At 35.2% G+C, this 109,796-nt stretch overlaps 8 protein-coding genes and 1 long non-coding RNA gene across 15 annotated transcripts; 4 read left to right on the top strand and 5 right to left on the bottom strand.

Annotated features, from left to right (window-relative positions):
• Positions 1-13,269: 13,269 nt before the first annotated feature.
• On the bottom strand, positions 13,270-16,809 carry LOC147531825 (chaperone binding / ATPase activator). The gene is made up of 6 exons (XM_086649184.1): positions 16,334-16,809; positions 15,488-15,541; positions 14,802-14,882; positions 14,348-14,417; positions 14,167-14,255; positions 13,270-13,641 (listed from the first exon to the last, which is right to left on the bottom strand). Exons 1-6 carry the CDS (start codon positions 16,505-16,507, stop codon positions 13,507-13,509), a joined length of 603 nt encoding a protein of 200 aa, XP_086505310.1. The 5' UTR covers positions 16,508-16,809; the 3' UTR covers positions 13,270-13,506.
• Positions 16,810-17,751: 942 nt separating this feature from the next.
• On the bottom strand, positions 17,752-20,938 carry LOC147531824 (uncharacterized). The gene is made up of 9 exons (XM_086649844.1): positions 20,816-20,938; positions 20,599-20,701; positions 20,030-20,514; positions 19,455-19,784; positions 18,605-19,357; positions 18,422-18,499; positions 18,305-18,337; positions 17,878-17,928; positions 17,752-17,793 (listed from the first exon to the last, which is right to left on the bottom strand). Exons 1-9 carry the CDS (start codon positions 20,936-20,938, stop codon positions 17,752-17,754), a joined length of 1,998 nt encoding a protein of 665 aa, XP_086505970.1.
• A 909-nt stretch (positions 20,939-21,847) lies between these two features.
• LOC147531823 (uncharacterized) lies at positions 21,848-22,519 on the bottom strand. Its single transcript, XM_086649843.1, has one exon. It carries the CDS (start codon positions 22,517-22,519, stop codon positions 21,848-21,850), a length of 672 nt encoding a protein of 223 aa, XP_086505969.1.
• A 15,406-nt stretch (positions 22,520-37,925) lies between these two features.
• NIAP (Major facilitator superfamily protein) lies at positions 37,926-44,342 on the top strand. 3 transcript variants are annotated; one of them, XM_086650344.1, is made up of 7 exons: positions 37,926-38,158; positions 39,408-39,562; positions 41,152-41,420; positions 41,567-41,804; positions 43,005-43,542; positions 43,629-43,831; positions 44,053-44,342. In XM_086650344.1, exons 3-7 carry the CDS (start codon positions 41,152-41,154, stop codon positions 44,302-44,304), a joined length of 1,500 nt encoding a protein of 499 aa, XP_086506470.1. In that variant the 5' UTR covers positions 37,926-38,158; positions 39,408-39,562; the 3' UTR covers positions 44,305-44,342. The 3 variants fall into 3 exon arrangements, with proteins under 3 accessions (XP_086506470.1, XP_086506471.1, XP_086506472.1); XM_086650345.1 differs by lacking the exon at positions 37,926-38,158 and having other exon boundaries at positions 41,152-41,424; positions 41,571-41,804; XM_086650346.1 differs by lacking the exon at positions 37,926-38,158 and having other exon boundaries at positions 41,152-41,424.
• Positions 44,343-52,071: 7,729 nt separating this feature from the next.
• LOC147531821 (DUF1997 family protein, putative (DUF1997)) lies at positions 52,072-56,755 on the top strand. 3 transcript variants are annotated; one of them, XM_086647982.1, is made up of 9 exons: positions 52,143-52,332; positions 52,435-52,710; positions 52,859-52,967; positions 54,925-54,970; positions 55,411-55,496; positions 55,703-55,761; positions 55,933-56,056; positions 56,212-56,248; positions 56,514-56,755. In XM_086647982.1, the coding sequence occupies exons 1-8, from the start codon at positions 52,244-52,246 to the stop codon at positions 56,227-56,229; spliced, it is 807 nt and encodes a 268-aa protein (XP_086504108.1). In that variant the 5' UTR covers positions 52,143-52,243; the 3' UTR covers positions 56,230-56,248; positions 56,514-56,755. The 3 variants fall into 3 exon arrangements, with proteins under 3 accessions (XP_086504109.1, XP_086504108.1, XP_086504110.1); XM_086647983.1 differs by lacking the exon at positions 56,212-56,248 and having other exon boundaries at positions 52,072-52,332; XM_086647984.1 differs by lacking the exon at positions 56,212-56,248 and having other exon boundaries at positions 55,933-56,076.
• A 35-nt stretch (positions 56,756-56,790) lies between these two features.
• LOC147531820 (uncharacterized) lies at positions 56,791-59,555 on the bottom strand. 2 transcript variants are annotated; one of them, XM_086647985.1, is made up of 4 exons: positions 59,157-59,555; positions 58,333-58,456; positions 57,789-58,003; positions 56,791-57,391 (listed from the first exon to the last, which is right to left on the bottom strand). In XM_086647985.1, exons 2-4 carry the CDS (start codon positions 58,420-58,422, stop codon positions 57,106-57,108), a joined length of 591 nt encoding a protein of 196 aa, XP_086504111.1. In that variant the 5' UTR covers positions 58,423-58,456; positions 59,157-59,555; the 3' UTR covers positions 56,791-57,105. The 2 variants fall into 2 exon arrangements, with proteins under 2 accessions (XP_086504111.1, XP_086504112.1); XM_086647986.1 differs by having other exon boundaries at positions 59,036-59,302.
• Positions 59,556-69,380: 9,825 nt separating this feature from the next.
• Positions 69,381-84,341, bottom strand: LOC147531819 (uncharacterized). 2 transcript variants are annotated; one of them, XM_086645915.1, is made up of 26 exons: positions 83,887-84,341; positions 83,327-83,450; positions 81,293-81,355; positions 80,454-80,555; positions 80,172-80,343; positions 79,905-80,003; positions 79,624-79,773; positions 79,340-79,379; positions 79,003-79,060; positions 78,794-78,876; positions 78,516-78,614; positions 78,309-78,424; positions 78,087-78,205; positions 77,776-77,846; positions 76,853-76,958; positions 74,064-74,203; positions 73,687-73,845; positions 73,500-73,603; positions 72,511-72,686; positions 72,201-72,390; positions 71,706-71,805; positions 71,297-71,465; positions 70,510-70,592; positions 70,344-70,420; positions 70,014-70,204; positions 69,627-69,872 (listed from the first exon to the last, which is right to left on the bottom strand). In XM_086645915.1, exons 1-25 carry the CDS (start codon positions 83,950-83,952, stop codon positions 70,033-70,035), a joined length of 2,838 nt encoding a protein of 945 aa, XP_086502041.1. In that variant the 5' UTR covers positions 83,953-84,341; the 3' UTR covers positions 69,627-69,872; positions 70,014-70,032. The 2 variants fall into 2 exon arrangements, with proteins under 2 accessions (XP_086502039.1, XP_086502041.1); XM_086645913.1 differs by having other exon boundaries at positions 69,381-70,204; positions 83,887-84,337.
• Positions 84,342-85,252: 911 nt separating this feature from the next.
• Positions 85,253-85,803, top strand: LOC147531818 (uncharacterized). The gene is made up of 3 exons (XR_015227705.1): positions 85,253-85,314; positions 85,484-85,534; positions 85,678-85,803. It is a non-coding gene; the product is annotated as an uncharacterized LOC147531818 (long non-coding RNA).
• A 22,872-nt stretch (positions 85,804-108,675) lies between these two features.
• Positions 108,676-109,527, top strand: LOC147531817 (uncharacterized). Its single transcript, XM_086649842.1, has one exon. The coding sequence runs from the start codon at positions 108,676-108,678 to the stop codon at positions 109,525-109,527; it is 852 nt and encodes a 283-aa protein (XP_086505968.1).
• The last annotated feature ends 269 nt before the right edge of the window (positions 109,528-109,796 follow it).

Raw genomic sequence — 109,796 nt, 5'->3', positions numbered from 1 at the left:
TAATGTTTATTATATCAGCAACTAACCCTCCAAAATTCAGCCCAATCCGAGTCCTAAAAGTACCCGAACCGGTCTAGGCCCAAAAACCCTGTTTTTGGCCCTTTTGTACTATCTTTGCCTAATTCCTTTTTAGGCCTATGAGATATGTTTATGGGACACTCCCATGATTATATCTCACTCCCACTAGTCATATCCTAGATCAATTTGTCACTCTTATGTGTAACCCGTTGTAGGATCCGATCGAAGTTAGCCGCGAATTACTCCGTAATTCGACGATCGTAGTTGGTCTCTAGCTACAACTCTACGATCCCTAAATCAATCGGACTTGATGATCTTCCACATAAATTGTCCTATCCGACAAATTGCTCGCATTGTCACCTTGGTCGAAGGACATCTCCTTCAACTCCTTCAGACTCCCACTTGGACTTAGAACAAGTACAATGCTCGATTCCCATGTCACTTAGTATCCCATCTGATACGTCACGTCATTCAGACTTTCTTGATCTCGAGTACAACTGTCAAAACAAATGATTAATCTTTTAATCCATTTGAGCACGGCAATGCATTTTCAGTTGTTGCTCGTCAAGTGGCCCGAGGACACTGTACCCTAACATGGTTAGGAGGACATAATCCATTCTTGCGCTCCCACTCAACTTCATGTCTATCCTGTCCTTCCCAGTATCCGCCTTTATAACCTCCTTTTACGGCGCAGCGTTTAACGGAACTAAAGTCAGACATTCCTTACATAAGATGAGCTGAGCACTCATGTTTTGAGGAATCTCTTCAATCTTGTCTTTGTGAGAAGTTTGACGATTTCATCATTCTTTGGATGAACTTCTCACGTTGAGGGTTATTCCAGCGTATAATCCCTATTATGCACTCACGTAGTCGAATCGAATACACTATTCCTGTAGCCCATGAAACTGCGCTATCCCATCGACTCCCGTACTAGTCTTCGTGAGTCATTGTTGTCCATGCAATGACCTGGACTAGGGAATTGATAATGAATCACTCCAAGTTCACTTAGTAGGGTTTCATTCATCAGATCACGTATCTGACAAGCCTACTCGGAGCGTTTTCTTTATCGTGTGGACTGTCTCTTAAAATACCAAACCAAATTTTAAGGACAAAATAAAATTTCTTTTATTTTATTTATCGAATGTAAGTAACTAGGCACATAAACTCTATTATGAATCCAAATTACATTTGTTGCCATTCCCCAATGCGCTTTATACCAATGTCCCTCATGTGTGAATCATGTTTGGGCTGAGGTAACGGTTTGGTTAACGGATCTGCAACGTTATCATCCGTATGAACCTTGAAAATTACCACATCTTTTCTTTCTATGATTTCTCTAATCAAGTGGTACTTCCTTTGGATATGTTTGGATTTTTGGTGCGCTCTTGGTTCCTTGGCTTGGGCTATAGCTCCGTTGTTGTCACAATAAAGAGTCACGCCCTCTTCCATGCCAGGTACGACACCAAGTTCTATCAGGAACTTCTTGATCCAAACTCCTTCCTTTGCAGCTTCCGAGGCCGCTAGGTATTCTGCTTCAGTGGTAGAGTCTGCAACTGTGCTCTGCTTGGAACTTTTCCAACATACCGCTCCTCCATTCAGACAGTAGACGAACCCAGATTGTGATTTGAAGTCGTCTCTATCCGTTTGAAAGCTTGCATCCACATGGCCTACAACTTTTAGTGTATCTTCCCCGCCATATACCAGGAAATGATCCTTAGTCCTTTTCAGGTACTTTAGGATATTCTTGGCGGCGTGCCAGTGCGCTTGGCCTGGATTTGATTGGTAACGGCTACACATGCTCAAAGCATATGAGACGTCTGGGCGAGTGCAGATCATGGCGTACATGATTGATCCTATTGCCGAAGCATAGGGTACTTTCATCATGTGTGCTAGCTCATCAGGACTCTTAGGACACTGATCTTTGCTAAGCACCATACCATGTGACATGGGAAGGAATCCTCTTTTGGAGTTTGTCATCTCGAACCGTTGAAGAATCTTATCTATATAAGTTTCTTGACTAAGTCCGATCATCCTCCTTGATCTATCTCTATAGATCTTGATTCCCAATATGTATTCTGCTTCCCCTAAGTCCTTCATAGAGAAGCATTTCCGAAGCCAGTCTTTAACTGATTCCAACATCGGAATATTGTTTCCTATGATTAATATGTCATCGACATAAAGGACTAAGAAAACTAGGTCGCTCCCACTAACCTTCTTGTAAACACAAGATTCTTCTGCATTCTTGAGAAATCCAAATTCTTTGATTTTCTCGTCGAATCGAAGATTCCAACTCCGGCTTGCTTGCTTGAGTCCATAAATGGATTTCTTAAGCTTGCAAACTTTTCCAGCATTTTTGGAATCTACAAAACCTTCGGGTTGTGTCATGTACACATCCTTTTCCAAGTGTCCGTTCAGGAAGGCGGTTTTGACATCCATTTGCCAAATCTCATAATCATAATGAGCTGCAATTGCTAGAATGATCCGAATGGATTTAAGCATTGCGACAGGTGAAAAGGTTTCATCATAGTCTATGCCATGAATCTGTTTGTATCCTTTTGCCACGAGTCTAGCTTTGAAAACGCTAACGTTTCCATCCTTGTCAGTTTTTACTTTGAAAACCCATTTGCATCCGATTGGTTTTGCTCCATCGGGCAAATCGATCAAGTTCCATACTTGATTTTCTGACATGGAATCCATTTCCGATCTCATGGCTTTTAGCCATTTTTCGGAGTCGGGGCTCGTCATAGCTTGGTTGTAGGTACTCGGCTCATTATCTTCTAACAGTAGGATATCTGTTTTCTGAGATAATTCCTGGAGCCTTTGAGATCTACGAGGGGCCTGAGCAACTTTTGGAGTGTTCTCAACTAGTTGAGATGTCTCCTGCGAATTTGATTCGACTTGAGCGGGAGGTACTCTCTCGACCTCATTCTCCTCTTCCATACTTTGTGTATAGATAGGAGCCGCTAAACCTCTTGATATTTCTATATCTGTGTTTATTTGTTGCTCATATCGAATTTCATCGATATCTACATTTCTCCCACTTGTCTGTTTGGAAAGGAATTCCTTTTCAAGGAAGACACCATCTCGAGCAACAAACACTTTGTTCTCAGATTCGTGGTAGAAGTAGTAACCCCTTGTCTCTTTTGGATAGCCCACAAAGAGACATTTGTCTGATTTAGGTGCGAGTTTGTCTCCTTGTAAGCGTTTTACATAAACTTCGCATCCCCAGACTTTGAGAAAAGACAGCTTTGGAATCTTTCCAAACCATAACTCATATGGCGTCTTTTCTACAGCTTTTGACGGAGCTCGGTTAAGTGTGAAAGCAGCCGTTTCTAGAGCATACCCCCAGAACGTGTTTGGAAGATTTGCTAAACTCATCATAGATCGAACCATGTCTAACAAGGTGCGATTTCTCCTTTCAGAAACACCATTCATCTGGGGTGTTCCTGGCGGAGTGAGTTGAGATATTATACCACAACTCCTAAGATGATCGTCAAATTCTTGACTCAAATATTCACCACCTCGATCGGATCGAATGGCTTTTATTTTCTTGCCAAGTTGATTCTCTACTTCGTTCTGAAATTATTTGAACATGTCAAACGATTCGGACTTATGCCTCATCAAGTATATGTAACCATAACGAGTGAAGTCATCCGTGAACGTGATGAAGTAGCCATAGTTACCTCTCGCCGGAGTACTCATTGGTCCGCATACATCCGTATGTATGAGTTCCAAGGGTTCTTTGGCCCGGTCTCCTTTTCCTTTAAAAGAAGACCTCGTCATTTTACCCATTAAACATGATTCGCATGTGTCATATGATTCTAAATTATACGAACCTAGAAGTCCATGTTCATGGAGCTTCTTCATGCGTGTCATGTTAATGTGACCCAAACGACAATGCCAAAGGTAACTTGGATTTGAATCATCTGACCGTAGCCTATTGGTTTCTATGTTGAAGACTTCGTTCTCAATATTCGTAATATAGAGACCGTTGTATAGCTTAGCACTGGTATAAAACATTTCACCTTTGTATAAAGAACAACGATGGTTTTTTATTAATAGGTGATATCCCTCTTTGTCTAATTCTGAGACAGAGATAATGTTTCTAGAAATAGAGGGTACATAATAGAAATTATGAAGTTCTAAAACTAGACCAGTTTCTAGAGGTAGACTGAAAGTTCCTACAGCTTTCGCAGCAACCGTTGCTCTATTTGCTACTCGTAGGACAAGCTCCCTTCCAGATAAATACTTGATTCCCTTAAGGCCCTGCACATCATAAATGATATGAGCACCACATCCGGTATCGAATACCCAGGATTGAGAATCAAATGTATTTGCTAAGTTAACTTCGATAACATAGATACCTTGGTCGGAATCGTGAGTTCCTTCCTTTTTCCTTTTGTTCTTCTGAATCAGTTGAAGTTCTTTCTTTGATTCAGACATTCCAATGCCTCTCCGGATTGCCTTAGAAGTTCCGTACTTCCTCAACCGTGATTTGTTTCGGGACATGTCCCTTAATCGACGGATGATTGTATGCGCATCCATTTTCCTGAATCTCTTTTGAAGATTAGGCTCCATGGTTGCCAACATAAGGCAAGTTACTGAAATTGATTTCATCCGGATACTTTTGGCCTGCTTTTGTTCCTCAATCTTTGAGTTCGCAGTTATTTTTGGAATAGGGGTATCCAGTACGCTTTCTTTGTTTGTAGATTTGAGAACACTTCTCAATCTCTTTTCCCAATCAAGGAAGTTATCCATGTTCAATTTGTCCTCATCAAGGATTGAACATAGGTTGAAAAGATTGATTTTTGCCATATGAAACAGAAAAAGGATTTTGCTAAGTATTACATTCGATAATTTTTGCAAGAAGTCCTAAGTTTTTGCCACATTATTCAAGATAAAACGTGTCCCTAGATGAATAATGCGATTCCAAGATCCCATCTCTCAAGGATTAAGCGGACTAGGGCCCTGCCCTTAATTCCCATTGATTTAGGTGAGTGAATACTTTCACTGATCATACTATATGATTCTCGGTTGATGGATTACATGTTTAGTGTAAAATCCATCCTTTTGCCTCGAGTATCCAAGACTCTCTTGCTAATCTCGTTGAGTAGAACCATTTAGACATGTAGACCTCTTCTATAGGCCTACCCGCAATGTCCCAAGGTAGAGGAGGTACTCTGCGAAGGCCGACCCACCTTCCTCGAACAAGGGCGCAAGGAGTGTCTTAATTTGGATAGGCACTGTACTCAAAATTACTTTTAGGGACTTTTACGCTAGTCTGGCGTTCGTTTTAGTGAACTAATTAGCCTAACTAACATCCACGACATAAAGCGTAAATAAGTAAGTAAATGCGCGCGAGAAAGTAAATCAAGCACATATGGATCCTAGTATGGCCCCTAACCTAGAAGATCTAATCTCCTTTGGTTTGCTTCTTGTTTCGCCTTTTAGTTCGTCTAGATCTCCGTCTTTGAACCTCCATTGATTTCTCCCACTCGCCTTTGGATTTCTTCCTTGAGTTTCATCAATGGACTCATAAACCCTAAACTCTAATTACAAGACTCAAACGATTCGCAGATCGTGTAAACTTGAAATTAAAATTATTACAAAACATGCACCCATCCGTGCTCAAAACAAGAATAAGAAATAAATTCTATGGCCATACTAGTTTCCGCATTCACATCACATGCAATCATATAATATATTTCAAGGCTATCAATTATATATGCATGTATATCCGGGAGATACTTTTGTCGACATCCGTATGTCATGTACGCACCTTAAGTCTACATCAAAAGATTAGACTAATGGTGTGTCTTGGTTTGATTTTAAAATTTGATTTTAAAGAGAAATTCCGTTTGGGCCTTGAATGGCCCGGGTTAATTTCGGAATTATTTGGATTGGAATTTTGGGAGAAAATTTGGATAAAACTCCCACTCGAATAGTGGTCCCTTTTCGTGGTCCGCAAAGCCTTGAAAAGACCCGGGACAAGTCCCGGCCCAAGCCCACAAAAGGGCTTGGACAAGGTCCGGATATGGCACGGCCCATAGGGCCGGCATGTCCGAGCCGAGGCCAATAGGCCTGATCTCGTCCTGGCCGGAGCCAGGACGCTAGTCCAAGCACCAGACGCGTCCTAGACGCATCTGGTGCTGGACCGGACCAGCACTAGGTGTCTCGGACTTAGTCCGAGACACCCAGGACCCCAGACGCGTCTGGTAGTAGGTACTGGACGCGTCTGGAAGACGCGACCTGGAGCAGCTGGACGCGTCCTCAGATGCATCCAACAATAATCTGGGACGCGTCTACCAGACGCGTCCTCCAGGCTACTGGTCCGGCCAGGAAGCTTCCTGGCCGGACCTATTGAGTTTCTAAAAAACTCAATAGTCTCCCCTTTTTTTTTTTTTTTTTTTGTATTGCAATTTTAAATTGCTTTTTCCAAAATTTAAAACACTTCTAAATATTTCAAATTCTTTTTAGAACAATTCTAAGTTTCCAAATCTTGTTTTTCACAAGTTTCCAAAAACTTAAAAACAACTCTTTTAATCAAACCAATTTGGATCAAAATTTTAGGTTTTGAAACTCTTTTCAAGAACAAATTTTGAAATATTTTGACACAATAATCTATCTAGGAAAGCATGGAATTGGTCCAAAACTTAGATAAGATAGGCTAATTGCAAGAGGCTCTGACGCCACTGTTGGGTTTTACACCCTTCTACTAGTGTTTATAGCGGAATTAAGACATCTAATATCTACACTAGTATTCCCAGGATCACATGCATAAACCTATGATAATCATTAATTAAAACTAGAAAGATAAATACCTTGTTCGCTAGTTTTCCCTCGAACCTTTCCAATTGCTTATGAGAAGACCAAGAGCTTCAAGTGTAGCTCCTCTACTTAGGACACGAGCAATCAATTTGATCTCCCACCTTGTTGTATAGCTAGCACACCAATGGTGGTTGGAAAAGAAGAACTCCTTTCTTCTTGACTAGATAGATAGTTAATGGGAATTAGCTCACTTTCTCCTCTCTACTTGATGTGGTAGAGTAAGAAAGCTTAGAGAGAAATTCCACACCTTATTCTCTGCCCTAAGAGTGTTTATATAGAACCCTAATAAGAATCCACCTCCTTTTAGGTTTCCTAAAACACCCTTTAGAATAAGATTTAGGGAAATAGTCGAAAATAGCAACTATTGGTATTTTCTCAATTCCCTAAGGAGGAGGTGCCCAAACACCACGAAAATTGGCAGATATAATGTTTATTATATCAACAACTAACCCTTCAAAATTCAGCCCAATCCGAGTCCTAGAAGTACCCGAACCGGTCTAGGCCCAAAAACCCTGTTTTTGGCCCTTTTGTACTATCTTTGCCTAATTCCTTTTTAGGCCTATGAGATATGTTTATGGGACACTCCCATGATTATATCTCACTCCCACTAGTCATATCCTAGATCAATTTGTCACTCTTATGTGTAACCCGTTGTAGGATCCGATCGAAGTTAGCCGCGAATTACTCCGTAATTCGACGATCGTAGTTGGTCTCTAGCTACAACTCTACGATCCCTAAATCAATCGGACTTGATGATCTTCCACATCAATTGTCCTATCCGACAAATTGTTCGCATTGTCACCTTGGTCGAAGGACATCTCCTTCAACTCCTTCAGGTTACACATAAGAATGGGTATTTAATCAGATGATATCACTAGTGAGAGTGTGATATAACATTGAGAATGTCCCATAAACATATCTCACAGGCCTAAATAGAATTTGGGCAAAAGATAGCAAAAAGACCCGAAATAAGGGTTTTGGGCCTAGGCCGGTTCGGGTACTTTCGGAACTCGGATTGGAATTAATTTTGTAGGGTGAGTTTCTGACATACCCAGTAGTATGCATGCAAAATTTCGTGGTGTTTGGACACCTCCTCCTTAGGGAATTGAGAAAATATCATTAATTGCTATTTTCGACTATTTCCCTAAATCTTATTCTAAAGGGTGTTTTAGGAAACCTTTGAGGAGGTGTATTCTCATTAGGGTTCTATATAAACACTCTTAGGGCAGAGAATAAGGTGTGGAATTTCTCTCTAAGCTTTCTTATTCTACCACATCAAGTAGAGAGGAGAAAGTGAGCTAATTCCCAAGCTATCTTCTAGTCAAGCAAGAAGAAGGTCTTCTTATTATCAAACCACCATTGGAGTGCTAGCAAGCTTTCAAGGAGGGAGATTAGATACACCGTTCGATGTCCCAAGTAGAGGAGCTACGTTTGAAGCTCTTGGTCTTCTTTAATCTATTCAACTAGCTCAAGGGAAATAGCGATTAAGATAATCTACTATCTTCCTATTAGTTAATTACTAGTTTTGCATGATGATCTTGGATATACTAGTGTTAGACATTAGATGTCGTTATCCGCTATAAACACTAGTATAAGAGTATAATTCCCTACAGGGTTGACCCGTATCCAAGTCATCAAGGAGGCGAATCCGACAGAGCCCTGCCACCTAAGTCCTGACATGGGATGTCTGCACGAGTTTCCTATGTGCCTTAAGCCTTGCTATGGTTTCGAGAATTGACAAGGCTAGACTTGGCAAGAGCTCAACTCTAGATCGTAGAACAGCAAAGGAGGTATGTGGAAATTAGCTTGACACCTTGAGCCATGTCTTGCGTCGAGGCACAGGAAGGTGGATCAGAGTCTAAATTTACCTAACCCGAGTCTTCACTTGATTTGAGGTCTGGAGTAGAGAGGTCAAACATATGAGCTCAGTTTGCCCGAGCTCTAGAATAACCTGCAGATGGCTACGTGATGGATGTATGGAGCACCCCAAAGTACCTGTTTTTAAGCACAAACCGTTAAATGTTAGAGGATTTGTTAGTGTCAAAAGATACACTCTCATGAGATATTATTTGCCTAACGACCATCACCACGTGGCTCTCATCTAATACAGTGCCTCGTCACTGCATCATCTGAGCGGATCATCACGGTCAGATAACTGAACCTATATAAACATATAAGGTTCACCCTAATTAGGGAGGAAGGTTTATCCTCTAAAGTCAGACTTTAAATTCATTTCTTGTAACTGCAAAAACACCCTACTGACTTGAGACAAGAGTAGTTTTTCAGTTTCAACAAAAACTCAGCAAATTACACAAGGAAACTTCATCATCTGAATGTTGATCCTTCATCATCTGAGTGATGCCCGAAATTCACTTTTAGACATCAAAAAAACAGTGTTGAAAGGAAAAGAACAGTTTTTTTCATTCAACATCAACAACAATATTACAGAAGAAATTACATCCAGAAGAACAAACTCAAAGCCCACTTCCAAATCTATTACAGAAGAAATTACAAAGATGAGAAAAATGCCCACCGAAAAGATAATAGTAAGGGAGTAGATGATCCAAAGGAGTATTAAACCCTTGAAGAAGAGATAGGGAAACAGTGGACCCTGCTGATGTCAAAAAATGGCAATCTAGTTACCAGTCTCAAATAAGTGTCTTGATGTTGGATCACGTCCAACTGAATGATACTACTCCTTCGATTCCCGCTCATGCTCTTGGAAACCTGGGGGAAAAATCTGCAAAGAGTTCAGGAACCTCTCCAACGCTCAAGACAGTCGGTCATATTGTCCTTTGTAATTACAATATTGAGTATTGATTGATCATTGGAGAACTTACCTTGTTGAAGGTGATGTGATGCCCTTTTAGAGGCTGCTTTATACCGACTGTGATAAACGGTGAGATTGAGGCGGTCGAGATTCCCCTTGTTGTATTGGAACTACTATTTCGTAGTTAAGGTTTTTTTTTGTGTTTATCTCGTATATTGGATATTTAGAAGTTCCTATGTTCATGGATCCTTCGTAGATATCCTGCTAAGATGACAGATTTTCTAAAAGATGTTTTTTCCTTTGAGACTCTTGAAGCCTAAGTTACTTAAACACTTAAGATCCTGGCCGATTTAGATCTTTGGGAAGCTCTGTGATTAAGTCGGTAAGCGTGCAGACACTTTTGCCTTCCCATGTTCAAGGTGTAAAACATCGGCCTTGCTTACGCGGACCCCCAACTCTCCTTACGAATCCTAGAGCAAACTTGGTTGTGTTTGAGACAGGGCATGCTGGAGCTCCTTAGATGATCTTGCCGACCTCCCAATTCTGGGCTTAGGTGGCAGACCACTACATCAAGCAAATTGCCAAAGTTATCAACTATAGAAAGGATTTTTGAAGCATTTTCGCTTGTTAAATCTTTTTCCCTCATGTTAGAGAGAAGGACTATTCAGTAACTCTTGAGATAAAGGAAGGAGCTAATATGAAAGAGTTGGTTATTATCGTTTCTATGGGCACTCCTTTTGATATGTGTGGTCTGCACATGTGAAGAACAATTAGTAGTTAGTTAGGTTAGTTAAGAACAGATTAGTCGGTTAATGTTAGGTAAACTGTTCTTAACTAACTTTCCCTTTCTTCTCTCTCTAGTTATATCCTCTTTCTGTAATCTCTCTTTTTCATTGTTGTAGAACCTATATAAGGTTGAGAGTTCTTGTAATAATATATATCTTGAAATCAATAGAATTCTTTCTCTTATCTTTCATGCTATCAGAGACAGGAAGGGGTTGATTACCAAGAGACCTTCAGCCCTGTGGTCAAGATGCAAACAGTAAGAGTGGTGCTTACCTTAGCAGTCTCCAATGCTTGGACAATCCATCAGTTGGATGTGTCAAATGCATTCCTCCATGGGGATTTGCATGAGAATGTCTATATGAAGCAGCCTAGAGGATTTAAAGATGCTAAATGCCCTGATTATGTCTGCCACTTACATAAATCCCTCTATGGCCTCAAGCAAGCACCTAGAGCTTGGTTCACTAGGATTGCTACTTATTTGCTAGATTGGGCCTTTCTTAAGAGCTCTTCTGATTCATCCATGTTTGTCTACACCTCTAATAATCAAATTTTGGTCTTTCTCTTATATGTGGATGATATCATCCTCACTGGATCCAGTTTGCCCTTACTTCAAAGGTTGGTTGTTGATTTGAAGAAGGTGTTTGCGATGAAGGAGCTGGGAGACCTTCATTTCTTTCTAGGAATTGAAGTGGCTAAGGACACAGGTTCCCTCAAATTAACTCAGACCAAGTACATTATTGAACTTCTTCAAAAAGCAGACCTTCTTGAATGTAAACCGAGTGCTACTCCTGTCTCTTTTGGAAAAAGAGTATCCAAGTGATCCCCTAGAGGACCCTTTGTTTTATAGGAACATGGTTGGTGGGCTCCAGTATGCTACTCTCACAAGACCTGATATTACTTACTCAGTGAACTATCTCTCTCAATTTATGCATCAACCAACATCAATCCATCTTACTCTTCTTACAAAGGTTCTCAGGTATCTAAAGGGTACTTTGTCTGATGGAATTATGATTCAATCTGGTGACTTTTCTATTTTAAGTGGGTTTTCAGATTCGGATTGGGGGAGTTGCCCTGATTCAAGGAGGTCCACTAGTGGTTATTGTATCTTCTTGGGTTCCACACTGGTCTGTTGGTCCTCTAAGAAGCAACAAACAGTGTCTAGGTCGTCCACAGAGGCTGAATATAGAGCATTGTCTTTGGCTACCTCTGAGTTACTTTGGGCATCCTATTTACTTTATAAGCTTCATGTTTCTGTTAGATTCCCAATGGTGTTATACTGTGACAATATGGGTGCGAAATTCTTGGCTTCTAACCCTGTTTTTCATGCTCGCACTAAACATGTGGAGATAGATGTGCATTTCATTAGGGATTTGGTTCAGCAGCATCAGCTGGAGGTCAAGTATGTACCTTCTGATCGCAATCTTGCAGATATACTTACTAAGGGTCTCCTTGTTCTGGCTTTTGAATTCTTGAGGGACAAACTTATGTCTCATCTAGTCTGATCCATATGTTTGAGGGGGGTTGTTAGAGAGAAGGACTATTCAGTAACTCTTGAGATAAAGGAAGGAGCTAATATGAAAGAGTTGGTTATTATCGTTTCTATGGGCACTCCTTTTGATATGTGTGGTCTGCACATGTGAAGAACAATTAGTAGTTAGTTAGGTTAGTTAAGAACAGATTAGTCGGTTAATGTTAGGTAAACTGTTCTTAACTAACTTTCCCTTTCTTCTCTCTCTGGTTATATCCTCTTTCTGTAATCTCTCTTTTTCATTGTTGTAGAACCTATATAAGGTTGAGAGTTCTTGTAATAATATATATCTTGAAATCAATAGAATTCTTTCTCTTATCTTTCACCTCAGACAAAGATCCCATCTCACAATGTAGAGAAAATTGAATAAGACTAGAGAACACATTTCCCTCTATGTACCCCTTGTAAAAAACGACACCTTGAAATTTTCCTTGTATTTTGGCTCCATTGCCTTTTGCACCAACGATCTTTGCTCATCTGTTAAGTTTTGTTTCATCATACCACCAAAATGTAAAATAATAGAAGAACATTTTATTCTTGTCCTATCATTCCACAAGAACTACAGATGCGAGGGAGACGTTCTATTCTAAGTTCCACTGATATGAGTTTCGTATTTGATAATTTGAGATTGGCTCTTTGAGGGAGTGGTAATAGAATGTCAAAATCTATCTTCACTCTTCTAAAAACACTCCACTTTGTGCTTGTGGCATCATCCGGATTAGTTTGAATAAAATTTCCTAAAGACCCTTCCAAACGATTACTTGTTATACAATTAGATGACCTATACAAATTCCATGCATCTGAACTTAAAGCCATACATATCCAAATTGTGTTCCCCTGATGCCACTTGAAATGTCACATTTGTACAATATTATCAATTCGTCCATGAATGGAAACCTATCCATAACCAACTCTGATTCAATGACTGGTAACAAATCTGATCAAAGAAGTATTATCCTAATTTATATATGATCAATGAATTACTTTGATAAATGCGTCCCTGACCTATGTCAAAGAACAACGCAGTGCCACCTACTGTTTAAAGTCTCTCCGCTGCAGAGCCAAATCTAAAAGGTATTCAGAACAATTTCAGATTGAGTTTTTTTTTTTTTGAGAAATCGACTACGATTTACGGATACGTCATCAAGATGTGATAAACACAATAACTACCGAATTAAACTACAAATGAAAGAGGCCTAGCCTTAAGCCCAATAACATAATAAAGAGGCCTAAACCCCAGTTTCAGATTGAAGATTTAAAATCGGTATAGACCGTTTAGTCAAACTCACATCTGGCCTGCTATTGGGATTCAAAGTTAGAGGACTGCAAACGGGCCACAGAGAACAAAGAAACTGCCTTAAATAAGTTCCCCAAAGCAAAGGGTCCATTACAAGTTCTATAATTTAAATTTAACAATTAACGACACTGTATTAGTGAAGGAAGCTGGTTCTAATTAGGGCCTTGGAACTGCTAAATAACCATTTCAATGTTCTAATCACTATTTTTCTTATGGAAATTGAGACTGTTACTACACGGAAGCTCTTGTGACAGAATCATACTAGATTTTTTTTTTCTCCTATCTGTCTTTAAGCTCCTGCTCGAATTGAAGTAGTTTCTCACGAATGGGCTGTAAAAACAGTCTCACGTCCTGCCCGATTTGTCGTTTGTCTTGCTGCTCAAGATCCTTATCATCACTAATCCTGACATCGACCTGCAGAATGAAGATGAGTTTCAAGTGAGATATAACCCTCAAAAACTAAGGTTCATGAGGATTTAATGGAAAATTCAGCAACATTCACTTCTACAACCCATCACTATAAGAGGTTTATTTACACCTACTAAGCTCTCCGAGGCATGGTTTGGAATCAGACTATAACCTTACTGCATGCGACAAAACAATACTATAATAAGACTGGAATAAAATTTGACTGTTGAGGTTACATAACACAAGATTTGGATGAAGAATATGCCGGTATTAGTATATGTAGATGTCCAACAAGACCCATTCACCCATTCACCACATATTCCCGGGCATTACAGATTACTGACAAAGTATCTAATCTTTACTCAGAATTCGGTTCTTTGAAGCTCCGACTACTAGACACATTGACGGAGTCAAGACGTACTTCTAAGCACAGCTACTATCAGTCATTTGCTTTCTTTTCTTTCTGTTTCTTCGGGCTCTCTCGTTTGGTTCATGTTCCCTTTAAACACAAGTACAGGATTAGGGATGTACCTCTATATCATCAACTTCTCCAAATGAAAACTCTGCAATATCTATGTGGCCCTTGATGTTCTTTTTCTCTTCTTTGACTAACCATTCCCCTGAGCACGTGACCGACGGAAACATTAACAAAAGAACAGACAAAAATAGTGGTACATAAAAAGGGAAGGACACAAGTTGGACAAAAACTTGCCTTTGAACCTCAATGTTAATTCATATGTGTAGCCAACACGCTTCTTGTTCCGAACCGTAACCAAGAACGCCTGTAAATAGTATCAGAATCAGCTATTATCAACTTATAGTAATTATGCAAATTATAACGAATACCAAGGTATTTCATTAACTCTGCCAGTAATAAACTAATCCAGTGAAGAGCAGTGATATGCATACGTGTAGTAATGTATAACAAAACTTATTGGAAGGCATGGGGGCCTACGCGAAATAGACCCCTCCCTCTCTAGTTGTGAAGGAAAAAGGACCAAATGTACCATAAAGCTTAATTGAACTCAGACCCAAATCAACCAAATGGTCTTGCAACATTCTATACGAACGCGAATAGAAGACATTCACCGATAAGATCTACATAAGCAACAATCAGGAAAGAAAATACAAGATTTCATGCATCAAATGATAGTCAAAAGACTCACATCCCCTGAGCATTTTGACACTTCCGTTATTTCGGCTTTCCCGCTAGAGAATTTTAAGCATCCCAAAGAACTAAGTAACTCCTGCAATCAAAACACACGCTATAAGGAAAACGGTACAGATAAACGCTATAAGAACCAATCTCAGCTACACATAAAGTCAAATTGTCATCTCAAATTAAGGACCTACTTTGACAATCTGTTACTATACCAAAAGAAAATGGCTAAAGGCATCAAACTGAGTAATATGCACACAATACGGATTTTGAGACCAAGCAAACACTACCAGGAACAATGTTTAAAAAAAAATCTTTCAAGGCTTACACATTGAGGCGTGCATTGAGGCGAGGTGGTCACCTGATGCCTCGAGGCGTACGTATTTGAACTCGAGACTAGAACGTGTGCATCTGAAGTCACCGAGTACTTTTGAGTTGTTGAGCAACACGAAAGTTTTAGTATTTTGCTTATCAAACACTGAGGACCATATTACGGGAGTGAAGTATAAAAACTATGCTATGTTTTTACATAATTGATATCATTTTCCTTCCAAAAAACAAGTAGTTCACTCCTTTTATGCAACAAGGCGTACGCCTTGTGAGATCAACCACCTTGAGGCATAAAAACGTATTTTAAAACATTGACCAGGAAAACGAAATATGAAAGATAACAGGTGTTCAGCATGTGTTTACCTTCAACCGACCACTTGCCCACGAATGAAGGTTCTTCTCCTCCCAGGTTCCTGCCTGTAAGAACGAGTTTCATTTGAGAAAAATGCTAACAAAGAAAATTCAATGAACTAAAAGCACAACACTAACATGATATCCGGCAGCCCTACTAAAAATACAAACCTAAGATAGTTCTGAGTTCGGAAAATTAACACAAGTTTCAACTTCCAACATTCATCTTGTAATTTATACTACTAGATAAATTTATTAAAATCAAATATATCCAAATTCAGAATTAGTTTACAGGATAGAAGCTTGAATAGAACTAGTAGGCTGGAAATTCTCAAAATACACAACAAAAAGTAGATATTATGCTATGAAATCATGAAGTTCTAAAGTGGGTTTTAGCAATTCTTTGAATCCAAGCTTCACTGCCTATCTTCCAAGGAGTTTCTAGGTCAATGGAGCATGGGAAACAAATCGATCGATGTGTGTCGATTGAGACGCTGGGCGAGGTGAGGGGATGACGCTAACCCAGAATTATTTTTGTAAATTTTCATGAAATTTACTTCCATACCCATATCTAGTTAATCATTAATTTATCACTCAACAAGACAAATCTTCTACTCAATACAACATTGACAACTTCAATAAGAAAAAAAAACATTCTTTAGTTATAAAAATGAAAAACCAAGGGCTTCCGTAAGACTCTATTCAAAACAATCATATTTAGAGCTCTGGCAATAACATCAATTAAGGAATGCCTACAGATACAAACATGTTTACATATAGATAGATAGATAGATAGATAGAGAGAGAGAGAGAGAGAGAGAGAGAGAGAGAGAGAGAGAGAGAGAGAGAGAGTATTACTCGATTCCAGACAGATCCGAGAGATGTAGAGTGAGGAAGAGTGGAGATATCTTGAGCAGAGAGTTTGCGAGGAGCTGGAAGGGGAGCAGCATCTTCTTTCGCTTCCCTTACCCAATACGTATATGAAGAACCTGAAGAAGAAGATTGCTTGTTCTCTGCGATTCCACCCTCCATTCTCTCTCTTTCTCTCTCTAAACAAATCGGTTTCTTCTTCGTCTTCTTCGTCTTCTTCTGAGTTTATTAATGGAAGAAACAAATCGAGCTAGATTAGCAACTTTTGATTGTAGAGAGGAGAAAGAAGGAATGAGAAAAGGGTTTTTGATTCCCGTAATGGAGGAGAATCGAGAAACCAAATTTTTCTAGAAAATCGTCGGGGTTCGGGAACCTTCTTCGTTACTCGCTCAACAAACGGGGTGATCGTCAAATATAACGGTGGCCGTCAAGTATTTTGTTAGTAGTTTTTGAATTACACCCACTACAAGTGAGTTATAGAATTACGAGGGTGTAACCCGTGCCCGTGGGGCACGGACAGTTCTTTCATATGCATTATAGACCAAGTACATTGTGGATGATTATAAGTTACAGCTGAATGAATGTTTCGGTATTTATTCATCATATCAGTTCACAGTTTACTACACTGATAGGTAAATCTAATAAGGACTTATTATTAAAAGAGGTCGCAGGTCTTCTTCAGAAAAATATCTCATGTTCATCCAAATATCGCGTTTAAGGTACCTGAATAACATCACAAAAATTAGTAACATATAACATCACACTGTCAATGTTGAACCATCATAGTGAAAGATCTTAACAACACGTAAAGTAATGATATTGCAATGAGAGCATGTAACCATATCATTACCCAGAAAGTGAGTTGATGTACTACTCTGACACAACATACTTTATCTAAAAAGGTATTGCAATGGGAGCATGTAACTATAACCTATCTTAGCCGGTAAAGAATCAAGTGTTACTGTCATTTACTTGTTCCATGTAAGTAGCGAGAAAATAGTCCTAAAAACTAATACTTTTAATAAAGACACAATAACATACGAATTTGTAGGAATATAGATGATCCAGTCTAAGGATGCTCACTACAATAATACTCATTTGGTACAACACGTAAACAGAAGTAGTAAAATTACATAAACATTTAAATATGACAGAAAAATCAATGACATTTGTAAAAATACCTACAGATAAAAGAATGAGCTCAGAACCTGATTAGATGTCGTCTTTACGGTACACCATTGTTGCCAATTAAAAGGAACGATTGAGCAATATCCAATTTGAATAGTTATGGACACAATAAAATAAATTCAGAATATATCTAATTAGTAAAATTACCAAATTTTAGACTAAGAAAAGTACTGACCTCTTAAAAATGTTCCTTTGGTGTGATTTGGAACACGGAGAAGTTAAAGGTTGACCTCTTCCAAATCGCATAATGACGTCAATGTCTACAGCATGAACGAATACAAAGGTCACGATAGCTAACTCACAAAAAATAACAAAAGTGGAATCTATATTAATTTAGGAATAACCTGACGCAAACATGTTTGTTCCACTTGTGCTTGATGCGCAATAAGTGTCTGCTGCAATGTATTCAAAACCTTAATGATGTAAATGTATTATCATAGATTGTCACAATAGTTAGATTAGAGTCATAAATAGATTAAAATAAAATAGTTTCCTTTCACATAATAAAACTTCACATACATAGTTGTTGATGGTAACAAAAATATTTAAACTACAAAAACAATCATCAAAATTTGTTCCTTTCTACAAAAGTATGATTGTGTTGTAGTTTCTATATGAAATGTGCATTCATTTGCAGATATCATCTATTCTATACAAAAAGTATCACAAAATACATGGAGTTGGAAGACTTTAGCCAAAGTAGTTTTCAATCAAAACAGGCATGTAAGCTCTTCGAAATACTCTTAAGAAAGTAATTGTATCTACACGCACCAGTGACGACCAGTGAGAAGCATGCACAACAATCTGAAAAGTTATATCATTGCAATAGTTAGGATGACATAATGATAGATTTTAAGGTCTTTAAAATTATAAGCAATATACACTTACTGTGTTTCGATGCTTCCATTCTCCCCATATATATCTTTTATTTCGCCTCTCAAAGTCTCGTACTTGTTGATCCCAACTCTATTAGTGAAAAAGAAAGTTAAATAGTTAATACTTGTTGAATTTGAGTACAATGAAAAAAAAAAAGTAAATATCATGAAAGATTACCTATAGCTATAATAAAACCTCAGGGTACACAATATTCGTAGTTGAGTTTTCTGAGGTTTCCGGTAATAAAACATGTAATCTATTTGAAGCAGTGCATCTTGACAATGCTACGTGTAGTTGGCCATGGCTAAAAACTGGACTCCGCAGATCAACTCCAACAAACTTAACAGATTGTCCTTGAGATTTGTTAATTGTCATTGCATAAGCCAATCGAATTGGAAATTGTCTTCTTGTCATCCGAACAGGAACGTCTACAGAAGATGTTGTAAGAGATATTCGAGGCAAGAAAATTAAATCTCCAGATTTATCTCCGGTAATAATTTGAGCTTCAATTATGCATGGAGCACATCGAACCACAATCAACCTAGTTCTGTTGCAAAGACCATCTTTTGGAGCAAGATTTCTTAATAACATTATTGGACAACCAACTTTTAGTTGAAGCTTGAAGGGAGGTAATCCTGGAGAATCGAGAGAGTTTAAATACTCATTGGGATAATTACCTCCTCCAAACCTATTGTCTTCCCCCTCTTCAACTAATTTATCAGCGGCTAAATAGACAATAGCCTTTCCTGAAAATATTTTTAATGCCTCCAAATTAATAAAGTCTACATCATCATTACGGGGAGATAAAATAGCTCTCTCTGTCAAGTACTTTGGAGATGATGTACCTAATATATTCAATCCAGGATAGGTTGAACATAATAACTCAGGTAGATTCTTACACCTGTGAATAAGTGGTAGTTGAACAATTTCACACGGGTTTGTTCCAATCTAAAAAAAATATAACTATGTCAACCATTTGAAGGTTTGTAATAACACATAATTTATTAAAATAATGAATTGTTTGTTGAAAGAAGTAAGGAAGTACCTCAACCAAGAATTTTGCAAAACCAACATTTCCTGGCTCTGAATCAGCTAACCTCATGTTAAGACTCAATGTCAGGACAACAATAATCAACCAAAGTGGTGAACGTTTTAGTGAAGCGCCAACTATTTGTTCACAAACTCCTTTTGGTATTACAGGCAAGATTTGCCTAAAATCACCGCCTAGAACAACAGTAATACCACCAAATGGGTTTTTGTTATCACAAATATCCTGAAGTGTTCGATCAACTGCTTCCACACAAAATCTATGTTGCATAGGTACTTCATCCCATATAATTAGCTTAGTTTCCCTAAATAACTCAGCATGGATAGACTGCTTATGGAACCCACATATCGAATTATCTAAAATATCTAAGGGAATACAAAATGTTGAATGTGCAGTTCGACCTCCCACTAATAACAACGAAGCAATTCCAGATGAAGCAACAGTTATAACAATATGACCCGTACTACGACATTTGGTTGCAATCGTGTTGTATAAAAATGTTTTTCCAGTACCAGCACCTCCACTTAAAAAAAACACGTTCCCTTATTGTTGGTGACCGAATTTAAAATGACCCTATAAGCAGAAGATTGTTCAGCATTTAAATGATCGACGTTAACTTGTTCATCTACTGTCTGACATTCATGTTGAATCATTCTGTGCTCTAGTAATAATCTATTCCCAGGTTGATCATTCCAATTTTCAGTTGAAAGAGGCATAGGTTTGAAATGAGTTAAATCTTTGCCAGACTGTTGAAGTAGTTTATTTATAAGATATAAACCATAGTTTGTGACTTGATTCTCGGACGGTGTCGTGATTCCAAATACTGTACGCAACTTGTGCGCCAGGTCATCACAAATATTAAGTGAAAACTGATTCCACAAATGATCCGAATTTGAAGGGAAACAATGCAAGAGAATAACAACGAACAGTTTTCTTAATTGATGCCCAGTTTTCATTTTTATAGCTTCCTCTAAACACTGTACCCATTCGCCATTATCTTCTAAAAGGCCTCGAGCAATACATGCTAATTTAAATGTTTCACATAAAACACCATTTACTGTACGCAAACATTCAAATGATTATAATAGTCAACAATAATCTCAAATAAAACCTTTCACCACAATTTGGACTCGCAAAATACATTCTACCGATTGCAAATCCTTTTTTTCTAGAAGTCCATAAATGTTGTGGTTTATTCCAGACAAAGTGTTCTGGAAATTCTTGATAAGTGAATGCACGTGCATCTACATTTAAAACACAACATTTAAAGAAGGCCAATAAAGTTGACGTTTGTTATTCTGCTCTTGTTAAAATTGTTTCCCTCGAATCATCAGGGTTAAAAAGAACACGGTGCATACCTGGTAAATGAACTGCCAATCGCACAACTGTTGGGTTCTCCTCATGCAAAGTGTGGCCAAATATGCGCCAAGCTGCTTCTGGTGGTCCGATATATCGTGCATCCAGATATTGTTGAATCTCATCTACTTTTCCCAACACAAAAGTAGCACGATCATATCCTTTGAAGATGTACTTATGGATATATTTTACGCAACGCAAACCCGCACAAACTTCAACGTTAATATGACAGTTGAACAACTTGGAAAGGTAAGCATTGTAAGGTACAATATCTCTATTATTGACAGGATGCCCTTTCACGGTATACACTTTACCAGTATCGCGACGACGATAGATTGGATAACCATCCACGTCTACTGTTGTCGACTCCGTAAACACTCGTGGAAACCTTTTAGTACACCTTCCGTCTTCCATGCAAATAACATGTTTGTCTCGAGTACCACATGGCCCATGCACCATACAACTCTTCACAGTTTCAAAAAGTAGAGGATCTTCTTTAGGATCTGGAAATTCTGCTGAAACCAACCTATCAATTTGATCAACAGTACGTACCTTGTCGGATTGTTGAAAGAAAATTAATGCATGCATATGAGGCAACCCACGTTTTTGGAATTCAGTGGTAAAAACATGGCCAACTGTTTGACCTAAGATTCCATCTTTTTCAATCAACTTCATCAAATGTCTTCTTTTTAACTCGAACACACGTGCAACTAAATCAGGCCTATCAAGGGAAGTCTGATTAGGCAGCAGAGCTGACGTGATTTCTGGCCAATGAGGATTCGCAGTCATTGTGATGAACAAATCAGGATGCTTGTTATAACGTGTGATGGCTAATGAATCCTGATAAAGTTCAAACATCATTCTTGGACTACCAGTAAATGAAGAAGGTAATATAAAACGTTGACCAACTTGATGTGGTTCCAATCCAGATTCCTCAATATCAGTGAGACCCTTGTAAAGTTCTGCACGAAGTTGGGCTTGGTTCAGCCGATAATATGTCAATCGATTTTGCTCTGTCGCAGCCCAAGCATCTACTAAAAACTCTTGAAATAATTTCCCCCCTTCAAAATTGTTGTATACTCGGTTGGTCTATTGAAACATCTGTAACTATACCACTGCATTTGAGTTAATCGAGTTGTTGATGATTTATTGTTTATGACATCCCACTGAGTTAACGTGGGATTCCATCCAAGCTCGCCATATGGGAACAATAAAACATAATGTAATGGAAGATAAGCCGGATGACATTCATTTATTTTCATCAACCCATTGCCCCCTTTTAGGTGGATAACAATATCTCTCATTCCACTTTTTTCAGTACCATCCCCTGGCAAGATGACAACAATTTCATCTGTTGATGGCAAATTATAACGACGTCTATCTGGTGACGAATTATAATGCAAGTAGGCTGGTAAGTTTTCCTTGGATGCATTTGATTGCATTAAAATTTCATAGGCCCGAAGATATATTCTTACAAACTTGTTATTTTGAAGCAAAACATCTTGGATTACTTTGAGAACATCTACTTCAAGACGTCGATCTCGACGTTTGCGACAATCGATTGCAGTATTTGGGTTAAATATGTAAAGTTGGGTGTAGGAAGCCTCCATTTCTAACTCAGGTATTAAAGAACCTGTACGATGTCGTAGCTCACCGTGTATAGTGAATGACTTTGGCCCCCTACCATTTAACACCCTTGGCTCCATTGTTGACCCCAGACTTGTAAATGCATTTGATGCGTTATACTCTCTAATGAATTTTCTAAAGTGTTTTGAGTATGCATCATTGCCATCGTATAAGTTTTTGAGTGCTTCAGGAGGTTCGATAAGTAAAGGTAATTTTATTTTTCCTTGCAAACAACATGTCCCAAACAAAGGTCTTATGTTAGACGATTTTGTTAATTTTTCATCTTTCCAATGCAACGCTTTGCAAAAGGGACACAAAACATCCATTTAACCCAAGAAATGACGTTCTTCATGTACATGTACAACTGGAAGCATTTTTAAATTACTGACTTCAGTAGGACCTGGTCGTACAATGTTATGTGTAGTTGAAGATGCCCCTTGCTCAAAAATTGAATGTTGGCAACTTGTATCCACTTCATTAAGAACATCATGTACAGGAGAACGGGTGAGTGATCTTGTTATGACACTTTCAAAGTCGAAATCTAAGTTCCTTGGTTGAAGATCAGAATGTATGTCCAAACAATCATGATGTGGAAGTCTACTTTGGGTAGTAGCCTTTGGTAAAGCGAGTTGAGCAGCGGGTACCTGATTTTGAATGCCCAGGTGAGGGTCGTTTGCCGAATATGTCTCGCTTTGTGGAAGATCTATTCCAGTGGATGTCATAAAGGGAAAGTGTATTGGTGTAAATTGTATTCCGTGAATCCGCTGCAATTTCTCCCTTTCCCTTCGTAATCGTTGGGCAAGTGCATATTTTGATATGACATTTGTGTCAATGTTTAAGGAAACCTAAATTAGTAAAGATTAAACATTTAATTATTCTTCATAGAGGCAAAAACGACGGAAGAAACCATGACCATTAACAAAAGTAAATAAGTGAAACATATAACCCATATGGTCATACATGTACCTCAGATGATATTGTTATAGCCTTTCATTTGTCTAAGTTTTTAGTTTTTTCTTTTACATATGATTCTTAAGGTGCAATATTTTTTTTGTTTTTCTCTAAAAGGTTTATCGTCTCGACAGAGTTAGTTGGCTATTTAGGGAAAGAAACCTCCACATTTAGTATGATGACAAAAATGTATGTTGTGCTCACAACTGAATCAACTTAAATGTTTATCGTCTACCTCAGGTGTTATCGCTGTAGACTTTTTGTGAATGCATTGCAATTTCTCCCTTTTCCTTCGTAATCGTTGAGCAAGTGTACGTTTTGATATGACATTTGTGTCAATGTTTAAGGAAACCTTTCGTAGTAAAGAATAAACATCAGTGAAACTCTTCATAGAAGCAAAAACAACCTAAGAAACCATTAACATTAACCTATATATATACCTCAGATGATATTGCTATAGCCTTTCCTTTGTCTATGTTTTTAGTCTTTTCTTTTACATATGATTCTTGAGGTGCAATATTTTCTTTGTTCTTTTGTAAAAGGTTGATCGTCTCGACGGAGATAGTTGGCTATTTAAGGGAAGAAACCTCCACGTTTAGTATGATAATTAAAATTGATATTGTGCTCACAACTGAATCAATTTAAATGCTTGAAAGTCTACCTCAGATGCTATCGTCGCAGGCTTCCCTTTGTCTATATAAGTTGCATTTTCTGTGATGTTTCTCGGCTATTCAAATAATGAAATGTCCATATTAAGTATAGAAAATAAAAATCTATATAATAAAAATTAAATGGCTCAGATACCAAACCTCCGTATTGTGGATTGTGACCTGCACTCCCCTTGTAGTTAACAATCGAATCTGTACAAAATTCTCATAAGATTGTGATATATATATAATAGCATTGTATCTAAAGATATTGAGATTGGTTAATTACAACTGTTATAAACCTCTATTACCGTTTCTTCCAAGTGGGAGTCAACCTATTTAAGAGAAAAAATATATATTTGTTAGTACCAACAAACAAACAAAATTGTGAAAATCAATTATACTAAAACATATAATGTACCTGTCTGTATATTGAGAGATTTGGCTCCGAGTCTTTAAAAAGACCATAGTAATTTCTCTTCCTTTGTCTCTCAGCCATGTTAAGAGATCTATTGTCAAAAGAATAATAAGATCTTCTATATGTTAATAATAAGATCTTCTATATGTTAATGTAACTTCTTAACCCACAAAAAACTCTATACACAGACATTAATTTATAGGCAAAGTTTCAAATCAACTATGCAACAATTTTAGGATTAAATGGAGTTCGTTAATCACACTGTTTTTCACTATAAGTTTCAAAGCAACATTGACAGAAACTCAACCCGCAAAAAAACAAAAGACTAATAAAACAATGTAAACTCAAATTCAACTCTCGCTCAGAATAAAATACAGTTGTTTAAATGCCAAACATGAAGGTGCCCATGAATTAAATTCATAGATCAAATCCATAGTCAAATTAGTGAAATTCATCATCAATAAGGCAACAAATATTCAATTTCGAGAGAGCGAAAGAGGTTTTGTGTGCGTGTGTGAGAGAGGGTCGAACAGCTACCGGTTGTGCGAGAGAGATCGCCTAACACACAAAAATTTACCAAAACTGTAAAGAGAAAAACGAAAAAGAATCAGCTAACTGTAGAGAGAGAGAGAGAAGTGACAACGTTAAAGATTAAGAGACAAACAATTAGACTAAATTGTTGATACAAACAGAAAAAGATCGAAAACCAAGATTCTTCATCTATCCGAGAGATTGTTCTAAAGAAAAATCTTGAATTCTTTTCAATTGGATTAAAATTTGGAAGTTCGACAAAAAAATGCTCTGTTCCATAACATAAGCGAAAACATGTTCGAAATGCAGAACCCATAATAGAGGAGACGTTAAAGCTATGGCTCACTCTGCAAAGGAACATCAAAATCATCAAATACCTTCCGTCAACTGATGATATAAGCGTCAAGAAGTACGTATATGTCGATGTTAGAGCTCGAAGATATGGTTCCGGTATTGGAAGTTCTAATAGAAATTACTGAAAGAAATGGATAAACAATACATAATCACATCTAGAGCACTGGCGATACTACTTATTATAATGGAATAGTATTTTCTAATAGAGCACTGGCGATACTACTTATTCTAATAGAAGTTACTAATAGAAGCCATGGCGATACTACTTATTATAATGTTTGAATTTGACAACTTGGGCAATTTTAATAATGGAACTTGACCTAGAAACTCTACTCTTCTTCCAAAGTTGGATCCAAAGAACTATAAGAACACTGTTATGAATGGGGTTTGAGTATTCGAACAATAAGTTCTAGAGAGAGGAGCTGCCAAATAAAACCAAATAAGAACAATGATCAAAATATAACCTAAATATGATCAAAATAAACCTAAAAACTATATACTGTGAAACTCATATTTAACCTTAAGAATTTAATTTAACACAAACAATTATGAAAACTAACAAAACAATTCAACTTAACACAAACAACTTCAAAAAAAAAATTAGCCAAAATTACCTTGAACTACTACCTTGAAAACCCTACATCAAGAAAGAGAGATACTTGCGACAATTGCAATAAACGACGAAGTTGGAGCGAACTTTAATAGACAAAGAATTCAAGAATATGAAGTTTTTATTATGAGAGGATTGATGAGATACTAATATCCTTATTGATTCATCTTCTCACAGAGATGCTCATTAAGCATTTTTTTCTTCTAAACATTTAGCTAAGCATTTTTTTTCTTCTAAACATTTAGCGAAGCATTTTTTTCTTCTCATAGAGATGTCACATTTTCTTCTAATTCAATGTCACATACAGTTTATATGAATCTAAAACTACTCAAATGCTTTACAAAAAGTCTAGAGAGTTTGCTGGATGTCGTTATGATTTGACTCCGAATCGTACAAAATCAGATTCAAATAATGTATTCTTACAAACTAAATTCAAGTAACATGATTTGACTCTAAAAACTACTCAATGATTTTCAAGTGTTATTTAAGAAACAAAATCAGATTCAAATAATGAGGGCGAACTTTGCTTTCGATGCCGTTATGATTTGACTCTGAAATCGTCAACTTTTCGGCCGCATTTTTGCTCCCACTTTCAAGTGAGGATCTATAGCAGATTTCGGTTTTTAAAGGCCAAGGATGTGCATTTTTCTTTTTTGGAGAACATTGTAAATTGACAACAAAAGTAGAAAAAAAGAGTCGTGTTGTGCTAAGGTTTAAAGTAGAATGCTTTAATGGTTACACTCCATTCAACAATTCATCAACCCACTTATTGTCAAAGAAGATGAATCAATGAGGAAGCTTTAATGGTTACACCCACTTCTGCAAATTTTAATCACAATGCAATCCGAAGATAAAACAGTATTACTAAGAAGAAAGATAATGTAATTAATATAACCTTACTTTGATTCTTGGCTAAATGCTCAACAAAACTCATACTTGGAACAAAATAGAAAAGATGTAAATAAAGGAAACGTATAAGTAGTAGGAGGCAAACTATGATACATAATCTTAGTTTTGGAATAGCTCAAGGAGGTACTTGAACTCTAAATAGAAGGAGGTACTTGAACTGAGATTTAATTTAAACTAAATGGGGAATGCATCAAATGAAAGCTCACCTTAACATAGAATGCATCAAATGAAAGTTCAAACCTAACCTTGATTCACTTGAAAATGAAAGCACAACAAAGTTATTTTTTATTCAAGAAAAGTTTGAACCCGAATTACAGCAAAAGGGAAGTTCAAACCTAACCGAAATTTTACAGCAAAATTTAGAACTCTAGAGAGCAATATCACCAAACTATGAAAATCCAAAATGATGCTAACCAAAGAAACCTAATTAGTTTTGAAGAAACCTAATTACAAAAAAAAAAAACCCCAAACTCCTACTACAAACCAAGGTGATTACAAAAAAAAAACCCCAAACTCCTACTACAAACCAAGGTGATTTCAGTGAAGTAAGTTGGTACAAAGAGATAGATACATCATGATTGAACCCAAAGAGATAGATACATCATGATTGAACCCAAATTACAACAAAATTTAGAACCCATGAATGATGTTAACCAAAGAAACCTAATTAGTTTTGAAGAAACCTAATTACCAAAAAAAACCCAAACTCTTACTACAAACCAAGGTGATTTCAGTGAAATAAGTTGGTACAAAGAAGTAGTTACATCATGATTGAGAGAAAACTTTGGAGAAGAAAAGCATATGGCAAAATAGTGCTTCCCCTTTCATTTGAATGGTCTGTAAATTGAGCCACCAAAACAAAAATCCTAGATTGAGACTGAAAAATCTATATATAGAGAGAGGGAGAGATAAAGAGATACCTTCTTCCAGAAGAGATATCAACCAAGAAGTTGAGAGAATGAGAGGTTGAACCCCACAACTTCTCTGCCTGAAAGATGAGGGAGTGAGAGACCGTGAAGATGGGAGATAGTGTGTTTGGGCGGGAATGAGCGGGAATGAATGTTTGGGATGGGGAAGGTTGAAAAGAAAAACATCTATTAAACTTAATCTGAACCGTCCAAGACACTTTGTAAGGATAAATCCTAGCCACTAAGTGAGGAGGGTATATTCTAAAAAGATATACCCTCCTCTTTTATTATATAGATTTCAACAAAAAAAAAGTGAGTTATAGAATTGTAAATAATTTTTAGGGTTTCGGAGCGCCAATCCAGGCCGAAGAGTTCTTCTTAGGTTAGTAGTTCCGTTAGTTTTACAAGCACCGCTATAATTCTATCTAAAGAGTCCATTTTGGACGTGTAAGAAAGTATGTGGATGTGAAAACCAAGTTTTTTTCTCATGGGAATAAAATGTAATTTTAAGTGTTTTTTTTTTATGGTTAAGCGTGTGTCTCGAACCCTTGACCTCTAGGGTGGAAGATAATATTGTTAAATTCACGATTATATAATAATCGGAGATATGAACATGAAGTTAAAGACACGATAATTTAACGTGGTTCGGTCGAATACTCAAGACCTACATCCACGGAGAATACTTTCTTTATTGATAATCACCACATTCAATTGTGGGTTGATCGGTTACATTGGTCAGACATAACTCGATGAGTTTTATTCCTACAACCCTATCATATTTATAGATGACTTAGGGTTTAGGGTTTCCTAGTTTCTGATTACTAAACTAGGAAATAATACAAAATCTATCTAATATTACCATTAGATAGTTACAAGAGATATTCTGAATATAAGAAACTAAATCTTCACATATCTTCAATATATCTTCAATATATCTTCAAATATCTTCAATATTCTGAATTCTTCTTGATCGTCGGATCTCGTCTTCTCGATCCGTCACGTACATACACGTATATTATTTCTGCAACTTATCTTGACCGCCGGATCTCCTATTTTCGATCTTCCTTATGTAACGTATCCTATTACCCCCCGCAAGTTGGAGCACGTAAATTTTGAAGTGTCCGACTTGGAGAGAGAAAAAGGAAATACTTCTTGATTCGTCGTATTCGTCTTCTTGCAACTCTTGGATTGTGGACGTTGGAAGATGATTGAACGATGATTAAGTCACAACCAAAAGGTTGGTAGTTACGGTCAAAAAATTGAGCGAAAATCAATGACAACGAAACTACATGTATTTTTCTCATGTATGTAAAGTTGGTCATTGTATGAAGAAAATGTCAACAACTAAAAGGTTGTGATGATCAATATCTTGTCGTATAAAGACGTCAAATATGAACTTTATGAGTGACAACAAAATAATGTTGTTTTGTTTAAAATCGACAAGAAATCATTGTCGTAATTGCCAAAAAATATTGGAGAAGAAACAACCAAAAAGATGGTCGACATTAAATTCATTGCCAAAAATATGCAAGATCGATATAATTCCGAAAAAATCGAGATATTCTATTCATTGAAGAGATATTTTATTCGGTGGAGAAATATTCCAAAATGTTATTTGGTAGGAAAGACAAGTCATCATAGATTAAGTATGAGTTGGAAAATGTCACGGGAGAATTCGGAAATAAAGATCAAAATAGATATATTCTATTTGTGGTGGAAAATCCAAAATATAATTGGAAGAAATAAAATAAGGCCGCGGCTTTGGAGAATAAAGAAAAGTCTCCGGGGCATAGAGACTTGTTCAGTCAAGATTGACTTAGAAGACATATTTAGTTTTTAGTCCAAAAATACGTTTTGATTGAAGTTTGGCACCTAATCTTCATCTTCTTCACTCTAAATTATCTCTCTAAAGTCTAATAATAACTCTTTCTTTCTCTCTCTAGCAGTTTGATCATGGTGATGGTAGTCTGAACTCTAACAACAAGTTCTATTAGATTATCAATCCCATCTATTTACACAATATTTTCTTCCACATCTATTTAATTTTTTAGTCCAAATATACATTTCCACATCTAACTTCAACAAGTTATATTAGATTGTCAATCTCTCTAGCAGTTTGATCAAGGTTGCTGTGGTCATATATGGTCTAAGAAACAACCAAAGTTAGGGCTTCTTGGATTTATGAGACTTGATGTAAGTTGCTGATATTACAGAGTATGATCCAACTTTGTTCTCTAAGACCGTTTTGAAGTCTGAACTTCATGCCCTCATTGAGTTCGTCCATTATTGGTGCAGTCCTTGTTGATTGATTTCCTCCCGTTATGGATTGGGCGCCGAAGAAGATCGAACTAGTCGGTGAGAATTTATTAGGGTTACATTTTGTTATTTTGTCCCCTAGAAACCCTAAAATTTTGCCGGAATCACCAAGAAACTAGAAAAATTATCGGTGAGAAGAACTAGAAGAAGAGAGGCCGAGAAAGAGAGACAATGACAGTGAAAGAGAAAGTAGCAGAGGAGAGAGAATGAGATAGAAGAAGAGAGGTGGAGAGATGAAGATTAAGGGGGAAAGTTTAATGATATGAATTTTTGGACTAGAAGATAAATTTTCCCCTAAGTCAATCTAAATTGACTTATTCTTTATGCCCCCGAGATTTTTGTTTATTCCCCAAAGCCGCGGCCTAAAATAATCATAAGAAAAATATGATTATGAAAATTTCGCGGGTTGAATTCCGGAATAGAAATAGATGAAATTAATCTATTTTTTGTCACATATCGAACTAGAAAAGGTGACACAATAATTGCGTCACAGATGGATATAAGTGACATTGGAAAATTGTGTCACAACTATGAATAGTGGGATATAAGTGACATTAGAAGTCTGTCACAATATAAATTTCCGACAGATAAACTGTGGCAAAACAATCTGTCACAAAACAGTGGGATGAGAAACTGTCACAAATACTTAATTTGGGGAAATTTGGGACCTTCTAAATCAGGGTTTATCAAAATTGAGAAATTTCTCAAAATTTGGATTTCCCAAATCAGAAGTTCACAATAAAATCATCTGTGATTTGGAAGAAACTCCAAATCGACGATTGATAACAGAGAAGAAAACGATCGGTTCTTTACCAAACCGAAAGGGAAATCGCTGGTTATTGTCCAAATCGATGGAAGCAATCGATTGGTTATAGAAATATCGCCGGACAATGCATGAATAAAACCCTAGGGTTTTGTCGGCGGCAAGAGGAAGCCATTAGGGTTTCTCTTGGGAAGATGATGAAATAACTCGGGTCAGACTGAGTCAATGATGACGTAATGATGACATTATCACGTGTAAAAAAACACGGGCCAAAGTTCGCTGACTAAGTCAGCGAAGTCAAACATGGCCATAAGGGTCTGTTTGGTTGCGGGTTAGTGAAACCCGGGTTTTCTTTATTTCAGAACGAAAAATCTGGTTAGTTGAAAGTGAACCAGATCCGTGATTTTGGTTCTGAAACTTTTATTTTTAATTTCAGACCTATTTTAGGTCTAAAAATTCGAAAAAAATTGAAAAAAATCCGAAAAAATTGGAAAGAAATATATAATCATACCTTTGTTGAAGAGGAATTGCTTCTTTGATGAACTTTAATAATCATTGATAATCTCTGGTCTCCTATTCTTAGTAAAAAAACTCTTATTTCTCTTGATTTTCTCGTCATAATCACAAGACTAATCTTGCAAAATAAATCGTATACACGATTAAAATATAATATAATCACAACTAAAAGAAAAGTTGGAAATTTGCGGAAGCATTAATCAGGATCAATTAACCTGCTCATGATACCATGTTAAATTCACGATTATATAATAATCGGAGATATGAACATGAAGTTAAAGACACGATAATTTAACGTGGTTCGGTCGAATACTCAAGACCTACATCCACGGAGAATACTTTCTTTATTGATAATCACCACATTCAATTATGGGTTGATCGATTACATTGGTCAGACATAACTCGATGAGTTTTATTCCTAGAACCCTCTCCTATTTATAGATGACTTAGGGTTTAGGGTTTCCTAGTTTCTGATTACTAAACTAGGAAATAATACAAAATCTATCTAATATTACCATTAGATAGTTACAAGAGATATTCTGAATATAAGAAACTAAATCTTCACATATCTTCAATATATCTTCAAATATCTTCAATATTCTGAATTCTTCTTGATCGTCGGATCTCGTCTTCTCGATCCGTCACGTACATACACGTATATTATTTCTGCAACTTATCTTGACCGCCGGATCTCCTATTTTCGATCTTCCTTATGTAACGTATCCTATTAAATACCTCTTACTACTCCAACCAAGGGTTGTTGGCAAATGATCTATGTCAAAGGATCAAACCTTAGACCTTAGGTTATCTAAGCGTCTACTCTACCAACTCTATTACCCAAACAAAATTAATAATGACCCTTGAGTTATCTAAGTTTTTTTTTCTGATGGGAATAAAATGTAGTTTTAAGTGTTTGGTAGGAGATAGGAAAATAAGGTGCCTTTACAAAATGATATACTATTTAGGCTTTGAGATGGTGGTTTTATACTCTTCCAATGATCTTATCTTATAAACCCTCAAGGCCTATCTCGATGGTAAGAAAGATAGAGCTGATCTGTCGAAAGAGAGAAGCATACATATATATATATATATATAGAGAGAGAGAGAGAGAGAGAAAGCAAATCAGGAGAGAGTGTGCATAGCGGTAGAGAGGGAGAGAGTCAGAGGGGACATTTTCTCTATATAAATAAAGTTATGCCGTCAATAGTTCGTTGCAATTCTTCATCATCAATTTTCAGATGCCAATTCTTCATTAATTTGTGTTTTATAAGTGTTGGAAACTCTCATATTCTCATCATTATTCTCATATTCTAATTCTCATTATTAATTCTTAGATAAAATTCTTCATATAAATCTTGTAGGAAGATGTCTTGTAATTTTCAATTGATGGGTTGTATTTTATTCTTATATCTATTTTATTCATGGATTGTGAAATGAAGGATCAGAGAGAAAGTGTGAGACGAAAGGATTTTATCCATAAATCTCTCACTGTGAAACCCTAGAATTTTATAGAGATGAACAGTTCAATTCGGGTTTGAAAAGAGAGATAGCGTGTGAGACAGAAGGAGAGAGAGCGCGAGGAAAATGACTTTCCCATGTTTTAGATGGGAAAAATCTTTGGCTTGGTTTTCCAACCTTTTTTTCTTAAGGAATTCAGTTTTTCCACTCATTTGGTTGAACCAAACAATGGAAAATCGATTTTCGTAGGAAAATCGATTTTCCAACTTCATTTTCACAGGTACAAAACTGACTCTCAGGGTTTGTTTGATACATCAGAAAACAGAGCTGGGAAAGTTGTTATTGCGAAAAAATCGAATTTCATCTATTTGATTGCACCCAAAGATAATAAAATCGATTTATTATGGGAAAATAAGATGGGAAAATGAGTGTATTACTGGACCACAAAAAATGTGGTAAAACACATTTCCCACCCTCTCTACTGACAAAATGCGTTATCTCTCCTCAGCTCCCATGACTTTAGCTCTCTGATCACTCTCGATTATATTCTTATGTCTAATCTCCTTGGATCGACAGGAGGAATTCTGAGATGTGTAATAGTCATAGAAGATGGAACTGAAGAGGATGGTAGTGAAGAAGATGGAAGATGATATTGTGATTGAATTTATAAGGATGATTTTCGATTGAAGATCATATTGAAGGCGATATTTAAGTATTGGATTTCATGGAATGTGGCGTTGGATTTATGATAGTAAAGAAAGATGGGAGATGATATTGAAATTATGATAGTTGAATTTTATGGAATATAGCGGTTGAAAACGGCTTAAAGCTAGATTTGAAGCTTATTTCAACCTCTATGAAAAGATTCATCTAAAATAGATAAAATGAGATGAATCCATAAAAGAAGATAGAAGATGATGGCGGAAGATAAAAAATAGAAGACACATTGAAAAAGTAGTAGAAGAAAGAAAATGGAGATGTACTTTGAAGGAGAAGCAACTCCAGCGAAGTTTTCCGGCGGATGCAATGTCTGGTCAACAAAGCTAGAGAGTGAAGAGAGAGAATAAAGAGTTTTGGTTATGAGATAGAAGAAAGAAAATAAAGAGTTTTAGTTCTGAAATAAAAGAGAGAGAATAAAGATGTTTAGCTCTGAGAGAAAAGAGAGAGTTTTTTTTTTTTGTTGAAAATGAGAGAGAGTTTTTTGTTAAAGAGATAATGCGAGGATGAAATATGGAGTAATAGGTAAGTATATATATAAAGGTAGAAAGGGTATTAACATAAAAATGGATTGCCTCGAGACGGGATTTTTTTTTTTGCGCAGCTTTGAGGAATAAAGCAAAATCTCCGGGGCATAAAAAATTAGTCAATAAACATTGATTTAGAGGGCATATTCTTTTTTTTTTTATCTAAAAATTGAATGATCAAACATTGCCCCTAATCTTCATCTTCTCTTCCCCTCTCTATATATCTCTCTCTCTCTCTCCCACTGTCTCAAATTATCTCCCCATGTCTCTCTCTCTTACTCCCATATTATCTCTCTTTCGTTATCTCTCTCACTATCTGTTTCGCCTCTCACTGACCATCTATCTGCCTTTCTCACTCTACATCTCTCTTTCTTTCATTGTATATCACTCTCTCTCGTTGTAGTTATATCTCTATGTAGATTAGTTTTTCTTTCTCTTTATCTCTCTTTCTCGTAGTCTCTATTTTCCCCTCTCTTGCGGTATGTATAGATCTCTAAGTGGAGATCAAAGAGTTCGTGCATGAAACATTTTGTGGTCACGAAATGGTCAGAGCCACCAAACGTTTCGTGGCCATGAAACCCTCTGAGGGTTTTGTTAGAAACTCTCCTCGAGGTTTGGTTCCGGCGAAGGGAATACTTCCCTTCGCCGGAACAATGTCTGAGAGAGACAGAGAAAAATAATGAGAGATTGAGAGAGAAACAATAAGAGGTCAAGAGACATATATAGTGAGGGCAATAGAGAAAGAGGGAGAGATCGTGAAAGAGGGTAATAGTGAGAAAGAGAGAGGAGAAGAGAGAGAGCAGAGGTGGCAATGATGGTGGTGGGAAATGATACAGAAGATGAAGATTATGGAGCAATGTTTGATCAAGTTAATTTTGGGATTAAAAATAAAATGTCCCCGAAAATGTACAAAGAAAACATGAATTTCTTAGAGAACGAGATTATTCTTTATGCTCTAAAAGCCGCAGCCTTTTTTTGTGGGTTATTTCCCTAATGGCCCCCTACTTTGTGACCAGCTTCCTGCCTGGCCCCCTACCTTACAAGAAATACCCATATGGCCCCCTTCCGTTATAACACCGTTACTCTCTCTCTCTCTTTCATTTCTTTTCTCTCTCCTCCAGCATGTTTTCTCTCTCTGCCACCTCGTTAAACCAGCCACATCATCCTCTTCACCGGGGCCTTCGCCGGAGTTTAGAGAGAGAGAGGTGAGAGAATTTTAAAATTTTTTTTTTTTTTTTTAGAGAGAGAGAGAGAAGAGAGAGAAAAAAAAGTTTGAAGGTCGCCGGCCGGAAATTTGCCCGGCCGGCGACCCTGCCGGTGAAGACGATGATGTGGCTGGTTTAACGAGGTGGCAGAGAGAGAAAACATGTTGGAGGAGAGAGAAAAGAAATGGAAGAGAGAGAGTAACGGTGTTATAATGGAAGGGGGCCATATGGGTATTTCTTGTAAAGTAGGGGGCCAGGCAGGAAGCTGGTCACAAAGTAGGGGGCCATTAGGGAAATAACCCTTTTTTTGTTGAAAGATCTCGAGCCAGGATGATAAACACCATATAGATCCATATTTGGCTTGATTTCTGTTTTGTTTAAAAAAATGATTTTTTTTTCTCATCTTTATGTATGGTGGGCTTAATTTCCTATTTAGACCCGTTTTGGAGCTAGTGATGCTTAAAAGGCCGGGTCGGGCCGGCCCGGCCCGGGCCTGTCCAGGCCGGGCTAGTAACCGGGCCGGGCCTAGCCAACCCGGGTTGAAAGTTTCCCGGGCCGGGCTCAACCCGGGTTGGCTATACAAGGGCCCAGCCGGGACTGGGTATAGACCCAGGCCTGGCCGGGCCGGGTTGAATCCGGGCCGGGCCGGGCCAGCCCGGATTTTCTATAATATATATATATATATTTTTTGAAAAACCAAAATTTAAATTAAAAAAATACAAATCTATTGTTTATTTTAAATATAAAAAATTAAAACTTTAAAAAGGATTTTCTATAAATAATGACATGATTTAGAAATGACTTTTGGAAGATTTTAGGAATAGTTATTAGTTAATAGGATATAATTTTCATAAATAAGTATAGAAAAGATTTTCAGAAAGAGTTTTTTGAATTGATTTATGAAATTACTTTTTGGAAATAATTAATAGAGGGTGACTTACATAAATAAATTAATAAGTTTAGGAAAGATTCTATGAAAAGATTTTTGGAAAATGATTTTAGAAATTATATTTTGAAACTAATTAGTAGAGGATGATTTATATAAATAGAAAATGATTTACATAAATAGGTTAACAAGTTTAAGAAAGATTTTTGAAAAGATTTCGTGAAAGTGATTTTAGAAATTACGTTTTGGAAATAATATAGAGGATGATTTAAATAGATAAATTAACAAGTTAGGAAAGATTTTTCGAAAATATTTTATGGAAATGAATCTTTTAGGAACGATTTTGTTGGATAGATCTTTTCGAAAAGGAATGTTTTCAAATTATCTAAATTTTTAAAATAAGGCATGAAAAAAAAAAAAAAAAAAGGTTTTGGCGGGTCGGGCCCAAACCATAGGCCCAGCCCGGGCCCGGAATAGAACCCGGGCTGGCCAGGCCCGTTTTCCGTACGGGCCGGGCCTGTACGGAACGGGCCGGCCTGGCCTTTTTAACAACACTATTTGGAGCTTTTCACTGACAACTTCAACAAATGAAAAGTCTTTAAAATTAAAGGGTTATTTCCCTTAATAGCCTCCAACTTTGTGACAGGTTTTCTGCCTAGCTCCCTACTTTATCCAAAATACTCAGATGACCCCTTTTTTCATAACACCGTTAACAAGTCATCATCTCTCTTCCATCTCATCTCCTCTCTCTACCACCTCATCTTCTCGCCACCTCATAATCTTCACCGGCGAAGGTCACCGGGCGGCTAATTTTCCGGCCGGTGACCTTCAACATTTAAAAAAAAATTATTTTCTATCTCCTCTCTCTCTCTAAAAAAAATAAATTTTTTTTTTACAGACCTAGATCTTGGTTTGTTTTTCACGAACAGACCCTTTTCATGGTCTGTTCGTCAAGAACAAACCCTTTTCATGGTATGTTCGTCAAGAACAGACCAAGATCTGGTATGTTCATTACGAACAGGCCAAGGTCTGGTTTGTTCATCACGAACATACCCTTTTCATGGTCTGTTCGTCACGAACAGACCAAGATCTGGTCTGTTCATCACGAACAGACCAAATCTAGGTCTGTAAAAGAAATGTTTTTTTGGGAGAGAGAGAAGCGAGAAAATAATTTTTTTTTAATGTTGAAGGTCGCCGGACGGAAAATTTGCCGGTCGGTGACCTTCGCCAGTGAAGATGATGAGGTAACGAGAAGAGGAGGTGGCAGAGAGAGGAGATGAGATGGAAGAGAGAGAGATGATGACTAGTTAACGGTGTTATAACGGAATCTTAAAAAAAGGGTCATCTGGATATTTTTGATAAAGTAGGAGGCTAGGCAGAAAACCAGTCACAAAGTTGGGGGCTATTAGGGAAATAACCCAAAATTCTATTTTTTTTTTTGGAATTCGACTACGAATTACGTATGTCGTTACATTTGGCATTGATACATCAAAGATGTGATACGCTCAATAACTGCCCACTCAAACTGAAACAAAGACCGGGCCTATAGCCCAACATGACAATGGCCTAAAGCCCAACTACATTATTTACACCCTAATAATCCCAAATCAAATAACCAAAGATTCCACCTTCTCTGGGATTCGAACCTGAGACCTCTAGGGATTTCTGGAGTTTATGTCAACACCTTGGAACCACTTGGGCTACCAACTGTTGACATAACCCAAAATTCTAACCTCATTAAGTCAAATTAGATGGACCGAGGGCATATGCGAATTAGCCCAATATAAGGGATCCGCAGGAGCAGCATAGCTAACTAACGAACCGATGTACAAGATTAGGACTCACTCGTCGTTGGAAATTAATCTTCTTCTAACCCAATCTCTATCTCTCTCTCTCTCTCGGTTGACTTTGACCTTCCTTTTTTTACACAGGAAAACCCGAAAGCAGCAGTCTTCCTTTCATCCCCAAATACAAATTCTCCTCAAGATCAAGATCTTTCTCAGGTAAAGTAAATCACCCTCTTATTATTATCTTCTTTAATATCTTAGGGTTTCCAATTGATCCATACTATATATTTCATTTTCATCTGTAATCCATGATTTATGCAACCTTGTTACTTCCATCTTCTTTCTTTTCAGTCTCCTGTACTTAATTTGAGATCTATCATGGTTGATCATATCCTTTCGGCCTCTTCCCATTTTTGGGGAATTCAAATTCATTATGAGGATACCCATTTTGGGATTTGGTAATTGTTGATCTGATTTTTGAGATCAAGTTTCATCTTTGTTTATCTGATTCTATAATCCATCTAAGAGAAGAACAAATAATATAATACATTTCTTATTTGAAAAATTACGTCGAAATCCCGCATATGAACACTAATGCCCATCTCTTTACTTTGTCTGAATTCAAATTTCTAAAAGACTAAAACCATCTGCCACACCTCAAATCTAGAAACTGAACATTTTATGTAGTTTAGGAGTTCAAGCTTTACGGTAACACTCACGCGCGACATATTTAACTGTTAAGGAAACAACGAGATCATTGTCACCAAAAATCTGTGCTTGATTGATTTTCTTGTAAGTTCAATCACCCATGTCCAATTGTAAGCGATCCTAATAACATGTTTAATGTTGGATAACCAATTAGGGTTTGGTTACACAAGAGCTATACTAACATTGCCATGACTCCATGAGGCTTATTTCCTAGTTTAATAATGTTACACCAACTGTACACTCTGTAACAGCTACGTACCGAAATGCTTAAACTTGAGGGTGGGGTCGGCCGAGGCCTAAAGCAATCAAAGCGGCTACTTGGGGCCCGTAATGACATTGGGCCCCATAGTCTGGGTTTAAAGACCAGTCTGACTTAATTTTTTTTTTTAATATCTCACATAGAACATGAATGAAAGTGAAATTGTACTTTAGTTGGTAAGAGTGTGGTTTATGTGTAAATGATGGAGGTCCAAATCCTCCTTAAAGGCTCCAAATATTTTTCCTCTTTGGGCAACCCAAATGATTGGGTTGGCCCTGCTTGAGGGCTGCTGAATAAACACCAACTGGACTTTAAGGTAAGTACCCGCTAAAATGATCCATGTTACAATCATAAAGTGAGGTTATAAAGCTCAGATTGCTGTTTTTTATATCTTCAAATGAAAACATCCTAGTTTATTTTGTCTAGTTCGTTTTCTGTAACATTTGCATCATTTTACAAGGAAAAACAGATAAATAATTTTGTATCTGTTTTTTGTAGATGGGAACTGGATGACTTAAACAATACCCATTTCCTTATTTATGGATTGCCAGAAGCATTCTGCAAAAGAATATAGCATACATTATTTCAAAATCTTTGGTGCTGCATCTTTTCCAGATAATCAGACTTGAAGTTATATACTCTCTACACACAAGGTAATATACTAATATCTATATATCTTAAGATTAATTGGTAATGCAGTAATTTTGCCATCATTGTTAGCGGTCACATTTCATTGATAAGCTTAATGAAGCCAAATTTCGTTCTTCCCTTTTCTTCTCAATGAGGAAAGACCAAACGAATATTGGTTAAAATTTTGCAGTTGTGGGTTTTATGTATTAGATAGATATGTGTGCCGTGATGTTGTAAATACAAAAACATTAAAGAGAAACTCAGGAATCTTCATCACCTCCTTTAAAGAAAATCCATTCGTATGCTATTTTCGTCCTGAGTACCGATGACATGAATTCCACCAAAGAAAACTTGAGTGTTCTCAAATTAGAGGGAACAATTGACCTTGTTGTGATCTATTTGGTGTTTTTGTTTAGTTCTACCTATTTGCCTATAATTAACTCTTTACGGATGCATTTAGACCCTTCGCCTAATTTCCCCCACTTAATCGGACCCTTGGATATCTGCAATGAGTCTGGGTTTTCACCTTGAAGGATATGTGCTGGCTCTATCCAAATGAACTGACACCGACGCCTTTCTCACTGTTTCACCTTTTTATCTTTCAGAAATTCACTCCGCTCTGAACAATGTTCACTTATATATAGGATGCAATAGCAACGAAATTTCCCTAAATTTCACCGAAATTTCGCGAAACGTTTCCTAAATTTAGAGTAGGTGCACGAAATAACACTTACAACTATTTCTTGCACAGTTTCCACCGACATGATCAAAATTTGCGCCGAAATTGTTGGAAATTCGAAATTTCCACCGAAATGGTTAGAAATATCGAAATTTCAGCCAGCGTGATGGAAATTTCGACCGACATAATAGAAATCTAGCAAAACAAACAGGAGAAACTAATACTAGAAACATATCTCTTCCTTCATTTTCATTTCTCATAGATGTCTCTTGATTTTTATGTTATGTTTTTAATGGTTCCTAAATCTATTTAAATGATTTATGTCCAGACTTAACGGCCTAAATTGATTTTATCTTTGAAACACCCCTTATATAACTAAGTAATTGACGATACCTTCTCAAACTAACATAGTTTGTTACCTATTAACTATTATCAGTAAGAATGTTATATTTTTGGTGTTAAAAGCCAAATAGTTATTCAATTTATCCCCGGACGTAACTGTGTAATTGTTAATGCTCCCTCAAACTAATAGATAATGCTAAACCATTAGAAACATCATTTTTATGCTTCATTATGGTTTAACAATCTTGCTATACATAATTGCATCATATTTCCTCATTTTTGTAGATTTGTATGATTTCCACACTGACCGAAACGTTTCTACGAAATGTTTCCACTTTTGGACCGACCGAAATTTCCACAGAAACCGAAATTTCATTCCTTGGCTCTATCTCTTATTATGAATATGGTACTTTACATTTTATGTTACAGAATTATAGTCATACCCATTTAACGAATGAATTCCCGACTCATAAAAGTGTGTCTATCTTTCTTCTTTTGAACGTTGAAGCTCACGAGGCGTGATAAGAAATCGAGTTTTGAAATAACCATCATTCATGCTTTACATGTTCCATATTTCCTTTCGATTTGCAGATGGGAGAGGAGGAAGGAACCTACACTGTAGACGAAGCACTTGCAACGATGGGTTTTGGGAGATTCCAAGCTCTCGTGCTTGCTTATGCTGGAATGGGATGGGTTGCAGAAGCAATGGAAATGATGCTTCTCTCCTTTGTAGGACCAGCAGTTCAGGCTGAATGGAGTCTTTCTTCTCATGAGGAGAGCCTCATAACTAGTGTCGTTTTTGCAGGTATGTTAGTTGGAGCATATTCATGGGGCATAGTTTCAGACAATCATGGAAGGAGGCAGGTTCTTTTTCAATTAAGTTTATGATATTATTTTGAATACATGAAATAGAACATATTTTTTCGCCATTTAGTTTCTTAACACCATGTAGTACTCTTGACTTATCTTGTTCCACATTTTAATGTCTCGTTTTTTCATTCTTCAGGAAGGGATTCCTCATTACAGCAATATTAACCTTCTCCGCTGGTTTTCTTAGTGCTTTCGCTCCAAATTATAGTTCATTGATTATGCTCCGTTGCTTGGTTGGTGTTGGTTTGGGAGGTGGCCCGGTGCTCTCGTCGTGGTTTTTGGAGTTTATTCCAGCTGCAAACAGAGGGACATGGATGGTTATCTTTTCAGGTTTCTGGAGTGTTGGAACAGTTTTTGAGGCTTCTATTGCATGGGTATGACTATTATTCTTTCACCATCGCCTAGTTTCTTTGTCTGTCACTAGTGGTTGCACTTGTATGATGACAAGGAATTCAATTTCGAAATATTTCGACCGATATGACTGAAATATTTCCATTTCAATGCCAACCAAAATTTCCTCCGAGTCCGAAATTGAATTACTTTCTGTTGACAACGCCTGATCAAGGAATTATATTTCGAAATATTTCAGCCGAAAATGACCGAAATATTTCCATTTCTATGCCTACTGAAATTTCCACAGAAACCGAAATTTCATTCCTTGTACGATGCATCATGCATGTTGTATTTAAGATGGTGTACATGTGAAACAGTAAAAATTGTCTATTATTTTAACTGTAAATTGGGCCGAAAACCCAAATTCTTATTGGTTTAGGTTAAAAGACATGTCAATTGGTATCATCCCCAAAGTTGCCTAACTCGTGTAGATTAATTAGAAATGGGAGATTGGTTTATATGTTTTAAAATGAGAATACTGAAACCATAACTTGGACTACGAAATTCCTAAAATTTCATTGTATTACAAGCATAGCCCGTTTGTGGATGATATCAATAACTTCTCACAAGAAATAGTTTAATAGTTTCTCTCTCAAAACATATTTTCATGATTTAGTGCCAATAGACGACTCTTTGACCAAGAAAGAGTAGAACGTCTCTTTTTCAATGAGTTGTACGCATCACAAGTGTGCACATCATATGCATAAAGATCTGGACTTCAATATACTTTTGAATGAGACTGTAGAACATGTTAATGGTTGGAGTAAGAATATGTAACAAAAATTGCCTTTTTGAATCTTTTCATTTATACTTGTAGTACATTTTATATGGGTTGGAGTCTAAAAACTTGAACGACACGGTTTTTTGTTTGTAATTAAAAAATTATTTAACTACGCTTGAGTGTCTTTAAAAGTGATATAACGTATGTTCAACTAGGCAAACACCAAACTTATTGACCGAGCTGAAAGTCTTCTCACAATGCAACGCATCATAGGGGAAACATGTAAGATCACGATCATCGTATCTTTTGTTCGTGTGTGTCTGTTTCAGTGTGTGTATTCGTCTCATGAATTAATGATACAATTGCTTGAATGAGAAATGGACTATGTTACGAGAATAATGGCACATGTATTAGTTTCCAATACTGGATAAATTGTTAATAACAGTTGTTTTTTCTGCAGTTTATCATGCCAACATTAGGATGGAGGTGGTTACTTGCAGTATCTTCTTTCCCGACAATGTTTCTGCTTATTTTTTATGGCATGACACCAGAATCACCAAGATACCTCTGCACTAAAGGTAGAATAGATGAAGCACTTCATATTCTAGAGAAAGTAGCAAAAATAAATGGGTCTGAACTTCCTCGTGGCAAATTAGTCACGGAACAGACTGTCGAGCTCGAGCTCGATGAGAAAACTAATATATCAGAAGATACTCATTTGCTACCACCCAAGAAAAACGAAGGCATGTCTCCTAAGAATAAAGACGCAGATACATCAGGCGGCTATTCGGTGTGTTTGCTTCTTTCACCCAAATTACTAAGATCTACCCTCCTCTTATGGATTGTTTTCTTTGGTAATGCATTTTCTTATTATGGCCTCGTACTGCTAACCTCGGAGTTGAGTAATTCAAATAGTCAGTGTGAACCATCTTCCTTGCATTCAAAAGATTCTCAAGCCACAAATCTCTACAAAGATGTTTTCATCACTAGTCTTGCAGGTAAAGTTTATTTTTTGTGTGTGGTGTGTGTGTCTATTTACATATACTTCATTCGACAGTGATAGTTGACTTCAATTTACTTTCAGAGTTTCCTGGACTACTAATGGCAGCAGCAACTGTTGATAAGATGGGACGAAAGCTTTCGATGTCATCTATGTTCTTCTTGTGTTCTATATTCATCTTTCCTCTAGTATTCCATCAGCCTGAGACTTTAACAACGGTTCTTCTGTTTGGAGCTCGAATTTGTATCACAACAACTTTCACAATAGTGTATATTTACGCACCAGAGGTATGTGATTAAGTTTCATCAGCTTTTGTATCCCTACAAACTACTCGATTAGGACTCTGCTCCCTGCACTAGATTTGACATATATGTTACCACCCGACAATACTCAATAGTGGGCTTCACAACTGAAACCTTCTCTTGTTAACTATATCGAAAGCGGCTTCTTTTTTAATCATGTTCTTGTCATTTAATCGAAAATTTCCATATTTTTTTTATCTGCGTAGATATACCCGACGACGATTAGGACGACAGGAGTTGGAGTTGCAAGTTCAGTGGGGAGAATTGGAGGGATGATATGCCCTCTGGTTGCAGTGGCATTAGTACATGGTTGTCATCAAACAACTGCAATTTTTCTTTTTCTTATGGTAGTATTGGTTTCTGGTATTGCTGTTGTATTTTTTCCCTTTGAAACAAAGGGAAGGGAACTGAGTGACTCCATTTCTGATTCAAGAAAACAGATAAATGATAATGAGTAGTGAATTATTAATATCTTCCTTACCTGCATTTGTTCAAATACCTAGTTTTTTTTTATGTATTTGTAATTCCTAGTGAAATGGGCATCCCTTCAATAATACATTATAGAGAAGATCTCCATAATTTCCTGATCTTGAAAATCTTTACAGTGAACTGCTACAGAAATAATAATGTTTTACATTATTAGGTTCAAGAATGAGTATGAGCTTCAGTTAGGGGTAGTGACTAGTGAGGCTTCTAACTGAAGATTTAATACGTGATAGGTCTTCAACGAAAAAAAATAATTAAATATTTGAAAGTGAAAGACCCTATAGCCCGTCTAATCTGCTGGTCGTCGTGGGCTAATATGTATGGCGGGCTTTATATAAGATATTTTTGGTTTTGTACGGCCCAGAGTTACCTACCAAGTCTTCTGTTCTTTGACATAGGCTACCTAGTATGGTCTGTTAGGAGAAATAACCTAATTAACTTGTTCAGGAATATGAATATAAACGATGCGAAAGTAAAAGTAGAGACACCAAGATTATTTAACGTGGCAAAAAACCCCTCCAAACTAGAAGGTAAAAAACCACGGGACCTAGTCCAGAAATCTTCCACTATAATTAAATAATGGTTTACACAATTCTTCAAGATGTGTAGAAACACTCTTGGACAACTCTTCACCAAACCTATGGTGGATAAACTGAACAAAGAAACAAAGAAATCAAATCTCTTACTCCTTAGGATTTGAACAAATCCTAGATTCTTAAAGGTTGAAGAAGATAACCACAAACTAAATTGCTTCACAAGATTAATAATCTTCTTTTCTTCAAACCAATATTCTGCTCTTTCAATCTCTCTTGAAAGAACCACTTCAGAAATCTCTCTTTCTCTGACTTCTCTTTGTTCTGGAAGTTGTTGTGTATAATCTCTTCCCTTTCATTCCCTTTTATAATGATAAATAGGGAGGTTTACCAATAGAAATAGGAATTCCTTTTTAGGCTTGAAAAAATAGAAACTTCTATTTTTTCCCCAAACAAGGAATAAGGGAAATCCTATTCCAATTAGGAGTCCTTTTATTATAAGGAGGGACCCCAACAAACTCCCCCTCCCGACTTATGAAGAGGGACCTACCATCCCCAAACCTGCAACACTGCTACATAGCTCATGTTTGCCTTTGGGTAATGGTTTTGTCATCATATCTGAACCATTGTCGTCAGTATGGATTTTCTCGATCTTCAACACCTTTTCTTCAAGAACATCTTGGATCCACTGATATCTCACATTTATATGCTTGGACTTTGAATGGAAACTAGAATTCTTACTGAGGTGGATGACACTTTGACTGTCGCAATGAATAACATAATTATTCTGTTTCATACCAAGTTCTTCTAACAGCCTCTTCATCCATAACATCTCTTTGCAACATTCTGTAATGGCAATATATTCTGCCTCTGTAGTAGATAAAGCTACACACTTTTGTAATTTAGATTGCCATGACACTGCTCCCCCTGAAAATGTAAATAAGTAGCCTGATGTGGACCTTTTAGAGTCTACATCTCCTGCCATGTCTGCATCTGTGTAACCGACTAATACTGGCTTATCATTACCAAAACATATACGAGCTTTAGACGTGCCTCTAAGATACTTCAGAATCCACTTCACTGCTAACCAATGCTCTTTGCCTGGATTGGCAAGAAATCTGCTTACTACTCCAACTGCAAATGCAATGTCCGGTCTTGTACACACCATTGCATACATCAAACTTCCTACAGCTGAAGCATAAGGAATTTTCTCCATTTCTTCTTTCTCACTTCTAGTTGATGGACACTGATCACGAGTCAACTTGAAGTGACTGGCTAATGGACAACTCACTGGTTTTGTTTTGTCCATATTGAACCTTTCTAGAACCTTCTCAATGTATCTTTCTTGTGATAGCCAAAGTTTTCCAGCTTTCCTATCACGAGAGATATGCATGCCAAGAATTTGTTTTGCTGGACCCAAGTCTTTCATATCGAAATACTTGTTTAGTTCCTTCTTTAACCTGCTAATTTTATTAGCATCCTGACCAACAATCAACATATCATCAACATAAAGTAGAAGTATAATCAAATCTCCATCAGGAAATTTATGAACGAAAACACAATGATCTGAAGCCGTCCTGTGATACCCTTGATCCTTCATGAATGATTCAAACTTTTTGTACCACTGTCTTGGTGCTTGTTTCAACCCATATAAACTCTTCTCTAACTTACAAACCAAGTGTTCCTTACCTTTAACTTCAAACCCAGTTGGTTGTTCCATATACACATCTTCCTCCAAGTCACCATGAAGGAAAGCGGTCTTGACATCTAGTTGTTCAATTTCTAGGTTCATACTTGCAGCCAATCCCAATACTAACCGTATAGAGGACATCTTCACCACCGGAGAGAAAATCTCATCAAAATCAATACCCTTCTTCTGCCCAAAGCCTTTCACCACTAGGCGTGCCTTGTACCGTGGTTGTGAATTTCTTTCTTCGGTCTTGATTTTGAAAACCCACTTATTTTTAAGAATTTTCTTATTCTTTGGTTTTTCAACCAACTTAAAAGTGTTGTTCTTATGCAATGATTCAATCTCATCTTGCATAGCTTTCAACCACTCCTTCTTGTGTTCATCATCTATGGCTTCTTCATAACACTGTGGTTCTCCACTATCTGTAACCATCACATACTCGTGTGGAGGATATTTGGTAGATGGTGCTCTATCTCTAGTCGATCTTCTCAATTCAGCTGGTGGTTCATGTTGAACTTCCATTTCCTGTTCAACATCATCACCATAGGAACATCTTCATGAGCTTCATCTTCATGATTTTGTTCTTCACCTGCATTATCATGCATAACCTTAGAAGAGATATGTGGATCTAGATGAATGAGATCATTACTATGATTCTCATGCTTCTCAACTTTTCCGAAGTCCTCAATAGTTTGATTTTCAAGAAAGACCACATCTCTACTTCTAATAATCTTCTTATCGACTGGATCCCATAACCGGTATCCGAATTTCTCATCTGCATACCCTAAAAAGATGCATTGCTTGGCTTTATCATCAAGCTTTGCTCTTTGATCTTTAGGTATATGCACAAAAGCCCTGCAACCAAACACCCTTAGGTGTCCATAACTGACTTCTTTCCCAGCCCACACTCTCTCAGCTACATCTCCATCTAATGGTGCTGAAGGTGATAAATTAATCAGATAACATGCAGTACGCATTGCTTCACCCCAGAAGCTTTTAGGCAACTTAGCTTCTGAGAGCATACATCTGATCCTCTCCACAATAGTGCGATTCATGCGTTCTGCTACACCATTTTGTTGTGGAGTTTTGGGAACTGTCTGTTCATGTCGAATACCATGGGTTTTGCAATACTCTTCAAACGACCCGATGTATTCTCCTCCATTGTCAGTTCGAATGCACTTCAATGATTTTCCTGTCTCCCGTTCTACCATGTTGTGGAAATTCTTGAAAACTGCAAGTACTTGATCTTTGGTCTTTATGGCATATGCCCAAACTTTCCTGGAAGCATCATCTATAAAAGTAACAAAATACAAAGCACCACCAAGTGTTTTGACCTTTAAAGGTCCACAAATGTCAGAATAAACGAGCTCCAAAACACTGGATTTTCTTTCAGATGCATTCCTTTGAAAGGATACTCTATGTTGCTTTCCTACTAAACAATGAGAGCAAGTGTTTAAATTTATACCTTTTACGTTCGGTAAGTCTTGTCGTTTAGCAAGGATTTGAAGTCCTTTCTCGCTCATGTGCCCGAGTCTTCTATGCCAAAGATCAGTGGAAGAATCTTTTTCAACTGCATTCAATTCTCCTTTACACAGTTTTACTTGAGTCCTGTATAAAGTACAACACTTCTTCCCTCTTGCTATCACCATTGACCCTTTTGTGAGCTTCCACTTTCCATCACCAAAGTGACTGTGGTACCCTTCATCATCTAATACTCCGGTAGAGATTAGGTTATATCGAAGATCTGGTATATGCCTCACATTCTTAAGAATCAATGTACTCCCTGTGCTCGTCTCGATTTTCACTTCTCCAATTCCTACGATTTTTGAGAAACCTAAGTTTCCCATCCTGACTTTGCCAAGGTCACCAGTTCTGTAAGAGTTAAAGAAATCCTTACATGGAATAGCATGATATGAAGCACCTGAGTCAACCAACCATGTTGTTTCTGGTTCTGACTCAGTCATACTTAAGAAAGTGTCTCCACAACCTGAGAGTAAGATAATGTCATCACTTGAGGCAACTGCCGCAACATTATCTTGTTTTTCATCATCCTTTTTATTTTCCTTCTTTGTTTTCTTGCAATCACTCTTGTAATGACCCATTTTTCCACAACCAAAACATCTAACTTCTTTCTTTGGTTTTGATCTCCCCCTTGACTTATCACGGTTATGAGGTTTTCTACTTTTACCTCTCCCCTGTCTTTCTGTAACAAGTGCCTCTGAATGAGACTCGTCTGACGATGATTTCCTTCTTGTTTCTTCATTCAACAAACTACCTGTTACGTGATTCATACGCATTATGCCATCAGGAGCAGAATTGCTAAGAGACACCACCAATGTCTCCCAACTATCTGGTAAAGAATTTAGAAGAAGTAAGGCCTGCAACTCATCATCCAAAACTAACTTCATTGCAGAAAGCTGGTTTACTAGACTTTTCATCTCATTCAAGTGTTGAGCAATTGAGGTTCCTTCTTTATATTGTAGTTTTCCTAGCTTTCTGAACAAGTAAGCCTTTTTGGCAGCTGTCTTCTGATCATACAATTCTTCTAATTTCCTCCATAGACTATAAGCGGAAGTCTCCGTCGATACATGATGAAAAACACTGGGTTCTACCCATTGTCGAATAAATCCAACAACCTTACGATCTAATACCTTCCAGTCTTCTTCATCTATCTTCATCGGTTTTGTACCGTGATTTTCAATGGGTGCAGCTAGGTCTTTGCAGTATAACAAATCTTCCATTTTTGCTTTCCACATCAAGTAGTTTTCTCCATCTAAACTAATCATGCGATTAGTGTTCACTTCCATATTTCTGAACAATAAATCCAACCTTAGCTCTGGTACCACTTGTTAGGAGAAATAACCTAATTAACTTGTTCAGGAATATGAATATAAACGATGCGAAAGTAAAAGTAGAGACACCAAGATTATTTAACGTGGCAAAAAACCCCTCCAAACTAGAAGGTAAAAAACCACGGGACCTAGTCCAGAAATCTTCCACTATAATTAAATAATGGTTTACACAATTCTTCAAGATGTGTAGAAACACTCTTGGACAACTCTTCACCAAACCTATGGTGGATAAACTGAACAAAGAAACAAAGAAATCAAATCTCTTACTCCTTAGGATTTGAACAAATCCTAAATTCTTAAAGGTTGAAGAAGATAACCACAAACTAAATTGCTTCACAAGATTAATAATCTTCTTTTCTTCAAACCAATATTCTGCTCTTTCAATCTCTCTTGAAAGAACCACTTCAGAAATCTCTCTTTCTCTGACTTCTCTTTGTTCTGGAAGTTGTTGTGTATAATCTCTTCCCTTTCATTCCCTTTTATAATGATAAATAGGGAGGTTTACCAATAGAAATAGGAATTCCTTTTTAGGCTTGAAAAAATAGAAACTTCTATTTTTTCCCCAAACAAGGAATAAGGGAAATCCTATTCCAATTAGGAGTCCTTTTATTATAAGGAGGGACCCCAACATGGTCGAGCCCAAACCAGAGGTACCCATGAGGGCCGAGCCTGACTCAATTCCCACCACCCCTCGGTGCCATTGATTTGAGTCTTATCATTGACCAGTTTGGCCAAGTCAAGTTTCATTTACAATCACCACTTGGTCAATAAGACTCAAACCAATGAAAACACAAAATTCTTCCTCACTCCTATGACCTAGGGATTTTTCTGATTTTTCTTCGTTGATTCCTCCGTACCACACTAGTTTATAATTTTTGTCAGAAACATCTCCAAATCACTCCATTATCTAGTATCTTCCTCCAGTATCATCTTTATGTTGTAATGCATTAGTCCTTAATGGTGAAAATCATAGAAAATGAAGCAAGTTCAAATTAATATTTTGATCCAAACAAATGATGAAGACAAAAGAATCACTCACTGAAAAGATATGTAAACATTTCATAATCTTCGTGTCAAGTGTTTTTAAATAAAAGTGGTGCATTATTTGGAAAAGAAATTCAAGAATGTAACATATCGGACGAACCAGTTCCGTAGGTACATCAACCCTTCGACACTAAGTTTCCAATGGGTAAGAGGACATATCATTGAGCTACACACTGATAGATTGTAAAACCTATCAGTGAGTTTCTCACCGATTGGTTAGTAACCATGTCGGCTTGTTATGTCATAGCTTTGACAGTAAATAGCTATTGCTTGTTTTTCTCATTTTCCCAGACTATATCCATTATCGTTTCTCATGTATCCTAAATACTCAGACTTCTTCTATAAGTACCGACGAACAAAAAACAAAATCGAAGGACTCGTTCCGATTTGGTTCATATGGAGTCGGAGTCATCGTACCAATGGAAAATCGAGAGCTACATATTACTCTTTGTTTGTCAGAGGTAGGATGAGACCGGTGTTTAAACTTCAAAGTTATATGCATCTTTCCAATTTGATTCAAATAACGTCGGTTATCGTCTTAGTCTCTTAGAGTCTGAAAATCTAAAACCTACCCTTACAAAATATTGCTCTCAGTTTTTCATCGGTAAGATGAGTATCGATGATCGAACATCTAAATCAGACAAATTTTCCTATATAGTTCAAATGACGTCGGTAATCGTTTACCGACATAAAAATATTGACTGTGTATATGAAAAATGAGTGTACGAGCAAAGAAATCAAATCCAAGTGGCGATTCTGAATAGCCTGTGAGCATACACCTAAAAGTGGTAAGTGAATATAACATTTCCCAACCCTCGACCATATGCACAAGATAGCATTCCAGGTGGATTTAGAGCATCTCCAATGCAAGACTCAAGAAAAACTCTAAAAACACCATGTGTCAAGTGTGAAAAATAGATCTCTAAATGGTTTCTTTCCTATTTGGCTATTTAGAGGTACTCTATTAAAAAACCTTCTCCAATGCAACACTAAAGATAAACTGTAAAAACCTATATTTTGGTATAAAACTAATTGATTTGCTTATGTGATACTTACAGATCCACAAGAAGACACTCTAAATTTAGAGCATCCTCTTAAGGATCTCTAAAATAAATCTTGACACATCAATTTGGAGATTCATGTTGAGTTTTTCATTGAAGTCAGGAGATGGATTTTAAAGAAAAACTCTAAAAAAAATCCAATGTGACAGAAAATGGGAGAACGCCCGACCACAGTCCCGGCCCAATTCGGACCGAAGTATGTGGCGAGGTGAGATTTAGAGAGAAAAGTACTTAGAGATTTATGTTGAGTTTTCCATTAGAGTCTGGAGATGGATTTTAAAGAAAAACGCTAAAAAAAATCTTATGCGGCAAGAAATGGGAGAATGTCAGGCCATAATCCTGGCCCAATCCCAATCGGGATACGTGGCCGGCTGAGATTTAGAGAGAAGGTAGTTAGGCATTCCATAACTGCTGAGCACATATTTAGAATTTGGGTATTGCATTGGAGATGTTTTTTTTTTGTTGAACTAGCTTTTCATTAATTAATACAAGGAACATTCTTTCACTTCTTGCTCATGTTCTTTTTCTTTGCCCATCTCACTAATTTGTCTGCGTTGAGTTCTCTAATTGAATTTAATCCCCTCCAATTCTTTTCACTTTCTCCAATTTTACTGATATGGATAATAGCCCAATTCTTATCTCACTTTCCACTACGGTATCAACCTGGAAACAAAAACCCATCTCTCTCTCTCTCTGGGGAGGACAAAGGAGTTTTAGTTTGTAGCAGAAAAATGATTGATTGCTGCTCTGGCTATGGCAGAGTAGGAATAGAGCAAGCAAGTTATTCCCTGCAGTTTGCTCCTCATCCCACTCTTACAAGGTTCTTTCCATATTTCCATTACCAAAAAAAAACTATCAGTTAAATTATTTCATTTGATTTCATGAATAGGTTGAATCAATTTCGTTTTAATTTCTGAATTAGGAGGAAGAAGAGTACAGTAATTCGAGTATCAAAATCCGAGTCATTTTCATCATCCAAAATTGCAGTTTTATCTGCTTCCAGGAAAAAAAGAGTGAAATTGCCCATTTATGAAAAACAAGAAGAAGAAGAAGAAGAAGAAGAAGAAGATGAAGATGGGTATGGTAGGAAAAAAAGAAACTCAATCACTGAATTTCTTAATCATCCTTCTGGAATGGAGTCCTTACTAAACACCAAAGCTTTAATTTCCTTTCATTCCTTAGATTCTAACACCTACAGGTAGAGGTACCTTCTCCTCCTCCTTTTGAAATTTTGATTTCTAAGTTGAAACCCTAGTTCAATTTAGTAAATGACTTGATGGGTAATGCTGGAAAGGTCAGCCCAAGGCTTGCTCTATGGTTTTTTACTGAACAAGATGGGTATGCAGATGTAATTTGCCTGGAATCCAACTTTTGAAATTTGAAGTAAACCCTGTAGTGGACTTACGAATAACCCCAACGACTGAAGATTGCGTAATTGAGATGTTATCTTGCAAGGTGAGTTTGTCGTCTCTTTTTCCTCGATTATTAGAATGATGATACAATACTATGTAGATCTCTTTTTAGCATAATGCTAAGAGTGATGTTGTTTATTACCCACACAAATGTGGCAACATCTCGAGGATCAATTGCGAGTTTAAGGTCGTTTTTGTTTTCTCTCATTGTTTGAATCTGACTCGACTGAACTTGAATCGTCCAAATCAAATGGACCCAAACTCAATCTGGATGAGCCATTCAGTCAAGTCAGACATCATGCGATCACGAGTTAGACATAAACAAATATTCTGAAATTTGAGTCTGAGTTAGTTTTCATATCTAACTTAGAGACTTTACTAAGGTGTTGCTTGAATCTGAAATCTGAATTAGTTTTATGGCGTAATTTTAGTTGTTTTGCATGCTTTTATCTTAAGATCTGAAACAAGTATTAGTATCCAATGCATGTATTTTTCAGCTAATAAAACAAGTCTGAATTTGATAAAGAAGAGTTGATTTAAGGTCTCCATTTGTTAGAGAAGTAAACACATGCAAATACTCAAACTATACGTGTAAATTACACATCGATTGGTTCAGGTTTCAGATTCAGACTTGGAAAAAAACAAACAACACCTAAGTCTTAGTGTGTTGTTTCAAGATGCTGGTACATCATGAGAGACTTTAATATGGTACAAAAACTCGGTGTTATGAATATCATTTTCCGTATCATATGGTTTGGTATGTGATGTCTATCTTTTGGAGTCCGTTTTGGGTATAGAAATTGTTTCTTCCTAGTTCTTATAAGAATTTGTTCAGGATATTAGAAGCATCAAGCATGTGTAGTTGCAGTTACTCGAAATTGTTTCTTCCTAGTTACTTGATGTATAGCAAGTTTTGGTATGTGACCATCGTTTACTAAGTGCTATCGCTTACGAGTGCAACAACGTTTCTTTTTCATCTTTTAGAAGTAACTTAGGAAATGAGCAATTGTCCGTTTTATCCTTTTGTAAAGTATTTAAATTTTGTTAGTATTTGGTGATAATACACTTTTTGTTAATAAAATAGATACTTCGTGCTTATATCAAACTCAAACTTTGAAGTTATAGATTGATGAGATAAATGTCATATAGTGTGGATAAGACCAAACAGCAAAGAAATATTACATAATTTACCATTGTATTTGCAAAACAAAAAAATATTTTCAATTTTCACTCATATCGATTAGGATCTTCTGGTGGTCATTCTTCACGGAAAGATTTCACCCTAAAATAATCTAATTTTTAGCAGTGACAGTTGTTCTTTTTATTTCCCAACATAAGTCTCCGACTTTTAAGACGGTTTAGACCTAAGATGTTAAATTTTAAAAATATATTCGTCAAAACTACATCATTTTGCAGGACTTCCATCCATCTTAATTACTCGAATTCAATTCCAAAAGAAACAACCACAGAGAAACCCTTCAAGCCCAGCGACAACCTCACTTCTTCAACACTTTGGTTCTACACATACTTCAAAGTGTATAATTACTTCAACTACTTTGCCCCCAATCAATCCAAAAAACCTCACATATGAACTTGTGCAAAACAATCATCCAAGTATGGTTATTGTCCAAAGATAATGTGCCATGGGCACCATGCAAATATTCAACGGCAGCCTCCTTGGGACATCGTAACAAATCTTCGGGGCACCCAAGACTTTTGGGTGGAAATGTTTTGGATGCCCCCACCACCTCTTCTTCTTTCACGCCAGCAAGAGTCGCCGATGGACTGCCATCGCCACCATATCTATGAATTGCAAAAACCAGACACCTACTTACTGACTTACTGTGACGTTTAACTGATTTCAAGTGGTGATTATTGTGGCAAGAAAAAATGTATTTGTGCAAAGGAGTTCTTCCAAAGATGAAAAAATGGCTCGTATGAACAGGTTTTTGTCAAATAGGTTTCTTCTCTAATAATCTTCCTTTCTGGTTTTGCTGCAGTTTGAGGGTTCACAGATCATGGAACGCCAAAATGACCATTTCTCAGGTAGACATACCTAGAAACTTATAATTTCCTATAGGAAATGTTTTATAGGTGCTAGATGGATGAATACCACTTGTGACGGTAATTTATAGATTGTTTCAATAGAATTACAACATCTCATTACATGTTATAGACTAACCTAAGACTGAATCATTACAAGAAATCTATTATGAAGTCCAGAAATCTGAAGTCTACAAATGTGAAGTCTGATAGACTTTAGTGTGCAAACTAAAAATTAAGTGTGGGAACTTTATAGAGGAAATCAGGAGGTAATCAGTCTGAAATAGCTTATTTTGGATTTTTTGATCTTACAAACTGTGATGTGTAATGGCACAGAAATACTCAATTATCATGTTTCCGGCCAATCAGTAGCTTGAGCACAGAGTTTAGGCTCTGGCAGATTTCTAATACAACATATTATTTTCAAAATTTTCTTGTTGCAGCATTCTTGAAAAATCACATAACGTGGGATGCAAATGCTTCTGAGCCATATTTGGATGTCGACGTGAAATTGGACATCTCTCTGGAGGTAATGATTGCTCCTTATTAAAGTCAAGTGCACTATGTCATGTTCGACGATCACATCATGTCCACTAACACCAATGTTAGGATAAGCAGTATATGGTGGAGGGTAGTTATCTATTTTGTTTTGGGACGACAACGGTGTTAAATCTTAAACATCATTGTGAAATATCGGGATCTAATCAAGAAAATATCATCCCCGGATAATTGCAGATTTACACGCAACCATTCATATTGCTACCAGTTTCAGCCGTCGAAAAGCCTGGAAATATGTGAGTAGCTGAATGTTCAATCATCTTTACGCAATTTCTGTGATTGATAACTTATGGCAATTACAAAGTCCTCCGTTTTTTATAGTCTCTAAACTATACATAAAAATTTGCACTGTCCTGTAATTTTGGATTCCTATAATCAAGTTATTTAGAATGTGTGTTCACATACAGGGTTATGCAAGCACTGGTGGATAGGCTTGTTCCTGCGCTCCTCCAGCAGTTAATCGAAGATTATGACAAGTGGGTTAAAGAACAATGTGAGATTACTCCGTTAATCCCCCAGACGTCCAAGCAGGTAAGCTGATTAACATAAAAGTATGTACCATTCATTTTTTCTGTTAAACCAATGTTTTCATGGTTCTACAAATGCATATTTTTCATAAAGAAGTTCCGTCCTTCAACTTTTTTGCGTCTCTCTCTACATTAGAGCAAGGTTTTGATCTCTTGCAGAATCAGACATTGTTTTGACACTTCTATCCATGCTGAGGTCAAACCAACCTGATCAATTTTGTTCTTTTCTGGGCATCATCATCATTCATTCATTTTATATGACTACAAACAACTGATACTTGATAGTGACGATTTTAATTGTTAAAGGTGACATAAAGTATCACATGAAATACGTAGATTTTCGTAAGAACTTCTAATGTGGAAGAACTCACTGTATTTTTTCTTTTATGAAATTGCTTTCTGAAGACAGTTGTAAGAAACATAAATTCTTACACACTTATCCTTTTGTTTCTTGAATGCAGGCATTGTAAAGAGAGGTAAAAGAAGCAACCGTTTTGGAATATCGTTATGATATGTCATTGACTACTTGCTGCAAGCATTCGGATCCTTCGGCCAGGAGCATCTGTTATTTTATAACCAACTCTTTCTTTCAGATTTAATTCGAAAAAAAGATTGAACAATCCAAATCTCTGGGTTGGGGGGACTTTGTATTGGTTGTTTAAAATATAATAAGAGTACATGGGGAAGGAATCCCCCTTCTCTCTCCCTCTCTCACACACACAACAAAGAAGAGCAGTGTAAATGGATCCCAATTCTTGATTGATATAAGATGTCAGAAGAAAGTAATAAACACAAGTTGAAAAGAGACAACATAAATAGAATCCACCAACTAACCATATTTACAGTATCGATTGAAGAAGACGTAAATCCAAATGGGAAGCTCTTTAGCACACATGGAATAGAAAGATGAAACAGAAAAAAAAAACTCACAAGATTGATCCCTTTTTTTTATGCAGAGGAGACGTAAAAACTAATTCAAACTAGGGTTATGCTAATAAAAGTAACATTAAACATCGAGTCTTCTTTCTTCTCCAAGCAATTTCTCTAGGTGCACTATACCTTGGGCCTAGCATTTGATTCAATTTCGGTAGCAAGAACCTGTCCATATTGACCCTTTGGGTCATCTTCGAGGTAATCTTCTCTAGCATTAAGTGTTAACATTTGGCAGATCAACCAGAAGAGAGACGCATCTAGGCAGAGAAAAGCAGCTCCTCCAAATAGCCCGGTCTTGGCCGTGGGGCATGTATAGTCAAGACTGTGATGGACATTGTTGATCTTGTGAAGGCTTTCAGATATGGTCGCCCAAAGCATCAGCAAAGCCCCAAGTACGGACACAACCCTGATTTCACATGTACATCACCGCAGCATAAGAATATATGAACATAAATCTAGTCTAGAACATCAAAAAGAGCATCATTGTAGCTCGAATTTTTTAGACTGGTTTCTTATCGACAAAGAGATATAGGTCGCATAATCACAAGAAAGTCCTATCATCATAGACAAGACAAGTATAACGACTAGGATAAGTTTCAAAAAAATAAAAGTATGGGAGATAATTAATAATTTTGTGTAAAACTAATAAGCATATGTGTCGATCGATATGGTCAATAACAGAAGCCAACATTCGTTGACTGCAGAAACCTTGTTGCTAAATATATCTTTGTTTAGGGTTTTAGTAGCCCTAGATTCAGATTTCTACGAGAAAAACAATTCAAAAGAGCAAAGTGTTGACTTACACAGCGACACCAATGAAGACAACCAAGGAAGTGCTTTGGAACAAAGCATCTTTTGGGACCTGTTCGCCTTTGTAAGAGTAAAATATAGAAAAGAAACCAAAAGCTGTAGAGACGACAAGAGCGACAGTAGATAAACTCCCCAAAATCACAGTTGGGTCGGAGGGGAATTTGCAAATTACTACATCTTTCCCTTGAATTGGAGTTCCAGCTGCAGGCTGATGGAAAACAAGACCAAAGAAAACCAAATTAGAAGGTGAAGAAGGAGGTAACATTATCAATTTGACCTAACCCAATCAATCAGTACAGAAATAAACTACCATCAAAAGTTTCAATAACAATGGAAAACCATGAATATACGAATAATTCTTAGCGAATCACACTCTTGTGGTTAAGTATCAAATCCCATGGCACTTCATGCACTAGTCATGGTGAATAAAACGAAGATAGGCTTCCAAATGAAAAAGATTCCAAACAATGGCCATGACTTTTCAAGAGGCAAATCCTTCTTCGCGAAATAACTACAAGGTGCATAATTTGGTTATACCTTCTTATTTTCAGCAATCACTCCCAATAGGAAAGAAAGTACACCAAAAAATGCTATGGTGAGAGCAATTGATTTGGTAGTAAAAGCCATCTCTCTATCTCAACAATGAAACTAGAAGAATCACCTGAAATCATGGAATAAGAATTAAAATCAGAAAGTGGACTACAAGGAAGACCCTTTTAGCTAGAGAACAATCAAAATCTGCAAAAATTTTGTCTAGGTGACCCGCGTAAGCCCTAATTCAGACTCCGAATGCTTCGAGTTCCAACAATAAGTAAAGAATATGTCGAAAAACAAAAACACAACAACAAGTCAAGGACTTAATTGAGGGATAGAAATCATCCAATTTTTTTTTTTTTGATTTCAGAAATCATCCATTATTATTAGTAGGAATCAACATATAAATAAGAAAACTATTAAATCTCCGAATCTTTACTTCATGAAGAACAGATAAAGGTCAAAGAAACTACTTCAAAAAGTATCCATAAAAAGCTCAAATTAGGTATTTGGAGAAAAGTTCAGAAACTGCAAAATCAAATCAACTAATCTGTAAATAAAACAAAGTCAATTGAAGTAAATAATATGTTCTTATCAAAATAACAGTGATCTAGGGTTTGGGGAAAAGTTATCAAAGAAGAATCTATGGGTCTAAATTAAACGTAGAAACAATGCAAATAAGATAAAAGGGTTTTCATATGCATACCCAAAATCAGAACTTTTTATTGCTTATTGGGGTTTACAGTATGAAACGGTAAACAATGGCTAGAATCTAGATGACATGGAAACTAGGGCTAAACCAATCAAAGAAAGAAGAGAGAAAGAACCTTGAATGGAGAGAGGATTTGTCTGAAGAAAATTGAAGGGATGGATACAAATATATATGGAGGAGAAGAAGGAGAGATAATAATATATGGTTAGAGAGAGAGTTGACCGATGGTGAAAGAGAGTGAAATTGAGTTGGAATCGGTTTATGTAAATTCTAGTTTTACATTCCTTTTTAACAAAATTCTCCTTATTCTATTTTGTGTATCTTCCCACCATTCCGTCCACATTCTTTCCAGTATTCCTACTGGATTGGGAGATCGGTTAAAAATTTAAAATCACCTCCTTTTTTTTGTTTTTTTTTTGTTGAAAGACCTCTTTTTTTTTTTTTTGTTGAGAGAAAAAAAAATCACCTTCTTAAACATCACATTTTCATCTTATTTTATAAATAAAATATTCTTGGTATTAAATTGAATTTGTCTTATAAAAATATAAAACAAAGATTATTTATATGTGTGTTAATTGTATTTTATAAATGGGTTAATTCCATGTTGGCCCCCATAGGTGTCAGGCAGTTCAATTTAGCTCCGGAAGACTAAATTTTTACGAAATTATGTTCCGGGGTCAAAATAAAATTATTTCTCACAAAAAAGTTAGAGGCATAAAAGCCACATCACCTCTTTCTTTCTCTTCCACTTCATCTTATCTATCCTCCATCACACCACCTCCGGTCCACCTCACCTTTTTTCTCCGGAAAATGATCGTCGGCCGGAATTTTTATTTTGGTCGGCGACCATTCGCCAGAGAAAAAAGGTGAGGAGGAGAGCATGGCCGACCCTGAGAATTTGGTGGCCCGAAGCGATTTTTTGAAATGTGAGCCTCGTAAAAGCTTGTGCAAAATTTGTCAAATTGTTTGCCAAAATAAAAATTCACAAGAATTATAAGATTATCTCGTAAATAATGGTATTTTACAAGAATCGACTTCTGCTTCTAAAATTTGTTAGTTGGAGATTATTTTGTAATCAAAAGAGACAAAGAAAGGACCAATCAATCGTAATTTTCTCATGTTTTCACGCATAGGTACTTGACGAAATCCATGCAACTGGAGGTGTATCTCTAACCACACAAAATATTGAGTTGAGCTATTTTTTTTTGTTGAGGGATTGAGTTTAGCTCTTGATACTTCTAACTTTGAGGATGGAAGACAAAGCCCCTAATAATAACGGTAACACACAATAATTATAATAAGGGATATTTAGTGTTTGGGTCAAGGATAAGTACCGGCTTTAGCGTTTAAGTCATAAGTTTGTCCGTTATAGTCTTTGGGTCACGGATTAACAGTTGACCGCGTTGACCGCCGACGGTCACTAACTACCGTTTCAATTCAACCGAAATTACTGTTTCACCCTAACTCGTATATATATAATTACGAAATAACCTAACCTATTCCGTTAGTTTAACGAATTGAATCGACGACCCAGATTCGATCTGAATGGACGGTCAGATTCAAAACAAAAAAATGTGGGTTTGTTAAATCTATTTCCCGCGACAGAATTGAGGATTTTCTGAAATTCCTAGGATTTGTGCGATTTGGGAATTTAGGGGTTTAGGGTTCTTGCGATTTGCTCAATTCCGACTGGTTAAGGGTTCGTGCGAGCTTCTTTGTTTACTTCGAAGTCATATTTCTAGGGTTTACAAGGCAGTAAGGTAAGTGTTCATCAATTTTTTCTTATTTGACCTAATTTCTATTTAGATTGCTGAATAACTGTTCCACGATTTCGAACTTGTATATCTTTTCATTTATTCCATTTCCATATGAATGATTAACAAGTTATCCGTTACTAAGTTAGAGTTAGGCTAATCATTACTTCAACCATTGTTTTCGATTGATAAATTTTTTACTTTTTGAACTTTCTTTCTCTGGATGTAGGTTTAGGGTTTATTCCATTTTCAGATATTTACGTCCATGTTTGTAATTTTGAACCCTTTCACTGTTTTTCCATGTTTGTAATTTTGAAATTCTTTCACTGTTTTCAGACATTTAAAACCTTTTGTATTGTTTATTATATGTGGTTGTTGTTGTGGTTGTAAGTTTCAATGCTTTTGTATTGTTATATCATGAATAGCTTTGCAGGAAAATGGTGGGGTCTACCTCTAAAGAAACGGTAAACAATAAGGGTTTGGGTAAACAAACCAAAACAAAGGGCAAGAGCATTAACTATGTGTCTGAGGAAGAGTTAGATTGGCTTCCTATCATAGATTTTGCTAAAAGGTGTGAAGATCAAGTTGTAGAAGAGGTTCATAAACAAATGTGTTAGATAGTGGTGTTGAAGATGATGAAGATGATGGTATTGAACCTGATGAGGAATACCATTCTGGAAGAAGCAGTGATGGTGAAGAATCTGTCCCCACAGATGCAGATGATGAAGATGAGAATGTAGGAGGAGATTCTGATAGAGAAAATTTATTTAATGCAGACTTTGTCAGTAGATCACAAGATGTGTATGATGAGGGAACATATGGGTTAGGGGACACAGACACAGATGAGTTATTCATTGGTATGGAATGGCAGAGTGTGACCCACTGAAAAAATTTTATAAGAGCTTACTCCATCTCAAAGAAGTTTGTGACAGCTCAAGTAAGGAATCACTCAACTCAACAAGAGTACAAGTGTAAAGATAAAGACTGTGAGTAGGGGCATTGGGAGAGGAAGAGGAACTTGTGAAGTTGGACTCAGTAGGGGCAATGGGAGAGGAAATGGGAAGGAAATGCCATTGATTCAGTTGAACCATCTCAAACCTTCACCCAGTCAACTCAAAAGTCTCAGATCACACTACAATCACAGATATCACAAGGTAATCAACACAAAAGGCAAAAGTTGGCTCCTGTGCGCAGAAGTGGAAGAATTGGTTTCAGAAGTAATCCTGCTCTGAATGGGAAGACATTTGTCATTGACTCTGACTAAATTGGTATTTACTCCAAAACTTGCCTAAGTATTTTGTGTAGTTAATGTTTATTTTGAATGGTTTCTTGTTGTTACTATTTTGAATGGGATGTTATGTTAGTATGGTCACAATGGTTTCTTTGATGTTAGTATTTTGAATGAATATTGATGTTAGTATTTTGAATGGATATTGATGTTAGTACTTTTAATAGATATTGATGTTAGAACTTTGATTGGATCTTATGTTAGTACTACGAATGGGTTATTAAACAACAATTTCATTGATATACTAGTAGTTCATAACATATTCATTTGTTTTGATTTTTCAATACATCTTCAAGCCACATAAATCCTGAGCATGATGGTTTAGTGCATGAAAAAAACCTCTTTCCATAGCTATGAGCTCTGCCACTAGTTCCTAGTCTCATTTCTGCATTACACGAATTTCTAACACATCTAGTAAGCAAAATAGGACAATTACTTCCATGATGTTCAAATGAGTTACAATAGCAGCACTTGGGCATCTTTGACTTGTTCATAAATTCCTCACATAATTCATCCATATGTAGACTTGGTGTGTGCATGCCTTTCCCTCTCAACAAGGATTGTTGCTTGGTGGTTGCTTCATGTGTGACAATTGCATCTGCCAACCACTCAAAAATTCCACACTTTTCATATCTCACAAACTTTTTCCCTTCATTTTCATGTGAATGTGATATCCCTATATGCATCATACCCTTGCATCCTTGTTTAGGACATGGCATCCATCCCATGTGCAGTCTCTTGCTTTATGATCATCATCACCACAATAGTAGCATTTTGAGAATGAAGATGTCCCACTTCCATTTGCAAGAGCTTCATTTAACCATTGAAATCCATCACATGAAGGAAATTGACATTTTAGATATTTTTTTCCCTTAACAAGTGTTCCTTCAAATTGCAATAACATTCTAATACCAGGGCCTCCTCTCTTGGAGCATTTAGAGTACGCCCAACAACAGGAAATTGCAGAATGTGAAGCTTGATCACACAATTGACATATCTGAAAATTAAGTATAAATTAGGCATTGGTACATCTGTTTGTGCATAATGTTAGTATTTAGGTAAAAAAAGCGAGAAAAAAAACTTAACAATTGGTTCTTTGATTCCATATTGGTTATTTCCCTCTTAACTCCAATTGATGTTGATGTTGATGTTAGTAGACTCCTAAATTGAAGAAAGAAAACACAATTTACTTGTTGAAAGTAAATGATGAGATTGAGGTATGAAAGTGGGAAGAAGAGTATTTAAAAGATTTTGAGAAAAAACGGCATGATTTGTGAGTAATCTGGATCGTTCATTTGGACGATCCATATCTATTTCAAAAAACGGTCACATGACGTCAGCAGACGACCGTTAACTCGTCATCGCCACACCGTTAGCGTTTTTGAATTGAAACGGTAGTTAGTGACTGTCGACGGTCAACGCGGTCAACTGTTAGTCCGTGACCCAAAGGCTATAACGGACAAACTTGTGACTTAAACGCTAAAGCCGGTACTTATCCTTGACCCAAACGCTAAATATTCCTTATAATAATGTACGCAAATAAAATAGTTACAAGATTTTTAAATTTATCATGTACTTTTTGACATCCTAAACGATGATTTTATATGTATATATGTATATATGCATATATGTAGATGTATATATTTATATGTATATGTATATGTATATGTATATGTATATGTATATGTATATGTATATATGTGTATGTACATATGTATGTATATATGTGTATGTACATATGTATGTATATATGTGTATGTATGTATATATATGTATATATGTATATATGTGTATGTGAGCATGCACACGTTACACGTATGTACATGCATATGACTTTAATTTATTCTTATATATTTATTGACACTTTATAATTTATTACATACAATATGATACATATATATTGTGTATAAATGAGTATGAAATTTAATCATGATTAGTCATATAATTTAACCTTAAAAAACATTTAGAGCATCAAGGGAATATAAGATTTTTATTGTATATAATTAATTATATACATTTAAATATTATGTAGGGATATGACGAAATAACAGTCCAACAATTTTAATCAATAGAAAGTGCCGCACATGAATGGTTGGGATTGAAAAGGAGAGATAGAGAGAATAGAACGGATGGACGAGATAGTTACCGTTGCGGGGTCCACTGTTAGGTTATATTTATAAGTGGTTGCTTTTATTACTTTTCCTTTGTTACTCAATTAACGGGCCTCTGAATTGGGATAAAACTCCAGTAAGACAACAAAATTTTTAAAGGCGTCTTCCCGAAATTGTGGCCCATGTATTTGGTGGCCAAAGCAAGGCTTTACTCGCTTTGGGTCAGGGCCGACTCTGGAGGAGAGATAAGGTAAAGTGGATGAGAAAGAAAGAGGTGATGTGGCTTTTATGCATTTAACTTTTTTTTGAAAATAATTTCATTTTGGCCTTCGAAGATAATTTTGTAAAAAATTTGGCCATTGGGGGCCAAATCGAACTACCGGACAGTTATGGAACCAAAACGTTGAGTTGGTCACAAATTGGGTACAGAAATAACCATTTATAAATAAAATAATTTTAGGTGTTTAATTGTATTTGTTTTATAAAGATACAAAATAAAGATTATTTATAAAAAAAATTTATAAATAAAATAATTTTAGGTGTGTTTAACTGTATTTGTATTAAATAATATATGGTTAGAGAGTTGATTGATGGGGGAAGGGGATTTAAGTGACATTGAGTTGAAATCTGTTTAAGTAAATTTCAGGTGTAGATTCATTTTTGACCAAATTCTTCTTCCTTTTTCTACATCCTTCCTTAATTTCGTCTACATTCTTTCCTACAAGATTGGTTGGGAATCTATTAAAAGTTTAAACTCAACTCCTTAATGTTCACCTTTTCATTGTATTTTACAAATAGAACAATTTTAGGTGTTTAATTGTATTTCTTTTATAAATGTATAAAACAAAGATTATTTATAAACACAATTTTATTTGTTTAATTGTATTTTATAAATAAAAAAAATTAGGGTTAATTGTATTTGTATCAAATAATATTCGTAAAAACATTTTTAATTATACATTTGGTAAAATTATTTATAAACATATAAAACAAAGATTATTTATAAAATAATTTTATAAAATAATTTTATAAATAAAACATTTTTAGGTGTTTAATTGTATTTATATCAAATAATATTCAAAATAAGTAAAAACATTTATAATTATAATTCTGGTAAAATTATTTAATAAAAATTATAAAATCGATTTGCGGTCTTTTATGCCTAACACTCTTAATCGATTTCTTCATTGATCAGTCATAGGAATAAAAAAAAATCTAAAAATCGGGCGTAAAGCAAATGACAATCAAAACCTCGACTTCATCTATTAAGGTTTCCAAATAGGTCGCGGCTTTGGGGAATAACAGAAAATCTCGGGCGAATAAAGTTTTAGTCGATTAATATCTAACTTGGGCACATATTTTGTTTTTAGTCCACAAATTGATTTAGTCAGACATTGATCCGTAATCTTCATCTTCTTTCTCCGATCACATCTATGATGTTGGATTTCTCTTAGTTTTTTTTTTTTTCTCTTAGTTTTTTTTCTCTAGTTCTCTCTTAGTTTTTTTCTCTCTCTAATTCTTTTAGGGATACCTATGCTACTTTCTCTAAACCATGATCATATCTTTGATGTCGTATTTCTTCGGCTAACTTAGATGTGAAGTTTTCATTAAAAAGATTTAGGAATTTTTTTTCTCTCTCTAGAAAGCTGGACCAAGAAGAAAGTTAGGGATAAAGGATGATGAGATTTATAATGAAGTTTTCATTAATAATGAATTTAATCAAAAATCCGAGTCGGCGAGGAAAGATCTCATCAGGAATCTACGAACTTGGAAACATAATTTATCGACAATCGTGAACAAAGGAACTTTTGAGTATCAAAATCACAGGATAATCCTATAGAGGAATCCTAATATCTTTAGACTAAGAAATAATAATTTCAATGTAACACGGTGGATCTCAACCACCTCATCATCACCGCCTCTCTACAGTCGGTTAAATCAACCTATAAAAAGTTATCAACCTACCTCAAAACATCTACAAACTTTATGGTTCACTCATATTCAATATTTTAACTTCAAGGGCAATCTGACTGTCTTTAGCGCCAGAGAAGTTTTTGAGCTCCTTGCAAGTTTTGTTCCTAAATTGAGTGAAGCAAAAGTGAGATTCGACGTAGCAGTCTCATCACTCAAAGCGGGATTCAACATCTTGGTCTCATCATTTTTTCTGATACAAGACGGACATATTTTGACATCAGCAATGTCAAATCTTGTATGGAATCCCATAAATCCTAAATCTTTACAAAAAAGTTGAATCTTATAAAATAAGACCTTAAATGGTTAATCATCCATAATATCATCGGACTGCACCAATCTAGATCCAAATCCAATGGATTGGTGATGGTGATTATCAAAGATGAATTGATGGTGGAAGTATAAATCTGGAGCAGCATAAATGATGATGTCTAAAAGTGACTTTAGTTTGTCATTTAGGATATGAAGACTGAACGAATTAAACAATGAGTTTTTTCGTAATTTTAGGGACAACCTGCAAAAAAATTCAGAAAAAACCTCTAAAGCTCAAGTTAGTAGGGTGTTTTTGTAGTTAAATAATTGAATTCAAAGTCTGAGTTTAGAAGTGGAAGCTTAGATGACTGATTAGGGCGAACTGGTTGTCTTTATATAGGCTCGGTTGATCGAGTTTGATGATTGGCTGAGATGGTGCGGTTGTAAATCACTGACTTAGATGAGACCATGCTTTCAAGGTCGTAAAAAAGAAAATATTTTTTTATTTGCGTATCTTTCGTATTTGATAGATCTTTTTGTTGATTTCATAGATTGCATATAGAAAGTTGGCTTTTCAGCGTGTTTTGATTTTTCACGTTATTTAGATTTTGTTGATTGGAGCTTAATTAAGGTCAGGGCTTAGGTTGGGTAAACCTCGAGTCAGAGTCGACTTCCCGTGCCTTGAGACAAGACGTGCTTCAGAGCCAGGCTGATTTTCGCAGACCCCTCTCACTGTTCCAAAGTCTAGAGCAGAGTTATGACCATGGTTGACCTGATTGTTGTCAGAGCATGGCTTAAGGTACCTAAGAGACACGTGCCGACCTCTCAGTTCCTGGCATAGGTGACAAAACTCTTTCGGAATCTCCTTCCTAGTGACTTGGACACTGGTTGACCCGTTTGATTTTTGCATCTTTATTTGAGTCCTTGACTCGGTCAATTGATAATCATTATTTGGATCATCAATAACATGGATGTCATTTAGAGATGGCGGAAAAATTAGTCAATGATGAAGAAAATTAGAGAAAAATAATGAGAGGGAGATGAAGAAGATGAAAGCTCGGGCATAGTCTAGAGATAAAGTAAAGGCATGGAGAAGTGGTACTTCTGATATGCTTTGTTTTTACAAAATGACATGAAAAGTAATTACTCATATTACTTTAACATGGCTGACAATTACATATATATTATCATGACACATTTTAGTTATTTGAAAAACTAAGTGTTCTTTTTTACTTATTATGTAAAATATTTCGACTGAAAGACTCGTGTCTTATATTGTAGATACGTAAAAATTTCTAAAGACATTTCAAATGTCTGTAGATATATTTAGACATTGAGTCCACATGCATAATGTCGGGTGGACATTTTTATGAGATATTTCACAATGTCGGTAGATATTTTAGGATAATAAGTCTTTAAGACATTTAATATTATTACTATGATGATGATGATTATTATTACAATTATTATTATTTTCATTATTTTTAAGGTTAATATTGTATTGGATCCCAATGTGTAACCACGTAGCCAATTTGGCTTCAAATTGTGTGGGAGTTCAATTTGGCTCAGTTGTGTGTCTGGAGATTCAAGTTGACCCCAATAATTTTTGTATGGGAGATAAATCATAATTAAAAAAATACCCATCACGGGTTAGGCCCATTCCGAATACTCTCGGACTGCCCAATCCGTGGGGACGTTAAGAGTGAAAGCAGACCAAGAACAATTTGCCAGAGCGTCTATAGACCATCTTCAGAAAGAAATATATACATATTACGATCCAATTTATGGATGCAATTTTCCAGAGGACAACTTTCAAAGATGTTATCAAAAACTTGAACCAAATGGATGAAATGATCCAAAATCTGATCATGTTCTTTTTTTTTTATTAAAACCAGAATTACATTCATAAGTGAAATCGATCCACAATATTACATGGTTTGAGAATTTTAATTCCACTGGGAACTACATGAAAGTTACGTAAGTAAAGTACTACACAGAACTTTCGAACGTAAAGTGTCTCATGAAGGGAAAGGAATAACAAGACAAAACTAAATACAAAGACCCTAAAGGTCATACAATAAAAAGATCATCAAGATCGAGAATGAAAAGATCCTAAAGGTCGACAAATTTATTGTACTAAAACTTAAATTTCCGCCATCACCGGAAAACCGCCGCCATCATCGGGAAACCGCCGCCACCACTGAAAAACCTCGCCAATACAAGGAAACCATCATCATTATCAGGAAACCACCATGAACCAAACCACAAAACCACCACCATCTCATACCACAAAACAGAGCCCCACCATCACCATTGAAAAACCACTGGAAAACCACTGGAAAACCACCAAAACACTATACTTCATCAGAATCAATTAGAATCATTAGCAGTTGTAGGTTAGAGAATGATCTGCTGGTTCTGAAGATGTTCTAGAGCTTTTTGGTGTGCCCAAGTTTTGATTAAAATCTGATCAAGTTCTGGATAACAACGATGGGATGCTTTTTTTAGTAGGGTGCTTCTACAGGCACCAGACCAAAAGGCTGTTAATTTAGTGAGCAGGAGAGAGATAGAAATCGAAAGTTGGGAGAGAGAGAGAGAAAAATAGTGAGAGGGAGAGAGAGAGAGGATAAGAGTACGAGAGAGATAGAGATAGTGAGAGGGAGTAAGAGAACGAAAGAGAGAGAGAAACAGAGAGAGAGAAAAAAGAGAGAAATAGCGAGAGAGAGAGAGAGAGAGAGAGAGAGAGAGAGAGAAGATGAAGATTAGTGGGCAATGTTTGATCAAATCAATTTTTGGACTAAAAAAAGAATAAGCCCTCTAAGTCAATATTTATTCACTAAAATCTTTATGCCCCAAAGATTTTTCTTTATTCTTCAAAGTTGCACTTTTAATTTAGGCCCCCATAAACTCATGGGGTTTGTACTTATTTTAGTTCCTTGGTTGTCTTCCACCAATCATTTGTATTTTATTCATATCTCCCTTCCTATGGAATATGTATTGGAATTTTTTAAATTCCAATGCAAGATAATGTGATACCGTTTAATATTGAGATGTTTCATGAAACAATTCAAAATTCGATATTTTGTTCGAAGATCTCAATTGGCCACTCAATATATTAAAAGCAAATCCACCCATACTAAAATTGGCACTTAAGTTATTTTTAGAGGGTTGCATTAGAGATATCTTTTAAATTGAGAATCTCAATATTGCCGTCTATGAAAGAGAAACTTAATTGAGACTTGTCACACAGGACAATTTGAGCCTTTTTTTTTGTATTGGAGATGATCTAACTGCATTTGATTCAACTAATAAAAATCCAACAACGATTCATATAAGATGAAACTTTTGGGAACTTCTATCAATTCTGAAACTTCTCAAGAATGCTTTCAATGGATTAGTTCATTAATACACACCCAAAACTGGAGATCATTAAATGATACAAAGGATCACATGTTCTTGCAACAATCAACCGTTCGACTTAAAATCATGATCCAAGTGGCGAAGAAGCTTCTTCTCTTTACTTCTTCTTGCATTCATATAGCTTTAGTACGATGTGTTTTGAAACTGCTTTCATTGAATTCTTAAAAGGTACCTACTATCTGCATTGTGTTCTACTTAATTGATCTTGGGCTTGGGTCTTCTCGGCCTTAATACGAACCAGAGGATACCCAAAACAATTAAGAAAGCGGGTATTGTTGTCATGTCGAACTCTACTTGAACTTCTCTAGCTTTGGTGCAATGAATTGGATGAAGTAGGGCAATAGTTGTATTAACGAAATCTGCGAACCTACAAAGGAATTCATTTAAATGTCGTTAAAAACAATGCCATGCTGGTGCGCATAAAACAAATGATTGTCAACGTAAAAGATTAAATGAAAAAGTCACGCAGAAGATGAGAATCAAGCAGAAAGTTTTTCGAGCTTAACCCTTTGGATGCATCCTCCAGAGGAGACATCAACCTCAACGCATCTGAATAGCGTAATTCCCCAGTTATAGTCGAAATCTGAAACCGAAATTTTGAGTTATGTTTAAGTAATCAAATTTATGGGAAAGAAGTACTGAAATTGAAGAAACAGAGAGAGATATACTTACTCTTCTCCAGAGGCTAATGACTGAGTTGTATTTGTTCACTAAATCACGTTCCTGGATTTTGAAGAGCTTAAAAGTCTTTTCAGCTGATTTTGGTCAAGTATTCAACGGAAAGATTACTTGATAAAATAAAAATTTGAGATGCATCCCTAATCAATTTCAAGCAAAACTAACTCAAATACATCTCAACTGATATTTCATTCAACGTACACAAGCAAAAATTGAGACTGCAAAAAGAACACGAAACAAATGGAAAAAACAAGAAAGTTTCAACATCCCACATTTGGTTGTGGTGGGGTGGTGGGGCTGTCCCTTTGTAAGTGTGAGGGAAAGCCTCACCTCTTGGGGTGAGATAGGCCCAAGACCACAACCACAAATGGTATCAGAGCCCAGGTTTACCGAAGTCTTTCGGGTCCATTTTGTAGGTGTAAGATAGTCTTCCAGATTCCATGCGTGAAGAGAAAGATTGTTGGTGTTAGTCCCACAATGGTTGTGCTAAGGGGTGGTGGCCTCTTTATAAGTGTGAGGAACAGCCTTGACTCTTTAGCTAGATTTTTGGTGTGAGATAGGCTCATGACCACTAGAGGCAAGTAAGCCGATGGACCAAACCTCCACGAGATTGTGTTTCTTGTGTGGTTTTCTCAAACATGAATGATAAAATAACGATGCCATGAACTCATGCAGTACTTGAAGAACTGAACTATTTACTTGGAGCCCTATGTATCACTTACAGGGACTTGTTAGTGATCAACCCTAAAAGTGTGGTAATATTATAATCATGCAAGGATACTAGTACGCTCCATAACTAGAAGATGAACTGCTGAATTGACAAGTTGTATAGACTCCTCAAGTGTTGTGATGATGTAGCTTCGAGCTATCGTATCAGATTGGAACTGTGAAATGTGCCACCCCTGCGAAGTGATGGACATAGGATTGCAACCTACTGACCATATCCAGTCCTGCCACATTGCATAAAACATGAGCCTCAGTAAGAGGTATTTTATCGTGAACTGAAAAGATTCCATATACCAAAAAAGCTGACATAGGTGTTAAGGGTCGAATTTCCTCTTTTTTACAACTTAGATCTGGGAATCTATCCATATCAATAAAGAAATGAAAGCAAGAATAGGACCACAAAGATATTATCAACATATTCAGATTCTATCTGCCAATGACACACGAACAAGAAATCCACAAACCTCAACTGCAGTTTCATGGGCATGACTGTAAACCAGGTGAAGGGGGAGTAAACCAGCTAAATGTTCAGCAGTTGCGGCTAGAGCAGCTTTCACAGGTCTCCTGTAATCATCAATGACAAGAAATGAGCTACAGGAGCTCCAAATGCCCTAGAAGCTAATGGTCATTTGTTCATCACTATCCCATGAGCGTTCAGTTTCTGAACTCTTGAATTTGTATTTACTTCACAAACGCTAACACAAGGTAATAAACACGTCTTATTTGTGCAAGCCCCTTTACCCTTTACTATGATTATCGAAAAAATCCCTATTGATATTGCAGAAAGAACTGTACTTATTTTTTGCATTGCAGAGATGGTCAACATTTCAAACACAACACTTCCAGGGAAACACTGGTAAACTTAGTTTAATATGGCACCTTAAGCTGAGTTCTGAAAGATTAATATTATAATTGCTATCACTTAGTATAAAATTGACAGCAAATACCAAATAATTTACCTTAAATCCCACAAAAGTGACTGCCCATTACACTGCAGATGGCTTTCCCAAGATGATGCTTCTGACTGGACGACAATGACCATCTCGGGAAGTGCTTTTGCTTGATAATGCTTGTCAACTAATAGTGGGTCACTGTGTATAAACCAAAATATTGGAACTTCCAGAGTAGATCTGCTATGTGCGTGCTCACCTGCATTATTAAAGTAAATTGAATCTTTAATTCCAAGACAGAATCAGTTATATGCAAATATGCATTCGAGAGGTAAAAAGTAACAAACTGAAAAAAGTCATTCAGAGATTGGAAAAATACCTTTTAGTGAACCATGGTCTTTCAGTCTCTGCAACTGATGTTGAAGAATGGAGGAATCTATGTAAGAACGAACAGTTGTCCTGTATGTGCCATTCACTAGCAATAGTGGGACAGTAGCCGCACGACGTGCCACTGAGAATGCCATTGCCAGAGCTGGGTCCTCTGAAAGGGGCAACCTACAGAACCAACACAGTTTACATAGTTTTATACAATCTAGAACCATGTATGTAAGTGTGGATTTAAGAAAGAAACTACTTCTAGTTTTGTTTTTTCCTGTCTCAATTTGGCAGAGCAAATGCAAATCCGAAAGGAAATCAAGATGTAAACTGATGTGAATTGAGATTTTATTCGGCGCACTTCTATTAAGAGCAAACCAATATAATTAAGGAAGTTGTTTGTTTCATATATGTTTAGTTGTTTTTATTTACATTTACTAATTAAATTGGAGTTCTTTTTTGGATTAGTTTCTATTTATTTTAGAAATCCTGTAGTTGCTGCTAGGAGGTACCTTAAAGGGTCATAACTTGTTATTTTCAGTATATTTTACATCAAAAGGAGCACTCAAGGTACTAGGTAACAATTTGACTAGATTTAGTATATCTGGAACGTATATGGTGAAGTTAAGGAGTTCCCATTAAGAATTTTTAGCGACATCATTGAATATATATTTGTTTAAGATTTATGAGAAGAATACGGGTTTAAGTACGAATCTAGAGACTTCTTGTTATGTTATATCTTTGATTCTTTGTTTAAAGATCGTAAACCTCTGTTGAAGCTTCCGCCAACGAGGTTACATCATAAGCTCTGCAATGTTATATCTAAGCTATTTTCAAAAAAAAAAATGTTGTATGTAAGCAGTAAGCAGAAACATATACACAGTAAAGCAAAAAATGCAAATGCCCGGACTTTTGACAACTATTTGTCCAAAAACCTAATACAATGGGAATAATGTGAGGATTAAGAAGTCATCACAAGAAAAGATTACATACATATGAGGACTGAACATAACTTTCTGGGAAGGTAACAACAAGGAGGAAAGGCCATCCATAATAGCCTTGAGATCCACAGGTAGTTGTTTTATGTGCCTGACTTTCTGCACCAATAAGACCATAGTGAGGACAAGCTCAGTAGTCAGTAGTACTGCAACATCTTTAAAGTAGTAAATACACGGTTTACCTCTTGTGTGATAAAAAATAGTTGAAAGGATATCTTATCATAGTAATGATATGCCCCATCAGCAATTGAAGGGGAGATAATGTGCCTCATAGATCCCCATAAAGTAGCACCGAGATGAGCGAGAAAAGTATCACGTGCAACAGTGTAGTTGTGGAACTCCTGAATGGAAACAACATTTTCTTCAAAAAGAACTAATTACCTTTCAAGAGTATAGCAATTATGAGGATCATTATCAATTTAACATAGCAAAGAAAGAACAAGACTTGAATGTCAAGTTGATGGCCAAATGCCTTATTTTTTATTTTTGCCCATTCCTCCAAAGAAACCGCAAACGCGCAAATATTTTCACTGCTAAAGCTACAGAGTGATTGGCTTACCTCGAGGGTATCACTGAACAAATTCCAATTCTCCATTCGTTTTAACGCATCCATAGCCGCCTTCTTATGGCTTTCATCATGATCACCACCCTCAAAAGACAGGAGCTCTTCTTTCAAATCCCGCATCCTCTCATCAAGCTCTGCAATCATTAGTAGAAGCTTGTCAATACTACTGAGTACTCAAACTTGATTTTCTACATGAACATAGGTCATAGGTGGTTCTTTTCTCAAAATTTTCAGTGTCAATTAGATCTAAATTTGGGGCTCCAGTAAAGGGATAAATGCATGCTAGTCACTGAAAAAAAGAGAGGATGCAGAAGTATGGAGTTGAACATTTCAGCCAAAATGATCAATTTTCAGGTTCGATGGCCAACAGCAAATTCAACAATAGTTTTCTGCTGAGATCACTGTTCATTTCGACAGACTTGACCAGTAATTTAGACCAAAATATTGAAAAGAAAATAATTAAGGAATTAAATTTTGGCAGACAATTCTAATCTTAAGAATGGAATAAATTGTTTGTCTTATTGATTACCAGAGCGCTGATTTCTCATTATTTTGAAACGAAGAAAAAAAAATTTATTAGCATATTAATCTTGTTGTAAACATAATAAATTATCTGAGAAATTTCCTATAACCTCTTGCGTTCTTATACTAACGAGACCACGAGAGAGTAACAAAATTTTATGAGCTTTCATTTCTACACACCAAAAATGTTTCTACGACGTGGTAGCTCCTATTGAGGTTTATCTTAAAACATGCTAACTTTCTAACGAAAAAAATGTATGTTTCATCATCTGAGTAACACTTTCATCATTTCCACGAGTCTTTAGTTATATCCACACTAACCAATATAGTTCCACATGATTGTTCACTTTACAAGTGCACTGAAACCTATAACTAAAGCACAACCTAATGCCGGAATGATAGAGATGAATGGCAGCAACTGTTTAAGGCATATGGGAGACGTCAAAAGAAGGATTGCCAGACCCAAATTCTGATTTGGCGTGTCTTGCATGAATGGCCCACTTAGAACCTTGAATAATGCGGGTCTGATCCACATGTCTTTGTGGAGATTCTACTAGTTTCTAAGTATTAGGATGGTTAAGTGTCTTTAATGTCTTTTAGTGTCTCTTTAATGTCTTTAATGTCATCTAGTGTCTCTTTAATGTCTTTTATGTCCTAGGAGTTTAGAAGTTTAAAAGTCTAGAAGTATGGGATATTAAGGGTCAGTTTTAGGCTATATATAAGGGTTGTATTCTGCTGTTTGAGGAGCGACAAAGAGTATTCCAGCAGCTACTTAAGCTTTATGTGTTTGTGTGATGCAAATACCCCAAAGGTGTGATGCCTAAGGGTTCTAGGAGTGATTCCTAGTTTGTACTAGTGCGATGCTAGTGCTTATCTATAATATAATCAAGCTATTTTCTTCTTCTATTCCACTTCCCCATTTCTGTCCTACATCATTTTGGTATCAGAGCGAGGTTACATGATGGCAACTAGATCCGGACTTAGGAGAAGATTAACTGAGAATGAACGAGACGATATCATTTTTGAAATTACAGAACGACTCAAAGACGTGCAAACCAGACTAGCTAAGATGGAAACTCGAACACACCATCTTGCTAAACATCCCGAAACTGCAAAAGGAGATGAGCAAGCCGGAAATAATGAAGAGAAAGCTCTAGAAAATGAAACTTTATTTGATTATGGAATCTATGAGTATAATGACCTAGAGGAGGAAGAAAATAGTTACCATGTATCTGTTGTTGGACTCATTACCACATCTCTAACAATGGAAAACGAAGAAACTAAAGACATTGTTGATCATCAAAGTGTTTCTATCGAGGTGGATTCCCATCAAGGATATTGGATTAATTGGAAGGGGCACCCACTTACTGACTATACAAGGATTAGATATGATGAGTTCAAAGTACTTGACGAAGACATTTATGCATTTAACTCGCCAGAGTCGAGCTTTATCAAACCTGGGAGAATTGATAGAGATGATGAGTCCAAAGTACTTGACCAGGACCTTGATGAGAAATTTTATGCATTTAACTCGTCGGGGTCGAGTTTTCTCAAGCCCGGGAGAATTGATAGAGATGGATGGCAGCAACTGTTTAAGGCATATGGGAGACGTCAAAAGAAGGATTGCCAGACCCAAATTCTGATTTGGCGTGTCTTGCATGAATGGCCCACTTAGAACCTTGAATAATGCGGGCATGATCCACATGTCTTTGTGGAGATTCTAGTAGTTTCTAAGTATTAGGATGGTTAAGTGTCTTTAATGTCTTTTAGTGTCTCTTTAATGTCATCTAGTGTTTCTTTAATGTCTTTTATGTCCTAGGAGTTTAGAAGTTTAAAAGTCTAGAAGTATGGGATATTAAGGGTCAGTTTTAGGCTATATATAAGGGTTGTATTCTGCTGTTTGAGGGGAGACAGAGAGTATTCCAGCAGCTAGTTAAGCTTTATGTGTTTGTGTGATGCAAATACCCCAAGGGTGTGATGCCTAAGGGCTCTAGGAGTGATTCCTAGTTTGTACTGGTGTGATACTAGTGCGTTATTTCTTATATCTATAATATAATCAAGTTATTTTCTTCCTTATTTCCAACTTCCCATTTCTGTCCTACATCACGGCAGCAAACCCTTTTGTTCCTTTTTTTAGTCAAGCAACGGATAGCACTTATTGAGTTTACAAACAACAGTCTAAGCAAGATCAGTTGCATCCTCAGCTCTTAGTCCTAGATGCAATCAGAAAAGCTTGCATGAAGGATGGGAATAGAAATTACCTTCACAAAGAGCAAGCTTAACCTTTCTTCCCTTACAGTTTTTGAATGCGAAAAGCTCATATATATCAATCTCCGCTAAAAGAATATCAATAGCATGATGTTCACTCTGCATTATTTAAAAGCACATTTCTTACAACCAGGTGAATTACAAACCAAATATTAGAAGTATAACAAGAAAATATTAAAAACATCTACAGTACTTGGTCAAATAACTGACAGCTGTTAGTGAACATCTTCGACCAACACTTCCAAATGGATTTCTTACGAATTAACCACGGATTTTCGTTTTAGAAGAACACATGTTAGATTTCCCCTCAAATAGAGTTAGTATAAGTTGGAATTTCTTGATAGCCCTTCTCTATCCAATTAACTTATCAATGTAGGTAAAATCCATCAGTAAGATCTACACTATACGTACTATAATTTTACATCTAATTACCCACAGACTTGTATAAGTTCTCATTCCAAACACTGACAGGATCTTGACTACTTCTCAACAGGACAAAGCTTTGAGGTCCCAGATTAATTTCCCCTGCAAAGAACCAGAGCTTTCTGAACCCTTCTCAGCCAGAACGCTGTAATTACTTATTAATCCAAAAGTGACACTGACATTGCTCCTACAACATCTTAACTATATTGACGACGTCCAGCACAGCACCATGACATAATCATACTACACCAAGATGATCAGAACAATTGATCAAACTCAGTGATTAGAAGCCCTAAGATAAATTCATTTGTCCGAAACTAGAATGGATGGAAGATGCTGTAAATTGACATTAAAAACCACCAAATGCCTTTAATTTGCTTCCTTGTAGAGTAAAGAAAACCCAGCAAAAACTAATGCTGAGTACAAGTCTAGACAATAGTTCAGCCGTATAGGATACTTCAGTAAAAAATCAAAAAGTGACTAAAGGACATACATCACCGAGAACTGCAAATTTTTCCTGGATTACACCTTGCAAATGATCTTCAGCTTCATCTTCGGTCATTTCTGGAGGCCACGAGAAAACTATTAGTTAATCCTACTACATAACTCATTACTCATCCAGAAATATCACAATACCATCAAAGTTTTGCAATGATTGATCTCAAAGTAAACATCTTATAAACAACCCAGGCAAGTGCTAAAACAGCAAGCCAACCTGCAGACTTGTGCTCCTTGCAGAAACATAAGTTGGATAGAAATGTCTGAATATGTAATAAGTCACGGCAAAAACAATGTCCATATTACCTGCTACTGCACCAATGGTTCTCATCACATTTGGCAAACTAAGCTCTGTGCGCACACCTTCTCCTCCAACAGAAGGTCCCCACGAGAAAGGACCTGCACTCAAGTCAATGAAAGCCCACCTAGACACCACATAAACGATATCAAACAAAAGAGAGCTTTAAATTTTACAGGGCACCTGAGAGAGAGAGAGAGAGAGAGAGAGAGAGAGAGAGAGAGGTGAACCTATTTCTTCCGGCCCATGTGTCAGTGAGACATTCTGCATGAACACCATCTAAGTTCCCAGAATTTAACTCCTTCTCTAGAAGACTCTTCATATCTTCATTCCTTCCATTCAATAACTTGAAAAGATAATGCCCGATAGGAAAATATTACTTTTAGCATAAGATACACACAATATGCAATGAAGCCAGGCAGTAAGCATGTAGATACCTGCATAACCTGACTTTGTATGATATCAGCAGCTTCTTTTCCTTGGTACAGCTTCTCAGCATCCTTCAATGCATCTAGGCAGGTATCTACCCATTCTACCTAACCAGCGACAATGAGGCACAAAAAACTTAAGTACAAGGACATATTCTGTAGCATTTTCAGAGGATCTCTTTTTCATACCATTAATTAAACTTGTAAACCAAGATCAAAAAATCTTAGACCAATCATATCAATTGAATTACGAATTTAGAAATTCAGAAAACGGAGCCATCACTTACTGTATCAATGTCTTCAGCTGTTGTCCAAGCAAACTTTGTCATAGGATGCTTTGCGTAAAGAGGTCTTTTAATCTTTTCAAGAGCTGAAAAGATAATTCAGCACCATTTCAGGATGAACTTCATTTTACCAATTGCATATCGAAACATAATTAAGCTACCCCAACCACACTTATTGGATTAACGTAAGACATACAAAAATGGTTACCTACCAAGAATACTTCCTTGACCACGTCCTGACTGAAGAATCTTTTTTTGCAAGTCTTTATTCTGCAAGAAAGAAGTCTGTGAGTGTCAGTTCCAGACGGAGGAAATGCTCCTTTCAATTTTCACACTGACAGAGTGACAGTCCTAATTATTTCTTGAAATTACCAAATACTTTTTTCTGAACAAGAGATCTAGACCAAATACGAACAAACAAAGCTGTTAAGATGTTTGACTTCTTTCAAGTTTCATCCATCCCCAGACAAGTGAAGACTGACATATCAAATGAGGAAACAATAGTGATAGAAAGAGAAGTAACAGAATCAGGCATAGAGTAGGGAGTACCTCTTTAAGAAAACTAATTTCTGATTCGGATAAACCTCTCCTGCAGATTTACAACATTTTAGATTAGAGACAAAGGTATTATAAAGATAGACGACAAGATTCGAGCTAGGATTCACTCAATAAAAGTTAACCAAAATATAATGTCAGGAGTATATATAATGTTCAAAGTATATGTGAAGTGTGAAATGACATCATATGCTGAAGATCAAGAAAATCAGTGTTGCACATAAATGATGAAGCCTGTCAAGCTAGGGTACAAGTATGAGCCATAATATAACACCCACCTGTAGCCGTATTTGGTTCTGCCTATATTGTGTTTAGGATTCAAAACGAAGATGTTATATGCTTCTTCCAGTTGAAGATATTCAACGAGAGTTGTGAAAAGCAAATCCATCGTATCCACATCCACTTGCCAAAGAACATTTTCATCATCTCTGTGAACATAAAACACATTTGAATTAATTAGCAGCAGGTTAAAAAGATACGCAACAAATTCAGAATCCAAGATGTGGAGATGCTTTCTAGGTATTGGAATTTAGTACTTTGGATTAGAACAAGCGTGTACCTGGTATTGGATACATTATCCTTGCGAGATAGGACTTTTATGGCGTGCTCAAAAACAGATGTAACCTTTTCTCCCATTTCTATGGCATGAACAGAAAAACTGCACACAAGCAAATGCACAACTAGTTCATATTACATAAAGAAGCTATCAATTTTATTGGGATGAACTGCAAACAGCAAAGCTCTCAACCTATCGCAACTTCTAATTATGGAACATGGGTGTCTAGATTAACACTGAAAAAACAGTACAAAACGCAAAGACCATTACTTGTAATTTACGTGACTTATAATAGGAAGCTCATGATGACGACGTGATTTATCTAGGATAATCTTGTAGAACGGACTGAGAGCCTCCCCTATATGGGGAATTCTTGTATGTTCAAAAATGTGATCTATCTTCGTAAACCACCGCTCGAGTTCTTCTATTCCAAGCTTGAATTCTACAGGAAGTATGAAAAACAGAAAAAGGAAGAAAACCAATCAGATATGTAGAGTGTATGGAGCTCCAGCCAGCACATAGAAGAAAAATTTGAACAACATAAGCATTCACCTTGGTTTCCTTTGCCTTCAAATCCGATGAAAATGAAATTCACAGGCACTGGAAGGTACATAGAGTCGACTTGTGAGAGCTTCATATAACTTGCAATGCTACCTAAGATAAGAGAACGGAAAATGGAACAAGTCAAAAATTCTTGAAGGACCTCAAACCAACATCTCAGATTAGTACTAACTATCATTTATCTTGTAGTATGATACAGAGTATAAATTAGGTCTAAAAGTCTGCAGATTTAATAATAGACATTAGTTTAGATGGTAAGAATTAGTGACAAAACCACCGTATCCTAATTAAAGCAAAGGACAAATTTACATAAGTGGTCCCAGCCAAGCTGAACTCTAAAATTACTACTTAACTTTTAAGAATGCATTCTACAACAGATAAGAATGCCAAAAAGGGTCAGAGTATGCTTTGGTAGGTTTGAGCATGTTACCTGACTGCTGACACTAACGACTTATTTAACCTTACCAATTACCAGACACTGACTTTGCCTTGTTCAGTTTTTAAAACATATTTAAACCATGAGAAAAACTTGTTTAAGAATTATTTGTTGTAGAAATCGTGAGCTTCGCTATTAATAAGACATGTTCAGAGGATGCACCATGCACGTAAAATAATATCAATTTTTTTAAGGAGGTTTTATTCAAAATGCAATATAACATATATGGGGATGAAGAAAAGGGGTCACAACTAACAACTGTAACCTGCATTATCTTAAAATTAGGGCATACTCTCAACAAGAGATTCAGTACAATTTTTCTTCCGTTTTCAAAAGGAAAATGAAGGGAAAAAAATTCTAGAGAGAAAAAGTGAAAACATTCAACTATCATTACCTGCCTTAGTGTAGTTAAGAACACCCATTTTGCCAGAGCTGGAAGATTCTAAATCATCGATGTCTACAAGATCGGGATGAAAAATGCAAAAGAACACTTCATTTCAATACAAAAAGATAAAACCAATCACAGTTAAGAGTACAAAAAGACAGATCACAGATGATGTCAACAGGTTAAACGACCATAAGCTTATTCTATCAATAATCACTTTTTGGCATAAAATATCAAATAACAAAATGCATCCAATATTTAATCATGTATTGCTGGATTGGTTCCCAATGAAAGCAATTGCTACTAGGACGCAGCTTTGTTTGAACAATTACCCTTTGCAAGCAAGATTACGAGTCACTAACACTGAAGTTTAATGTTTAAGACGGGGCTAGAAGTTTGATTAGTGTGCAAGTGCAACTCAGATGCGGGAATCATATTCTGATGAAGGCACTTAATGTGCCATTCTACTCAAGATTACTTGCTTTGGAAACAAAACCCTTTGGGGATAGTATGGAATGGTGCAACTGAAAAGACTCGATAAGATCCTACTTTTCAACTAGAAGTTGTTAATACGCATCGGGGCACTCTTTTTGGTAGGCTTAGCCTCATCATTGTAGGATATCTCCTTGATGTAACACCTTTTATTTCTTTTTCTGAATTTTGGTAAACCATACCTGCGTTTACTTTTAGTGATTGATGATTCTCCATTAGACGATGATATATGTATGATGACCAACTCAAAGAACGAAGGAACCAACTCTTAGGGCCGGTATTATAGTCGATTTTGAGTGGCTAAACCATATAAGAATACAACAACTGATATTTTTTATATAACTTTATATAAACTAACCACACCATAGATAAAGGCATAAACTAACCACAATTAATGATTATTTGTTATAAAAATGGATTTGCAAATTTGCAAAAGACAAGACCACTCTCTGGAGGAATATCGTTGTTGAGAAGTACGGAGAAGAAGAAGGTGACGGGCTAACAAGGTTAATAAGCTACCTTACAGATGTGGGGTATGGAGAGCATCCAACATAGGGAGGACGGCAGCCGGCAGGAATGTTTAACAGTATCACCAAATAAGTCTAGGCGATGGGAAGAGTATCAAGTTCTGGTAGGATATCTGGTGCCATACTATCAATCTAAAGGCAAGGTTACCGGCTATATATTACACCTCTGTAATATGAAGGAGGCAACAGTTTATCAAGTATGCAACTTCTGCCAGAGGAATTGGGAGATACAAATGAGAAGGAACTTGAAAGACTGGGAAATCCCAATCCTAAATTCCTAATGGCTAATGCAGCTTCTGGTGATGATAGAGGGGTGCCATCCAAGGAGGAGGAAGACAGGAGGGTCTAGAAATTAGGAGAGAAGACAACTTAACCATAAAATAGTGTTACAAAAGAATGATGTCGGCAGAACATAACATCCATCTGGAAGCTCAAGGCTACATACGGAAAAATGTCATCCTTCCAGGGCAAGCTTCACAGTGTGAGCCACCAGCCTAAACAAGATCCCAACTGTGGATCTGCTAAAAGGGCGAGGGTTCCAAATGGTTAGCACATGCATCATGTACAAGCGAAGTGAAGAATCATCTGAACATATATTCCTTCCCCGTGAAAGGGCGCAGATGCTATGGGACTTCTTCACGGCTACATCAAAGAATCAATGGTGCATCCCCAAATCAATTGATCAAACCATCACACAATGGCAGAATCTAAAAGTCAAGAAGACAAGGAAATAATTGTGGGTCATGATCCCAATAGCCATCATTTGGGCCATTTGGAACAAGATCTTCAACGACTCAACCCCATACAGCTTACTAGGAGTAGAAGATATCTTAGGCTTGTTGTTCAATTGGTGCATAAATCAAAATTGGGCTAAAGCAAAATCATACTATGACTTTGTTAATAGTTGGGAGGCTATGATGATGTATCAAACTCCCTTCTAGAATTCTGTCCTTTTTCAATAAATATTAATTCAAAGATTAAAAAAAAAATGAAGGCATAAACAATTGTTGAAAAGAGAACGTACCATCACGTATTACAGCGTCATTCCAAAACTTACTCTTCTCTTTAAGGTTAAATAGTGAGAATACCGACGATTTCCCACTCTTACGAGATCCTAATGAAGATCCGTGTGACCCGGTTACCAGGCACTGAAAGAAACCATCCATTTATCAGTACAACATAGCATTTCAAAAGTATTCATTCATCACAGTTTATATCTCACAACAGACCCCCTCCTTCTCAAATGATCATACTTAAAACATTAACAATTACTCGATAAACTGCCTTAACTATTTACTACCACTACCAAAGTCCAATAATAACACCATTTCTTTCACAATTCCAATTACCAATCTCATAACACCAAAATGTATAAAAAATTGAATTGTTATCTTGTATTAGTAAACTAATTTTCACATAATCCAATATTATACGAATCCAAAATGAGAAATTTTACAATTTTCTGAACTAACTTGTTAACCAAGAGGATCTAAAGATGAACAAGAAGATAAATGAAGTCTCAATATCAACAACTTTACTACAACTACGAAGACAGAGAGAGAGAAAGAGGGGGGAAGGGTTTACCAGGAAGAACAGTCCGATCAGTTGCATAGTTGTGAAAGAGAAGCTGAAATTGGATCTGTGATCCATTTTTTCTTCTTCTTTTTCAATTCCGTAGAAATCCGAAAGAAAATATCAGAAAACGAAGGATTAAATGAATTCCTCGAATCGCGAATTACGAGGACACTGCCCAAGTCGAGATCCCTTCCTTGTTATGAACAGGAGTAGGGCGAAATTCTGAGAGCTTCTGGGTTTTCTTACACTAGTATTGAGGTCGCGGATTATTCAACCCCCTAAGACCAAGTCATGTAAAACTACTTGGTAAGGTGTAATCACCTATTTTATTCTTACACAATGCTTACACCCAGTGATCTTAGTTTAGTGTTTGATATCAGATAATTAATTTCATTGAAATAAGAGATTTCCATTCGGCAGAACCCATTCCGTGAAAATAAAGTTCTTTCATTTGATTGTTATTTGTCATTATGTAGAATTACAAATTATATTATTTGGTTAAAACTCCCACTTTAGAGGACCAAGGAACGCTGACAACTAAAAAAATAACTAAAAACTTTTATTTACCCCTTTTGTAGTCAAAATGACATTTTTATCTAGTTTTTTTCTTTTGTTAAGAAGACATTTTTATCTAGTTAAAATGAAACTTTTAACTTTATGTTGTCAAAATGATACTTTTACCCTTATATTGTCAAAATGACATTTTTACCGTTGTGTTGTCAAAATGACTGTTTTTTTATAAGTCAAATAACATTGTTACCCGATGTTGTGAATTTATCCTTATGCTACCAAATGACATTATTACACTTATGTTGTCAAAATGATATTTTATCCTTAAAACAACATTTTTATACTTATGTTGTCATTTCGGTACTATAAGAGGTTAAGAATGACATTTTGAAAACATTAGTGTAAAAATTTAGTTTCGTATTCTAAAAGGGTAAAATTGTAATTTTGACAAAGACTAAAATTTCATTTTGACAACATAAGGGTAGACATGGCATTTTAGAAAATGTCATTTGCGAATATATAGGTAAAAGTGTATTTTGCTAGGTATTCCCCGTTTCACCACTTTATATATCTATTATATAAAACGCAATGTTTTTTGCTGACTGGGACAAACGGAAAGACAAATCTAGCCGTTCGTTGCGATTTTCATTAGATCCCCACCCTAAAATTGAAAAGTTTATTGACCCACTTAATGAAAGGAGGTAAATAAACCAGTGAAATCTAGATCGTCAAAGATCATAATCTGTACCGTTGAGCTCCTTCCGCGCTTTACAACCCTTTGCACGTTACTGTTTCCTTTATTTGTTGAATATGATCTTCTTTATAAATTTCCTTCGGTTACTAACTTACCATCTCCCCTTCTCAAGAAAAATCCACCGGAAATGAATGAGACATGAGTTTCATCTCCTACGGTTAGCAATCCACAAGGTGAGGTCAAATTAATGAGAATCACTAACATCATTAATGCCCTAATTTCTTCGGTTACAATCTTCTGTTACTGCCCTAATTCCCACCTTCATCCTTCTCTCTTTAATTTATCACCACAAGCGTTCTCTATTCTCTACTAATTTATCACCAAAATTGTTGTTTATGTTAGAGAATGAGTCCTCTCTCTCAATTTGGGTTTATTGCCACTGCACTAGCTCAGGTAATAATTTTTCAATTTAATTATGTTCTTATTAAGTTGAGAATTCGTTTTTATTTTGTGGGTGTTCTTCGATTTTGAGAATCTGATTATATTAATGTTGCAATTTCAATTTTTTATTGGTTTGATTTGTTCTGGGAAATTAGTCAATATAAAACGCAATGTTTTTTGCTGACTGGGACAAACGGAAAGACAAATCCAGCCGTTCGTTGCGATTTTCATTAGATCCCCACTCTTTGATCAATTACCCACCCTAAAATTGAAAAGTTTATTGACCCACTTAATGAAAGAAGGTAAATAAACCAGTGAAATCTGGATCGTCAAAGATCATAATCTGGATAGTATGAACATATACGGGAGCTACTGTAACTTCTTTTGCTCAGAAGTGGCCATGCGTCTCTCTTCACCTGTCTGTAGCAAAGAGGAGAATGGTGGTCGGAAGGAAGAAGCACGTGCGATGGAAAATAAGATGGAAGAAAAGGTGGTGGCCGGTGGTAGATGATGGTGATAACTTAGGTGAAGTTGAAGATCCTCATCTTCCTTATTCAGGTTTTCTCAAGAACATTGCCCAAAACCCCCAAAACGTACAATTTTGATGTGAAATTGTATCGTATGTGTAGATATCCAAATTTTGTTTGAGAATGAAAGAAGCAATATGTAAAATTGCATCACATGTGGAAACATCCAAATTTTGTTTCGGAATAAAAGAAGCAATACACTGTAATACGAGTAAATCTTCTTAAATATATATAGGAGTATTAAACATTGTTTCTTCTCAATCTATGTCCGACTCAGGGTTATAGTATTTACTCTCGGTTTTAATATCTTCCTGCAAACTAATGTGATCAAAGAGAGGTCTTAAATGTACATGGAAGGAGAAACTCTGTAAGTTCCAATAACAAACAACATCTCCACAACTGTAGCAACTACCAATACATCCACAACTTTAGCAGCTATCAATACTTTTTTTTTTTTTTTGTTGAGACAACTATCAATACTTATACATTACACATTTACAGTCCTCTTAGTTTTTATTTTGTTGAACTACTCCTCTTAGTTGTGTCCTATGTTCTTTTATGTCTTAGACATATATTTCTGACATGGTACCCTATTAGCTACCATGTCTAATGTGGTTTTCATTATGATACTTTGTTTAATTAAAGATGAAGTCATTTTTTGTTCGCATGAAGACCAGATCTTATAGACAACCATTTATATCTGACTTGGGTATGTATTTGACTTTAACATTACCATATTTTATTTTTGAACATCCATATTTCTCCTAAATTTGATTTCTATATTGTTTCTTGCAAAATGATTTCAGCTATCTATTTCATCTATGTGTGGAGCTTTATACGTTTCCTTCTGCTTTCCTTCTCATGCTTTGTCTGAGTTTAATCTCTATAAAAACATTAAGGGGCAGAAATGGTGTTTCTTATAAAGTGTAACAAAAGAAAGAACTAAAGAAAGACTAGATTGAATGTATACTTCACGTTAAAAAAAATTTGTTTGTACATTTATCTTCAAAATTGTTAATTTTGTATCCATTTTCTGATCAAGTGCAGTACATATCCATTTTCCTTTCTCAACAAAATCTGCGTCCATAATGGGAGAATGATCATAGTTCATTTTGTAGGGATAGAATTATTTTTAACTTTATTGTTTTTGAAATGTAAAATTACAAGTTAAATTAGTTTAAAACAAATTAAGTAAAAAAATAAGGTTATGTTATAAATATTAGATTTATGGTGGATGACCACCACCAATTGTAACTCCCACCACCATAGATTTTCCACCATTACTTTGTATTCAAGCTCCATTATTGTGTGCCTATTGGATGTGTAACTCATCTAGCTAAATGCCTATATAAAGAGGTTACTTGCTAATGAAGAAGATGTACCAAACTAATGTATCTAAGTATCAATTTACCAATGTAGAGAATTCTCTCTACAAACATAAGAATACAAATCAAGTTCTTCTTGTCTACAATCTCTTGGTTAATATATTTCCATTATCTTTCTTCTTCCCTACTTCTTTTATTTTTCACAACAGGTTAAAGTTAAAAGCTTAATTCTACATTTTTAAATTGAGCCTTTTAGTTTACCTCACTGGCTAATCCAAACAGGAGACACCCTCATCCCTCGTTACTAATTATAACTAAGTTGTCTATAACCATAACTTTTCCGTTACTTCACCATTAACGTAATTATTTTCCCATCCTAATCCCTAACCAGTTTCTTTTCAGACTTGTAATTCGAATCTAACTTCTTTTGTAACGATCCATCCATTGCTTGCTATGCAAAAGTTCCATTTAGTTATGTCTTTTCAATGATAGAGAATTAGAAAGAGAAGACTTTTTCTTCTCTATTACGCTATCAATTTTATTTTCAATGTCAAAAAATCAAGAACTCATCTTCCTCCATTTATTTTTTTCTAAATTTCGTGTCCTCTAACAATTTTTTATTTTACTTGTTTTTGTTTGAAACTTTCAATTAATAAAAGGGAAAAAGAATACAAAGGACTATACAGGACGACTTTGATTGTAAGTTTAATTGTCATTCTAATTCTGATTTCAGGTTTTTTAAGTTTAGTTTTATCTTCAACTATCTGTAACGTGCATGACAGACTTTCTCGTCTTCTAACTTGTTCTAAATTAAAATCTTCTTCAACAATGGTAACAGTATCCCAAAGCAATTCCCATAAGTTCTTTTTTATAGGGGCGGCCCTAGCCCAAAGCCATCAAAGCGATGGCTTTGCGCCCCCAATTTTGAAGGGCCTCTCGTTATATCCGTTATTTACTTATTCCTTACATCAATTAGCACAAAAGAGATGTTAGTGGATTGGTCCACCGAGACTCGATCCCACGACCTCATGGTCTGAAGAGGGGTGTCCATCCGTTACACCAAAGGATGGTGGACTAATATTCCAAAGAATTCTTACCACGTCTCTTTTAAAGGCACTCTACAAGCCCTTGGTAAATGCGTAAATAGGGCCTAACTAGATTGGGCGGGAAATATCTCATTTCTCTCTCTAAAACTTTCTGTCCAAGAAACTCTCGTCGAAAATCTCATGTCCAAGAAACTCTGATCGAAAATGGCGGGCCATAATCCAGGTAACTCACTTGAATCGTATTAGGTTCTAACACTAAGTTATAATCATGTTCTATCTTTAATTTTTAAAGCAGTGGGCGATCATCACTTGAATCTTGGCAAACCCTTTTTAAAGCCTAACCGATCATCACTGTTCTATCTTTAATTTCTAATATTTATATTTCGTCTTTAAATTTAAATCAAATTTGGTAATAGTGATAGATTCTTGGCTAATTACTATTCTACTAGTGATAATGATAGAGTACTGTTCTTTAAATTTAAATCAAAATTGGTAATAGTGATAGATTCTTGGCTAATTACTGTTCTACTAGTGATAATGATAGAGTACCGTTCTTTAAATTTAAATCAAAATTGGTATAGTAATAGATTCTTGGCTAATTACTGTTCTACTAGTGATAAGGATAGAGTACTGTTCTTTAAATTTAAACCAAATTTGGTAATAGTGATAGATTCTTGGCTAATTACTGTTCTACTAGTGATAATGATAGAGTTCTATTCTTTAAATTTAAATAAAATTTGGTAATAGTGATAGATGCTTGGCTAATTACTGTTCTAATAGTGATAATGATTGATTACTGTTCTTCAAATTTAAATCAAAATTGGTATAGTAATAGATTCTTGGCTAATTACTGTTCTACTAGTGATAATGATAGAGTACTGTACTTCAAATTTAACTCAAAATTGGTATAGTGATAGAGACAAAAGAGATGGTAGTGGATTGATCCACCGAGACTCGATCCCACGACCTCATGGTCTTAAGAGGGGTGTCCATCCGTTACACCAAAGGGTGGTGGACTAATATTCCAAAGAATTCTTACCACGTCTGTTTTAAAGGCACTCTACAAGACCTTGGTAGATGCGTAAATAAGGCCTAACTAGATTGAGCGGGAAATATCTCATTTCTCTATTTCTCTGTCTAAAACTTTCTGTCCAAGAAACCCTCGTCGAAAATATCATGTCCAAGAAACCCTGATCGAAAATGGCGGGCCATAATCCAGGTAACTCACTTGAATCGTATTAGGTTCTAACCCTAAGTTATCCTCATGTTCTATCTTTAATTTTTAAAGCATTGGGCTATCATCACTTGAATCTTGGCAAACCCTTTTTAAACCCTAACCGATCATCACTGTTCTATCTTTAATTTCTAATCTTTATATTTTGTCTTTAAATTTAAATCAAATTTGGTAATAGTGATAGATTCTTGGCTAATTACTGTTCTACTAGTGATAATGATAGTGTACTGTTCTTTAAATTTAAATCAAAATTGGTTTAGTAATAGATTCTTGGCTAATTACTGTTCTACTAGTGATAATGATAGAGTATTGTTCTTTAAATTTAAATCAAATTTGGTAATAGTGATAGATTCTTGGCTAATTACTGTTCTAATAGTGATAATGATGGATTACTGTTCTTCAAATTTAAATCAAAATTGGTTAGTAATAGATTCTTGGCTAATTACTGTTCTACTAGTGATAATGATAGAGTACTATTCTTTAAATTTAAATCAAATTTGGTAATAATGATAGATTTTTGGCTAATTACTGTTCTAATAGTGATAATGATTGATAACTGTTCTTCAAATTTAAATCAAAATTGGTATAGTAATAGATTCTTGGCTAATTACTGTTCTACTAGTGATAATGATAGAGTACTGTACTTTAAATTTAACTCAAAATTGGTATAGTGATAGAGACAAAAAAGATGGTAGTGGATTGGTCCACCGAGACTCGATCCCACGACCTCATGGTCTTAAGAGGGGTGTCCATCCGTTACACCAAAGGGTGGTGGACTAATATTCCAAAGAATTCTTACCACGTCTCTTTTAAAGGCACTCTACAAGCCCTTGGTAGATGCGTAAATAAGGCCTAACTAGATTGGGCGGGAAATATCTCATTTCTCTCTTTCTCTCTCTAAAACTTTCTGTCCAAGAAACCCTCGTCGAAAATCTCATGTCCAAGAAACCCTGATCGAAAATGGCGGGCCATAATCCAGGTAACTCACTTGAATCGTATTAGGTTCTAACCCTAAGTTATCCTCATGTTCTGTCTTTAATTTTTAAAGCAGTGGGCGATCATCACTTGAATCTTGGCAAACCCTTTTTAAACCCTAACCGATCATCACTGTTCTATCTGTAATTTCTAATCTTTATATTTTGTCTTTAAATTTAAATCAAATTTGGTAATAGTGATAGATTCTTGGCTAATTACTGTTCTACTAGTGATAATGATAGTATACTGTTCTTTAAATTTAAATCAAAATTGGTTTAGTAATAGATTCTTGGCTAATTACTGTTCTACTAGTGATAATGATAGAGTATTGTTCTTTAAATTTAAATCAAATTTGGTAATAGTGATAGATTCTTGGCTAATTACTGTTCTACTAGTGATAATGATAGAGTACTGTTATTTAAATTTAAATCAAATTGGTAGATGAATAGATTCTTGGCTAATTACTGTTCTACTAGTGATAATGATAGAGTATTGTTCTCTAAATTTAAATCAAATTTGGTAATAGTGATAGATTCTTGGCTAATTACTGTTCTAATAGTGATAATGATGGATTACTGTTCTTCAAATTTAAATCAAAATTGGTTAGTAATAGATTCTTGGGTAATTACTGTTCTATTAGTGATAATGATAGAGTACTGTTCTTTAAATTTAAATCAAATTTGGTAATAGTGATAGATTTTTGGCTAATTACTGTTCTAATAGTGATAACGATGGATTACTGTTCTTCAAATTTAAATCAAAATTGGTATAGTAATAGATTCTTGGCCAATTACTGTTGTACTAGTGATAATGATAGAGTACTGTACTTTAAATTTAACTCAAAATTGGTATAGTGATAGAGACAAAAGATATGGTAGTGGATTGGTCCACCGAGACTCGATCCCACGACCTCATGGTCTTAAGAGGGGTGTCCATCCGTTACACCATAGGGTGGTAGACTAATATTCCAAAGATTTCTTACCACGTCTCTTTTAAAGGCACTCTACAAGCCCTTGGTAGATGCGTAAATAAGGCCTAACTAGATTGGGCGGGAATTATCTCATTTCTCTCTCTAAAACTTTCTGTCCAAGAAACCCTCGTCGAAAATCTCATGTCCATGAAACCCTGATCGAAAATGGCGGGCCATAATCCAGGCAACTCACTTGAATCGTATTAGGTTCTTACCCTAAGTTATCCTCATGTTCTATCTTTAATTTTTAAAGCAGTGGGCGATCATCACTTGAATCTTGCCAAACCCTTTTTAAACCCTAACCGATCATCAATGTTCTATCTTTAATTTCTAATCTTTATATTTTGTCTTTAAATTTAAATCAAATTTGGTAATAGTGATAGATTCTTGGCTAATTACTGTTCTATTAGTGATAATGATAGTGTACTGTTTTTTAAATTTAAATCAAAATTGGTTTAGTAAAAGATTCTTGGCTAATTACCGTTCTACTAGTGATAATGATAGAATATTGTTCTTTAAATTTAAATTAAATTTGGTAATAGTGATAGATTCTTGGCTAATTACTGTTCTACTAGTGATAATGATATATTAATGTTCTTTATATTTAAATCAAAATTGGTTTAGTAATAGATTCTTGGCTAATTACTGTTCTACTAGTGATAATGATAGAGTATTGTTCTTTAAATTTAAATCAAATTTGGTAATAGTGATAGATTCTTGGCTAATTACTGTTTTACTAGTGATAATGATATATTAATGTTCTTTAAATTTAAATCAAAAATTGGTATAGTAATAGATTCTTGGCTAATTACTGTTCTAATAGTGATAATGATATATTACTGTTCTTTAAATCTAATCAAATTTGGTAATAGTGATAGATTCTTGGCTAATTACTGTTCTTATAGTGATAATGATAGATTACTGTTCTTCAAATTTAAATCAAATTTGATAATAGTGATAGATTTTTGGCTAATTACTGTTCTAATGGTGGTAATGATGGATTACCGTTCTTCAAATTTAAATCAAAATTGGTATAGTAATAGATTCTTGGCTAATTACTGTTCTACTAGTGATAATGATAGAGTACTGTTCTTTAAATTTAAATCAAATTGGTATAGTAATAGATTCTTGGCTAATTACTGTTCTACTAGTGATAATGATAGAGTACTGTTCTTTAAATTTAAATCAAATTTGGTATAATAATAGATTCTTGGCTAATTACTATTCTAAAAGAGATATTGATATATTATGGTTCTTTAAATTTAAATCAAATTTGGTAATAGTGATAGATTCTTGGCTAATTACTATTCTACTAGTGATAATGATAGAGTACTGTTCTTTAAAATTTAAATCAAATTTGGTAATAGTGATAGATTCTTGGCTAATTACTGTTCTACTAGTGATAATGATAGAGTACTGATCTTTAAATTTAAATCAAATTTGGTAATAGTGATAGATTCTTGGCTAATTACTGTTCTACTAGTGATAATGATAGAGTACTGATCTTTAAATTTAAATCAAATTTGGTAATAGTGATAGATTCTTGGCTAATTACTGTTCTACTAGTGATAATGATAGAGTACTGTTATTTAAATTCAAATCAAAATTGATATAGTAATAGATTCTTGGCTAATTACTGTTCTACTAGTGATAATGATAGAGTACTGTTCTTTAAATTTAAATCAAATTTGGTAACAGTGATAGATTCTTGGCTAACTATTGTTCTACTAGTGATAATGATAAAAGTTCTGTTCTTTAAATTTAAATCAAATTGGTATAGTAAAAGATTCTTGGCTAATTACTATTCTACTAGTGATAATGATAGAGTATTGTTCTTTAAATTTAAATCAAATTTGGTATAGTAATAGATTCCTGGCTAATTACTGTTATAATAGTGATAATGATATATTACGGTTCTTTTAATTTAAATCAAATTTGGTAACAGTGATAGATTCTTGGCTAATTACTGTTCTACTAGTGATAATGATAGAGTATTGTTCTTTAAATTTAAATCAAAATTGGTATAGTAATAGATTCGTGGCTAATTACTGTTCAAATAGTGATAATGATATATTACAGTTCTCTAAATTTAAATCAAAATTGGTATAGTAATAGATTCTTGGCTAATTACTGTTCTAATAGTGATAATGATATATTACTGTTCTTAAATTTAAATCAAATTTGGTAATAGTGATAGATTCTTGGTTAATTACTGTTCGAATAGTGATAATGATGGATTACTGTTCTTTAAATTTAAATCAAATTTGGTAATAGTGATAGATTCTTGGCTAATTACTGTTCTACTAGGGGAGTCAGACAAGGAGACCCTCTATCACCATATCTCTTCATAATATGTATGGAGGCAATGAGTCGAATGTTGGCTAACAGTCAATCAAAAGGATTGATAAAAGGTTTCAAACAATATCAAAGTTCTCCCATTACCACGCACTTAATTGTCATTCTAATTCTGATTTCAGGTTTTTTAAGTTTAGTTTTATCTTCAACTATCTGTAACGTGCATGACAGACTTTCTCGTCTTCTAACTTGTTCTAAATTAAAATCTTCTTCAACAATGGTAACAGTATCCCAAAGCAATTCCCATAAGTTCTTTGTTATAGGGGCGGCCCTAGCCCAAAGCCACATAAGCGATAGCTTTGCGCCCCCAATTTTGAAGGGCCTCTCGTTATATCCATTGTTTACTTATTCCTTACATCAATTAGCCTAAAAGAGTTGTTAGTGGATTGGTCCACCGAGACTCGATCCCACGACCTCATGGTCTTAAGAGGGGTGTCCATCCGTTACACCAAAGGGTGGTGGACTAATATTCCAAAGAATTCTTACCACGTCTCTTTTAAAGCCACTCTACAAGCCCTTGGTAGATGCGTAAATAGGGCCTAACTAGATTGGGCGGGAAATATCTCATTTCTCTCTCTAAAACTTTCTGTCCATGAAACCTTCGTCGAAAATCTCATGTCCAAGAAACCCTGATTGAAAATGGCGGGCCATAATCCAGGTAACTCACTTGAATCGTATTAGGTTCTAACCCTAAGTTATCATCATGTTCTATCTTTAATTTCTAAAGCAGTGGGCGATCATCACTTGAATCTTGGCAAACCCTTTTTAAACCTTAACCGATCATCACTGTTCTATCTTTAATTTCTAATCTTTATATTTTGTCTTTAAATCTAAATCAAATTTGGTAATAGTGATAGATTCTTGACTAATTACTGTTCTACTAGTGATAATAATAGTATACTGTTCTTTAAATTTAAATCAAAATTGGTTTAGTAATAGATTCTTGGCTAATTACTGTTCTACTAGTGAAAATGATAGAGTATTGTTCTTTAAATTTAAAACAAATTTGGTAATAGTGATAGATTCTTGGCTAATTACTGTTCTAATAGTGATAATGATGGATTACTGTTCTTCAAATTTAAATCAAAATTTGTATAGTAATAGATTCTTGGCTAATTACAATTCTACTAGTGATAATGATAGAGTACTGTTGTTTAAATTTAAATAAATTTTGGTAATAGTGTTAGATTCTTGGCTAATTACTGTTCTACTAGTGATAATGATAGAGTACTGTTATTTAAATTTAAATCAAATTGGTGGAGTAATAGATTCTTGGCTAATTACTGTTCTACTAGTGATAATGATAGAGTATTGTTCTCTAAATTTAAATCAAATTTGGTAACAGTGATAGATTCTTGGCTAACTATTGTTCTACTAGTGATAATGATAAAAGTTCTGTTCTTTAAATTTAAATCAAATTGGTGTACTAAAAGATTCTTGGCTAATTACTATTCTACTAGTGATAATGATAGAGTATTGTTCTTTAAATTTAAATCAAATTTGGTATAGTAATAGATTCCTGGCTAATTACTGTTATAATAGTGATAATGATATATTACGGTTCTTTTAATTTAAATCAAATTTGGTAACAGTGATAGATTCTTGGCTAATTACTGTTCTACTAGTGATAATGATAGAGTATTGTTCTTTAAATTTAAATCAAAATTGGTATAGTAATAGATTCGTGGCTAATTACTGTTCAAATAGTGATAATGATATATTACAGTTCTCTAAATTTAAATCAAAATTGGTATAGTAATAGATTCTTGGCTAATTACTGTTCTAATAGTGATAATGATATATTACTGTTCTTAAATTTAAATCAAATTTGGTAATAGTGATAGATTCTTGGTTAATTACTGTTCGAATAGTGATAATGATGGATTACTGTTCTTTAAATTTAAATCAAATTTGGTAATAGTGATATATTCTTGGCTAATTACTGTTCTACTAGGGGAGTCAGACAAGGAGACCCTCTATCACCATATCTCTTCATAATATGTATGGAGGCAATGAGTCGAATGTTGGCTAACAGTCAATCAAAAGGATTGATAAAAGGTTTCAAACAATATCAAAGTTCTCCCATTACCACCCACTTAATTGTCATTCTAATTCTGATTTCAGGTTTTTTAAGTTTAGTTTTATCTTCAACTATCTGTAACGTGCATGACAGACTTTCTCGTCTTCTAACTTGTTCTAAATTAAAATCTTCTTCAACAATGGTAACAGTATCCCAAAGCAATTCCCATAAGTTCTTTGTTATAGGGGCGGCCCTAGCCCAAAGCCACATAAGCGATAGCTTTGCGCCCCCAATTTTGAAGGGCCTCTCGTTATATCCATTGTTTACTTATTCCTTACATCAATTAGCCTAAAAGAGTTGTTAGTGGATTGGTCCACCGAGACTCGATCCCACGACCTCATGGTCTTAAGAGGGGCGTCCATCCGTTACACCAAAGGGTGGTGGACTAATATTCCAAAGAATTCTTACCACGTCTCTTTTAAAGCCACTCTACAAGCCCTTGGTAGATGCGTAAATAGGGCCTAACTAGATTGGGCGGGAAATATCTCATTTCTCTCTCTAAAACTTTCTGTCCAAGAAACCCTCGTCGAAAATCTCATGTCAAAGAAACCCTGATAGAAAATGGCGGGCCATAATCCAGGCAACTCACTTGAATCGTATTAGGTTCTTACCCTATGTTATCCTCATGTTCTATCTTTAATTATTAAAGCAGTGGGCGATCATCACTTGAATCTTGGAAACCCTTTTTAAACCCTAACCGATCATCACTGTTCTATCTTTAATTTCTAATCTTTGTATTTTGTCTTTAAATTTAAATCAAATTTGATAATAGTGATAGATTCTTGGCTAATTACTGTTCTACTAGTGATAATGATAGTGTACTGTTCTTTAAATTTAAATCAAAATTGGTTTAGTAATAGATTCGTGGCTAATTACTGTTCTACTAGTGATGATGATAGAGTATTGTTCTTTAAATTTAAATCAAATTTGGTAATAGTGATAGATTCTTGGCTAATTATTGTTCTACTAGTGATAATGATATATTAATGTTCTTTAAATTTAAATCAAAATTGGTTTAGTAATACATTCTTGGCTAATTACTGTGCTACTAGTGATAATGATAGAGTATTGTTCTTTAAATTTAAATCAAATTTGGTAATAGTGATAGATTCTTGGCTAATTACTGTTCTACTAGTGATAATGAAATATTAATGTTCTTTAAATTTAAATCAAAAATTGGTATAGTAATAGATTTTTGGCTAATTACTGTTATAATAGTGATAATGATATATTACTGTTCTTTAAATTTAAATCAAATTTTGTAATAGTGATAGATTCTTGGCTAATTACTGTTCTACTAGTGATAATGATAGAGTACTGTTATTTAAATTTAAATCAAATTGGTAGATTAATAGATTCTTGGCTAATTACTGTTCTACTAGTTATAATGATAGAGTACTGTTCTTTAAATTTAAATCAAATTTGGTATAGTAATAAATTCTTGGCTAATTACTGCTCTAATAGTGATAATGATATATTACGGTTGTTTAAATTTAAATCAAATTTGGTAATAGTGATAGATTCTTGGCTAATTACTGTTCTACTAGTGATAATGATATATTAATGTTCTTTAAATTTAAATCAAAAATTGGTATAGTATTAGATTCTTGGCTAATTACTGTTCTAATAGTGATAGAGATATATTACTGTTCTTTAAATTTAAATCAAATTTGGTAATAGTGATAGATTCTTGGCTAATTACTGTTCTAATAGTGATAATGATGGATTACTGTTCTTAAAATTTAAATCAAAATTGGTATAGTAATAGATTTTTGGCTAATTACTGTTCTACTAGTGATAATGATAGAGTACTATACTTTAAAGTTAACTCAAAATTGGTATAATGATAGAGACAAAAGAGATGTTAGTGGATTGGTCCACCGAGACTCGATCCCACGACCTCATGGTCTTAAGAGGGGTGTCCCTCCGTTACACCAAAGGGTGGTGGACTAATATTCCAAAGAATTCTTACCACGTCTCTTTTAAAGGCACACTACAAGCCCTTGGTAGATGCGTAAATAAGGCCTAACTAGATTGGGCGGGAAATATCTCATTTCTCTATTTCTCTCTCTAAAACTTTCTTTCCAAGAAACCCTCGTCGAAAATCTCATGTCCAAGAAACCCTGATCGAAAATGGCGGGCCATAATCCAGGTAACTCACTTGAATCGTATTAGGTTCTAACCCTAAGTTATCCTCATGTTATATCTTTAATTTTTAAAGCAGTGGGCGATCATCACTTGTATCTTGGCAAACCCTTTTTAAACCCTAACCGATCATCACTGTTCTATCTTTAATTTCTAATCTTTATATTTTGTCTTTAAATTTAAATCAAATTTGGTAATAGTGATGGATTCTTGGCTAATTACTGTTCTACTAGTGATAATGATAGTGTACTGTTCTTTAAATTTAAATCAAAATTGGTTTAGTAATAGATTCTTGGCTAATTACTGTTCTACTAGTGATAATGATAAAGTATTGTTCTTTAAATTTAAATCAAATTTGGTAATAGTGATATATTCTTGGCTAATTACTGTTCTAATAGTGATAATGATGGATTACTGTTCTTTAAATTTAAATCAAAATTGGTTAGTAATAGATTCTTGGCTAATTACTGTTCTACTAGTGATAATGATAGAGTACTGTTCTTTAAATTTAAATCAAATTTGGCAAGAGTGATATATTCTTGGCTAATTACTGTTGTAATAGTGATAATGATGGATTATTATTTTTCAAATTTAAATCAAATTGGTATATGAATAGATTCTTGGCTAATTACTGTTCTACTAGTGATAATGATAGAGTACTGTACTTTAAATTTAACTCAAAATTGGTATAGTGATAGAGACAAAAGAGATGGTAGTGGATTGGTCCACCGAGACTCGATCCCACGAACTCATGGTCTTAAGAGGGGTGTCCATCCGTTACACCAAAGGGTGGTGGACTAATATTCCAAGGAATTCTTACCACGTCTCTTTTAAAGGCACTCTACAAGCCCTTGGTAGATGCGTAAATAAGGGCCTAACTAGATTGGGCGGGAAATATCTCATTTCTCTCTTTCTCTCTCTAAAACTTTCTGTCCAAGAAACCCTCGTCGAAAATCTTATGTCCAAGAAACCCTGATCGAAAATGGCGGGCCATAATCCAGGCAACTCACTTGAATCGTATTAGGTTCTTACCCTATGTTATCCTCATGTTCTATCTTTAATTTTTAAAGCAGTGGGCAATCATCACTTGAATCTTGGCAAACCCTTTTTAAACCCTAACCGATCATCACTGTTCTATCTTTAATTTCTAATCTTTGTATTTTGTCTTTAAATTTAAATCAAATTTGGTAATAGTGATAGATTCTTGGCTAATTACTGTTCTACTAGTGATAATGATAGTGTACTGTTCTTTAAATTTAAATCAAAATTGGTTTAGTAATAGATTCTTGGCTAATTACTGTTCTACTAGTGATAATGATAGAGTATTGTTCTTTAAATTTAAATCAAATTTGGTAATACTGATAGATTCTTGGCTAATTACTGTTCTACTAGTGATAATGATATATTAATGTTCTTTAAATTTAAATCAAAATTGGTTTAGTAATACATTCTTGGCTAATTACTGTGCTACTAGTGATAATGATAGAGTATTGTTCATTAAATTTAAATCAAATTTGGTAATAGTGATAGATTCTTGGCTAATTACTGTTCTACTAGTGATAATGATATATTAATGTTCTTTAAATTTAAATCAAAAATTGGTATAGTAATAGATTTTTGGCTAATTACTGTTATAATAGTGATAATGATATATTACTGTTCTTTAAATTTAAATCAAATTTTGTAATAGTGATAGATTCTTGGCTAATTACTGTTCTAATAGTGATAATGATGGATTACTGTTCTTCAAATTTAAATCAAAATTGGTATAGTAATAGATTTTTGGCTAATTACTGTTCTACTAGTGATAATGATAGAGTAGTATACTTTAAATTTAACTCAAAATTGGTATAGTGATAGAGACAAAAGAGATGTTAGTGGATTGGTCCATCGAGACTCGATCCCACGACCTCATGGTCTTAAGAGGGGTGTCCATCCGTTACACCAAAGGGTGGTGGACTAATATTCCAAAGAATTCTTACCACGTCTCTTTTAAAAGCACTCTACAAGCCCTTGGTAGATGCGTAAATAAGGCCTAACTAGATTGAGCGGGAAATATCTCATTTCTCTATTTCTCTGTCTAAAACTTTCTGTCCAAGAAACCCTCGTCGAAAATATCATGTCCAAGAAACCCTGATCGAAAATGGCGGGCCATAATCCAGGTAACTCACTTGAATCGTATTAGGTTCTAACCCTAAGTTATCCTCATGTTCTATCTTTAATTTTTAAAGCATTGGGCTATCATCACTTGAATCTTGGCAAACCCTTTTTAAACCCTAACCGATCATCACTGTTCTATCTTTAATTTCTAATCTTTATATTTTGTCTTTAAATTTAAATCAAATTTGGTAATAGTGATAGATTCTTGGCTAATTACTGTTCTACAAGTGATAATGATAGTGTACTGTTCTTTAAATTTAAATCAAAATTGGTTTAGTAATAGATTCTTGGCTAATTACTGTTCTACTAGTGATAATGATAGAGTATTGTTCTTTAAATTTAAATCAAATTTGGTAATAGTGATAGATTCTTGGCTAATTACTGTTCTAATAGTGATAATGATAGATTACTGTTCTTCAAATTTAAATCAAAATTGGTTAGTAATAGATTCTTGGCTAATTACTTTTCTACTAGTGATAATGATAGAGTACTATTCTTTAAATTTAAATCAAATTTGGTAATAATGATAGATTTTTGGCTAATTACTGTTCTACTAGTGATAATGATATATTAATGTTCTTTAAATTTAAATCAAAATTGGTTTAGTAATAGATTCTTGGCTAATTACTGTGCTACTAGTGATAATGATAGAGTATTGTTCTTTAAACTTAAATCAAATTTGGTAACAGTGATAGATTCTTGGCTAATTACTGTTCTACTAATGATAATGATATATTAATGTTCTTTAAATTTAAATCAAAAATTGGTATAGTAATAGATTCTTGGCTAATTACTGTTATAATAGTGATAATGATATATTACTGTTCTTTAAATCTGATCAAATTTGGTAATAGTGATAGATTCTTGGCTAATTACTGTTCTAAAAGTGATAATGATGGATTACTGTTCTTCAAATTTAAATCAAATTTGATAATAGTGATAGATTTTTGGCTAATTACTGTTCTAATAGTGATAATGATGGATTACTGTTCTTTAAATTTAAATCAAATTTGGTAATAGTGATAGATTCTTGGCTAATTACTGTTCCACTAGGGGAGTCAGACAAGGAGACCCTCTATCACCATATCTCTTTATGATATGTATAAAGGCAATGAGTCGAATGGTGGCTAACAGTCAATCAAAAGGATTGATACAAGGTTTCAAACAATCTCAAAGTTCTCCCATTATCACCCACTTAATTGTCATTCTAATTCTGATTTCAGGTTTTTTAAGTTTAGTTTTATCTTCAACTATCTGTAACGTGCATGACAGACTTTCTCGTCTTCTAACTTGTTCTAAATTAAAATCTTCTTCAACAATGGTAACAGTATCCCAAAGCAATTCCCATAAGTTCTTTGTTAAAGGGGCGGCCCTATCCCAAAGCCACATAAGCGATAGCTTTGCGCCCCCAATTTTGAAGAGCCTCTCGTTATATCCGTTATTTACTTATTCCTTACATCAATTAGCCTAAAAGAGATGTTAGTGGATTGGTCCACCGAGACTCGATCCCACGACCTCATGGTCTTAAGAGGGGTGTCCATCTGTTACACCAAGGGGTGGTGGACTAATATTCCAAAGAATTCTTACCACGTCTCTTTTAAAGGCACTCTACAAGCCCTTGGTAGATGCGTAAATAGGGCCTAACTAGATTGGGCGGGAAATATCTCATTTCTCTCTCTAAAACTTTCTGTCCATGAAACCCTCGTCGAAAATCTCATGTCCAAGAAACCCTGATCGAAAATGGCGGGCCATAATCCAGGTAACTCACTTGAATCGTATTAGGTTCTAACCCTAAGTTATCATCATGTTCTATCTTTCATTTCTAAAGCAGTGGGCGATCATCACTTGAATCTTGGCAAACCCTTTTTAAACCTTAACCGATCATCACCGTTCTATCTTTAATTTCTAATCTTTATATTTTGTCTTTAAATTTAAATCAAATTTGGTAATAGTGATAGATTCTTGGCTAATTACTGTTTTACTAATGATAATGATAGTGTACTGTTCTTTAAATTTAAATCAAAATTGGTTTAGTAATAGATTCTTGGCTAATTACTGTTCTACTAGTGAAAATGATAGAGTATTGTTCTTTAAATTTAAAACAAATTTGGTAATAGTGATAGATTCTTGGCTAATTATTGTTCTAATAGTGATAATGATGGATTACTGTTGTTCAAATTTAAATCAAAATTTGTATAGTAATAGATTCTTGGCTAATTACTGTTCTACTAGTGATAATGATAGAGTACTGTTGTTTAAATTTAAATCATTTTTGGTAATAGTTATAGATTCTTGGCTAATTACTGTTCTACTAGTGATAATAATAGAGTACTGTTATTTAAATTTAAATCAAATTGGTAGAGTAATAGATTCTTGGCTAATTACTGTTCTACTAGTGATAATGATAGAGTACTGTTCTTTAAAGTTAAATCAAATTTGGTATAGTAATAAATTCTTGGCTAATTACTGCTCTAATAGTGATAATGATATATTACGGTTCTTTAAATTTAAATCAAATATGGTTAATAGTGATAGATTCTTGGCTAATTACTGTTCTACTAGTGGTAATGATATATTAATGTTCTTTAAATTTAAATCAAAAATTGGTATAGTAATAGATTCTTGGCTAATTACTGTTGTTCTAATAGTGATAATGATATATTACTGTTCTTTAAATTTAAATCAAATTTGGTAATAGTGATAGATTCTTGGCTAATTACTGTTCTACTAGTGATAATGATGGATTACTGTTCTTCAAATTTAAATCATCATTGGTATAGTAATAGATTCTTGGCTAATTACTGTTCTACTAGTGATAATGATAGAGTGCTGTTCTTTAAATTTAAATCAAATTTGGTAATAGTGATAGATTCTTGGCTAATTACTGTTCTAATAGTGATAATGATGGATTACTGTTCTTCAAATTGAAATCAAAATTGGTATAGTAATAGATTCTTGGCTAATTACTGTTCTACTAGTGATAATGATAGAGTGCTGTTCTTTAAATTTAAATCAAATTCGGTAATTGTGATAGATTCTTGGCTAATTACTGTTCTACTAGTGATAATGATAGAGTACTGTTATTTAAATTTTAATCAAATTGGTATAGTGATAGATTCTTGGCTAATTACTGTTCTAATAGTGATAATGATATATTACGGTTCTTTAAATTTAAATCAAATTTGGTAATAGTGATAGATTCTTGGCTAATTACTATTCTACTAGTGATAATGATAGAGTACTGTTCTTTAAATTTAAATCAAAATTGGTATAGTCATATATTCTTGGCTAATTACTGTTCTAATAGTGAAAATGATATATTACGGTTCTTTAAATTTAAATCAAATTTGGTAATAGTGATAGATTCTTGGCTAATTACTGTTCTACTAGTGATAATGATATATTAATGTTCTTTAAATTTAAATAAAAAATTGGTATGGTAATAGATTCTTGGCTAATTACTGTTCTAATAGTGATAATGATATATTACTGTTCTTTAAATTTAAATCAATTTTGGTAATAGTGATAGATTCTTGGCTAATTACTGTTCTAATAGTGATAATGATGGATTACTGTTCTTCAAATTTAAATCAAAATTGGTATAGTATTAGATTCTTGGCTAATTACTGTTCTACTAGTGATAATGATAGAGTATTGTTCTTTAAATTTAAATCAAATTTGGTAATAGTGATAGATTCTTGGCTATTTACTGTTCTACTAGTGATAATGATAGAGTACTGTTCTTTAAATTTAAATCAAATTGGTATAGTAATAGATTCTTGGCTAATACAGTTCTATTAGTGATAATGATAGAGTATTGTTCTTTAAATTTAAATCAAATTTGGTATAGTAATAGATTCTTGGCTAATTACTGTTCTAATAGTGATAATGATATATTACGGTTCTTTAAATTTAAATCAAATTTGGTAATAGTGATAGATTCTTGGCTAATTACTGTTCTACTAGTGATAATGATATATTAATGTTCTTTAAATTTAAATAAAAAATTGGTATGGTAATAGATTCTAGGCTAATTACTGTTCTAATAGTGATAATGATATATTACTGTTCTTTAAATTTAAATCAAATTTGGTAATAGTGATAGATTCTTGGCTAATTACTGTTCTAATAGTGATAATGATGGATTACTGTTCTTCAAATTTAAATCAAAATTGGTATAGTAATAGATTCTTGGCTAATTACTGTTCTACTAGTGATAATGATAGAGTATTGTTCTTTAAATTTAAATCAAATTTGGTAATAGTGATAGATTCTTGGCTATTTACTGTTCTACTAGTGATAATGATAGAGTACTGTTCTTTAAATTCAAATCAAATTGGTATAGTAATAGATTCTTGGCTAATACAGTTCTATTAGTGATAATGATAGAGTATTGTTCTTTAAATTTAAATCAAATTTGGTATAGTAATAGATTCTTGGCTAATTACTGTTCTAATAGTGATAATGATATATTACGGTTCTTTAATTTTAAATCAAATTTGGTAATAGTGATAGATTCTTGGCTAATTACAGTTCTACTAGTGATAATGATAGAGTACTGTACTTTAAATTTAACTCAAAATTTGTATAGTAATAGATTCTTGGCTAATTACTGTTTCTAGTGATAATGATAGAGTACTGTTCTTTAAATTTTAATCAAATTTGGTAATAGTGATAGTTTCATGGCTAATTACTGTTCTACTAGGGGAGTCAGACAAGGAGACCCTCTATCACCATATCTCTTCATAATATGTATGGAGGCAATGAGTCGAATGTTGGCTAACAGTCAATCAAAAGGATTGATACAAGGTTTCAAACAATCTCAAAGTTCTCCCATTATCACCCACTTAATTGTCATTCTAATTCTGATTTCAGGTTTTTTAAGTTTAGTTTTATCTTCAACTATCTGTTACGTGCATGACAGACTTTCTCGTCTTCTAACTTGTTCTAAATTAAAATCTTCTTCAACAATGGTAACAGTATCCCAAAGCAATTCCCATAAGTTCTTTTTATAGGGGCGGCCCTAGCCCAAAGTCACCTAAGCGATGGCTTTGCGCCCCCAACTTTGAAGGGCCTCTCGTTATATCCGTTATTTACTTATTCCTTACATCAATTAGCACAAAAGAGATGTTAGTGGATTGGTCCACCGAGACTTAATCCCACGACCTCATGGTCTTAAGAGGGGTGTCCAAGCGTTACACCAAAGGCTGGTGGACTAATATTCCAAAGAATTCTTACCACGTCTCTTTTAAAGGCACTCTACAAGCCCTTGGTAGATGCGTAAATAAGGCCTAACTAGATTGGGCGGGAAATATCTCATTTCTCTCTCTAAAACTTGCTGTCCAAGAAACCCGCGTCGAAAATCTCATGTCCAAGAAACACTGATTGAAAATGGCGGGCCATAATCCAGGTAACTCACTTGAATCGTATTAGGTTCTAACCCTAAGTTATCATCATGTTCTATCTTTAATTTTTAAAGCAGTGGGCGATCATCACTTGAATCTTGGCAAACCCTTTTTAAACCCTAACCGATCATCACTGTTTTATCTTTAATTTCTAATCTTTATATTTTGTCTTTAAATTTAAATCAAATTTGGTAATAGTGATAGATTCTTGGCTAATTACTGTTCTACTAGTGATAATGATAGTGTACTGTTATTTAAATTTAAATTAAAATTGGTTTAGTAATAGATTCTTGGCTAATTACTGTTCTATTAGTGATAATGATAGAGTACTGTTCTTTAAATTTAAATCAAATTTGGTAATAGTGATAGATTCTTGGCTAATTACTGTTCTAACAGTGATAATGATGGATTACTGTTGTTCAAATTTAAATCAAAATTGGTATAGTAATAGATTCTTGGCTAATTACTGTTCTACTAGTGATAATGATAGAGTACTGTTCTTTAAATTTAAATCAAATTTGGTAATAGTGATAGATTCTTGGCTAATTATTGTTCTACTAGTGATAATGATAGAGTACTGTTATTTAAATTTAAATCAAATTGGTATAGTGATAGATTCTTGGCTAATTACTGTTCTAATAGTGATAATGATATATTACGGTTCTTTAAATTTAAATCAAAATTGGTAATAGTGATAGATTCTTGGCTAATTACTATTCTAATAGTGATAATGATAGAGTATTGTTCTTTAAATTTAAATCAAAATTGGTATAGTCATATATTCTTGGCTAATTACTGTTCTAATAGTGATAATGATATATTACGGTCCTTTAAATTTAAATCAAATTTGGTAATAGTGATAGATTCTTGGCTAATTACTGTTCTACTAGTGATAATGATATATTAATGTTCTTTAAATTTAAATAAAAAATTGGTATGGTAATAGATTCTTGGCTAATTACTGTTCTAATAGTGATAATGATATATTACTGTTCTTTAAATTTAAATCAAATTTGGTAATAGTGATAGATTCTTGGCTAATTACTGTTCTAATAGTGATAATGATGGATTACTGTTCTTCAAATTTAAATCAAAATTGGTATAGTAATAGATTCTTGGCTAATTACTGTTCTACTTGTGATAATGATAGACTATTGTTCTTTAAATTTAAATCAAAATTGGTAATAGTGATAGATTCTTGGCTAATTACTATTCTACTAGTGATAATGATAGAGTACTGTTCTTTAAATTTAAATCAAATTGGTATAGTAATAGATTCTTGGCTAATACAGTTCTATTAGTGATAATGATAGAGTACTGTTCTTTAAATTTAAATCAAATTTGGTATAATAATAGATTCTTGGCTAATTACTGTTCTAATGGTGATAATGATATATTACAGTTCTTTAAATTTAAATCAAATTTTGTACTAGTGATAGATTCTTGGCTAATTACTGTTCTACTAGTGATAATGATAGAGTATTGTTCTTTAAATTTAAATCAAAATTTGTATAGTAATAGATTCTTGGCTAATTACTGTTCTACTCGTGATAATGATAGAGTACTGTTCTTTAAATTTAAATCAAATTTGGTAATAGTAATAGATTCTTGGCTAATTACTGTTCTACTAGAGGAGTCAGACAAGGAGACCCTCTATCACCATATCTCTTCATAATATGTATGGAGGCAATGAGTCGAATGTTGGCTAACAGTCAATCAAAAGGATTGATACAAGGTTTAAAACAATCTCAAAGTTCTCCCATTATCACCCACTTATTATTTGCTGATGATTGTCTCATATTTACCAAGATAGGTCTAGAGCAAACACATAATCTGTTAGATGTTCTTACAGAGTTCTGACGATTATCAGGGCAGATGATAAATTTTCAAAAGTCTGGAATATTCTTTAGTTCTAACACTCCTTTGAAGCACGGCAGGATAATGTCAAGAATTTTAAGAGTCCAAAAAATTGATCCTAAATACAAATATCTTGGAGCAACACTCTTCATAAGGAAGTCGAAAATCAAATGCTTTTCCTTCCTTGTAGATAGACTATCTCAAAAGATCAATAATTGGAAGTCTAAACTTCTATCTCAAGCAGGTAAGGCTGAACTCATCTCTTCATCCTTACAAGCGTCCCCAAAGTACCAGATGTCAGTATTCGAGATTCCTAGGAAAATCATACATGACATGGTATCCCTTCAGAGGGACTTCTGGTGGGGAAGATCAACTCAGAGAAAAGGTATTGTTTTGAAAGCATGGAAGGACTTAGCAAGACACAAACATAAAAGAGGCTTAGGATTTCGAGATCTGGCCTTAGATAATGAAGCTATGCTGACAAAACAATTGTGGAAGCTGAAAGTGGAGCCAAACTCATTATGGAGTAGATTTTTCAAAGCAAAGTATTATCCTCACGGACCAATAAGGCAATCAAAAACTTCAGGTAATTCTTGGTTTTAGAGGTGTTTACGAAAAAGATTAGATCAAATGGAATCTCTTACAACGTGGGAAGTAAGATACCAGTATTTGGAATCATTCTTGGATACCAAATCAACTTCCATTGGGGGAACCAAGTGGAGGAAGCCGATACCAAACAGTGGATCAGTTGATTACTTTTACTGGTAATTGGAATTACTCATTACTAACTGAATTGTTCTCTAATGAAACAGTAATGAATATCTTAGCAATACCGTTGTATCCTGGCAAAATACATCAACAACGATGGAGTCTAACTCAAGAAGGAGAATATACAGTTTCTTCAATGTATAAGTATTTAACAAGAAGTCATCGATTGAGCTGCATGACATGAGTTACTGGAAAAAGATTTGGTCTTTAGAAGTTACTCCTAGAATCTAAATATTTCTTTGGAAATTAACTTTGAATATCCTTCCTCTTAGTCCTGTGGTAGGGAAGTACTTGTGCCTTCAGGATATGAATTGCCCATTATGTAACACAGCCGCAAAGACCTGGCAACACTTAGTGTGCGATTGTCCTTTCACCAGATCGATTATATATTTTCTTCCTCAAAGTATCTGGCTTAACCTCCTCTCTCATGATACCTTTCAACAACTATTTGTTGAGATTGAAAAGCTGGATGAAGCCGCTTCTAATACACCTTTGCCATTGTCAGCTATGATAAGTATTAGATTGTGGTACATCTGGAAAGCAAGGTGCGAAAAGGTGTTTCAAGGAAAACAACCGCAGCAAAGCGAATTGCTTGATCGAATTATACAGTTAACAAATACTATTGCTAAGCATAAACTTCCAAGTCAGAAATCAAATCTAGCTCCAGAAGCAATATGGATACCACCTCCACAAGACTTTGTGAAGTGCAACTTTGATGTGTCCTTCAAAAGTTCAGTAGAAGAAGCAGCTATCGGTATGATGATTAATCCTTTGGGTGTTTGCATTGCAGGAAAATCAATCTTCATCCGATGTCGGTCAGTAGATGAGGGGGAAGCATTGGCTGCACACGAAGCTGTTCTATGGGTCAATGCATTAGGATATAAACAGGTTATAGTAGAAGGTGATTTTAAAAATATTATAGGCAAGCTCAACGGAAAGAAGAACAAAGCACACTGGACTAGTGAAGGAGCGTTACAACTTATAAAAACTAAGTGTACTAGCTTTGTTAATTTAACTTTTTGTCATGTAAATAGAAAGGTGAATGTAATGGCAGATACACTGGCCAAGATCACTAGGAAGAATTCTCTGGCTCGCGAGTGGTACAACATGGAAACTATAAGTAGTGAACAGACCTTTGTACCTCAAACTTTTAATTAATGAATTTCTCTTCCTTAAAACAGAAGGGAAAACGATGACTGGGACAAACATCCTTATTTAATTATGAATATTGTTTAGGGGTCTTTAAATTTTTCCAGTATGGTCCCTCTCAAGGTTTCTCTAAATATATTATTTTTCCATTGTTTGATTTGTATTTTAGGGGAACTTTTTTTTTCGTATGATGTAATTTCCCTAACTTTCCTCAAATATAGAGAAAATCTTGAAGACATTTTCCGATATGGAAAGCACTAAGCCACGTTTTTGATAAT

This window comes from Eschscholzia californica, unplaced genomic scaffold, assembly GCF_041429995.1.
Source record: "Eschscholzia californica isolate CP2 unplaced genomic scaffold, dmEscCali1.0.p SCAF_6, whole genome shotgun sequence".
NCBI lineage: Eukaryota > Viridiplantae > Streptophyta > Magnoliopsida > Ranunculales > Papaveraceae > Eschscholzia > Eschscholzia californica.
Note: the sequence above shows the minus strand (reverse complement) of the source record. Positions and strands in the feature narration are given on the sequence as shown.

Excerpts from the sequence above, each read along its gene's own strand:
- LOC147531817 (XM_086649842.1), top strand. The coding sequence starts at position 108,676 with ATGAATTGCCCATTATGTAACACAGCCGCAAAGACCTGGCAACACTTA.
- LOC147531825 (XM_086649184.1), bottom strand. The coding sequence starts at position 16,507 with ATGGAGGGTGGAATCGCAGAGAACAAGCAATCTTCTTCTTCAGGTTCT. Across the intron at positions 14,418-14,801 it reads TGTCAAAATGCTCAGGGGAT|GCGTTCTTGGTTACGGTTCG; the intron begins GTGAGTCTTTTG and ends TACTATTTACAG. Across the intron at positions 13,642-14,166 it reads GAGAAGTTGATGATATAGAG|GTCGATGTCAGGATTAGTGA; the intron begins GTACATCCCTAA and ends TTCATTCTGCAG.
- LOC147531819 (XM_086645915.1), bottom strand. The coding sequence starts at position 83,952 with ATGGATCACAGATCCAATTTCAGCTTCTCTTTCACAACTATGCAACTG. Across the intron at positions 80,556-81,292 it reads TCTTAACTACACTAAGGCAG|GTAGCATTGCAAGTTATATG; the intron begins GTAATGATAGTT and ends CTCTTATCTTAG. Across the intron at positions 78,206-78,308 it reads ACATGGGCCGGAAGAAATAG|GTGGGCTTTCATTGACTTGA; the intron begins GTTCACCTCTCT and ends TGTGGTGTCTAG.
- LOC147531820 (XM_086647985.1), bottom strand. The coding sequence starts at position 58,422 with ATGGCTTTTACTACCAAATCAATTGCTCTCACCATAGCATTTTTTGGT. Across the intron at positions 58,004-58,332 it reads TGATTGCTGAAAATAAGAAG|CCTGCAGCTGGAACTCCAAT; the intron begins GTATAACCAAAT and ends GTTTTCCATCAG. Across the intron at positions 57,392-57,788 it reads GTCTTCATTGGTGTCGCTGT|GGTTGTGTCCGTACTTGGGG; the intron begins GTAAGTCAACAC and ends ATGTGAAATCAG.
- LOC147531821 (XM_086647982.1), top strand. The coding sequence starts at position 52,244 with ATGATTGATTGCTGCTCTGGCTATGGCAGAGTAGGAATAGAGCAAGCA. Across the intron at positions 54,971-55,410 it reads CCAAAATGACCATTTCTCAG|CATTCTTGAAAAATCACATA; the intron begins GTAGACATACCT and ends TTCTTGTTGCAG. Across the intron at positions 55,497-55,702 it reads AATTGGACATCTCTCTGGAG|ATTTACACGCAACCATTCAT; the intron begins GTAATGATTGCT and ends GGATAATTGCAG.
- NIAP (XM_086650344.1), top strand. The coding sequence starts at position 41,152 with ATGGGAGAGGAGGAAGGAACCTACACTGTAGACGAAGCACTTGCAACG. Across the intron at positions 41,805-43,004 it reads TTGAGGCTTCTATTGCATGG|TTTATCATGCCAACATTAGG; the intron begins GTATGACTATTA and ends TTTTTTCTGCAG. Across the intron at positions 43,543-43,628 it reads TTTCATCACTAGTCTTGCAG|AGTTTCCTGGACTACTAATG; the intron begins GTAAAGTTTATT and ends ATTTACTTTCAG.
- LOC147531824 (XM_086649844.1), bottom strand. The coding sequence starts at position 20,938 with ATGAGATTCAACAATATCTGGATGCACGATATATCGGACCACCAGAAG. Across the intron at positions 20,702-20,815 it reads ATTGGCAGTTCATTTACCAG|ATGCACGTGCATTCACTTAT; the intron begins GTATGCACCGTG and ends TTTTAAATGTAG. Across the intron at positions 19,358-19,454 it reads TTGCAAAATTCTTGGTTGAG|ATTGGAACAAACCCGTGTGA; the intron begins GTACTTCCTTAC and ends TATTTTTTTTAG.
- LOC147531823 (XM_086649843.1), bottom strand. The coding sequence starts at position 22,519 with ATGGAGCCAAGGGTGTTAAATGGTAGGGGGCCAAAGTCATTCACTATA.